Genomic DNA, 114,421 nt, shown 5'->3' on the forward strand with positions numbered 1-114,421 from the left:
GGAACCTAACCCAACCCGTTAGGTAAGCCAATTAACCACTAATCAATTCTAATAACAATTAATAAAGCAATTAAGTAAAGAAATATCTGAATCTGATATATTCCCCAAGGACTGGTAGTACAAATCATGAACTTCTAAGAATATAGTTTACAAAGCTGAAATGAAGTAAATACATCATATGTTTGAAGAGTACATAAACATAGTTTTATAGATCTAAGGATACCATGAACAAGAGGCAGCTACAACCGGAACGCAGGTACATCTTCAATTCCGGCTCCCGTCGATCACAGCAACGTCAGCAGTCAATATCTGCACGCAAGGTGCAGAAGTGTAGTATGAGTACAACCGACCCCATGTACTCAATAAGTAACAAACCTAACCTTAGGTTGAAAGTAGTGACGAGCTAGAACAAAGGTCGGGTCCAATACCAATATCCCACAACAATTCATAACAGCATAGTACAAGTAATAAAAGGAGTATCTCAGAAATAAAATGCTTAGTTCGTTCACAGTTCCAGAAAATAGGCATGCTTTTCAAGTATCTCAGTGAAAACCCAGATCTTTTACCGAAATTGCCAAAAATATGAGTAAGTTTGAAAACTGTGATTTTTCCCAAAAATTCTTTCAACAATCAATAAGATGTTTTATTTTCCTTTCAAATAGCAAGTGTAAGACGTCTCTCTATGCCCATATGTCAAAATGTATGAGAAATCATAAATGACGTGATACTATACAACATGAGGAAAAATGCATCTCTATGTTTGTATGTCAAGTGTGCATGCCAAATGCGATGCAAATCAGTAATAAAGACCATATGCATACTCTCAGAGTACCAATTCACTCAGTCCTCCCAGTCACTCAGTCCTCCCAATCACTCGGCACTCGCACTCAATAGGTACCTACGCTCACTGGGGGTGTGTACAAACTCCGGAGGGGCTTCTACATCCCAAGCGCTATAATCCGCACGGACAACTCATGTGCTGCACGGACAACTCACGGGCTATAATATCAATATATGGATCCACACGGACAACTCACGTGCTATAATATAATATCTCACAATCAGGCCCTCGATCTCACTCAGTCATCAATCTCTCCAGTCTCTCGGGCTCTCAATGTCATGAAATATCAGCCCAAAATAATGATGTGACGTATCAATATGTAGCAACAGAGACTGAGGTATGATATGAAATGAATGAACATGACTGCGTATGAAATTTCAATGTAAGCAAATAACTCAACAGCATTAACGACCTCAATGGGTCCCAACAGAGTAAGCACGTAGCCTAGATATGGTTTCTAACATGAATCATAGCTCAATAGCTCTGGTACGTGGATTTCATAGTTACATATATGATCAGGTAGCTACACAGTACCACAGAAATAATGGAATTATAACTTACACGGTGCACGCTCACATGCCTGTCACCTAGTATGTGCGTCACCTCAACACCAATCATATAACACGTAATTCGGGGTTTTATACCCTCAACACAAAGTTTAGAAGTGTTACTTACCTTGAACAAGCCAATTCCAATATCGAGCAAGCCAAGCGATGCTCCAAAAATATCATCTAGCGCGTAGCGACCTCCGAACGGGTCAAAACTAGCTAAAAGCAACTCAAATACATCAAATAAAGCCCAAGGAAATAATTCCAAATGAAAAAGGTCGAATCTTTAATCAAAAGCTCAAAATCGGCCAAAAGTCCTCCAGGCCCGCACCTTGAAACCAGAGAAAATTTACAAAATCCAACAACCCATTCAATTACGAGTCCAACCATACTAGTTTCACTAAAATCCGACTCCAAATCAATGTTCAAAACTCAAAAATTAACTTTATGAAACTTTAGGCTAAAACCCCCAAATTTCTCTTTTGGAACCCTCAATCAAATGCCGAAAACGAAGATAGATTCATGATATAAAATCAAAAATGAGTAGAGAACACTTACCCCAGTCCACATGGTGAAAATTGCCTCAAGAATTGCCTCAATCCGAGCTCCATAGCTCCAAAAATACAAAAATGGCCGTAACCCCCGAAATAGAGTACTTTATACTTCTGCCCAGGCATCCTCTTATGCGAAAGCGGGAAGTCCATCGTGTTCGCGATGAAAAAAATTACACTGCCACCAAAAGCACTACGTGTTCGCTATACACCCCACGCGAATGCGATGACCACTAATGCAAAGCTTCGCGAACGCGACTCACCTTTCGCGATCGCGTTGAAGAATTCTCCAACTCCCAGCTGCCAAACCTCAACACTACGCGAATGCATAGCAATGGACGCGGATGCGAAGACAAAAATCTTCAACCCAGTGCGAACGCGACCTCATAAGCGCGAACGCTAAGAACAAATAGCTCCACTGACCAAAACACCTTTCGTGATCGCGGCTACACCTTCGCGATTGCGAAGAACGCCAGAAGTAACATGTAACAACAGAAAAACCAGCAATGCAAAGCCATTTGAAATGATCTGAACTACGTCCGAAATTCCACCGAGCCCCTCGGGACCCCGTCTGAACATACCAACAAGTTTCATAACACAATACGGACCTACCTATGGCCTCAAAACACACATAACAACATCAAAACGATGAATCACACCTCAAATCAAAATCTATGAACTTTGAACTTTTCAATTTCAATAACCCGTGGCGAAACATAGCAAATCAACCCGTAATGAATCCAAATTTTGCACACAAGTCCCAAATGACATAATGAAACTATTCTAACTCTCGGAACCACAATCTGAATCCGATATCAAAAAGTTCACTCCCGGTCAAATTTTCCAAAAATCTAACTTCTGCTCAAACCAAATTCCACTACGGACCTTCAAATCACAATCCGAATGCTCTCCTAAGTCTAAAATCACCCAATGGACCTAACAGAACCATCAAAACTCCGTTCCGGGTTCAAATTCATAAAAAATCAAACTTGATCAACTCTCCCAATTTAAAACTTCAACAATGAAATCCATTCTTCCAATTCGATTCCGAATAACCTAAAAATCAAAACCCGACGACTCACATAAGTAATAATACATCATACGGAGCTACTCATGCATGTAAACTACCGAGCGAAGTACAAATGCTTAAAATGACCGGTTTGGTCGTTACAAAATCATAATACATGTTTCTTATGCAATAGTTAAATTATTTGAATGCATATTAGATTGATATTATTTTATTGTGAATAAATATGTATACATATAAGTTAAACTATTGAAATAGGTCGTAACTTAAATTTAAAATTTTGTATTAGATACGACAGTAATCTATAATATGTTATTGGATTATACTGTTATTTTAATTGTTATTAGTTCATGAGATGTTAATTAATAATAATATTCTGGCATGCATTATTTTTATGGGATATATAAAGTAAACATGTTAGAAGAATGTTGAATTTTATTTTTATGTCGCGTGCTCGTTCGTTACATAATTTTGATTTATTTGTTACATGTGATGTAAATTAATTTAAGACTAAGCATATAGACAACTTGAACTAAATTCACATGCTATAAAAGATTTGATCTTCATGTTATTAAAAGTTATTTTAGTAACAATTCCCTCTTACTAAAATTTGAGTTCTTAAATAATAAAATATAAGATATTTTATTGTAAAGCTATCCATCAAAATAAATAATTTTATTTATTTCTTGTTTATAAGGAACGGCCTGACAACCAAGAGATTTATGGTTCGAGAATATATTAAAATTATTTATTGCATTAGATGCATGGATTGGAAGAATTATTTAATTTTACACTAGATGCTTGGACTACCCGGGGGAGTATAAAATTTAATAAGTTCTTTGCTTTCATGATGGTTGAACTCAACTATGTCAATAGGATCGACTTGACTACCATGGGACTATTTGACATAGAGCTATTTAAGGAAATTGTATGGGGATACAATTGGTAAGAGTACCTACCTTTAAAATATATGTGAGAAACGACTTGACTTCCAAGGGGATCATACATATTGTTAAAGAATTCCTTTACTCCACTAACAGAAATAATGATTTCTTAAACTATAATGAGAGTAAATAGTTTAAAATAATTAGTGGAAATATCATTTAAATAAAAGTCCATGTCTTTATGATATATGTAAATATGTTCTTATATTATTGCCTTTTCTTTTCTATATTTAGATTTCTCAATATGTCTGTTATATCACTGCATGAAATACTTGAGACCAACAGGTTGGTAGGACCAAACTTTGATGACTGGTATAGAAATTTGAGAATTGTTCTCATGCATGAAAAGCTCATTGATATGATCGATAAGCCTGCAAAGATAATCCCACCAGAGAATGATTTTCAAGGCACCAAGGTTTATTAGAAACACGTGGAAGAATGCCTTGCTATTAAACGCATCATTCTCGCTTATATGAGTTCTGAATTTCAGAGAAAACATCAGAATATGGATTCAACTGCAATCACTGAATATATTAAGAAGATGGTTTATCTTGCCCAAGTCACACTTCAAATTGGAGTTGTGAAGCGGTTGATTGCAATAATAATACCCAACTAGGAGTCGGGATCGAATCCATAGGGAGCGTAGATGGGATTAGTGGTATGTATTTGGTCTAAGCACATGAATTGTCTAAGTTTCACTTTCACAAACTTTGTTTTGATTTTACTTCTAAAATTAAACTAAGGATTGCAATTGAAAAATATGAAACAAGAGAAGAATATTTTTATTTTTTTTCAAATATGTAAAAGTTCTAGGACTGTGACTTCCACCTAGGTGTTTGCCTAATGGGTTGTGGGCTTTAGAGTGAGTTTTGTTGGCCGGGATTTATTATAGCAATAAACATTCAAATACCCACTCAATACCTCTCGGTAAGAGTGGTTTTGCCTAATTTTCCTTTCTCAAGTCCAAATGGGTATTGGACTAAACAGTTGACAAATTGCTCAAGTCGAGTTTTACTATCTCTAGGTTCAACCCTTTAATTGGGACTATCAATCTATTGATTTCATCCCAAACTCTTGTTATCCAAGTTTTCCTAGACTAAGTCTATCTTTCTCAAGTAGAGACCAAGTCAAATAGGATTGAACCAATATTTGCAACCATTAATTCTACAATTATAGCAAGAACTAGGCTAAATAATACACACCCAACCATAAACAAACCCTAAATCAAACACCCATTAGGTTTCCACACTAGGGTTGGGTCACAACACTAGCTAGAAATTTAGCTACTCATAGTGGATATTGAAGGAAATAAAGAAGAAAAGATGATAAAACTCATATTGAATGATTAATAGATGAAAATCCAATGTAAAATCAACAACATAAACTAAAGTTTCCTAAAAGAGTAAAGAAAAATGGCTACAGACTTTCTGGTATTCAAAACTTAACCTAATTTCGTCAAAAAAGTCTATTTATACACGACTAAAGTTTTCGGACAAAATTGCCTTTTCGAAGGTTATGCGGCCGCACAATTCTGTGTATGGTCCGCACAATTTTGTGTGCGATCTTTGCTTCAGCTCTTGATAAGAGTTGGATATGCGACCGCACAATTCTACACTGCGGCTACGTCTCTTGAGTTCTGCGGACCGCACAATTCTGGGTGCGGCCGCACATTTGATTTTTGTGGCTACACAATTATAGTGCGGTCCGCAGTTCTTGCTGGCCTTGGAGTTGGAACTCTCTGAACCTTGACTTCTACGGCCGCACAATTATTGTGCGGTCCGCACCTTATATTGCAGCTCTGTTAATTCTTTTTCATGTTCTGCGGCCGCACACAAAATTCTGCGGTCCACATTTTAGCTTTTTATGCTTGATTTTTGTCCTTGTTCAAAAGAACTCCTCTTGAGTTTGATTTCATTGTAATGGCTCATTTTCTAATACTCCTGCAAGTAAGCATATTTCATCAGTTTTCGGGAAGACCTTTAAATATTTTTTAACTAAAACAAAAGTCAAAAGGCGCAAATAAGTAGTCAAAATTCCCACTTATCAACTCCCCCAAACTTAAGCTTTTGCTTGTCCTCAAGCAAATAAGGTAATTCCCACCTCCACAAGAAAAGAGCTATTCTAGCTAATCTAAGGTGAAGCAAACACACATCAATTGGGACCAACAATTACCCACAATACTTATGAATTATCAACAAGGCAATGATTTGAAGTTTTAAGCACAAATAGTTCTAATGTGACACTAGAGCATCAAGAGTTGACTTACTCATCAAGGAAGTTCTCTCTTTTATGTAGGTCACTGTGGATCTAAACTCCTCCTCCTCTACTCTCCATTAGCTTATCTCACTTAAGAATGAAGCACTCAATTCAAGGATTTGTTAAACGTTCGCCCATCTCTCTCAAAAGAATGTCACAAGTACGACTCTAAGTACCATATGCTTGACCCTCATGTAAATCACCACTAATGTAAGCTCACTCGGCTTGAAATCATGTAGGGATTTTTCGGCATGTAATAAAGGTTTTTGGACTATGGTAGGAAATGTTAGAGTAGAACGGGTTCATCTTTCCTTAAGCACTCCATTTTTTCTTTTTGGCTTATGCTTTGCTGACTCTTTGAGTCATTTTCTTGTTCCTTAGGGGAACTAGAGAGACTTGACATCACTCTTTCTTGGTCATGATATTAATTTTTTCCTTCTTTGTTTCCTCCATGCTTTGCACTTTTGCTTTTCTTTGAATCCCTTCAATTCTTCAATTTATTCACTTTCTTTTTGTATTTTTCTTTTGTTCTTTCTTTCTTTTTCTTTGCCTTGCCTTTTCTTCATTTAGGTCCTCTTATTCATTATTACTATTGTTCTTACCTAAACATATAAAACAAACTCAATCCCTTAAGAAAGTTGTCACGCCATTCATCGTTGGGAAGAGTCACCCGGTTCACAAAAAAAATCACCTTTGGAAAGAACCGTGGCATTAAGAAAACCAAAGGTTTATTGATCACTTAAACATGAAAAGAAACTACTAAATTAAAAATTAGCTATTAAAGTAAATAAGAAGCTATTAGACTAAACATTGACTAATGAGAAAACAAAATAAAGAAGCTATGAAGTAAAGTGCTGAAAGCATAAATGAATATACAAACTGAGAAAGGGAAAGAGAATATATACATCAATATAGAGAAGAATATGTACATAATGAAAGTAAAAATAAAAAGAGAATGTTATCAGTTATTACAGGCCATTGTCAAATGTCATATCAAATCAAAATAGACCACCCCCTGAATAAGAATAAGCATTGTCCTCAATGCTTAACAAAACTCAAAATAAGGAAGGGAAAGAGTAGAGAGGACTCCCTATATGGTCTCAGTGTCCATAGTAGCATCACCTCCCTCAGGCTCCTCCAACTGGATCTCATCATCCTTTGCTCAGGGAGTAGCTGGGTTGGTGAACATCTGTAGTACCACCTCAGCCATGTGGACAGCGAGGTCTGACTCCTCAGACTGGCCAGCTGGTGCCACTAGTACTGGTGGTGTTGCTGGGTCTGCTGGTACTGATGGATATGTCTCCATCAGTAAGTCAAAGGGAAGATCACCAGCTGCTGCTATCTTGGTCACTTCACGTCTCAACTTGTCCACTAATTTTCTCGAGGCCTGGGATTTTCTCATCTTCTTCACCTGTTTACCTAGCTCCTCAATTGCTCCCCCAATGTGCCACCAAGGTATCCATGATGGTCTTCTGATTATCCAATATCTTCTTCAATGTTTCCTCCACTAACGGAGGAACCTGGGGTGCTGGGTCAGAAGACTGTGTTGCAACAACACTGGATAGGTCAGACAGCTTTGCAGTAGCTGTCTGCCTCCAGTTGTTGAAACTCGCCAGTGTCTGGGAGACTCGCAACACAATGAGTGGATAAGTGGAGGAGGAAGGCACTGATACTGATGCCGATGGCCCTGAAGATGGAGGTGGTGGCATGGCAGTTGTCTCGGTGGAAGGACCGGCTGCTGTGGAAGGCATGGAAGCTGTAGAAGGCATAGCAGCAGAATCTGCAACTACCACCGACGGCTCATCAGAATGGCCTACGGTAGTGGTCGACTTACCCTTGTTCTTACGGTTCCTTGGGTCCTTCAGAGAGTACAAGGAGAAGGGCTGCTTAGCCCTAAACTTCGTATCAAAGCTCTTGGGTTCCACCCCCGCATTCGTGAGATACTCCGTGATAGTGTTGGGATACAGATAGGAGCTTTCACCCTGCCTGACAACCAGAGACATGTTGGCCGACATGATGGAACCCACATTAATTGGGTACCCGGCCATGATAGATGCAACTAAGACTGCCCGGGGGATTGAAAGATTATTTTCATTCTGGCTTGGGTCTATGCGACTGCATACAAATGTTTGCCACCCTTTTGCTTCAAAGTTGAGGGTATTCCGCAGAATGGGAACCCTTGCTGTGATCCATGGTGGCAGTGGTCCTGGAGCTGCTAGTATCTTAGCTAGCCAAGGACGAGCATCACCCAGTGCGAACTTCTCTAAATACTACACCGACTCCATATCCTCGAGCCCTAAATAAGTGTTCAGGGTGCTCTGATCAAATCGTACTTTCAATTTCCGCACCTTAGTCACCTTAGTCCACTTCTTGATGTGCACCACATTAGCGTAGAACTCCCAGACTAAGTGCTCCTTGGCATCTAATATGCTTTTCGTAAACCACTTCCACCCTTTTCTTTCCCGAAATTATCTTAACATATTTGGATTGTACCTATCCAAGTCTTTCAACAGGAACTAACGCTCAAGTGTGAGCGATCTCTGGGGCCACCACTCTCAGAACCTATTGAATGCAGTCAGGCTCGCAAACCTATCTTCCCAAACTTCTTTCTTCTTTGACCTCTCCAGGCTTGCAACTCTGGTGTCACCCCCCCTCGTCCGTCATCTAAAATATGATCATCATCACCAACTGTGACTGGTGTGGCGGGGCATGAGTAGATGAGGGCTCAGAAGCCTTTCTGTTCCCTTATGATCCCTCAGAAGTACTCTCAGAAGAGGCAGGCTCATCTCTCAGTCAATATCTGTCTGGGGAAGCTGTGGCTGTGATTGCACAGCAGGTTGCCTTTGCTCTGAGTCGCCCTCCGATGCTTTCCTAGATGGGGCATTTGAACTTGACTCAGAGGGCTCTATAGCTCTACCTCGCTCTGCAGTTGCCTTTTTATATAACACTCTTTGTACGGAAAGTGGTAGGGTACCCCTGCCTCGGCCTTGAGAGGGTTCACCCCTCCCTTTGGAAGTAGCACCACATCTTCTTGATCTAACCATTTTCTGCAATACATAGCAACATGAGTTAGTTAAAGTTCAAACATAGACTATAAAATAGTTGCAGACAAAACAGTGGACAGGAGGGGGAAGTGCAGTCCGCACAATTCTGAGTGCGGCCGCAGAATGGCTTGTGCGGATCGCACAATTTTGGAAGTGCGGCCGCACAATTCTGAGTGCGACCGCACAATTCAAGACCCAGAAATACCAAATCTCTGAAGTTTTGATCTGCGGCCGCAGTTCAGCTTCTACGGACCACACAATTTTGAGTGTGGTCCGCACAATCAATGCACATACTTTGCCCTCGCCTAAGGATCTGCGGACCGCACAATTTCTTGTGTGGCCGTACAATTTAAACACCAACGGCAGTGAACTTAGGGCTTTTCAATTTAGCACAATTTAGACATGGTAGTGGCAATTTAGACACGATACACAGTTTATCCATCCCCCAATTAGCAACTAGGAAGTTACCCACACAATTTTAAGCACACATGATGATTAATTTAACTCTAAACACTTCATCACAACCTCAAACGGGCCACTCCATTTAGACTTCAACTTTCCCAAAAACATCCGTAACCGAAAATTGAACAATAACACAAGATCACCTTCTTTGAACTCCTTGTTCTTAATGTACTTGTCATGGAGGTACTTCATCTTCTCCTTGTATAAGGAAGAACTTGTATATGCATGGTACCGGAATTTATCAAGCTCATTCAATTGTGCCACCCTTAAGTTGGCGGCGACATCCCACTCAAGATTTAGCTTCTTCAATGACCACGTAGCCTTGTGCTCAAGTTCCACCGGAAGGTGACAAGCTTTCTCGAACATCAACCGGTATGGAGACATCCCAATCGGTGTTTTATAAGCAGTCCTACAGGCCCATATAGCATCATCAAGTTTCTTCGACCAATTCGTCCGGTTGGCATTCACTGTCTTTGACAAAATACTCTTGATCTCCCGGTTGGAGACTTCCAGTTGTCCACTTGCTTGAGGGTGATAGGGGGTCGTGACTTTGTGAGTGACACCATACTTGGTGAATAAGGTATCAAAAGCTTTGTTGCAAAAGTGCGATCCCCCATCACTTATAATGGCCCTTGGAGTACCAAACCTTGTGAAGATGTTCTTTTTCAAAAATGCCACCACACTTCTACCTTCGTTGTTGGGTTCAACAACGGCCTCAACCCATTTTGACACATAATCCACAGCTACCAAAATGTAGGTGTTCCCACAAGATTTTACGAACGGTCCCATGAAATCAATACTCCACACATTAAAAATATCAATTTCCAAGATGGTGGTGAGGGGCATCTCATTTTTCTTAGAAATCCCACCGGCCCTTTGACATTCATCACAACGCTTGACTAGATCACTTGCGTCCTTATAGAGAGTAGGCCAATAGAATCCATAACTCAACACTTTCGTCGCCGTTCTCGCTCCACCATGGTGACCACCATATGGTGAAGAGTAGCAAGCATCAAGAATTTCCACTTATTCCTCCTCCGGCACACATCTTCAAATCACACCATCAGTATAAATTCAGAAGAGGTACGGTTCATCCCAATAGTAGTCAAGGCAATCCCGTTTGAGTTTCTTCCTTTGGTTTGAAGAGAACTCATTTGGTACAATACCACTCACAAGATAATTTGCTAAGTCGGCGAACCATGGCATCTTGGTCATTGAAATGGCTAAAAGTTGCTCGTGGGGGAAGGAGTCATTGATTTCAAGGTCGTCATGTGGCCTCCCCTCCTCCTCTAAGCGAGACAAGTGGTCCGCCACTTAGTTTTCACTGCCTTTGCCGTCTTGGATTTCTAGATAGAACTCTTGCAATAAATGCACCCATCTCATTAACCGCGCCTTTGAATCTTTCTTGATCATTAGGTACCGAAACGCCGCATGATCCATGTGGACAATCACCTTTGTACCCATCAAGTACGGACATAACTTCTCTATAGCAAAAATAATAGCAAGGAGCTATTTTTCGGTCACAGTGTAATTGACTTGGGCATCATTCATGGTCTTACTAGCATAGTAGACCGGATGGATGATTTTGTTGATACATTGTCCCAAAACTGCTCCGACTGCCACATCACTTGCGTCACACATGAGCTCAAAAGGCAAGCTCCAATCCGGTGCGGTGATAATATGAGTAGTTGTCAATTTGGACTTGAGAAATTCAAATGCCTTCATGCAATCCTCGTTGAAATGGAATTTGGCATCTTTCTCCAATAGTTTACACAAGAGGTTCACCACTTTGGAAAAATCCTTGATGAAACGGCGGTAGAACCCCGTATGACCCAAGAAACTCCTCACTCCCTTTACGGATGTTGGGGGTGGAAGTTTAGAAATCACCTCTATTTTGGCCTTGTCAACCTCAATACCATTCTTTAAAATTTTGTGGCCAAGGACAATGCCTTCCTCAACCATAAAGTGACATTTCTCCCAAATGAGTACCAAGCTCGTCTCTTCACATCTTTCCAAGACCTTATCCAAATTTTTCAAGCAATCATCAAAAGAATTCCCGACCACAGAAAAGATATCCATGAAGACCTCAAGGAAATCCTTCACTATGTCTGTGAAGATAGCCATCACACACCGTTAAAAAGTCACCGATGCATTGCATAAACCAAATGGCATCTGCGAGAATGCAAAAGCACCATAGGGACATGTGAAATTAGTCATCTCTTGATCCTTTGGAGCAATAAAAATTTGAATATCCATCAAGGAAATAATAGAAAGCACGGCCGGCCAACCTATCAAGCATTTGATTAAGGAAGGGAAGTGGGAAATGATCCTTCCTTGTGACTTTATTGAGCTTGCGATAGTCCATACACACTCTCCACTCGGTCACCATTTTTGTAAGAATCAACTCGTTCTTATCATTGGTGACCACCGTCATGCCCCATTTTTTGGGATACATTGCACCGGAGAGGTCCACGAACTATCGAAAATGGGGTAAACAACCCCGACATCCAACTACTTTATGATCTCCTTTTTGACCTCCTCTTGCATTGCTTCATTTAGTCTTCTTTGATGTTCAACGGAGGGTTTGACATCCTCCTCCAAAATAATCTTGTGCATGCAAAAGGCAGGGCTTATACCCCGAATATCCGCCAATGTCCATCCGATATCTTTCTTCCTCTTTTGTAGCACCGCCAATATGGAGTCTACTTGCACGTTAGTCAAACAAGAGGAAAGAATAACCAGTAAAGTAGAACAAGGGCCAAGGAATTCATACTTGAGATGTGGAGGCAATGGCTTTAACTCCAAAGTGTGAGGCTCTTCGATTGAGGGATTTGTTGGAAGAGTCTTCCTATTTTTAAGATCCAAGGACAATTTGCGGGGTTCATAAGTGTAAGACCCTATTCCTTGCAATACATTTACACATTCCACATATCCATCCTTCTGTAACAACCCGGCCGATCGTCTCGAGAGTTATAGCTCCATTTTCCCCATTTCTGCTTCCTTTTGTGCTTTTCAGCTATGTTATGATATACTAGGCTAGTTGGTTTGGGTCCGGAGTAATTTCGGGGTGGATTGAGACACTTAGTCTCTTATTTAGAAGCTTAAGTTAGAAAAGGCAACAAGATGTTGACTTATATGTAAATGATCTCGGAATTTAATTCTGATGGTTTCATTAGCTTCGTTAGGTGAATTTGGACTTATGAGCGTATCCGGAATGTGATTTCGAGGTCCGTAGTGGAATTAAGCTTGAATTGGCAAAAGCTAGAAATTTGGCGATTTCGGTCGGTAGTGGGAAAATAGATATCGGGGTCGGAATGGATTTTCGGAAATTGGAGTAGGTTCGTGGTGTCATTTGTGACGTGTGTGTAAAATTTGAGGTCATTCGTACGTGGTTTCGTAGGTTTCGGCGTCATTTGTGGAATTCAGAAGTTTCGATGTTCTTAGGCTTGAATCCGAAGGTAATTTGGTGTTTTGATCTAGTTTTGAGTGATTTGAAGGCTCGACTAAGTTTTTATATTGTTATATGACTTGTTGGTATGGTTGATTGAGGTTCCGAGGGGCTCGGGGTGATTCCGGGTGGTTAACAGATTGTTTGAAGTTGGAAAAATACAGCTGAAGCTACTGCTACTGGTCTTTCCGCATTTACGGAGGGGGAGCCGCAGGTGCGAGGTCAATGGTGCACTTGGTAAGCCGCAGATGCGGGCATGGAGGACCTGGGCTGGAACCGTAGGTGCGTAGAAGTGGTTGCATCTGCGAGCCCGCAGATGCGAGGCTGAGTCGCAGATGCGGAAGTGAGGAGTTTGGCTGTTTCCGCAGAAGCGGAGGGAAATGCGCAGGTGCGTGTTCGTAGGTGCGACACCTGGGACACAGGTGTGGGGCCAGTGCGTTAAGTGAGTTTCCGCAGGTGCGAATAAGGGACCGCGGGTGTGGTTTTGCTAGGCAAAAGTATAAAAAGAGGACTTCGAGATTTTTCCTCATTTTCACAATTTGGAACACAGACTTTGGAGCTTTTAGAGTGATTTTTGGAAGGAAATTCGAGGGTTATCACTGAGGTAAGTTCCTTGAGCCTAATTATCCTTAGCTATGGTGTTTTACTGTTGATTCTCACCTAATTAGTAGGATTTTAAAAGTGAAATAGGGGGTTAGGGCTTGGGATTTTAGAGACTGTAATTTGAGGATTTGAGGGACCAAATGATGTTGGATTTTGATAAATTTAGTATGGGTAGACTCGTGAGTGAATGAGCTTTCGGGTTTTGTGATTTTTGTCGGATTTCGAGACGGGGCCCGGGGGCCGAGTTTGAGTGAATTTCGGGATTTGGCCCATAATTTGGTATTTTCCTTGTGGGATTCATTCTTTAGCTCATATTGATCGTATTTTATTTCTTGTGGCTAGATTCGGGTCATTTGGAGGCCGGTTCGAGAGGAAAGGACATTTCGGAGTAGGAGTTCTACGCTGTCGAGGTAAGTAACAGTTTTAAATCTGGTCTTGAGGGTATGAAACCCGGAGTTTGATATAATGTGACTGTTTGGAGGTGGCACCCATGCTAGGTGACGGGCGTGTGGATGTACACCGTGAGGTATTGAGACTTCATGTCTACTCGAACTTGACTGCTTTTCATGTTAGAAATCATGCTTAGGCTATATTCCTGCTCATGGTAGTTATATTCAGTCATAGTGATTCTTGTACATGTTTACCTTAGCCTCTATTATTTTCCCGTATGATATACTGTAACACTTTGATTTGGGCTGTTTTCCCTTTATTTATTGAGAGTTATGAGACTAGAGAGGTTCATGACCAAGTAAGGTCGAGGGCCTGTTTGTGAGATATTATACTATAGCACGTGAGTTGTCCGTGCGGATCCTTATATTATACTATAGCACGTGAGTTGTTCGTGCAGATTATAGCGCTTGGGTTATAGGAGCCCCTCATGAGTCTGAACACCCCAGTGAGCGCAGATACCTATTGAGAGTGTGTATTGAGGGTTGAGAGCCGAAAGTGTGAGCTGTTGAGATGGGTTGAGTGACTGCTGCCTTGAGAGGTTGTACTTGCTTTTATTTATTGTTGCACTTAGTTGTTATCTATTGTTGTTGTGAAATTTCTGGAAGATTCATATCTGTTTTACATGAGTGTGAACTGATATGACTTATACCATAGGGTTTGAAAGCATGTTCACTCTTTACTGAAAACTTTTGAAATGAACTGTATTGTAAAGCTCGTCACTGCTTCTCAGTTCCTTATTTATTTCTGTTACTTGCTGAGTTGGTTGTACTCATGTTACACCTTGCACTTCATGTGCAGATCCAGGTGTGTTTGATCATGGAGGTCGTTGAGTTCGGGCGTGATCGAGTACCGGAGACTACGAGGTAGCTGCCGGCGTCCGTAGGACCTTGTCTCTCCTACTATATTTCTTTCTGTCTTGTATTGATACTTAGACACTAGTTGTATTAGTTTGGTTCTCTAGATGCTCAAGACTTAGTGACACCTCGATGTCGGTCTATTTTTCCGTACTTATGTTTTTTGGGAGTTATCCCGTATTTATGAGAAACTCTGGTTATTTTAAATGTTTTAATTCACTTCTGTTAAATTTTGAAAGTGTTTTGGAAAGGTCGGCTTGCCTAGTACCACGATAGGCGCCATCACGATGGGTTAGGTTTTGGGTCGTGACAAGTTGGTATCAGAGACTAGGTTACATAGGTCTCACTAATCATGAGCGGGTTTAGTAGAGTCTTGTAGATCGGTACGGAGACGTCTGCAGAACCCTTAGGAAAATTTCACATTCTTGGATTCTTGTCGTGCGAATATGTCTATTCTAGTAACTAAACACCTATTTTTTCATTCTCTCACAGATGGTGAGAACTCGTGCTACCGGTCACGAGGGCCAGCCATCAGTACCACCAGCCAGGGCCGCAAGAGGCCGAGGCCGTGGTAGAGGCCGTGGTAGGGGCAGAGGTGCAGCCCGTACAACAGCTGGGGTAGTACCTGCAGATCCACCAGTTGCCCCACATCAAGACCAGATTCCAGTTGTTGATGCACCAGCTCCGGCACCACCTGTGCCAATTGTGATTACAGGCCTCCAGGAGGCCCTAGCTCAGATTCTGACAGTGTGTACCGGCCTTGCTCAGGCGATCTCTATCTCGACGGCCTAAGCCACTTCTCAGGCCGGGGAAGGCACTCAGACTCCCGTCGCTCGCACACCCGAGCAGGTTGTTCATGGACTCCAGATGATGGAGGCACCACCAGCCCAGCCGATTATAGCTGCTCAGGACTATGTGGTTCCTGCTATGCCTGAGGATGATCAACAATAGGTTGGAAAGGTTTGGGAGACTCCAACCTCCACCTTTCAGTGGCACAGAGAGAGAGAGGATACCCAGGACTTCTTGAACAGGTGTCAGAGGATTCTCCGTACAACTGGTATTCTAGAGACTTGTGGAGTCTCATTCACTACTTTTCAGTTTTTCGGGGTTGTACTTAGATGGTGGGAGACTTACGAGAGGCGTAGGCCTGTTGGCGCAGCACCCCTTACTTGGCAGCAGTTCTTCGTAGTCGTTTTGGAGAAGTTCATGCCTCAGTCCTGCAGAGAGGAGCTGCGCAGACAATTTGAACAACTTCGCCAGGGTGATATGTCTGTGACGCAGTATGAGATGTGGTTCTCGGAGTTGGACCGTCATGCTATCTGGTTGGTTCCCACAAACAGGGAGAGGATCATGAGGTTTATAGATGGTCTCACTTTTCAGCTACGGTTGCGTATGAACAGAGAGAGGGTGTCTGGTGATACCTTTTATGAGGTTGTCGACATTGCTCGGTAGATTGAGATGGTTCGTAGTCAGGAGAGGGTTGAGAGGGAGGCCAAGAGGCCTCGTGGTCAGGGTGGATTCAACGGTGCTCCTTCTGGGGGTCAGTTCCAGCATGGTAGAGGTCGTCATTTCAGACAGGCTCAGTCAGCTCGGCCATTTCACCGTGGTGCATCATCTGGCCATAGTTCTCACAATCATCAGCAGGGCCAGTCATCATTCAATGCACTACCAGCGTAGAGTTCTCTTCATGCCCCACTCGCTCGGGTAGTTCTTTTGGGCATCAAGAGCAGTAGTTTCGTCAGAGGAGGGGTTGTTTCGAGTGCGGAGATTTTGGTCACATTATGAGAGATTGCCCTAGGCTATTGGGTGGGACTCCATAGCGGAGTACTCGATCGATGACACCATCACCAATTCCTCCACCGCCCGCCCAGCCAACTAGGGGTGGAGCTCAGCCAACTAGGGGTCACCCGAGAGGGGGAGGCAGATCAGGGGGTGGCTAGGCCCGTTTCTATGCCCTGACTGCCAGACCAGATGCTATTGCTTCAGATGCTGTGATTACAGGTATTGTCTCAGTTTATCACAGAGATGCCTCTGTATTATTTGACCCTGGTTCCACGTATTCGTATGTTTTCTCGTATTTCACCCATTTTCTGGATATGCTCCGTGAGCCTTTAGTTTCATCTATTCATGTATCTACTCTTGTGGGCGATACTATTGTTGTGGACCGTGTATATCGATTATGTGTGACTATTGGGGATCTGGAGACCCAATTGGACCTTTTGCTGCTCAGCATGGTTGACTTTGATGTGATATTGGGTATGGATTGGTTATCTCCATGTCATGCTATTCTAGATTGTCACGCCAAGACCGTGACGTTGGCGGTGTCGAGATTTTCGAGGGTTGAGTGGAGTGGTTCTATAGACTATGTACCTAGTAGGGTGATTTTATACTTGAAGGCTCAGCGTATGGTTGAGAAGGGTTGTCTATCCTATTTGGCTTTTGTGAGGGATGTTAGTACAGAGACTTCTGCCATTGATTCAGTTCTGGTGGTGCGTGATTTCCCAGATGTGTTTCCTGCAGACCTGCTAGGCATGCCGCCTGACAGGGATATTGACTTCGGTATTGATTTGGTGCCGGACACTCAGCCCATTTCTATTCTACCGTATCGTATGACACCGGCGGAGTTGAAGGAATTGAAGGAACATCTTCAAGAACTCCTTGATAAGGGGTTTATTCGGCCTAGTGTATCACCTTGGGGTGCACCGGTTCTATTTGTAAATAAGAAGGATGGTTCCATGAGGATGTGTATTGATTACATGCAGTTGAACAAGGTCACAATCAAGAACAAGTATCCTTTGCTTCGTATTGATGATTTATTTGACCAGCTTTTGGGAGCGAGGGTGTTCTCCAAGATTGATTTGAGGTTCGGTTATCACAAGCTGAAGATTCGGGATTCGGACATTCTTAAGACAGCTTTCAGGACCCGATATGGCCATTATGAGTTCTTGGTGATGTCTTTTGGGCTAACCAATGCCTCAACATCGTTCATGCATTTGATGAACAGTGTATTCCAGCCCTATTTGGACTCATTCGTTATTGTATTCATTGATGACATCCTAGTGTACTCTCATAGCCAGGAAGAGCATGCCCAACACTTGAGGATTATATTACAGAGATTGAGGGAGGAGAAGCTTTATGCAAAATTTTCCAAGTGTGAGTTCTGGATCGGTTCCATAGCATTCTTGGGGCACGTGGTGTCCAGTGAGGGTATTCCGGTGGATCCGAAGAAGATAGAGATGGTTTAGAGTTGGCCCAGACCGTCCTTAATTACAGAGATTCAGATCTTTCTTGGTTTGGCTGGTTATTATCGTCAGTTCGTTCAGGGTTTCTCGTCTATTGCATCGCCCTTGACCAAATTGACCCAAAAGGGTGCTCCATTCAGGTGGTCGGATGAGTGTGAGGAGGGTAGGGTGCTCCATCGCCCTTGACCAAATTGACCCAAAAGACTGCTTTAACCATAACTCCAGTGTTAGTTCTGCCATCAGCTTCAGGTTCTTACACCGTGTATTGTGATGCCTCGAGGGTAGTTATTGGATGTGTTCTGATGCAGGAGGGTAGGGTTATTGCCTATGCCTCGCGCCAGTTGAAGACCCATGAGAAGAACTATCCTATCCATAATCTTGAGTTAGCAGCCATTGTTCATGCCTTAAAGATTTGGCGTCATTATTTGTATGGGCTTCATTATGAGATCTATATTGATCACTGGAGTTTGTAGTATCTGTTGAAGCAGAAGGATCTTAATTTATGTTAGCGGATATGGTTAGAGCTTCTTAAGGACTACGATATCACTATTTTATACCATCTAGGGAAGGCCAATGTGGTGACTGATGCTTTGAGTTGCGGGCGGAGAGTTTAGCATATCTCCCAGCAGTAGAGAGACCCTTGGCATTGGATGTTCAGGCCTTAGCGGGCCATCTAGTCAAATTGGATATTTCGGAGCCGAGTCGGGTATTGGCTTATGTGGTCTCCAGGTCTTCTCTTTATGACCATATCAGGGAGCGTCAGTATGATGACCCCCACCTGCTTGTTCTTCAGGATAGGGTTTAGCGAGGTGATGCTAGGGATGTGACCACTGGTGATGACAGCGTGTTAAGGATGCAGGGCCGGATATGTGTGCCTAATGTAGATGGGCTCAGGGAGTTGATTCTTGAGGAGGCCCACAGCTCGCGATATTCCATCCATCTGGGTGTCGCGAAGATGTACCAGGATTTGAGGCAGCACTATTGGTGAAGGCGGGTGAAGAAGGATATGGTTGGGTTTGTGGCTCGGTGTCTCAACTATTAGCAGGTTAAGTATGAACATCACAGACCGGGTGGCTTGCTTCAGAGGTTAGAGATCCTAGAGTGGAAGTGGGAGCGAATCACCATGGACTTCGTAGTTGGGCTCCCACGGATTTCGAGGAAGTTTGATGCTATTTGGGTGATTGTGGATCGGCTGACCAAGTCTGCGCACTTTATTCCAGTTGGTACTACCTACACTTCAGAGAGGTTGGCCGAGATTTATATCCGAGAGGTTGTTCGCCTGCATGGTGTTCCAGTTTATATCATTTCAGATAGGGGTACTCGGTTTACATCACAGTTTTGGAGGGTCGTGCAGCGAGAGTTGGGTACTCAGGTTGAGTTGAGCATAACTTTTCACCCTCAGACGGACGGGCAGTCCGAGCGCACTATTCAGATATTGAAGGACATTTTGCGCTCTAGTGTCATTGACTTTGGGGTTTCATGGGACCAGTTCTTGCCGCTCGCGGAGTTTGCATATAACAACAGTTACCATTTAAGTATTGAGATGGCTCCGTACGAGGCTTTATATGGGAGGAGGTGTAGATCTCCGGTAGGATGGTTTGAGCCGGGTGAGGCTAGGCTCTTGGGCACAGACTTGGCCCAGGATGCATTAGATAAGGCGAAATTGATTCAGGAGCGGCTTCACACGGCGCAGTCTAGGCAAAAGAGCTATGCAGACAGGAAGGTCTGTGATGTGTTGTTTATGGTTTGGGAGAAGGTTTTGCTAAAGGTATCACCCATGAAGGTTGTTACGAGGTTTGGGAAGAGGGGCAAGTTGAGCCCCCGGTTCATTGGGCCTTTTGAGGTGCTTCAGAGGATAGGGAAGGTGGCTTATAAGCTTGCCTTTCCACCCAGCTTATCGAGTGTGCATCCAGTGTTTCATGTTTCCATGCTCCGGAAGTATGTTAGCGATCCATCCCATGTTTTAGACGTCAGCATGGTTCAGTTGAAGGGTGATATGACTTATGATGTGGAGCCGGTGGACATTTTGGATCGGCAGGTTCGGAAGTTGAGGTCAAAGGACATAGCTTCGGTGAAGGTGCAGTGGAGAGGTCAGCCTGTGGAGGAGGCCACCTGGGAGACCGAGCGGGAGATGTGGAGCAGATATCCACACCTATTTGAGACTCTAGGTATGTTTCCAGACCCGTTAGATGACGAATGGTTGTTTAAGAGGGGGAGGATGTAACGACCCGGCCGGTCGTTGCGAGAGTTATAGCCTAGTTTTTCCCATTTCTGCTTCCTTTTTTTGCTTTTCAGCTATGTTATGATATACCGGGTTAGTTGGTTCGGGTCCGGAGTGGTTTCGGAGTGGATTGAGACACTTAGTCTCTTATTTAGAAGCTTAAGTTAGAAAAGGCAACCGGATGTTGACAAATATGTAAACAATCTCAGAATTTAATTCTGATGGTTACATTAGCTTCGTTAGGTTATTTTGGACTTAGGAGCGCATCCGGAATGTGATTTGGAGGTCCGTAGTGGAATTAGGCCTGAATTGGCAAAAGTTGGAAATTTGGCGATTTTAGTCGGCAGTGGAAAATTTGATATCGGGGTCGGAATGGATTTTAGGAAATTGGAGTAGGTTCGTGATGTCATTTATGACGTGTATGTAAAATTTGAGGTCATTCGGACGTGGTTTGGTAGATTTCGACGTCGTTTGTGGAATTCACAAGTTTAGAAGTTCTTAGGCTTGAATCCGAAGGTAATTTGGTATTTTGATGTTGTTTTGAGTGATTCAAAAGCTCGACTAAGTTTGTATGTTGTTATATGACTTGTTTGTATGGTTGGTTGAGGTCCCGAGGGGATCGGGGTGATTCCGAGTAGTTAACGGATTATTTGAAGTTGGAAAAATGCAGATGAAGCTGCTGCTACTGGTATTTCCGCACCTGCGGAGGGGGAGCCACAAGTGCGAGGTCGCTGGTGCACTTGGTAAGCTGCAGATGCGGACATGAAGGACCTGGGCTGGAACTGCAGGTGCGTAGAAGTGGTCGCATCTGCGAGCCCGCAGATGCGAGGCTGAGTCGCAGATGCGGAAGTGAGGAGTTTGGTTATTTCCGCAGAAGTGGAGGCAAATGCGCAGGTGTGCATCCGTAGGTGAGACACCTGGGATGCAGGTGCGGGGCCAGTGCGTTAAGTGAGTTTTCATATAAGCGGAGTTCCCAACCGCAGAAGCGGCTCCGCAGGTGCGGATAAGGGACCGCAGGTGCGGTTTCGCTGGGCAGAAGTATAAAAAGAGGACTTCGAGATTTTTCCTCATTTTCACAATTTGGAACGCGGACTTTGGAGCTTTTGGAAGGAAATTCGAGGGTTATCACTAAGGTAAGTTCCTTGAGCCTAATTATCCTTAGCTATGGTGTTTTCCCATTGATACTCACCTAATTAGTAGGATCTTTAAAGTGAAATAGAGGGTTAGGGCTTGGGATTTTGGAGAGTGTAATTTGAGGATTTGAGGGACCAAATGATGTCGGATTTTTATAAATTTAGTATGGGTAGACTCATGAGTGAATGGGCTTTCAGGTTTTGTGATTTTTTTTGGATTTCGAGACGTTGGCTCGGGGGCCGGGTTTGAGTGAATTTCGGGATTTGGTCCCATAATTTGGTATTTTCCTTGTGGGATTCATTCTTTAGCTCATATTGATCGTATTTTATTGCTTGTGGCTAGATTCGGGTCATTTGGAGGCCGGTTCGAGAGGAAAGGTCATTTCGGAGTAGGAGTTCTACGTTGTCGAGGTAAGTAACAGTTTTAAATCTGGTCTTGAGAGTATGAAACCCGGAGTTTGATATAATGTGACTGTTTGGAGGTGGAACCCATGCTAGGTGATGGGCGTGTGGGTGTACGCCGTGAAGGATTGAGACTTGGTCCGTCCCGGGAGACTGTGAAGTCTAATAGCCTTTATTTGTGTTTATATACATTCTTGTCTACTCGAACTTGACTGCCTTTCATGTTAGAAGTCATGCTTAGGCTATATTCCTGCTCATGGTAGTTATATTCAGTCATAGTGATTCTTGTACATGTTTACCTCAGTCTCTGTTATTTTCCCGTATGATATACTGTAATACTTTGATTTGGGATGTTTTCCCTTTCTTTATTGAGAGATATGAGACTAGAGAGGTTCATGACTGAGTAAGGCCGATGGCCTGTTTGTGAGATATTATATTATAGCACGTGAGTTGTCCGTGCGGATCCTTATATTATACTATAGCACGTGAATTGTCCGTGCAGCACGTGAGTTATCCGTGCGGATCCAGATATTTATACTATGGCACGTGAGTTGTCCGTGCAGCACGTGAGTTGTCCGTGCAGCACGTGAGTTGTCCGTGCAGATTATAGCGCTTGGGCTGTAAGAGCCCCTCATGAGTCTGAACACCCCTAGTGAGCGCAGGTAGCTATTGAGAGTGTGTATTGAGGGCTGAGAGCCGAGAGTGTGAGCTGTTGAGATGGGTTGAATGACTGATGCCTTGAGAGGTTGTACTTGCTTTTATTTATTGTTGCACTTAGTTGTTATCTGTTGTTGTTGTGAAATTTCTGGAAGATTCATATCTGTTTTACATGAGCGCGAACTGATTTGACTTATACCACAGGGTTTGAAAGCATGTTTACTCTTTACTGAAAACTTTTGAAATGAACTGTACTGTATAGCTCGTCACTGCTTCTCAGTTCCTTATTTATTTTTGTTACTTGCTGAGTTGGTTGTACTCATGCTACACCCTGCACTTCATGTGCAGATCCAGGTGTGTTTGATCACAGAGGTCGTTGAGTTCGGGCGTGATCGAGTACCGGAGACTACGAGATAGATGCCGGCGTCCGCAGGACCTTGTCTCTCCTTCTATATTTATTTCTGTCTTGTATTAATACTTAGACACTGGTTGTATTAGTTTGGTTCTCTAGATGCTCATGACTTAGTGACACCCCAATCTTGGGCTATTTTTCCGCACTTATGTTTTATTTGGGATTTACCCCATATTTATGAGAAACTCCGATTATTTTAAATGTCTTAATTCACTTCTGTTAAATTTTGAAATTGTTTTGGAAAGGTCGGCTTGCCTAGTACCACGATAGGCGCCATCATGACAGGTTAGGTTTTGGGTCTTGCCACCTTCTCATCATCATCAAGGTTAAGCAAAACGGCCTCCAAAGTATCATCCACATTCATCATGGCACTAGTATCATCAATAATCACATCGGTCACCAAGTCCACAAATGAACAAACTTCATTGTTATTCGGTTACCTCATACATTTACACACATGAAAAACCATCTTTTCATCACCCACCCGAAAAGTGAGCTCACCGGCTTTCACATCAACAAGAGCCTTCCCCGTAGCAAGGAAAGGTATCCCTAGAATAATAGGCACCTCATAGTCTACTTCACAATCAAGAATCACAAAGTTCACCGGGAGGATGAATTTATCAAGACAAACCAACACATCATCAATAATACCCAATGGTCTCTTCATAGTACGATCCGCCATTTGTAACCTCATAGATGTGGGTCTTGGTTGCCCAATTCCCAAAGTCTTAAAAACCGAATAGGGCATCGAATTGATACTTGTCCCAAGATCATAAAGAGCTTTTGCAAAGTCGGCGCTTTCAATAGTACAAGGGATTGTGAAAGCGCCGGGATCTTCCAATTTAGGAGCCATTGAGTGCACAATTGCACTCACTTGATGTGTCATCTTTATAGTCTCACAATTCATCGACCTCTTCTTTGCCACCAAATCCTTCATGAACTTTGCATAACCGGGCATTTACTCCAAAGCCTCAACCAATGGCACATTAATAGATAGGCTTTTCATCATGTCAATGAACTTTTTGAATTGGTTCTCGCCATTTTGCTTGGTAAGCCTTTGAGGGTATGGAGGAGGAGGCCTTGGCATTGGTGACTTAGCCTTTGGTACTACCGGTTACGATATGTCTACAATGTGCTCCCTAGACGGGTTCACTTCCTCTTGAGTCTCCTCCACATTGTCATCAATATCCATTCTTACTTCATCATTGGCTTGCACCAAATTATTTGGAATCTCATCTTCTTGAATCACTTGTTCATCATCCACATTTTTTCTTTGACTTGAGGTGGTTGCATCCCCACCTTTTCCACTCCTTGTAGTCATGGCCATGACATATCCCGTGTTGTTCCCACCCTTTGGGTTCACCACCGTGTCACTTGGTAGTGCCCCCTTAGGACGAGTGTTCAAAGCTTGCGATATTTGCCTCAATTAAACTTCCAAATTACAAATTGAAGTGTTGTGAGAGGCTAGTTGAGCATCGGAGTCGGCATTCTTCTCCATCATTTGTTTGAACATGTTCTTAATTTGCCCCATCTCATTATTGGAAGAGCTAGGACCATGGGAAGGATAAGGAGGTGGGTTGCTTGGTTGTTGATACATCGGGGGGCTTTGAAAGCCCGACCCTCAATTTCCTTGGTTATTGTTCCATCCCCCATGGTTGTTGCCTCTCCAATATCCTTGACTATTTCCACCCCAATTGTTTTAGTTGTTTTGACCATTCCAATTTCTTTGATTATTTTGATTGTTTCAATTACCTTGGTTGTTACCACCACTCCAATTTCCTTGGTTGTTTGAGTTCCAATTCCCTTGATTACCTTGAGATCGCCATTATTGTTGATTCGGGCCTTGAGAGTTGTTTCTTTTCCCTTGGAAGTTGTTCACATATTGTACTTCCTCATCTTGTTCATTGTAAGATTCATCTTGGTCAAACCCACTATCTTCTTGCACATATTGTTCCACGCGGTTTTGCACTTGTTGACCCTTTTGCCTTCTTTTGTTTACCATCATATTTACACCCTCCATTGAATTTACTTGCTTAAGACCTTTAACTTGTTGAAGTTGAGCTCTGGTAATTGATTCATTGTAGTGGTCAACTCGGCAATTGCTTGCCCATGATCATACAATTGTTTATGTAGGTGAACCATATTTGGATCACCTTGAGGAACATTTGCTCTACTTTGCCATGCCGATGAAGTATCTGCCATCTCATCTAAGATCTCACAAGCTTCGGCATATGGTGTTGTCATGAAATTTCCACCGGCAAGTTGGTTGACCACGCATTGATTGGTAGTATTGATCCCCCTATAGAAAGTTTGTTGAATTATAGCCTCTGTCATGTCATTGTTCGGGCACTCTTTCACCATAGTTCGGTACCTCTCCCATATCTCATGCAAAGGCTCATTGGGTTCTTGTTTGAATGCTAGAATCTCGTCTCTAAGAGTAGTCATATGCCCGGGAGAAAAGAACTTGGAAATATATTTCTCTGCCAATTCATCCCATGTATGCATAGAATGGTTTGGCAACCTTTCTAACCAATCCAAGGCTTTCCCCCATAGAGAGAAGGGAAATAGCCTCAAACTTAGAGCATCCTCGGAGACGTTGATCTGTTTACTCCCCCAGCAAGTGTCCACAAACCCCTTCAAGTGTTTGTATGCATTTTGACTCGGAGCCCTGGTGAAGAATCCCCGTTGCTTTAGCAATGTGAGAATAACATTTGTGATCTGGAAGTTGCCCGCCCTAATGCGGGGCGGGACTATGACACTTGCATACCCTTCATTCGGCAACACCCGGTATGAAGCTGCTTTTGGTGGAGGTGGGGGTGGAATTGGAACGTTGTCTTGAGGCGGACGGCCAAATCATTGTTGTTGAGAGCCATTGTTTCACCAAAAAGATTAGTAACACGGAAGGAAAAGAAGACAATTCACGCACAAAACCAAATATATAGCTAAATTCATTTTTATGCTCCCCGGCAATGGCGCCAAAAATTGATCTCGCCCAAGTCACACCTCTAATTGGGGTTGTGAAGCGGTCGATTACAATAATAATACCCAACTAGGAGTCGGGATTGAATCCATAAGGAGCGTAGATGGGATTAGTGGTATGTATTTGGTCTAAGCACGTGAATTGTCTAACTTGCACTTCCACAAACTTTGTTTTAATTTTACTTCTAAAATTATACTAAGGATTGCAATTGAAAAATATGAAACTAGAGAAGAATATTTTTGTTGTTGTTTTTCAAATATGTAAAAGTTCTAGGGCTGTGACTTCCACCTAGGTGTTAGGCTAACGGGCTGTGGGCTTTAGAGCGAGTTTCGTTGGTCGGGGTGTATTATAGCAATCAACACTCGAATACCCACTAAATACCTCTCGGTAAGAGAGTGGTTTTGCCCAATTTGCCTTTCTTAAGTCCAAATGGGTATTGAACTAAACAGTTGAAAATTGCTCAAGTCGGGTTTTACTATCTCTAGGTTCAACCCTTTAATTGGGACTATCAATCTCTTGATTTCATCCCAAAACTCTTATTAGTCAAGTTTTCCTAGACTAAGTCTCTCTTTCTCAAGTAGAGACCAAGTCAAATAGGCTTGAACCAATATTTACAACCATTAATTCTACAATTTTAGTAAGAACTAGGCTAAATAATACACACCCAACTATAAACAATCCCTAAATCAAACACCCATTAGGTTCCCACACTAGGTTTGGATCACAACTCTAGCTAGAAATCTAGCTACCCATTGTGGATATTGAAGAAAATAAAGAAGAAAAGATGATAAAACTCATATTGAATGATTAATAGATGAAAATCCAATGTAAAATCAACAATATAAACTAAAGTTGCCTAAAAGAGTAAAGAAAAACGGCTACAGACTTTCTGGTATTCAAAACTTAACCTAATTTCATCAAAAAAGTCTATTTATACACAGCTGAAATTTTCGGACAAAATTGCCCTTTCGGAGGTTCTGCGGCCGCACAATTCTGTGTGCGGTCCGTACTTTGCTTTAGCTCTTAACAGGAGTTGGATCTGCGGCCGCACAATTCTGCACTGCGGCCGCGTCTCTTGAGTTCGGCGGACCGCACAATTCTGGGTACGATCGCACATTTGATTTCTGCGGCTGTACAATTATAGTGCGATCTGCAGTTCTTGTTGGCCTTGGAGTTGGACTCTCTTAACCTTGACTTCTACGACTGCATAATTATTGTGCGGTCCGCACCTTACATTGCAGCTCTATTAATTCTTTTTCATGTTCTGCGGCCACACACAAATTTCTGCGGCCCGCACTTTAGCTTTTTGTGCTTGATGTTTGTCTTTGTTCAAAAGCACTCCTCTTGAGTTTGATTTCATCATAATGGTTAATTTTCCAATACTCCTGCAAGTAAGCATATTTTATCAGTTTTCGGAAATACCTTTAAACATTTTTGAACTAAAACAAAAGTCAAAAGGCACAAATAAGTAGTCAAAATCCCCACTTATCAATGGTTGATGCGCCATTGGAGATTGAAAACTCTCTAGTTGGACCCCTTGTCAATCATGCGATTGTTCTTACCAAAGAACATGAGAAATTGGGGTACAAGCTTGGTAAAGAGATTTCTGAAGATTTGATCTTGCAGTCAGTATATGATGCTGAATGTTTTCACTGTAAGAAGAAAGGGCATTGGAAGAGAAACTGCAAGGAGTATCTTGCAACTCTAAAGGACAAGAAACAAAGTGAGACATTAATGAAAATTGTTTTCAAGGTTTCTTTAGCTACTACTAATTATTAATTGTGGGTATTAGATACTGGCAGTGGTTATAACATCTACAATATGTTGCAAGGGTTCAAGATAAGTAGGAGACTAAAGAAAGGAGAAGTTAATCTACAAGTTGGAAATGGTGCAAAAGTTGCAGCCATAGCTGTAGGATCAATTTCTTTAATAATGCATTCAGGCAAAGTACTTATGCTAGATGATTGTTATTATGTTCCTAAATTTGTTTCGAACATAATTTTAGCTTCTATGTTGGACAAGCATGGGTTTCGCATTAAAATAGGCAATGGTATTTGCTCTATTTATTATGGTGATAATTTATATGTGAATGGTTATCTCCAACATGATGTTTATGTCTTACCTAATGTGAATGCTAATTCGATTATGCATGTTTCTAGTCTTAAGAGAAAAAGAGATAATCAAGTAAATCATACATACCTTTGGCATTGTAGGTTTGGTCATATTGGAGAGAAAAGAATTAATAAGGTGTACAAGGAAGGCTACCTTGATAAGTATGATATTGAATCATATCCAACTTGTGAATCTTGTCTCAAAAGAAAAATGACCAAATATCCATTTACTGGAAATGGAGAAAGAACATCTGAATTATTGGGACTAATTCATACAGATATTTGTGGGCCCATGAAAATTCAAGCTAGAGGTAGATATTCTTACTTCATCACCTTCACTGATGATATGTTAAGATATGGATTTATGTATCTTTTGAAATACAAATCTGAATCTTTTGAAATATTCAAAAGGTTCCGTAGTGAAGTTGACAAACAAACTCGTAAAAGCATTAAAGTACTAAGGTCTGATAGAGCTGGAGAATATCTTAGTGAATATTTTACAAGGTATCTCAAAGAAAATGGGATTCTCTCACAGTGGATACCTTCAGGAACACCACAACACAATTGTAATGACCCGACTATTTATTTTGAGCCCTAGCGCATCGTTTTGCGGTTTGAGGACTTGAGTAGCTTCACTTTAGGTATTATGACTTGTACGTGTGGTCGGAATTGAAATTTGGGAAGTTCGGAGTTGATTTGGAGAGAAAATTCTAATTTCAGAAGCTTTAAGTTGGAGGAATTGACTAAGGTTTGATTTTTGCGTAAACAACCTCAGAACCGGGATTTAAAGGTTCCAACAGCTTCGTATTATGATTTTGGACTTGGGCGTATGTCCGGATCGGGTTTTGGATGACCCGGGAGCGTTTTGGCGGCTATTGTAGAAAGTTGGCATTTGGAAGAATTTCATAAATTTGGATTGAAATGAATTTCAATGTTATCGATGTTCATTTGGGATTTCAAGTCTGGGAATAGCTCTGTAAGGTGATTCTGGTATTGGGGGCGCGTCCGAATGTGGATTTGGAGGTCCGTAGGTCATTTGGCGAAAGTTAGAAATTTGAAGGCTTTTGAGAAGTTTGACCGGGAGTGGACTTTTTGATATCGGTGTCGGATTCCAATTTCGTAAGTTGGAATAGGTCTGTAATGTCGAATGTGACTTGTGTGCGAAATTTGAGGTCAATCGGACGTGATTTGATAGGTTTCGGCATCGATTGTAGAAGTTTGAAGTTTCAAAGTTCATTAAGTTTGAATTGGAGGGTGATTCGTGTTTTAGCGTTGTTTGATGTGATTTAAAGGCTCGACTAAGTTTGTATAATATTTTAGGACTTGTTAGAATGTTTGGTTGGGGTCCCGGGGGCCTCGGGTGAGTTTCAGATGGTTAACGAATCAAGTTGAAGTTTCAAGGATGGCTGAAGTGCACCAGTTCTGGTGTAATCGCACCTTGCCAAATTGACAGCAAGTGCGTGACCGCAGAAGTGAGGAAATGGTCGCAGGTGCAGTTTGGGCAAAGCTAGGCAGTGACCGCAGGTGCAAAGGGTTGTCCGCACCTGCAAGGTCGCAGATGCGGAGGTGCGTCGCAGGTGCGAGATTGAGAGAAAGCCTGGGGGCGCAAGTGCAAAAGCATATCCGCAGATGCGGATGCGCATCTGCGCATGGGAGACCGCAGATGCGGAAATAGGCTGGAAGCCCTGGATCGCAGAAGCGATGGGAGATCCACAGAAGTGGGACCGCAAATGCGGTCAAGCAATCCGCAGAAGCGGAAACTAGGCAGAACATAAGGGATCGAACTTGGTCATTTCTTCATTTTCATTTGGGATTTTCCGAGCTCGGTTCTTAGGCGATTTTGAGGAGTCTTCATCATGTAACATAAGATAAGTAGTTTCTTACTTGTTGTGAGCTAAATGTAAAGTTTATATGTGGATTTAAGAAGGAAAATTTGGGAAAATTGTTGGATGTTTGGTAGAAAACCTAAAATTGGTATTTTTGGATTTTGATCACGAATTTGGGCATGGAATTGGAAATAAATTATATATTTGAGTTCGTGGGGTTATGGGTAAAGTTTGTCTTCGAAACATTTTGGAATCCGGGCACGTGGGCCCGAGGGTGATTTTTATCGACTTTTCGAGCGGAGTTGGAAATTATTGTAAATAGGATTATAATGAGTATTAGAGTATATATTTATAGAATTGCTCATTTATTGACTAGTTTTGGAGCGTTGGGCATCGATTTGAGTTGTTTGAAAGGCTTGGGAGCCGCCGGCTATGGAACTTCTGAGTGAGGTAAGTCTCCTTTCTAAACTTGTAAGAGGGAATTAACCCCATAGGTGAATCAAATCATTATGTGTTCCTATTTGTGGGGTCTACGTACGCACGAGGTGATGAGAGTCCGTGCGTAGCTACTAATATGCTTATGTCTGAGTAGTCTAGGACCCGTATCATGTCGTACTTGCGACGTTTGCATCCTACTTGTTAATCTAAATTGCTTAAATCATATCGAAACTTGGTAATGGGACTTTAAAAGGTTATCTTCTTGACCGTAAATGCGAATTTGTATTTCTTGAATAGTTGCCTTAATAAATCTTGAATTTGGTTATTTTAAATTGTATTTTCTCTTTTGTGGAGCGGGCCGAACGACTCGGTAGGTTAAATAAATGCATCTATGGTTCGCGTTGTTCGACCCTCGGCAGTGCACAATTTAAATATTTATGTTGGAGTGAGCCGTACGACCTCGGCATGATTTGCGCATGATATATTTTTTGGAATTTATAGTAATTGATATTGCTTTCATTGGCCCGAGATACAAAAAATGTTAAATGACGAAAATAAAAAATTGGAAACTTCTTATGAACAAAAGAATTGTTTACTTATTTCATGATATTGAGCTTACAGCCGCTCTACGTAATCCATGCCTAATTATATCATTGATAAATTATTTATAGCTCATAGTAAGTGTCGAAGTCGACCCCTTGTCACTACTTCTTCGAGGTTAGGCGGGATACTTACTGGGTACGAGTTGATTTACGTACTCATACTACACTTGCTGCACAAATTTTTTGTGCATGTGCATATATGTCTAGTGGCCTTGTAGGCGTAGAGGCGTGGTTATTGCGGGGACTTAGGTGAGTTGCATTCCACGTTACGAGTCCGCAACCAGCAGAGTCTCCTTCAGAGTATTTATCTTTCTCCTGCCTGAATTTGTATTCTGGACAGATGTTGTATTTTATTTTATATTCCTAGTTGAGGCCCATGCACTTGTGACACCGGGTTTTGGGGTGATTTGGATTGTCCTGCATTGAAATTGTTAAAAATATATTATTATTTATTTTGTAAACTCCATCTTTTACTATTTAATTGAAGGAAATATGATTTGAGAAATATTAAAATGAGAACCAAATTAAGTATTTATTTTTGGCTTGCCTGACAACGGTGTTCGGCGCCATCACGACCTTTAATGGATTTTGGGTCGTGACAACAATGATGTGTTTGAAAGAAGAAATTGAACATTATTAAATATGGTGAGATTCATGATGTGGTTCATTGATCTTCCAATAAATTTATGGGGATATGCTTTGGAAGCAGCAACATACTTACTTAATAAATTTCCTACTAAGTTAGTCTCTACAACATCATATGAGATATGGAAAGGACGTAAGCCTAACCTTAAATATATTAAAGTTTGGGGTTGTCCAGCTTATGTTAAGAGACTGCAGTCTGATAAACTTGACTCAAGATCTGATAAGTGTAGGTTCATTGGTTATCCCAAAGAAATAATGGGATATTATTTCTATCACCCTTCTGACCATAAAGTGTTTGTGGCTAGAAGAGCAACCTTTTTGGAAAGGGAATTTTGTTTGGAAAGAAATTATAGTGGAGAAATAGAACTTGATGAAGTTAAAGAAATTAATGAATCAACACAAAATCAAGATCACGAGACACAAGTTGAAGAACCTTTATTGGATATTTTGAAGTTGACAAAGAAGTTTCCATCTTCAACGGTTGAAGTTCAAGAACTAAATGTAGTTCAAGAACAAGTTAATAAACTAGTTCCAATACAAATTGAACAACAACCAAATCCAACACAAGGTAAGCAAGTTGTACAAGAGTCTCTTAGAAGGTCTACATAAGAATGTCACGTACCAACTAGATTGAATATAATGGTACAAAATGATGTATCAAATGAGGTTGATCATAATGATGATGGCCCTAAGACCTATGAAGAGGTGATACAAGGTTCTGACTATAAGAAATGGCAAAAAGCCATGAAATCCGAAATGGAATCCATGAAGGAAAATAAAGTATGGACTTTAGTTGAACCTTCAAAGGATATAAAACCTATAGTGTAATATTCGCTTTAACAAGACAATTGAAATGTTCAATTTTGTTAGATGTGAAAAAGAGCACAATTATATTCTTAATAGTGTATGTTGATGATATATTACTCATAGGGAATGATATACCGGCATTGCAAAGTACCAAGATTTGGCTATCTGAACAGTTTTCCATGAAAGACGTGGGAGAAGCAGCTTATATATTAGGAATAAAGATCTATAGAGATAGATCGAGGAAGCTGCTTGGACTTTTCCAGTCTTTGTACATTGATACCATTTTGAAAAGGTATAACATGGATAATTCCAAAAGAGGCTATCTATCGATAGGCACTGGAATTACTCTCAGTAGGGAGGATTGTCCTAAAACACCTTAAGAGAGAGAATGCATGAGTAGGATCCCATACGCTAGTGCAATGGGAGCTATCATTTATACCATGACATGTACACATCCTGATATGGCTTATGTACTAGGAATGACTAGCCGATATCAGGCAAATCCTAGTGAGGAGCATTGGAAAGTGGTAAAGACCATTCTTAAGTACTTAAGAAGGACTAAAGACCAATTCCTCATTTATGGAGATTCTGAGTTGAAACTTGAAAGGTTATACTGATGCAAGCTTCTCTTCAGATAGAGATGATAGAAAATCTATTTTTGGTTATGTGTTCACCTTAAATGGTGGTGCAGTGAGTTAGAAAAGTTTCAAACAAGCTACAGTAGCTGATTCAGTAACTGAAGCAGAATATATAACAGCTAGCGAAGCTGCTAAGGAAGTTGTATGGATGAAAAGGTTCTTAAGTGAACTAGGTGCGGTTCCTTCAATAGAAGGTGCAGTTCCATTGTTGTATGACAATACTTGAGCCATTGCTTAAGCAAAAGAACCAAGATTACACCAAAAATCCAAACACATTTTGCGAAGGTATCACTTGATAAGAAAATCATTGAACGTGGAGACATCGTGATTCAAAAGGTTGATGGAAAGGAAAATGTTGCACACCCATTCACTAAAGTTCTTGGCACAAAAGAGTTTGACAAGAACAAGTGAAAATTGAGAATGAAGTACAAGAATGATTGGCTCTAGTGCAAGTGGGAGATTATTAGGGATATAGTAGATATGCCCTAGATCTAATCTCATATGTGATGATTTGAACATATTTTTGTAAAAGTTATTTGATACAAAAATATATGAAATTTGATATTCATTTATCATAGTTATTATTAATTAATTGATTAATTTAACAAGGTCCTTGATTAAATTTTGAGACTTGTCATCGTGATGGAGATCATGATAATGAGAGTAAAGTTTCTTATAATTTAATCTAAATTTTGTTCTTGATCATAGGATTATTAATTTGGACATTAGTAATTCGGTTAGATCAATATTTATGTGATCGCCTTTATGTGATAAAGATTAGTTGATATCATTAACTAAATTACATAGATAGATGATGCATATAGAGATATGATCATTGAACCGACTCATTGGATAATTCCTAATGGTTAGAATTACCATAAATTGTCAATAGGATATTCTCTTGAAGAATGTGATGTAAGAGTTTCCTTTGACATGAGATCATCATAGTAATTGACAAGTTATTTATTGTGCTTTGATACTAGACACCTATGGCCCTACGACAATAGTTGAAAGGATATTGGGTACGGTTAAATACTTATAGAATTAGTGATTGATCAAGATGGAATCTGTCGACTCTTGGTAATGAGTTTAAGCTCTATGTTGTCATGAATTATAAACGACCAAATTAAGACCTTGGCCAGGGCAATTGAATGAAAAGAAGAAAGGAGTTTCTTAGGTCATTCAATGGTTGATTATATTTAACATGAACACATAGTTGGTCGCCTATTAGGATTTGACAGTTGAACCATATCCTATGGTGACCTAGAGCTATAAGGACAGAAGGAATTACTACATTATTTTTCTACTGGTTCTTGAGAGTAAATTGTATACTTCATTCTATCCGGTCGTTAAGAAGTGTTTCTAGATGCCACCCTTGATTAGTATATTGATATGATCAATTTACTACCGGTTTAGTATTGAACCAATAGGGTCGCACACTAACGAGTGTTCTGCTCTTTGCTAAATGATTAATAATTTTATTGTTTGGTAATTAAATTATAGAATTTAATTAGTCAAATAATTTAAATTATTAGTCCAAATAAAATATTATTATATTCTTTGCTAACACAGAGGATATAATTAATATTGTGAACAAATTGAAGTTTTCTATTTGGAATAAAAAATTAAATTATATCTCTTGGTTGAAATATATATGTGATATATTTAATTAATATTTATTTATATAATAGTGTGTGTGTGTGTGTGTGTGTGTGTATATATATATATATATATATATATATATATATATAATATTAATATAAAAGGTTTATAAGTTAGAATCCAAATTTGAATTGGATAACTAACATGTAAAGTCCACAAAGGGACTTGTCGACAGTTTTATCCCAATTGGAATGTGATTAATATTTTCCTTAATATGAAAAGTTCATAAATAAGAGAATCCAACTTTGAGTTGGAGGAATCACGTGAAGGACTCGGCAGTCACGTTTTCATTAGTTACGTGTTTAGACAATAAATTGCGTCGAGAAAATAAAATCAAGACCGAAATATATTGCAACAATCGTAGTATTTTATTTCAAATATTTGAGTGTTACAATCTCTATCGTTTCTCTGATTCTACTTTCCAATAGTAAATTAATCCAAGGGTCTTTAAACTTGATCTTGAATATGTAGCTGTTGCCATAAACGATGATCTTGAATTCAACTAGCACGAACTTTGATTTGAACTCGTACTCCTTGAATCTTGATTTGTTCTTCGTTCTTGAGCTTGAACTTGATATGTTCTTCGTTCTTGAGCTTGAACTTGATTGCTTGAACATGAACTTGAACTTGTAGAGGAATTTATAATGTTTGATCCACGAGCTCTTTCTTGCTTCTTGTTATAACTTCTGGTGTCTTTTGTGGGTTATGAAGACCCCTATTTATAGTTGTGGAAGGGAAGAGTTATGATAAAAACAAACTCTTTCCGACCAATCAAATTGAAGTGTGACAAGGCCGCATTTGATTGTCCAGAACATGTCACTTGTACACGTGGCGCGGTTTCATTGGCCTTTTAATTTGGCTTGGCATGACTTGTCATTTTGACACATGGCACGATCCTATTGGCTCTTCCGTTTGACTTGGCGTGCAACGTCATTTGACACGTGGAACCAAACTGGGCCTCTAGGAAGATGTCATGCTGGGCTTAATGAAGTGGGCTCATCACTTTAGCCCAATGAACTTGGACTAATTTATTAAGTCCATCTATATCGGACTTATATAATTATATTAGCCCAATAAATTTATTTGGACTAATATATCTTGAATTTAAAATATAGTCCAAATTATTTTATTGAATTTAAATTCAATAAAATTTAAATGCTTACAACGTGATTTTCTAATTTTCCATAAAATTTCATGAAGTGATATTATATAAAGGGTGATGGAGAAAATTTACCGTAGCAATTCTTGAGAAGAAAAATCACTTTGTGAAAGTGAGAGTACAACACAAGACAAGAGAGAAAATATCATTACAAGAAAAGTGTTTCTTATCCTTGTAACATTGAATTGAGATTTTTGAGAAAATTTTAAGCACAATATTTTGTTCAATTTGTTCGCCGATTTTATTGATCAAAGAGTTGATAGCAAGGTTCGTTCTCGGTGTCGATACACATAGAGCCTTCGCACTATCGAAGAATTTTTGAAACGAGACTCTTTTCACCAGGTACGTCTTAGATCCGATCTTTGACATGTAAATAAATTTTAAACATAAAAAGATCTGTCTAGGATTGTTATTGTCTTTCGCTGCGTGTTACGAACATCTATACGCAATCCTTCACTTTTATCAGTTGCATCTCTTTAATTCCTAGTTAATGTACCCATTTAATAAGAAATCGTTTGGTTTTCATTGTTTTATCAATTGCAACACTTCAAATTCTTCAGTTTTGAGATATGTACCTATATATGAAGGAATAAGTAAGTTTTCTAAAGGACATTAATGTCCATCGTTCATTGTATTTACAGATTTATTTAAATTTATTTATCCTCATTAGCATGTATATTTACCTCTTTGTACACCAATATTGTTGAAATAGCGTTTGATTGAGAGGGCAAAATTGTTACTTAACTTGTGATGGGTAAATTTTTAAATTAACTTTTAACTTAAAGTGTTCCTACTTTTAGTATAATAATATAATATAACATAATATAATATAATATAATATGAATATGAATATATATATATATATATATATATATATATATATATATATTGTGTCACGACCCAAAATTCAACTAGTCGTGATGACACCTAACCCAACCCGCTAAGTAAGCCAACTTTCAATTATCCAATCCCAATAATAATTATTAAAGTAATTTAAGTAAATAATTATCTTAACCTTATACATTCCCCAAGAACTGGTAGTACAAATCACGAGCTTCTAAGAATAGAGTATACAAAGCGGAAATGAAATAATTACATAGTCTGTTTGAATAATACATAAACAGAGCTTTTATAAATCTAAGGCTATCATGAACAAGAGGCAGCCACAACAGGAACGCAGGTACATCTTCAAATCCCGCAACCATCGAGCACAGCAACAACAACAGCCAACATCTGCACGCAATGTGCAAAAGTGTAGTATCAGTACAACCGACCCCATGTACTGAGTAAGTAACAAACCTAGCCTTAGGTTGAAAGTAGTGACAAGCTTGTACCAAGGTCAGAGTCTAACTTCCATAACCAACAATAGTTCATAACAATATTAAACAAGTAATACCATAAGTAACTCAAAGAATAAATGCTCGGCTAAATCATGACTTCTGAAAATAGTTCTGCCTTTCAAGTACATCAATGAAAACCCAAATTGTTTACTGAAATTACCAAAAATATGAATAAGTTTGAAAACAGTAATTCTTTCCAAAATCCTTTCAATAATAAATAAAATGTTTCATTTTCTTTCCAGATAACCAGTGTAAAACAAATGCATCATTATGCCCATCTGTCAACATGTGTGAGAAATCATGAATAATGTGATACCGTACAGCATGAGAAAAACACATTTCTATGCATGTATGTCATGTGTGCATATCAATACAATGTATCTCAAAGATTGTACTCATGTACTCACACTCTCAGAGTACTCAATCTCACTGTCTCGCATTCTCTCTAACTATGCTCAGCACACTCAATCACTCAGCGCTATACAATACCTGCTGCGACGTGCAGCCCGATCCCTATTTATAGTCGACTGCACTCACTGGGGGTGTGTACAGACTCATGAGGGGCTCCTACAGCCCAAACGCTATAAGCACGGACAACCCACGTGCTGCACGGACAACTCACGTGCTATAATATCATATTTGGATCCGCACGGACAACTCACGTACTATAATAATATCTGGATCCGCACGGCCAACTCACGTGCAATAGTATAATATATGGATCTGCACGGTCAACTCACGTGCTGCACGACCAACTCACATGCAATAGTATAATATATATAAAGCCAACATGGCCTGCTGCGACGTGCAGCCCGATTCCAAAAATATCTTCGCAATCAGGCCCTTGACCTCCCTCAGTCATCAATCTCTCCAGTCTCTCTCTCATGGGCTCACAATGTCATGAGAATAGCCCAAAATGATGATATGATGTATTAATAAATAACAACAGAGACTGAGATATGATATGCAATGAAATGAATATGACTGAGTATGAATTTTTAATTTAAAATAAATAATTCACAATAATATGACCTCTGTGGGTCCCAATAATACTGGCACGTAGTCTCAACATAATTTTTAATATGCTTTTAAGCTCAATTTCTTTAACTCATAAAATCGCATGGAAAATGCCAAGATCATTTAACTACAAAATTCCACAGAAACAATTATGTCACAATTTCTATAGTGCACGCCCACACGTCCGTCACCTAGCATGTGCGTTACCTCCCAACAATTCACGAAATACATATATTCACGGTTCATACCCTCAACTCCAAGATTAGAAGAGTTACTTACCTCGAACAAGCCTAATCCAATGTCGAGCAAGCTAAACAATGCTCCAGAAATCCCATTATGCGCGTATCAACTCCCGAAAGGCTCGAATATACCACAATTAATTTGATTCAGCTCACAAAAATTATAGAAATTAATTCCATATCAAACTACTAATATTTTCCAAAAATTCGAAATTACGCCCCAAAAATTACCCATGGGGCTCACGTATCGGAATCCGATAAAACTCACAAAATCCGAACCCCTATTCAACCACGAGTCCAACCATACCAAAATTACTCAAATCCGATCACAACTTGGCCTTCAAATCCTCAATTAAAGTCTATGAACTTTTTTACTATTTTCAACCCAAAACACTAATTTGTTGATAAAAACAATAATAGATTCGTGTAATTTAACCAGAAACCGAGTTAGAATCACTTACCCCGTTATTTTCCTTGAAAAACTCTCGAAAATCGCCCCTTCCCGAGCTCAAATCCGTCAAAAGCTGAAAATGAGACTTCGACGCGACAGGTCCCTCGCATTCGCGAAGCACAACTCGACTGACCACAAATTTAACCCTTCGCGATCGCGACCCTGGCTTCGCGAACGCGAAGCTTTACAAATCTTACCCTTCGCGAACGCGAAGCTTTACCGGCTCATACCTTCGCGAATGCGAACGCGAACGCCACCTCGCGAATGCGTAGAACAAGGACCCGGGGGTCCCCAATAGCCTCACTCCTCTTCGCGAATGCGACACCTCTCACGCGTTCGTGATGCACACATAGACCATACCTTCGCGTTCGTGCCCACCCCTTCGCGGACGTGAAGAACAAATCCTCACACTCAGAAAACACTCTTCACGAACGCGAGGGCCCACTCGCGAACGCGAAAGAGAAAATCAGAAAAATGCAGCAGCAGATATCAGCAATCTCACCAAGTCCAAAAATGATCCGTTAACCATCCAAAACTCACCCGAGCCCCTCAGGACCTCAACCAAATATATCAACAAGTACTAAAATATCATATGTACTTAGTCGAACCCTCAATTCACCTCAAACAACGCTAAAACCATAAATTACACCTCAATTCAAGCCTAATAAACTTTGAACTTTCAAATTTTATATCTCGTGCCGAAATATATCAAATCAATCCGGAATGACTTCAAATTTTGCACACAAGTCATAAATGATATAACGAAGCTATTCCAATTTCAAGAATCGGATTTCGACCTCGATATCAAAATGTCAACCCCCCGATCAAACTTCCCAAAATTCAACTTTCGGCATTTCAAGCCTAATTCCACTACGGACCTCCAAATAATTTTCTGGACACGCTCCTAAGTCCAAAATCACCATACGGAGCTATTGGAATCATCATAATTAAATTCTGAGGTCGTTTACACATAAGTCAATATCTGGTCAACTATTTCAACTTAAGCTTTAAACCTTGGAACTAAGTGTTCCAATTCATTCCAAAACCTCACTGGACCCGAACTAATTGCCCCGGCAAGTCACACAACAATTGTAAAGTATAATTTGAGCAGAAAATGGGAAACCGGGGTTGTAATACTCAAAACGATCGGCCGACTTGTTATATATATATATATATATATATATATATATATATATATATATATATATATATATATATATATATATATATTATTTGGTTGTAAACTCAATTACTTTTTTGTATATAAACTTGAGGTCTCTATAAAAACTCATAAATTTCAAATCTTAAATCTGCCTCTAGGTGAAAATTTGTCAATCATTGGCCTTCGAAGATTATTATTGGAGGGGGTTTGTAGAGGACGAAAATTAGAGGGAGGGAATAGACATGGTTAGACATGTCCTTTATATTTAAGAAAATATATATTTTTAGCCGCTCTTAGAAATAATAGTCGATATATATATATATAAAATATTATTTGGAGGCTTATTGTTGGGCGTAACTATAATATATCTAATTATATTCCGTAGCTACTAATTGCTTGTCATGGGATGTATGTCGTTGTATTCAATTCGGTTGTATATACTGTATTCAATTCGGATGTATTCGTTCTTATATATTTTACATTATATTCAATTTCACAGTATTGAATTCAGTTGCATTCAAATAATAAAAAATCAAGAAATAGAGTGTATATCGCTCTATTCAATTCAGTTGTATACACTGTATTCAATTCGACTATATTCATTCTTAACTATTTTACATTGTATTCAATTCGACCGTATTCAAACAACAAAAATTACAAAAACGGTGATATCCGATTGTATTCAATTCATTGTATCAATTCGTAGTTGCTTTTATACTGTATTCAAACAATAAAAAATCAAAAAATACGTGAATCTGCCACAAAAAATAACCTTCGAAATACATGAATACAAGCGAAAATACAAAAAAATAAAATGTATCTGCATTGAAAAATACAAAATACAGTCAAATTTGAGTGTATTTGTATAGAATACAGTGTATTTGTATTATTGTATGTGACTTAATAGCAAAGAAGAGAATATAGTTTGTCGGAGATGGCGTCTTTCGACCAAGCAAAATATTGTATACATTGTATTAAAATAAAAAAAATAGAGACGAACAAAAATCCGGCTATATCTGAGAATACGCTCACATTGTATCTACCAAAGTCCGATCAGACGAATACATTCAGATGTGAGATACAAAGAAGGAGAAGAAGCCATGGATTTTCGACATCTTTGTTAGATCCAGATCTGGTGATGCCTTTGATCTTTCTCCTCCATTATTTTCGTCGTCGGTAATGGACCCATCGCGACTTCGTGATTTTCAGATTTGGATCTGACAATGGAGATGAGAGAAGGGAAGAGAGAAAGAGGCGGTTGGATATGATAATGGATATGAGAGAAGGGAAGAGAGGGAGAGAGGCGGTTGTTTGGTTGGGCTCCGGTAGAGCTCCGCCGAAGAAGATGACCGGCTGGACGGCGGCTTTGCCGAGGGCTAAGAGAGAGGGAAAAAAGAGAGAGAGTTGAGGGAGAAGAGAGAGAACGATAAGTTGAGGGATCAGTTGTATATATTTATACTTTCCTATAAAATATAAAAAGTGATTATAAAAAATATAATATTTTTAAAATTTTTGATTTATAATAAATAGGGATGCATTATTTGTTGGCATCATGATAAAGAGGAAGAAGAAGGTGGTTCGGGGTCGTCCGAGGATTAGGTGGGGCGCCTTGACGAAGGATATAACTCAGGAGCTGGAGGGGAGGTTGTTGGCTATGGGGCCCTGGAGGAGTAGTGGGGATGCAAGCGGTATGTGGGCGATGACGGCGAACTGCATAAGGGAGGCGTCGAGAGAGGTGTTAGGGGTCTCGAAGGGTTACACGAGCAATCACATGGGTGACTGGTGGTGGAACGTTGAGGTCCAGGGAAAGGTGGAAGAAAAGAAAGGGGCGTACCGGAGGTTAGTGGAGAGTACAGAAGATGAGGATAGGCGGATGAACAGAGAAAGATATAAGGAAGCTAGGAAGTTGGCGAAGTTAGCGGTCACGGAAGCTAAGAATACAGCGTTTGGTCACTTGTACGAAGAACTGGGACAAAGGCAGGGACAAGAAGTTGTTCCGACTGGCCAAAGCGAGAGAGAGGACGGATCGTGATATATACCAAGTGAGATGCATCAAGGACGAGGAAGGCAGACTATTGATGGAAGATGCTCAGATTAAGCGCAAATGGAAGACGTACTTTCATAAGGTGCTGAATGACGAAGGGGACAGAGATATTGTGCTAGGTGAATTGGAACACTCCGACAACCACAAAGATTTTAGTTACTGTAGGCGTATTAAGGTTGAGGAGGTCGTGAGGGCTATGCGTAAGATGAGAAGGGGCAGAGCAACCGAGCCAGACAAAATTTCGGTAAAATTATGGAGGTATGTGGGTAGAGTAGGATTTCATAGCTAACTAGATTGTTTAATATTATTTTCAGGACGAAGGAGATGCTAGAGGATTGTAGGTGGAGTACAATGATACCGCAATACAAGAACAAAGGCGATATCCAGAATTGTACCAACTACATGGGCATCAAGTTACTAAGTCATACCATGAAAGTGTGGGAGAGGGTAGTGAAAGCGAGGGTGAAGAGGCTCGTGTCGATATCCGATAACCAGTTTAGGTTCATGCCTGGTCGTTCTACCATGGAAGCTATCCATCTTATTAGGAGGTTGGTCGAACTGTACAGGGATAGGAAGAAAAATTTGCACATGGTATTTATTGACCTAGAAAAAGCATACAACAAGGTCCCCAATGGAGGTCCTTTGGAGATGCCTGGAGGTGAAAGGTGTTCTGGTAGCGTATATTAGGGTGATTAAGAACATGTATAAGACAGCTAAGACTCGGGTTAGGACTGTGGTGGGGGGGGGGGGGTTCACAGGAATTTCTGGTTGTTATGGGGTTACACCAAGGATCTACGCTCAACCTGTTCTTATTTGCTCTGCCTCTGGCGATGGACGCACTGGCTCACCATATTCAAGAGGAGGTGCCATGGTGTAAGTTATTCGCTGATGATATAGTTCTGATTGATGAGGCACGATGCGGTGTTAAAGAGATGTTGGAGGTTTGGAGATGGACCCTTGAGTCTAAAGGTTTCAAGTTGAGCAGGACTAAGATAAAATACGTGGAGTGCAAGTTCAGCGGCGGGTCGGGAGAAGCGGGCATGGACGTGAGGCTTGCTTCTAAAATCATCCCCAAGAAGAGGAGCTTCAAGTTCCTGGGGTCGGTTATCCATGGGGATGGGGAGATTGACGAGGATGTCACGTACCGTATAGGGGTGAGGTGGATGAAATGGAGATTAGCGTCTGGCGTCTTGTGTGATAAGAAGTCGCCTTCGAAACTTAAAGGCAAGTTCTATAGAGCGGTGGTTACACCAGCCATGTTGTATGGTACAGAGTGTTGGCCAGTCAAGAATTTTCATATCAAGAAGATGAAAGTTGTATAAATGAGGATGTTGAGATGGATGTGTGGGCACACTAGGCTGGATAAGATTTGGAATGAAGATATTCGGGTGAAGGTGGGCGTGGCTCCCATAGAAGACAAGATGTGGGAAGCTAGGCTTAGATGGTTCGGGTAAGGAGGTGTGAACGACTGGCTTTGACGGGTATGAGAAAAGGTAGAGGACGGCCTAAGAAGTATTGGGGAGAGGTGATCAGGCAGGACATAGGGCGGCTACAGATTTACGAGGACATGACCCTTGGTAGGAAATTGTGGAGGTCGAGCATTAGGGTTGTAGGTTAGGAGATAGGAGGCTAGTCTGATAATGTTGTGTTTTACGCTGCTAGTGGCTCCAGTTGTGTCCTTGGTACTTCATTAGGGTTGTAGGAAGCTAGTCTGGTAGTGATTTGTCTTAGGATGTTAGTGGCTCTTGTTGTGTCCATATTACTCTATTGCGTGTATAGTACTGCGCCATTATTACTGCTTTGTGTTATTGTTTTCCTCTCTATTTCTTGGTTATTGTATTACTGGTGTTATCTTTTCTGGTTTCTTTTGTTGTTACTGCTGCATAGTCTCGTTCCATCTTCTTGTGCCGAGCGTCTATCGAAAACAGTCTCTCTACTCCTCCGGAGTATGGGTAAGGTCTGCGTACACACTACTCTCCCAGTATATATATATATATGTATGTATGTATGTATGTATGTATGTATGTGTGTGTATATGTATATATATGTGTGTATGTGTGTGTATATGTATATATGTATGTATATATATATATATATATATGTGTGTGTGTGCATGTATATATATGGCTAATCTTTTTGCGTGTGTGTCCCGGTTTTGTAAACTGTTTATGGACTTAACGAATAACGAATTGGTTATGCAAATGTAAAAACGCCTTCATCCTTACCCCAGACATAGGGCCCACCTACACGTCCGTCTGTGTGTATATGTATATATATGTGTGTATATGTATATATGTGTGTGTATGTGTGTGTATATGTATATATGTGTGTGTATGTATATATATGGCTAATCTTTTTGCGTGTGTGTCCCGATTTTGTAAATTGTTTATGGACTTAACGAATAACGAATTGGTTATGCAAATGTAAAAACGCCGTCATCCTTACCCCCAGACATAGGGCCTACCTACACGTCCGTATGTGTGTATATGTATATATGTGTATATGTGTGTGTATGTATATATATGGCTAATCTTTTTGCGTGTGTGTCCCGGTTATGTAAACTGTTTATGGACTTAACGAATAACGAATTGGTTATGCAAATGTAAAAACGCCGTCATCCTTACCCCCAGACATAGGGCCCACCTACACGTCCGTCTCCCAAACAAAATCGAACAACTCAGCACAGCTTATGTCAAATGTAGAAACGCCGTTTACATTTATCCACCCCCCTCCCCTCCATCTCTGCAAAATCTTTTCTCCCATCCCATTTATTACAGCTATAAATATACGACAGTACTATATACTGTTCTTTTCTCTGAAAAATTCGAGAATTACAGAACTAGCGATTCAAATTCTTAACAAATTTATCAAAACAAGCGGATCGGGAACTGCAACTTAAGGGGTCACAGACGCGTATGATCGATCGGTAATCTCGATCTATGCTGCTAATGCAACTCGTTTGCCTGATATTATGTTTATTCAATTTAATTTATTCATTTTACATTAGAATTTGAATGTCGTAGGTTTGAAATGTTAGGGTTAGATCCTCTTAAGTTATAGAATTTGACTTCTACTGTTAAAATGTACATAGTTGGTGTTTTACTTTTATTTGATACTCCTAGAAAGCAAACATTTGCATTGACAAAGTAAATGCATTAGTTAGTTATTGTCATTTGTAGGACCCAAGGGTGTGTCCGGGTGGTCAATGAAGTCAGAGGAGAACCATGATATCTTAGGTTCAAATTCTAGCAGAAGCAAAAAGTGTTGGTGATTTTTTCCCGATAGAGTTACCTAGTATCTATGTAGCAGGTACCTAGTGTAATAGTCGAGGTGCTCGCAAGTTGGCCCGAACACCACTGTCATAAAATAAAAAAGAAGTTGTTGTCATTCGTGGGAGTTTGTTTGACATAGATGATCCTATAAGAAATTAAGACGGCAAAAAGTTCAACTCTTACCTTTTGTGTTCGCTTGTAGTTATATGCTTGCGGAAGAAAGATGGTGAAGTTGACTCTGATTGCTCGTGTGACTGATGGCCTTCCGTTAGCGGAGGGGCTGGATGACGGTCGTGATGTTCCAGATGCAGATTTCTACAAACAGCAGGTCAAGGCCTTATTCAAGAACCTGTCAATGCGCCAAAATGACGCTTCAAGGATGTCTATTGAAACTGGACCTTATATCTTCCAGTATCCTTTTATTCATGTACTTTCCGATGTACATTATGATGTGTTTTGATTTCACTCTCGAAGCACAAGAGAATTCGGCAACTTCCTGTCTGAGCTTGACAAGTTATTTCTTCTGATAGGGTTTTGCGAGGGGAGGGGGTGGGATTCGTTAGAGACTTTTAATGAATATTTAACATTTTTAATAATCATTCTGCCCCTTGTCGGTACTGGTTATTGGGGGTATTTCAATTTGAAAACTCTACCAAGTCACAATACCAATTAGAAGGAAAATTCTAGTAGTTGATGGAATGTTCAGCATTCATAGATTTTAACTTCTTTTTTCGGTTGCAATTTAACAGATAAGATGGAGTTTTCTGGTTTTTTTTCCGAAATGATCAGTGTGGCTGACTTAGTGCTTTTGATGAATGAGATTTTGCCTTGGATGTGTAGAAGCTGTTAAATACTCTTGGTCCCATTTTGCACATTCCTTCTTTTGGTCTGGTTAATTGTTTTTCCACCTGATAAGATTTCACAGCTAAAACATTGTATTTTTAGTTTTTTTTTTTCCTGGATTTATGAGTAGCATCAATTTCATCATTAACATGACTGACTGAATATGAAATCTAAAGGATGTTTTGGCATCTTAATCATTAACTTAATCATCCTAAGTATATGTGAACTTTTGGAGTAACCATTGTTGCCTTTACTACTTCTTTAGTCATGTGTACTTTCTGAACTACCTGTAATATTTGATCTACTGTCTCTTATGCTCTCTCTTGAATAAGTCCCTTTCATGTATCTAGTATTCTCTTAACCCATGTTCTCAGTTATATCATTGAAGGACATGTTTGTTATTTGACAATGTGTGATCGCTCTTATCCCAAGAAACTTACCTTTCAATACCTGGAGGACCTTAAGAATGAGTTTGAGCGTATAAATGGGAGTCAAATTGAAACTGCTGCTAGACCATATGCTTTTATTAAATTTGGTAAGAAATTATGTTCTTCTTACGTTTGGTAAGAAATTATGTTCTTCTTACGCCTTTGCATTCCAACTATATTTCGTTGACACCGATTTTCTAATACTTGCATTATGTGATTTTTTCCCTGTTGTAAAAAGATACATTCATACAGAAGACGAAGAAACTGTACCAGGATACAAGAACTCAACGCAATATTTCTAAGTTGAATGATGAGCTTTACGAAGTTCATCAGATAATGACTCGAAATGTACAAGAAGTTCTTGGTGTTGGTGAAAAGTTGGATCGTAAGTTTCTTATTCTAACATTTCCTTATCTTCAGTATCTTATATTAACATTAGCTCGTCGTTCTGGATTTCTTCAATTTGATAATCTCAAAAGCATTGTGCTGTTAATTTGTTTTTTCAGTTTATTATATAAGCAATACCAATCAATTGATATCAACATTGAGTTTGTATCATTACACTTGCATTATTTCCGGTGTTTGTAAGGAGTATTTCTAGTCTGGTTAGAGACTTGTATGTCCATGTACGATAAGTGTAAGAATTAGAGAATCTATTCTTTCAACTTAACTTGTCTTAATTTTTTAAAATTATTATTGGAATGAAACAGACCTGAATATAGCAGAGTGGATACAAAAGATTCTTATAGCAAAACCCTACTAATTCACGATTAGGACATAGTTGATTGATATTGTTATCCTCATTTACCAGTTAATGGTGGACATTTTTTTTTTTTAAATTCGCATAGTAACCTGCCAGAAGTAGTGTCTATTTGGTAGTGTATCATCACAACTCTAAGACATAGTTTATATGTCTTGATGTAACTAACGCAATATTTGGTTAGCAGTATTAAATAATACATGCACTATGTTATACAAGAATCTATGTATTAACTTATGGGGGATATATGAATACGTGTATTAGCAGTGCTGGGATTAAATTATTTAAAGACAAAACTGCCCTTTTAAAGTAAATAATCCATGTATAACAGTCTCCTCATTCTTAATCACTGCATAACAATCCTTCTTTATTAATCCCGCATAAATAATCCCTGTATAACTAGTATGTGAACAAAACGACCCCTTAAGTTATAATTGTGTAGGCTGCAGGTTATATGCTTTGTTGAAGACAGAAAATAACAATTTTTGGTTTTAGTGTTGTGCTAATTTAATATGAAGTAAGAATGGTTCTGAACTTGTGCGATGAGATTTTTTTATGGAATCAATAAGTCCATGCTAAAGAAAAGTGGGTTTTGGCTATACTATTGAGAAAAATTATGATGGTTTTGGTGTAAAAATAGTGGACCCAAATCCAACTCTGTTCAAATAGAATTAAGAGTTGCATCAGTTCTGACAATATTTGGTTTTTCTAAATCCGAAAGGCACATGGCATTAGTCAGTTGAAAATTTTGTAGCTTTGACATTGATCAGACACTTATGATGATGTATGGTTTTTTATCTAGTTGGTTCTCCCTCTATTTTCACCCTTCCCATGTTCATTGTCCTATTCTCTATAAAATTTATGATCATAGTAGGTGACTAGCTTGTCTATGCATCAATTTTTGCAGAGGTCAGTCAGATGTCTAGTCGCTTGACATCTGAATCCCGGATATATGCTGATAAAGCGAAAGACTTGAATCGTCAGGTTAGTTTCATTGTGTTCACTAGATGATGACCTCATAATTTTGTTTGAAAGTTGTACTTTCACTTTTAGCTAGTAGGAACAGTAAAGCTGTACAAGGATCTGAAAGAACATAAAGCTCGGTATTCATTCTTTGGGTTCCCTTAGAATGCACGAGTCATGTTGCATTTGCAATGTTTCAGAAAGAATTAAATGCAAGCTAAACATATGCTCATTAGTATTTTCAGCAATGTCATGTATGTAAAGACCTTGTTGAAGTTTATGGGGCTTGACTTGTGCAGTTGTTAGTATGAATGAATTTTCTCTTGCTGATCACACAGCTTGGCTTAACAATGTGAACAATAGTCTTTTGCGTGATATATCACCCATGAAAATCACTCCATTCTAGCTCTACTTGCACTAGGATTAGATGTTGGCTGGAACTGGACTAGTTTTGCCTTGGACTAGTTCAATCAGCAAGTACGCTTCAGTTTATCATATATGGTTTCTCTTTCTGGTTCTCGATTTAGGTACCTTGTTATCAGATACACGCAAAGACGAGCAACCTATGTAACTGATGGTTATCGGCTCACTTTTTCTCTTTATGCATGTGTATCTGGTTCTTTGACGTTGCTCTAATTACTGATTCATTTCTTACATCTTTAGGCTTTGATTCGGAAATGGGCGCCCGTTGCTATTGTCCTTGGAGTTGTCATTCTCCTCTTCTGGGTTAGAACAAAGATTTGGTGATGTTGCCATAAAGATGCAGCTCAGTGATGAAGATACTTTTGATATGCCCCTTTTATCACCCAGAAGACCACCTGAGAGTTCAGTTGTCCAGCATGTGTAGTGCGTGCTTTCCAGCTGTGGTTGCTAGTCGAGCCACACCAGTTTTTTAGTGTAAAAGAGAGGAAATGAAGCGTGATGGATGAACTATGTTGCTAAATTTTAAGAAATGATATCGATTTGCATTCTCTTTGACATATGTTCCTTTTTTTGGGTCTTATTAGTTAACCTCAACACTTCCGGCGAGGTCATTGTAGTTCCAGAGATGAAAGTTCACGACTTGGAGAAGTTAAAGCAAAATCAAATTAGGCCTCAGTGTGTACAATTTCCAGTGTCCACTAAAATGAGTTCTGCTGCTTTTTTTCTATCTCAATTATTAGCGTCTTGAAGCATGAAAGAATTAAATGAATTCTGCTTCCAAGGGAAAGACTGAATGACAACGAATTTTGTACGTCCAATTTTCGGATGGTATGGTAAAAGGACGGGCTTACATGTTTTGACTACAAACAATTTCGAAAGAGCCCGTAATTTCTCAGATGTTGAGTTTATTGATGGGTTTCTATTAGTTTTTTTTAACTAAGGACTTTAATCTTCTGTTCTTGTCTTATTCTGCATGACCTGGGATGCATTTAAAGTCAGTATTCCAAATTCCAATCAATTCATATGCTTGGAATCTTCATTACCGTCAAGTTAATTGCTAGAATTTGATATCTGAACAGGAAAAGTAAATAGTACCAATCACGCGATTTACTCAAGTTCTCCCCTTCGTTCTCACCCTTCTTGATCTTTTCCTTGTCCTGTCCCTTTCACCTTTCATTTTCCCTTTATCTCTCTGCCTTTTTTTCTTCATTTCTTTTGTCTTTTTTCTTTTCTGTTCGTTTTCTTCGTTTGATTTTTAGATGGATATGGAAACCCATGAAGTTACAACTCTTGGGCAATCACATGAAATCGACAAAAAGTAGCTCCACTTGTGGCACGGACATCATATTACCCTGTTGATGCTAGATCAAAATACTTGCTATAATATTAAAAAGACAAACGGAAACTTCCAAAACACAGATCGAAATACTGCTAATCAGTTCGTTTTCTGCTAATCAAAAAGGCTATCTTTAAGTTCAACTACATCCATTAGCAAATTTGAGCTGTGAACTCTTCTCTGTATCCTACAGGTACTATATGCTTTTACTTCAAAACCTCAAATTCTGATCTCAAGTTCTGTTTAATCAATATGTCTTGTTTTTAGTGTCTCAAATTAGAGGAATTTGACATAGGAATGCTGGTGTGTGCAGGCTAAAATGGCAGGTGAAGCAGTTAATGTGAATGAATTTCAAGAGCTAGCTAAGAAAGCTCTTCCAAAGATGTACTATGACTTCTTTGCTGGAGGAGCTGAGGATCAGTATACACTAAATGAAAATATAGAAGCATTTCGTAGAATCACGTAAGTTTGTAGAATTTTTTCTCTTAGATTTGGCAACAGAGATCATAGTACTAACCTTTTCAGAAACTCAGTATTAGGCCAAGAATACTTATTGATGTGAGCAGGATAGACATGTCAACTACTATACTCGGTCACAAGACGTCGGCTCCCATTATGGTTGCCCCAACTTCCTCACATCAATTGGCACATCCTGAAGGTTTGGATAAAATTACTTAGTGAAAAAGGTCCAAATTTACCCCTCTACTATGTGAAATATTTTAATTTACCATCTGTTATATACTTTACTTCCATTCATACCTTACCATTAGCGAATTAGTCTCGTATTTGCCCTTGATTTTAGTGGAGCTCAAATTGGAGCTATGTTAGGGTCAAGGGCAAATATGAAACTGCTAATGGCAAGTACGAATGTTCCCAAAGTATAAAATTAAGATATTTCGTGCAGTCGAGGGGTATTTTTAACCATTTTGCTTATCAATTATAATTACCTAGTCTGTTAGCTGAACGTACTATGTAACTCTTATTCCATTGTATTTATGCCAGGGGAAGTTGCAACAGCTAGAGGTGCTGCAGCATGTAATGTTATAATGGTAATAGATTTCCAAAATAGCAGATCCATTCCCAATTAACGGTGTGTGAATATTGAGTTGTCTTGATTCATAGGGATTGTCATTTACGGCTACATGCACCATTGAGGAGGTTGCTTCAAGCTGCAACGCTGTTCGCTTCTTCCAAACATATGTAAATTATTATTCCTGTCTCTCATGATTTTCATATATCTTTACTTATTTTTGTGTTTTGTTAACAGATTGGGTTTTATTCCTTGTTAATAGGTTTACAAACGGAGAGATATAACCGAACTTATGGTACACAAAGCTGAGAGCAATGGATTCAGGGCTATAATTCTCACTGCTGATACTCCGAGGCTTGGCAGAAGGGAGACTGATATAAAGAATAAGTAAGTTGTATATCCTTTTTACTTGAATTCTTTTCATTGTTCATCTCATCTGGAAGATGTCGGTTTCATCATTTTACTACTTAATAAATTTTGGAATCCTGTGTTGATCAACAAAGAGTCGGAATTGCAGGATGATTTCACCTCGCTTGAGGAACTTTGAAGGTCTTATAACAACTGAAGTAGTTTCTGTAAGATAAACCATTAATATCCTAGCTTTTTATAAAAAGCAATTATATATCAACTTGAAACTAGTGTAGACAATGCTTATTAATCCACTAATAAAACTATGCAGGATAAGGGCTCAAATCTTGAAGCATACGCTGCAGGAACTCTTGATCCTTCGCTTTGCTGGAAGGTACAAGATTTAAAAGTTAAATGTATGCATTCCTTAGTACCAGTGTTTTAAAAGGCATTTTCGGGGCGAGCCCTAGGGCGAGGCGATGGTGTGGGGCGAAAGTCTCAAGAGGAGTACGCTCGGGCGTTCAGGGCGTACGCCCGGCGTTTGAGGCGCGTTTTTGTAGTGAGGCATAAGCCCCATAGACTTTTTCAAATTAAAACAAAATTTGTTGCATAAGTCCTTCATATAATACCCAAATTCTCAAAAGTCAGCTTGTAATTACTCAAATTTTTTAAAAAAGAACTGAAATCTATTAAATTTAAAAGTCAAGACCTTTTTTAAGCCCTAATTTATGGTCTTTTCCAATCCTTTATCTTGTCCGCTAGTCTGCTAATATCCCCAAAAGCAATGAATATTCAATTTATTTTTTTACAAATACATAGAGAACTTCATTCTCCTTCATAACAGCTAGTTCAAAGTTCAAATTGCAGGTTAGTTATCCTTTTTGTTCCTCCATGTAGAAAATTTTATTCTTTTCGACTCAAGTTACTTGTGCTTGTAAGTAGCGTATAATAGATTATTTTGACTAGTTTTTTGTGGGGATGGAGCACATCTATATATATATTTTTCACATATTTATAGTTTTCTTCAATCTTTATATAATTTTACCTGTTTATAAATATTTACTATAATTATATTATTTTTAAATTATTAAAAATTAAATACCCATGGGGCTTACGCTCCGTGGCTCAGGGCTTACAAAACATCTCGCCTTACGCCCACGCCTTTTAAAACACTGCTTAGTACCACAGTAGAAGATATGATGAAATACAGTCTTGATCCATGAACTCAAATTTCTTGAGTGCCAACATATGTAAAATTGCTGAGCTACAAAGTACATTAGAGAAGGATCAGCGTTTCATGGTTTTTAGAGTTCAATACAAATATATGTTAGGGCAGCCCGGTGTACTAAGTTCCTGCTATACGCGGTATCCGGGGAAGGGACGGACCACAAGGGTCTATTGTACGCAACCTTACCCTGCATTTTTGCAAGAGGTTATTTTCACGGCTCGAACCCGTGACCTTCTGGTCACATGGCAGCAACTTTACCAGTTACGCCAAGGCTCCCCTTCAATACAAATATATGATCTACTATATTATTCTGGAATCCTCAGTCTCCAAAACTTCTGCAGGATATAGCATGGTTAAAATCAGTTACCAATTTGCCAATTCTGATTAAGGGCGTTCTCACTGGTGAAGATGGTATAATTATGATCGCTGAACCTTTAGCTATTTGCATAAAAAGCTTCAAATTTTCCTACCAAGTCTGAGTGTGCATTTCTTCTAAAGACTTGGCATGTACTACTACTTTTTGCAGCAATAATAGCAGTTGAAGCAGGAGTTGCAGGAATTATTGTCTCTAACCATGGAGCTCGGCAACTAGATTATACTCCAGCTACTATTTCTGTTCTTGAAGAGGTGATTTCCTTCCTTACATGATTGATGTCTTGCTACACAAAGCTCGTTTGAATTCTTTTCAATTGAAAGTTGAAATATGTTATTTGAATTCTTAAAAGTTTTTAGATTAATAGATTTGAAATCTCCTCTTTAATCCAAATGTCTCCATCAAAAGTGAACCAAAATCTTTCAACGTATATATATTGGCGGTCAATATATTCCAATGGTTTTAGGTGGTCAATGCTGTTCAAGGCAAAGTTCCAGTTCTTCTTGATGGAGGAATTAGGCGAGGAACAGACATATTCAAGGCCTTAGCACTTGGCGCAAAAGCTGTTCTGGTAAACTTACATGACTTAAAGAAACTGACTTAACTTATATACACTGATAATATAAATAATTTTTACACTATCAGTATAATTTAACCTAATACAGTCAACCCTCTCTATAACAACCTCGTTTGTTCCGATATTTTTTGGCTTTTATAGTGAATGACTGTTATACACCTATAACAACATATGACGTTTAAATATTTTTTGGCTGTTATAGATAAAAATGATCCAAAAATAAATTCCTTTTTCAATATTACATATAAAAGATAAGAAAATTATTTAAATTTAAAATCTCAAAAGATATGCACATTTCACTAGTTAAATATTGAAAAAGCTAATACATTATTAATAAATTCATAACTAAACGTGTAAATATTTAAACTCTAAGACAAACATTTTAAAGCTACCTAGAAAAATAAATTTTTTCAAGATTGATGAAAGAACTTTGTAATTGTAGCTTGTTTTGTAAATTTATTCTCTTACTAGCGATAAAATGTTTGGTGAAGATTCGTGTCCAAATTTTCAGCAAAAAGGTATCAAATAACTTTCCGTTGAAGACAATCTAAGAGCTTAACAGTTAAATTTTCTATCTAAATATTTTTGGGAATCTGTCCAATGGAAAAGATATCATGTGCAAATCTTCAAATCTTATATCTTACGCAAGATATAAACTTTATTTAATGGAAAAGATTTTGTGCATATTTTTAAAACTATTATAGTAATCTTAATGATTCTATATGGCTGTTATAAATGGATAATTTTACAAAGAACGTTCTGTTATAAATATGGTTATTGTTGTTATAAGTAAAAAACTATTATAGAGGTAAAATATAACTTAAAAAATCGGTTATGAGGAAAACTTGATTTTTATAGTGAATGACTGTTATATAGGGATCCTGTTATAGAGAGATCTTACTGTACATATTCGTGTAGATTGGTCGACCGGTTGTCTACGGCCTGGCCACTAAGGGGGAGTCTGGTGTAAAGCAAGTTATTGAAATGTTGAAGAATGAACTTGAGCAGACCATGGCTCTTGCTGGCTGCTGCACGCTGAATGACATTACCAGAAGCCATGTTAAGACAGAGAAAGAAAGGTTCCTTTGTAGGATGTAGTTTCCATCCTCTGTTATTTAAATGAGTTTAAGTTCTACGCACCGATGATGTAAAAAAATATTTATACAATCAGGTCACTTTAAAGTAATTGCAGGTAAGTCTATTTAAATAGCATTGATTGGTAACCTGTAATAAGCTGTCATATTTCCGTGGACCTACTTAGCTTATTGGACTCTAACTTCAATTTCCGAAGCAGATATAGGCCAACTAATCCATATGAGATGCTCCCTTTTGCTTAGGATTCTCGTACAACTGATCCACTTTCAGATGCTATGCTTTGTTTATCACCATTGTAGGATAGGCAGCCCGGTGAACTAAGCTCCCGCTATGCGTGGGGTCCGGGGAAGGGTCGGACCACAAGGGTCTTTCACCATTGTAGGATAAATCTTGAAAATGGAAATTAAAAGATTGTGTATGAGAATTGAGTTTCCTTAGTTACTCGTACTTGTTATTTTTTACCTGAAAGTTTTATTCAGTAAGATTAATTTTACTTATCAAATCCAGAAGATATGATGACTATGAACTGTAAGAGAATAACCAGATAAACAAGAACGATAAGAGTTCCTTTTTTTCATGAGCTAATTCAACTAAGACATTTTCGGATGAGGAAATCAATGATTTAAGAAAGAGTTTCCAATAAATTAGTGATGTAATATTATGTAAACAAGAAACTGTTGATTTAGTAATGTGTTAACAAGAAATTAACAAGAGTGAGATTAAATGGATCAATCAAAGTAAATAACAGGAATGAGTTCCTCAAGTGGCCTTAGTTGAGGGGCAGGGGTAGAAGCTCAGATGTGAGTTCTGCCGAACCCAATAACTTTTGCTCAAACAGTGTATTTGTGTTAAGAAATTCTTTAAATATGTTCAGTTATTAACACTTGACTAAAATTCAGAACTCATAAAAGTGAAATCCTAGTTGATCTATAAACTCCGGTCGTATCACAATATAACAGAACCTTCTGAACATAAGCTCATAAAAGCTTCACCTCCAAAAATATAGAAGGGCCAAATCATCAAAACCTCCTTGATAAAGTCTTCACCTGGATTGCATTTTAAAAAGTCAGCATTCCAATCAATTCACACACTGAAATCTTCATTACCATCAAGCTACTGCTAGAATCATAAAAGCGATATTAAATTGTACCAATACGGAGATGATTTACACCACAAGTTCTCCCCCTTCTTTCTCAGCTGTTATGTTCCCTTCTTTCATTTCTTGACCTGGTGCCTTTCACCTTCCAAGAATCATTTGCAGCCAAGTGAGTAGTGTATAGGCACATGCCTATTTCTTTCAACCCCGGACCCCCACACTTTTGACTATATTTCATGGAGATGGAAACAGTAATCCTCTGATCATTTAAAAGATGCGCGCAGCAATCCGAAAGGCTATCTATGAGTTCTAAAAACAGCAAGGGGAGATACTGGAGACGTGTACTCTTCTCTGTATCCTACAGGTACTAATTTTTGCTTTCAAAACCCCAAATTCTGCTCTCAAAAGAAAAACAAAATTCTACAATGAGAGAATTTTTAACATACGAATGCTCGTGTATGCAGGCTAAATGGCAGGTGAACCAGTTAATATAAATGAATTTGAAGAGCTAGCTAGGCAAGCTCTTCCAAAGATGTACTATGACTTCTTTGCAGGAGGAGCTGAGGATCAGTATACACTAAAAGAAAATACAGAAGCATTTCGTAGAATCACGTAAGTTTGTAATTCTTGCTCTTCAGTTGGCAACTGACAGAGATTTCTAGAACTAACTTTTCATGAAATCAGTATTCGACCAAGAATGCTTGTTGATGTGAGCAGAATAGACATGTCAACTGTTATACTTGGTAACAAGACGTCGGCTCCCATTATAGTTGCCCCAACTTCCTCACATCAATTGGCACATTTTGAAGGTTTGAATAAAATCAATTTTTACCTTAGTCTGTTAGCTGAACGTACCATGTCGCACTTATTCCATAAAGCTGTTGTATCTATGACAGGAGAAGTTGCAACAGCTAGAGGTGCAGCAGCATGTAATGTAATCATGGTAATATTTTCCTTAAAGATAAAAAGATCAGCTTCGAATTCTGGTGTGTGGATACTGAATTCTCTGGGTATAGGGATTGGCATTTACGTCTACATGCACAGTGGAGGAGGTTGCTTCAAGCTGCAATGCTGTTCGCTTCCTTCAAACTTTCGTAACTTATTATTCCCAGCTCTCATGATCTTCATATATCTTCACTTGATTTTGTGTTCTGCAACAGATAGGTTATTTATTCTTTGTCAATAGGCTTTCAAGAGAGATATAATAGAACTTGTGGTAAGGAAAGCTGAGAGCAGCGGATTCAGGGCTATAATTCTCACTGCTGATACTCCAAGACTTGGAAAAAAGGAGGCTGATATAAAGAATAAGTAATGTGTATAATGTTTTGTTTGTCATTGAAGTCTAGCTAAAATCTTTTTCATACTTTATCGGTTTCATCATTCAGAATTTTATGGTTTTGTGTTAATCTTACTAAGACTCAGAATTGCAGGATGATCGCACCTCGGTTGGGGAACTTTGAAGGTCTTATATCAACTGAAGTTGTTTCTGTAAGTTAAACCGTTAATTTCTGGTTTTTTGCTAAAACCAATTATTAGACAAATTACATGTAAGCTCAAACATGGAAAACTTGAAACTCCTTAAAGAAACAAGCTTATTTTGCAGGACTACAATATCACAAATTAGCTGGTTCCTCCTACTATATGCATTAGTGTTCTCTTTTATTAGTTTCGATATGTCAACTTGCAAATAGTATAGACTATGCTTATTAATCCACAAATAAAATTCTGCAGGACAAAAGCTCAACTGTTGAAGCATACGCTGCAGAAACTCTTGACCCTTCGTTTTGCTGGAAGGTACAAGATTTAAAAGTTAAATATATGTGTTACTTAATACCACATTAGAAGATCATACGATGAAATATAGTCTTGGTCCTTGAATGCAAAATTTGTTGAGGATGTCAATGCATGTTAAAATATGTAAAATAGCCAAGCCACAAAATACTTTAGAGAATGATAAGAGTTTTCACAGTTCAATACGATATATTATTCACCTTATTCTTCTGTAATCCTCACACTCTCCGAAACTTTGCAGGATATAGCGTGGTTAAAATCAGTTACCAAGTTGCCAATTCTGATAAAGGGCATTCTCACTAGTGAAGATGGTATAATATTTATCATAAACCTTAGCTCAAGTCAACAGAATCTCTAATCACCTCCATATATCATGTACTTGTTTCTCTAAATTCCATATAAGTTTCCATGGAACACACTGAATATTTGATATATCGTTTTAACTTACAACAACATCATACCCAGTATAATCCTGCAAGCGGGGTCTAGGGAGCGTAGTGTGTATGCAGACCTTACCCCTATCTTGTGAGAGTAGAGAGGTTGTTTCTGATAGACCCTCGACATATATACATACGTATACATACTTAATTGTCAAAGTATATCTTCTAGCAAGCTTCTTTTATATTTTTTAAGATGATAGGAAAAGCTTCAACATGTATTAATTACAGATATAAACTTGATTTCCCTACCAAGTCTCACCAATTGAGAATCTCTTCCAAAGATTTTTCTTATACTATTTTGTTGCAGCAATCAAAGCAATTGAAGCAGGAGTTGCAGGAATTATTGTCTCTAACCATGGAGCTCGGCAACTAGATTATACTCCAGCTACTATTTCTGTTCTTGAAGAGGTGATTTCCTTCCTTACATGATTGATGTCTTGCTACACAAAGCTCATTTGAATTCTTTTCAATTGAAAGTTGAAATATGTTATTTGAATTCTTAAAAGTTTTTAGATTAATAGATTTGAAATCTCCTCTTTAATCCAAATGTCTCCATCAAAAGTGAACCAAAATCTTTCAACGTATATATATTGGCTTCCATATATTCCTCCTTAAATTCCAATGGTTTTAGGTGGTCAATGCTGTTCAAGGCAAAGTTCCAGTTCTTCTTGATGGAGGAATTAGGCGAGGAACAGACATATTCAAGGCCTTAGCACTTGGCGCAAAAGCTGTTCTGGTAAACTTACATGACTTACAGAAACTGACTTAACTTATATACACACTGACAGTACTATCATTGTAATTTAAGCTAATACATATTCGTGCAGATTGGTCGACCGGTTATCTACGGCCTGGCCGCTAAGGGAGAGTCCGGGGTAAAGCAAGTAATTGAAATGCTGAAGAATGAACTTGAGCAGACAATGGCTCTTGCTGGCTGCTGCAATGTGAATGATATTACCAGAAGCCATGTTAAGACAGAAAAAGAAAGTTTCCTTAGTAGGATGTAGTTCCCATACTCTGTAGTCTGTACCTTAAATAAATGGACTGGCCCCAACTCAACAATATTGTCATATCTTGCTTTGTAATAATCTTATGTGTGCAGAAGCATTATCAGTGCTTGTTTGTGATTTTTGATACTTTCCAATAATAAAATCCTTGTATTATTTCCTTATGGTAATTGGTACCTACACATCAGCTGAATGTTCCTTGATTTGCCCAACAATTCTCTGTTACAGAGAAGACCATTGTCATCAACATCCAGAAAGTTAATTGGGGAGTGTAGTGAACATTGGGAGAAATTTCAAGATTGAAAAAACATTTTGGTTGACGGTAAATTGAGTGGGAAATTCAGTACAGTCAAGTGGCTCAAGACTTATGTGTAATGTAATTGGAGGTACCTTGAGCTCCTAGAGCTGTACCTAACTGTTACATAATAAGTAGAAAGAACCAAAGTAAAAGTTGAATTACCAAATTGTTCTACAAAAGTTAAATGACTTTCTTCACCCTTCAAGCAAATACTACCAAAGTAATCTTTTTGGTACAAACATGGAATTACACATTCTAAAAAAGTTTTAAAAAATTTGGAGAATTTAAGGAGTTGCATTGAGTAATTCAATAATAGGTTAAATTAATTTGATTATTTTAATTAATACAAGTCGAATTCATCTATGCAAATTATCACCAATTATCCATTCAAAAATATATACAAGGTTTATTAGCATATATTGGCGATAGAGCTTGTTTTGACTTATGGCATCCTACTTCTATTATGCTATTTAAATCACACTAAGTTGCAAAAACACTCATATTTATTTGTTCCGTTTAAAAACTTCAAAAGTCACCTTCTTAGTTGACTGATCTTCGTAACCTTTCACATCGTATCTTTACCTATTATTTATGGGCAAAATTTTATATCCATTCTTTTTTCTATGTAAGTTTAGTACTAAAAAATTTATATTTTCCGGACCAGAATCTATCTATCTATGTAATTTTACCTCTCTATTCTAGGATAAACAAACTTCATTATCTCCACTTATATATATATATATATATATATATATATATATATATATATATATATGGACGTTCATTACTCATAATCTTATATTTTCTGATTTAGATTCATCTAAAATATCTTGAACCCCAATTTGTGTTAAAACTGAGATTTTTGTTGCAGGTGTAAGAAAGATGCTAAAATTTTGCCTAATAGAGTTGAGGATGCAGTTGAGTGCAAGTGGTGTTAGTTTCTCCTCAGGTAACGAATAAATATATGAAGATATAAATTTATGTTAAGTTGATGTGTATTCTTTAATCAATTTGTTCTTTAATTTATCATTTTAAAAAAATAAAAAACTTCACGAAAGCTTATATTCTTATGATTGTGATGTTCTTGTAATAGCCAATTGTACTTTTTATATATTGTAATTAAATTGAAATCTTTTCTTTGTGCGGTTCTTTTGTATTTGTTTCTTTGCTATTATGTTTACGGGTTGTCTGAAATAAAGGAACATCGCCATCTAATGATTTTTGATGTAAGGTTTCTTCAATTATAGGATTAACTAAGTAGGATCAATATCATTCGCTTTAGGAATTTGCAATTAAATTTTATTTTATAACTCAAATATTTTTTTAACGATATTTATATAATTTTTAAAAGAGTGAATACCCTAAAACCCCTTAAACTATCATGTTTTTGTCAGTTACAAACTTAAACTATCTGGTGTCCTCAAAACCTCCCTTAACTATATCCCCTTATATATTAAAAAACCCTTCGTCGATTTTTTAATAAAATATGTAAGGTAACTCGCCAAAAGGCGCGTGAGAGATGAAATTATACATAAAAATGGCCCCAATTGGCCATTTCTAATGGTTAATTATTGTTACCCTCTTTTAAAAATTTAATTTTTGTATTTTCCCTCTATTTTCTTTGTATTCTAGCCTTCTTCTTCATTTTTTTTTATCTTTCTTCTTCCTTTTATTCTTATGGGTTTCATATGAAATTTTTTTCTTCTCTTGCTTGTTTCTTCTAAAATTATCTTTCTTCTTCATTTAGGTCTTCTTCTTTCAACCAAATCCTAATTTATTTTATCCCAAATCTCGTATTAAACTATAATTCCCGATGAAAACGAAGGTTATTGGAAAAAATCCAATATTAAATCGAAGTTTAATGGTAAAAGTCACGATTGAGATATGGTGTAGCCATTATCGGAGGAGATAGAAGAGATTTTTTTCTTTACAAATGACTATGTGTTTATCCCTTCATCCTCTTCCTTTGATTTTTTAAACCCCCAAACATTTATCCATTTAATTAATTTTTATTATTATTTAAAATTCTTAATTAAATTGATATATCATATTAGGCTGAGTAAATAGAAGGGTGTATCACACTCACCACTAAAAAATCGGCGAGCGTTTTTTAATATATAGATGTATATAGTTAGGGGTGGGGTTTTGGGATATCGGATAGTTTAAATAGGATACTGACAAAAACGTGATAGTTTAGGGGAGTTTTAAGATATTTACTCTTAATGTTATTAGGTCCCAAAAACTAGTAGGTTAAAAAGACGGGGGTAGTTTTGTTTATAAATAAATTATACTTAAATTATAATGTGAGGACTATAATACGGGTAATGATGACAAGATAAATTATAATGTGAGGATTGTAATAATGGCAAGATTTTATTTTAACGGATTAAAAATAATATACCATATATAATACGTACAGATATTTGATTTATAAATAAAACAAATTTGATAAGCTTTATTTGTAGTTTTAACCTTGACTTTCTTATAGGAGTTTGGGAGAAAGATTTGGTGAAGGGCATCTTTACATTTTATTATTTTATCCTGAAATTAAGTATCCCGATTATTTTATTCTTTATTCACTCTTCTTGCATTTTGTGAACTTGAAACAAGATTGGAGATTATAATACTGCTAAATGATTGGAGCACTATTAGAATATTGCTAAAAGATTAACAAGTTGCGTCAGGAAAAAAATAGTAAAGCTACTCAGCTTTTCAAATGGCTACTTCTGAGTTCAACAACAGGAAGAACCAGTGGAGAAGTGCCTAACTCTTCTCTGTATTGTCCGGGTACTAAAATTGTTTCTTACCATCTTCTATTTTCCTATTATTTTTCTTTTCGCTTGTGGAGGATTATTTTCCTGTTTGAATTTGTTGGAAAGGTCTCTTTTTAATATATTTTTTTTACTGCAGTATTTTGATGTCTGATAGTTGAACTCGTCGGATCACATGATTTGATTTCTGAATCTGAATTATAACATGGTTTAGATCCTAATCTCTAATATGTATTTAATGCTACCCCTTGATCTTGGGTTTACTTGTTACAAAGGATTCGTTCTTTACCTAAACACACTTGAGTGGTTAAATCGCATAAACACAAACATTTCAATTTTCAACAGGAATCTATTACCCCCTCAGTTCCATATTATACAACCCTTTTTTCTTTTTAATCTGTTTCCAAAAACGGCAGATTTCTATATTTGGAAAGTCCTTGGTAATCCGCACGGCCTTCTCAACTGAGCTAAAACAGAAAGAGATCTCCGATTGATCGGGAACTGGAATTGTTTCACGCCTCTGCTGACTATTATATGTCCACCGAGGTTTCCACCAGTTAAAGATCTCTATTTTAACACGATCGAGAGTTCTTAATCTAGCTAATTCAGCATCCTTATGTTTAAAGACTGGCGGTAATCCGCACAATCAGTAAGGATATAAGAATCGAAATATACTTGAATTTTTTATATATTTTGATGACTGTATGGAAGGTTTAACCTTTTACTCAAGCAAGGGGTCTGTCTTAATATAATACATACTCTCATTGAGCCCATGTGTCTAGCAGTTCTAACCGTGAAAGAAGATGCCATTTTCAATTCATTCATCGGGCTAAGGTTCACGGCTAGCTAGACGGAGCCACTAAGGCAAAGCCAATAAGAGTAGTGTTATATTAGACTGTACCAACCATCTCGAAACCAAGTCAAGAAATTATATACAAAATTCATTTATATTTTGATAGATGCCGTCTCTTTCTTGGTTTATATAGGAGAGAAGTTAGATATTCAACATAGATATGAAGTCTCTTAGCCGGACATAGTCACGGCCAGAGAGGAGAGACTAGATGAAATACTAAGAAACAACAAAATAAATACCTTTTGGCCGGGATGCAAGGCCTGAAGATGAAAAACTCGAAACTAACTTTATTTACTTTGTTCTTCGATTACAGAGAGTAGTACTTACAATTGAGAGAAAGAGAGAGAGTTTAGAGAGAGAGGGGTTTTGCTTCTTCCTCCTTTCTCTGAAAGAATGAATCGTTTAAATAGAAAAGAAAAAGAATCTATGAACAGTAAAATAGGGTCCCATATGGGTCCCTGTACAGTGTTTCTACTGTGCAAACAGTGTTTTTACTGTTGACGAACAGTGTTTCTACCGTTGAAACAGTTTATCTACTGTTGAGTGGGGTCCAGCGGCTGGGTTTGGCGGCTTCACTGTGCAGTGAGGTCCGGCGGCTTCACTGTGCTGGTCGCTTTTCCATCTTTTTCATTTTGCGGAGGAATTCTTCCGCATTTTGTAAGGCTTCATCAGATAATATCTTCTCTGATTCAATAGGTTGGGAATCATCTGCGATATCATTGTTGCTGGTCTCACTTTGCATCGAAGTGTCTGATTTCTCATACTGATTGATGGAACGAAGCAAATTTCTTTTTACTTCTTCCAAGTAGTCGTTGATCATTTCTTCTTTGTCCCCTTCTTGAAAGGAGATCTTTTTGGCAATATGCCGAACTGAACTATCATCAACCTTCTCTTTTTGAGGGTTGCTGGAATATTCTTGGATTTTTGTTTTGATGGAGTCCAAGAGTTCTTGACCGTATAACGTCTTCGTTTTGGGATCCTTTTTCATTAGTTTATCCCAGAAATTGTTATAAAATGTCCTGTATAAACAAGTAATTTGTTCTTCGGTGAATCCAACTTCTGGAGTCCATTTATGAATCCAAGGAATAGAGAATTCCAGAAAGAAATATATCTGGTCAATCTTTTCTAGGTAACAGATATGATCTGTGTGGTATAATTCGTTTATAACTGGAGAAATTTTTGTCCATTCTTTGTATAACATGAGAAATGGATCAGGTAATATCTTTACTGTCGGACCGTGGTATGACCACCAGTTTAAAAACCAATTTGGAATGGGCTCTACAAATATCTTTGCACATACTTTTACGAACCAAGTATGCTTGTGTCGATCATTATTGTAGTAGAGCACTTTATCAAAGGCCTGGATATAATCCCAATAGGTAAAATTCATACGGGACTTGTTAAGGCTTATCTGCCTTTCTTTCATCGTGGATATTCCCCAATCTTCAACAGATATAATCTGTTTGATTATGATCTTTGAGAAGTTATAAACGTTCTCGTCTGTGCTATAACCAGAAAAGTGCTGAAATTCTGCACTACCAGTACTGGTGAGTATAGTTTCATAATAAGAACGGGTTTTGTATGACTCACCCGGATAATACAATCCATTTATCAAATACCTTTGGAATATCTTCCATGGTTCTTCTTTTCTCTGAATATCAGAATTTTCTAAAAGAAATATCATTTCTTTTTTAGGCAATTTCTCATATGACTTGATATCATCATTGTCCTCTTTTGTAATAGAAGCAAAAGTATCACTTTGCTTTTGAGCAGTCAAATATGCCTGCAAGTGTGCGTATAACGGATTATCTTCTGGAATATCTTCCAGGTGAATGGATGGTCCTATTATCGAGGACTCGCCTCTAAGAGATATTTTCTCATTAGTCAAACTTTTTCTTCCTATTTGTATAACTGGGGAGTTTGATGTGGATCCGTATGACGATCCTGAAGGGGATGTTCTTCCTTTGGAATGTGGAGATGATCTTACCCATTCTCTACCTCTACCCCATGGGGGTTCCATCCTGCAAATATTCACGAGATAAGAAATCCGGCACAGAATTATCAATTCCCTTTTTGTATTGAATTTCAAAATCAAAGGGGGCCAATTGAGCCTGCCATCTTGCGAATATCATTTTTGAGGCATCATGTTTAAAATCTTTGTTAAACATATATTTAACAGATTGTGCGTCAGTTTTTATCAAAAACTTTTGATTGTATAAATCATCTTGGAATTTTAAAACACACTTAACTATGGTTAACATTTCATGAGCCACAGTAGCGTATTTTCTCTGGGCTGGACCATTTTCCAGAGTAAAATCTAATCAAATATTCATGCTTATTATTAGGATTTATCTGTTTCAAAATCCCTCCGTAACCAATATTGGACGCATCAGTCTCGATAATTTTTTGCCATGCAGGATTAGCAAGGGTCAAACAAGGTAAAGATTTAACACGTTGCTTAATAATTTTAACCAAAATGGTATGACTATCAGTCCAAGGGTTTTTATAATCCTTTTTTAGCCTATCATATAAGGGGGCTAAATCACGAGACAAATCTTTATAAAAAGGTGATATATAGTTTAAACTTCCCAAAAATCTTTGTAACTGAGTTCTATCAGTAATAACATCGGGAAATTTTGAAACAAAATCAATAGATCTTTGAATCGGAGTAATTTTTCCTTGACAAATATAATGTCCTAAAAATCGAATATTAGTTTGGAATAAACTCATTTTTTGTTTTGAAATAACCAAACCATTTTGTATAACAATTTTTTTAAAAATATTTAAATGCTTAATATGCATTTCAAATGTTTTTGAGAATATCATCAATATAAACAATGATAAAATCAAGATAAGGATTGAATATATCATTCATGATTTTTTGAAATTCAGAAGCGGCATTCTTTAAACCAAAAGGCATAACATTCCATTCATATTGCCCAAATGGAACATTAAAAGCAGTTCTATAAGTATGCTCTTTAAATATTTGAATCTGCCAATATCCAGATTTTAAATCAAATTTTGAAAATATATTGGCATCATATAATCTTGACAATAAATCCTTTTTATTGGGAATTGGATATCTTATCCACTTTAAAAACTTATTTAAAGTTTTATAATTAATAACCAATCTAGGAATACCACGTTCCTTTTCAGCAGCATTATTAACATAAAAAGCTGTGCAAGACCAAGGAGATTTTGAGGGTTTTATCAAACCCTTTTGTAGCAAATTATCTATCTCTTTCTTGCAGAATTCTACCAGTTCAGCGTTCATCTGACAAGGTCGAGATTTAGTAGGAATATCATCTATCTTCATATGGCAGAGTGACAATATGCTTTTTTCTATTCCAAAAAGCACTGGGATGCTCAGCACAAATATCAATAGCAATATTTTCGGAAATCAATTTAATCTTTTCCTGCACTTTAGTGGAATTCAAAGTATCGAATAAATTCATACTAAACAATTCCAATTGTAATGAATCAATATGTCTTTGCTTCATATCAATTAAAGCATTTATATCTCTAGTTATGGGATCTGTAACAAAAGTATAACTTATCTCATTATCCTTATAAGTAGCAGAAAAACCTTTTGAGTCTATGCTAGTGAAAGGATAAATAACGTTAATAAGTGGGAAGAAATTAATTTCCCAACTACTTGGACTTTGGATTCGGTTATATCCCCTAGTCAGATTACTGATGCTGTTAGTAATACTGAATATTCTCATATTACTCAAAATCCGGATGGTAGGATTTGCATTCAGTTTGATGATAATAGTTCCATTTATAATAGGCAGTCATTTTCTAATAATAGACTTTTGCATGCTATTAGTTCTAATTATAATAGACATTCATTTACCAATCGTAGAGTGTTACCTGATATTCAACATATTTCTCCTGTTGAACCAGTCTATGGACCAGCTAGAAATCGTGCTGCATCTTTGCATACAATTTCTACTAAAGTGGGTGATAAGCCAGTTGAAAGGGTTAAGATTAACCCCCAGACAAATATTGTTCAGGATAGTGAAAATATTTCAGATAAGGATATTCCTTCTGCGTTCGAGATGGATTTTAACCTCAATGATGTTTAATGATTCCACACCAAATAGATTTTAGTCCAGGGTCACAAGCTAGAATTTATATTCAAAAAGAATTTTTCAGTGATAAATGGAACCGATTTAAAATTTGATTTTTTGATACTTATAGTAAAGATGATTTAAATAATATTTCTCAAGAGTTTTATGAAACTTGTGCTTTACATAATCAAATTATGTATTTTGTTCCTTGGTTTATAACCACTTATTTACCGCTTTATATAAAAGTTTTAGAAAGATCTTTTAAAGATGGGAGTGGCAATATTACTAACGCCATTTACCCTCCTCAAACACCTTTTGTTTTACCAAATAATACAGGTATTACATTTACTGCATTTCAAAAATTTATTGATGAAGATGTTGCTGCAGTCAGCATCGCAGAAATTAATAAATTAATTTCTCAAAATAATTTTTGAGTTTATATGTTAAAGTTTTGGGTGAACAAATCAGTTTTCTTGATAAAAAACTTGATGATTTAACAGTTTTGATAAAAGATATGAGTACTAACAAGATTTTAACTGATACTACGTCAGGAAGCAAATCAGAACCTCAAATTGTTCTTACTCATGTTCAAAGACCCCCTGAGATTCAGGATTTTAAATTTAAATTTTTAAATGATTTAGAAGAACTTCTTGATAAAAAGTTATCCGGTTTGAATATCAAACCTATTGATTTATCAAAAGATTTTGCTGATAAATTAGATACTACTCTTGATTACAAAAATGAAGTTTGGTCAGAGTTTAATAAACTCAGAGGTTATCCCAAAAAGAATAGTAGGCATGCTGATAAACCCAGAATGCAAACTTATTATTATGATCGTCCTACTCCTCAAGATGTCTTAATAGAGGAACGTGATTGGAATCAGACTAATATGTCTTATAGTGGTTCCGAAATTTATGAGTGGAATCTTGATGGATTGACTGATAGACAATTAACTATTCTTGTGCATAGAATGCTTATGTATGCAACTGTCTGTAAGAATGTGAAAAATACAGATAGAACTATTTGCAAAATGATTGTTGCAGGTTTTACTGGCCAACTTCGTGGCTGGTGGGATAATTATTTGACTGCTGATGAAAAGTTAATAGTTATTAATGCTATAGCCACTGACGAAGGAATTGATAACTTAGGCATGACTCTTGTGAAAAATAGAGAAGATGTTGTTTATACCCTTGTTCTTACAATATTAGAACACTTCAATGGTAGATTTACCAATCAGCATGAGACAGTTCGTACTCTACTTAATGGTCTTAGATGTAGGACCTTAGGTGAATTCAGATGGTATAAAGACACCTTTATGAGTAGAGTTATGGAGTTACCAGAAAATAAGTATAACCATTGGAAAGCTAAGTTTATAGATGGCCTTCCCTCCTTATTTGCTGAAAGAGTTAGAAAGACTCGAAGAGGTAGCTTTGGTGAAATTCCGTACAAAGATTATACTTATGGTAAGTTGATAGGAATTTACACACAGGAAAGGTTAAACCTGTGCAATGAGTTAAAATTATCTAGACAACTTAAGATGAATAAGCTTAAGGAAAGAAACCAATTAGGAGACTTTTGCACCCAGTTCGGTTTACCCGAGACTTCTACTCATAAGAAAAAGAAACACAAGTATCATAGGTACCCTAACCCAGACAGTCCTTATAAGAGAAAGAGATCTAGATATAGATCCAAAGAAGAGCGTGATGCTAAGAAAGCCCATCGCAAGTCCACTAGATTTACCAAAAATAGGTCTAAGCGTGATCTTGCTGATATTAAGTGTTATAAATGTGGAAAATTTGGCCATATAGCTCCAAATTGTAAGCTGAAAACCTTAGAACTAGACAATAAGTTACGTGATAAGGTTTATGGTTTGTTATACACTTCTGGATCAGAATCTGACTATTATTATTATTCTGAGTCAGAATCTGAAGCTGAAATAGATTTACTTGATTTATCTGATAGTGATAAAAATATTGATAATACTTGTGCAGCTTGCAAAGGTAATACATGTACCTGTGATGATGATGAATTTTATAAATTGCAATCTCAGTTCCAAGATTTGAACATGAAAACTATTACATCTGATAATGTAATAGAACTTTTAAAAGAAGTTACTGATGATAAACTTCGTGAAAAAATTATAAATTTGGCTGCAAGTACTAGTTCAAGTTCTTCAAAACCTTTTGAAAACTCAAAAAAGGAATTTGAATATTCTGCTCCTTATTCTTTATTAGAGATTAATAACCGTCTTTTAAATAAAAGTACAACTCCAGCAAGAAATTCTTCTTTCGATGATTTAAAAGTTGAAGTTGAAAACTTGAAAAAAGAGATCAAATCTCTTAAACAAAATCAAATGATTTATGATCATAGGATTACTCAGATTGAGAAAATCAATTCTCCAGCTGAGAAATCTGATGATAAAAACAAAGGTATTTCTGAAAATGATATTGAAGAAAAACCTATTAAAATTGATTCTCAACATGATATGTTTTTGGGAATGATGCAAATTATTACTGCTCATAGATGGTATATTAAATGTACTATTCTAATTGATAATAGTTTTTCTATCATAAATATTGCTATGATTGATAGTGGAGCTGATGTTAGCTGCATTCAAGAAGGTTTAGTACCTACTAAATATTTTCAAAAAATTACTCATATGGTAAAGTCTGCATCAGGACATGCTTTAGATATAGAGTATAAATTACCTAATACTGGTATTTGTCAGAATAAAGTCTGCATTCCTCACTTCTTTTTCTTAGTGAAAAATCAGTTATATCCTCCGATTATACTTGGAATACCGTTTATTAACGCTATTTATTCTTTCACTAGCATAGACTCAAAGGTTTTTCTGCTACTTATACGGATAAAGAGATAAGTTATACTTTTGTTACAGATCCCGTAACTAGAGATATAAATGCTTTAATTGATATGAAGCAAAGACATATTGATTCATTACAATTGGAATTGTTTAGTATGAATTTATTCGATACTTTGAATTCCACTAAAGTGCAGGAAAAGATTAAATTGATTTCCGAAAATATTGCTATTGATATTTGTGCTGAGCATCCCAGTGCTTTTTGGAATAGAAAAAAGCATATTGTCACTCTGCCATATGAAAATAATTTCTCTGAGGATGATATTCCTACTAAATCTCGACCTTGTCAGATGAACGCTGAACTGGTAGAATTCTGCAAGAAAGAGATTGATAATTTGCTACAAAAGGATTTGATAAAACCCTCAAAATCTCCTTGGTCTTGCATAGCTTTTTATGTTAATAATGCTGCTGAAAAGGAACGTGGTATTCCTAGATTGGTTATTAATTATAAACCTTTAAATAAGTTTTTAAAGTGGATAAGAAATTTGATTTAAAATCTGGATATTGGTAGATTCAAATATTTAAAGAGCATACTTATAGAACTGCTTTTAATGTTCCATTTGGGCAATATGAATGGAATGCTATGCCTTTTGGTTTAAAGAATGCCCCTTCTGAATTTCAAAAAATCATGAATGATATATTCAATCCTTATCTTGATTTTATCATTGTTTATATTGATGATATTCTCAAAAACATTTGAAATGCATATTAAGCATTTAGATATTTTTAAAAGAATTGTTATACAAAATGGTTTGGTTATTTCAAAACAAAAAATGAGTTTATTCCAAACTAATATTTGATTTTTAGGACATTATATTTGTCAAGGAAAAATTACTCCGATTCAAAGATCTATTGATTTTGCTTCAAAATTTCCCGATGTTATTACTGATAGAACTCAGTTACAAAGATTTTTGGGAAGTTTAAACTATATATCACCTTTTTATAAAGATTTGTCTCGTGATTTAGCCCCCTTATATGATAATATATGTTTAACAAAGATTTTAAACATGATGCCTCAAAAATGATATTCGCAAGATGGCAGGCTCAATTGACCCCTTTTGATTTTGAAATTCAATACAAAAAGGGAATTGATAATTCTGTGCCGGATTTCTTATCTCGTGAATATTTGCAGGATGGAACCCCCATGGGGTAGAGGTAGAGAATGGGGAAGATCATCCCCACATTCCAAAGGAAGAACGTCCCCTTCAAGATCGTCATACGGATCCACATCAAACTCCCTAGTTATACAAATGGGAAGAAAAAGTTTGACTAATGAGAAAATATCTCTCAGAGGCGAGTCCTCGATGATAGGACCATCCATTCACCTGGAAGATATTCCAGAAGATAGTCCGTTATACGCACACTTGCAGGCATATTTGACTGCTCAAAAGCAAAGTGATACTTTTGCTTCTATTACAAAAGAGGACAATGATGATATCAAGTCCTATGAGAAATTGCCTAAAAAAGAAATGATATTTCTTTTAGAAAATTCTGATATTCAGAGAAAAGAAGAACCATGGAAGATATTCCAAAGGTATTTGATAAATGGATTGTATTATCCGGGTGAGTCATACAAAACCCGTTCTTATTATGAAACTATACTCACCAGTACTGGTAGTGCAGAATTTCAGCACTTTTCTGGTTATAGCACAGACGAGAACGTTTATAACTTCTCAAAGGTCATAATCAAACAGATTATATCTGTTGAAGATTGGGGAATATCCACGATGAAAGAAAGGCAAATAAGCCTTAACAAGTCCCGTATGAATTTTACCTATTGGGATTATATCCAGGCCTTTGATAAAGTGCTCTACTACAATAATGATCGACACAAGCATACTTGGTTCGTAAAAGTATGTGCAAAGATATTTGCAGAGCCCATTCCAAATTAGTTTTTAAACTGGTGGTCATACCACGGTCCGACAGTAAAAATATTACCTGATCCATTTCTCATGTTATACAAAGAATGGACAAAAATTTCTCCAGTTATAAACGAATTATACCACACAGATCATATCTGTTACCTAGAAAAGATTGACCAGATATATTTCTTTCTGGAATTCTCTATTCCTTGGATTCATAAATGGACTCCAGAAGTTGGATTCACCGAAGAACAAATTCCTTGTTTATACAGGACATTTTATAACAATTTCTGGGATAAACTAATGAAAAAGGATCCCAAAACGAAGACGTTATACGGTCAAGAACTCTTGGACTCCATCAAAATAAAAATCCAAGAATATTCCAGCAACCCTCAAAAAGAGAAGGTTGATGATAGTTCAGTTCGGCATATTGCCAAAAAGATCTCCTTTCAAGAAGGGGACAAAGAAGAAATGATCAACGACTACTTGGAAGAAGTAAAAAGAAATTTGCTTCGTTCCATCAATCAGTATGAGAAATCAGACACTTCGATGCAAAGTGAGACCAGCAACGATGATGTCGCAGATGATTCCCAACCTATTGAATCAGAGAAGATATTATCTGATGAAGCCTTACAAAATGCGGAAGAATTCCTCCGCAAAATGAAAGAGATGGAAAAGCGACCAGCACAGTGAAGCCACCGGACCCCACTGCACAGTGAAGCCGCTGAACCCACTCAACAGTAGATAAACTGTTTCAACGGTAGAAACACTGTTCGTCAACAGTAGAAATACTGTACAGGGACCCATATGGGACCCTATTTTACTGTTCATAGATTCTTTTTCTTTTCTATTTAAACGATTCATTCTTTCAGAGGAAGAAGCAAAACCCCTCTCTCTCTAAACTCTCTCTTTTTCTCTCAATTGTAAGTACTACTCTCTGTAATTGAAGAACAAAGTAAATAAAGTTAGTTTCGAGTTCTTCATCTTCAAGCCTTACATCCCGGCCAAAAGGTATTTATTTTGTTGTTTCTTAGTATTTCATCTAGTCTCTCCTCTCTGGCCGTGACTGTGTCCGGCTAAGAGACTTCATATCTATATTGAATATCTAACTTCTCTCCTATATAAACCATGAAAGAGACGGCATCTATCAAAATATAAATGAATTTTGTATATAATTTCTTGACTTAGTTTCGAGATGGTTGGTACAGTCTAATATAGCACTACTCTTATTGGCTTTGCCTTAGTGGCTCCGTCTAGCCAGCCGTGAACCTTAGCTCGATGAATGAATTGAAAAGGGCATCTTCTTTCACGGTTAGAACTGCTAGACACATGGGCTCAATGAGAGTATGTATTATATTAAGACAGACCCCTTGCTTGAGTAAAAGGTACCTTCCATACAGTCATCAAAATATATAAAATTCAAGTATATTTCGATTCTTATATCCTTACTGATTGTGCGGATTACCGCCAGTCTTTAAACATAAGGATGCTGAATTAGCTAGATTAAGAACTCTCGATCGTGTTAAAATAGAGATCTTTAACTGGTGAAAACCTCGGTGGACATATAATAGTCAGCAGAGGTGTGAAACAATTCTAGTTCCCGATCAATCGGAGATCTCTCTCTGTTTTAGCTCAGTTGAGAAGGCCGTGCGGATTACCGCCCGCCACTTGATCCTGTTAATATGAGGAGAAACTAGTATGAAAAATACTAGATTAGAAGAGGTAGATATACCTCAAAACCTTGATTTGTTGAACAAATGGACAATTCCTAAAGTCCTTATTAGAACAATCTATGATTACGGATGGTTTGATAAACTTTCTTCAAAACAGTTAGTTAAAACTATTGAGCAATCTTTAGCTTTAAATTCGTCTTCGTTTGTTAAACAAGCATGATTTAGATTTATATAAAAATCAGTATAATTATCTGCACGTTGGAATGGTTTTAAACTTCGCATTTGCCCTTAATGACATGCTTTATTATCGTAGAAATGTCTTGCCATATTTAAGACCACAAGTTCTAAAATTACTTATGATATGTGCCACAAGTCTTTCTTTTTTTCTTAAATTCCATGCCATGTCAAATACCACTATGGAAAATGAAATAGGTGAATATATTCTATGTGATAGTTCAATGGTTAGAAATTTTACCACCCGCCTAGTCCTGGTTATTGGGCAACAAATAAGTTGACAATTTCTCGCGTCTCTTTTAATATGAAGTAGACAAAAGAAGATCAAAGTTCTAAAATGAGAGGAATGTAAGATATAAATGGTTGTGAGTGCTCTGTGCAGGCTAAAATGGCAGGAGAACCAGTTAATGTGAATGAATTTCAAGAGCTTGCTAGGCAAGTCCTTCTGAAGATGTACTATGACTACTATACTGGAGGAGCTGAGGACCAGCAAACCCTAAAAGAAAATGTAGAAGCATTTCGTAGAATCACGTAAGTTTGTAATTTCTTGCTCTATAGTTGTTAACAGACAGATATCTATCACTAACTTTTCAGAAACTCAGTATTCGACCTAGAATACTTGTTGATGTGAGCAGGATAGACATGTCAACGGCTATACTCGGTTACAAGACATCCGCTCCTATTATGATTGCCCCAACTGCCATGCATAAATTGGCACATCCTGAAGGTTTGTATTAAGATCAATTATCATCCTAGTCGCTTAGCTGAACACAATATGTAGCTCTGATTACAGAAAGCCGTTAAACTAATGCCAGGAGAAGTTGCAACAGCTAGAGCCGCCGCAGCATCTGATGTTATTATGGTAGTAATATTTTTCTAAACCAGATCAATTTCCAATTCTTGTATGTGGATAGTACTGAATTCTCTTGGTTATAGGGACTGTCATATATGTCAACCTGCACAGTGGAGGAGGTTGCATCTAGCTGCGATGCTGTTCGCTTCTTCCAAATATATGTAATTTTATTCTTCCTAACAATCAAGATCTCCGTGTATCTTCACTGTTTTTTGTGTGTTTTGAAGCAGAAGGTTCTTTTGTCAATAGGTTTACAAAAGGAGGGATATAACAGCACTTATGGTACAAAGAGCTGAGAGGAATGGGTTTAAGGCTATTATTCTTACTGCGGATACCCCTAGGCTTGGTAGAAGGGAGGCAGATATAAAGAATAAGTAAGCTATATATCATTTTTCTAGAGTTCAAGTCTAGCAAAAAACCTTTTCGTCGTTCTTCTTCAACCATATCTGGATAGAAATCAGTTTCATCATTCAGTACTTTAAGAAAATTAAAGAATTCCTATAGTTTTGGTAATCATGTGTTGATCTAGAAAGAGAGGAGTTATAATTGCAGGATGGTTGCACCTCAGTTGAAGAACTTCGAAGGTCTTATATCTACTGAATATGTTAATGTAAGTAAAACCATAAATTCTGGTTTATAGACAAATCACCTGTTAAACTGAAAGAGACAAATTGTGAAACTCTTTTAAGAAACAAAATTTATTTTCTAGGACTAAAATGTCTCTTATTGGCTGCTTATTCCTACTAAATCTGGTGTTCTTTCTGAATGACTCATTCCTTTCTCCTTCTATTTGTTGGGAGTTGGGGATGTTGACATTAGGGATTAGCTTCAACATTCCCTATGCCAGAATTACATACTATTACTCTTAAAAAGAAAGTTCCTTGAGTACCAAACACAAGGTCATGTTTTGTGCATGTAATGCCAAACTGAAATGGTCAATTTTGGCTAAAAAGTAAAAACTATAAAGTTAATTCTGTCCCCAAGTAGTGTAGAGCCTAAGTTTCCATTAAAGGGGTACCTGCTTTGACTTGCCAATTATCTGATCAATACTAGTTGTTAGACGCACTGGTCTGCTACTTCAGTTTGTTGAGCTTTGACTTGCCAATTAGCTGATCACTACTAGTTGTTAGACACACTGGTCTGCTACTTCAGTTTGTTGAATATAGTGTACAATAGCAATGCTTCTGTACTCATCTGTGTGCTACTGGTTTATATGGGTTCATGTTCTCGTTCATTAGTTTGATATGCAGAAATTCCGTTAGTCATCATATACCTATCTTGAAAATGGTGTGGATTTTGCTTACATCTACTAATAAAACTCTGCAGGACAACGGCTCAAATATTGAAGCCTTAGCTGCTGGAACTTTTGATGCTTCGTTGTGTTGGAAGGTACGGAATTTTAAGTTTATTCTTTTGTTCCTTATTACCACATGATATACCTCAAGGATGACTTAAACTCTTGGGCCTAGAACAAACATTTTGGTTGAGGATGTCAATGTATGTTAAAGCAAGTAAAATTGCTGAGCTACAAAAGTACATTATAGAAGGATCGTGTCATTTGTTACTAAATACAAATGTGATTAACTGTATTCCCTTTTGATCCGTTTATGCTCCAAATCTTTTGCAGGATATAGCGTGGTTGAAATCAATTACCAAGTTGCCAATTCTGATTAAGGGCGTTCTGACTTCTGAAGATGGTCTTATCACTGAATCCTAGATAGCTCCATAGTTTAGGTTTCTTCACTGATTATGTCTATAAGAACATGTGCAAAGCAAAAGATTGGTGTTTGTCAATCATACATGAGAACTTTAGAAGGGAACTGGTTAAGATAAGATGCCAAAATCGGATAGGAAGTGCAGTCAAGTAAACAGGGAAGAAAACAATAGATGTACAAACATCATGAAGAACGTAGGAAATATTGTTGCAAATCTTTCAAGGCGAAATTTTCAGAATGAAATGATAGTAAAATTCAGATAACTGACTCCGACTTACTTTGGGATTGAACTGTTGTTGTAAGGTTTCACTATTTGACTATTTCTGCTAAAGACTTGGAATACACTACTTTTTGCAGCAATAAAAGCAGTTGAAGTAGGAGTTGCAGGAATTATTGTCTCTAACCATGGAGCTCGGCAACTAGATTATGCCCCAGCTACTATTTCTGTTCTTGAAGAGGTTATTCCCTATCTTCCTGGTATATTTGACGTTATCTTTTACTCAATGTTGGTAAGTTCATTGGATTAGATTTTTAGACTTTTAACGAGGCACATTGAATAAAATATATTAGGCCATTGCGAACAATTTAAGCACATAATTTTCAGTATAGAACATTCAATGTAAAATGGATTATCATGCAGAGGCGGAGCTAGGATTTGAAACTTATGGGTTCGAGATTCTAGTTCTTTTGAGTTACTGGATTCTAAATAATAATTTGTATATATTCAATGAATTTCTTAAGACAAATATAGGAATCGAACCAAAGTATGTGAGTTCGGACGAACGCGTAACCAACACACTGGCTCCGCCCCTGTTATCATGGGCTTTTCAGTAAAACAAAAAGGAAGGAAGCTTCGTGATCTTGCTTAGTAAAAGGTATACCAGAGATATAACATGCTTTGGAGGAATTATAAAAGTTTTATGCCTGTCAAATGTATAGCAAGGACTCTTGGACATGGTTGAATGCGGCTGCCTGTCGTGTTTGAGTTCCACAGCATGATATTGGGTCCTTATATCAAGCTAGTCATGCGAGAGTCATCTATGTTATCTGAATTAATAAAATGGCCTATTTTGGATGGAGGGATTTGGTCCTATTTGCTTCAAATTCACAAGTCTAATCATTTGCATTTGTTTGGATATCTAAGAAAATTTGGATTTGAAACACAATGTGAATCACATAATTGTTCTTAATCTCCAATGGTTTCAGGTGGTCCATGCTGTTCAAGATAAAGTTCCAGTTTTCTTTGATGGAGGAGTGAGGCGAGGAACAGACATATTCAAGGCCTTAGCACTAGGCGCAAAAGCTGTTCTGGTAAACTTATTTGAAAGTTCTTACCTCAATTTTTCCAGTTTGTTAAGCTTTAGATTTTCCCTTCTCTGTAATCCAAAACAATATACCTGCAGATTGGTCGAGCGGTTGTGAATGGCCTGGCTGCAAAGGGGGAGCATGGGGTAAAGCAAGTTGTTGAAATGCTCAAGAATGAACTTGAGTTGACAATGGCCCTTTCTGGCTGCTGTACTATCAACGACATTACCACAAGCCACGTGAAAACAGATAAAGAAATATACTGTAGGATGTAGTTTCTATCCTCGCAACATAGGGGTAAGGTCTGCGTACACACTACCTCCCCAAACCCCACGGCGTGGGATAATACTGGGTATGTTGTTGTACTGTAGGATGTAGTTTCGTTGTGGAAGCAGCCAAGTATATCCCTTAAATACAGAGCATAGCTCCAACTCTACAATTGTTTCACATTATGTGAAATTTTAATGAAGCTGGTGGATGATTTCTGCTTTCCCTTAAATCCTTAATCCATAAAATTAGCAAGTTAAATAAATCTTGTTCTTATATGGACAAATATAACTCAGACTGGCTGGACAAGCAACTCCAGGGGATTTAAAAAATGTTTCAGCATACAGGAAATATGTTTGAAGATCAGTCTCGACTCTCGAGTCGCGAGCAATCCGTCATTTCTCTATACCAGCTTAGACACAGCTAGTTTTCTAAATACTGTAAATGTGTACTCAGACTTTAAGCCTTGCTGCTAGTGCTGGACATATGTTGTAAAGACAACTTCAGAAAGAATGAAGGTGATGCGGTTGGGGTATTATCACTTTTAGCGACGCCGGAAACTATTTACATCTGGTAGCCGAAAAGTGTATAAAACTTGTATAATTTTTGTATATAACATACAGAATGTATATATATACAAAAAATATTTTATATATTTTTTTGGCTATTATTTGTACAGCGGCTATACAGTGTCATTTTTTCCGATGCGGTTCATAGCATTTGTTACCATACTACAGCCTCACAGCTTCAAAGCTTTCAAACTGAATAGGACAAGAGAGTTAAAGAACGATAGCTCCCGTGTTTGGCTAAAACACTACGTCTTCAACATTGAAAAGTATGAGTGCTCAGATCTACGTCTTCACACAATTGTAGCCTTCTCACCTGAATGTTAAGTTTTAGTTCAACTCCGTGGGTTTTCCAAGTCCAATCCGAATACTCACGCCTACAGACTCTGATAAAGCTCCGATCAAGAAGAAATAAAATTGTATACCACACCTTCCCTCATGGGAGAACCGAGCAAGGTACTCAACCTTAGGAAAGGGTCTTTAATGTGAATTGCGAACAACACACAAGGGTTAGGCGCCTACAGACTCTGATAAAGCTCCGATCAAGAAGAAAGAAAATTGTATACCACACATTCCCTCATGGGAGAACCGAGCAAGGTACTCAACCTTAGGAATCGCGAAAAACACACAAGGGTTGGTATTGATTGAAACATAATCTGAATAGGAGAACAAGTCTAAAATTGTGGTATGAAAAATCAGCCTTCCCAATGATATGTTACTCCCTCCATCCCAATTTATGTGGCACTATTTGCCTCGACATGGAGTTTTAGAAAGAAAGGTAAGACTTCTAAAATTGTGATCTAAAATAAGTCTCAAACATTTGTGTGTTTAAAGATCATCTCATTAAAGTTAACCAAGTTAAAATGAAAAGTTTGAAATTAAACTGTTTCTTAGGACAAACTAAAAAGAAAAAAAGTGCCATATAAACTGGAACGGATGGAGTAAGTTAATGTGCGCTGAATCCACACATTATGCATTGCATATCTACTGCGAACCAAAGTGCTGCAGCAAAATAGCGATATTGGATATTCAAGGATAAGAAAAAGCCTCAATTTCCTAATCCCAAGCAATGATGCTGCATTCCTACAAAGGATGGATCAGCCACAGGCGAAAGTTCTTAGCCGAATCCACAAGAGACCTTTTGGCCCCTCTCTCCACAGCTTCACAAATCATGTATAATCAAAGATCATTTTTGCAACTACTTATTATGCAGTATGCTAATAATGATATCACGGCTATAACTAAGAGTTCTCTCTTAAGAGTACTGAAAGTTCAGAGAGATACGAGGCGCGCCCAAACTGTTAAGGGGTAACCATTAAATGGAAAACAGCGAGTTACCAAGCAGACCTCTAACAGAATCGTAACGAACCCTGTGACAAAGAGATTGCTCCAATAGTTGCATCAAAGTTCCAAAAACATGCCATAACACAACTAGAATAATGGTGCAAACGCTGCAGTATACACTCACCCTACTAAATCAAAGACACAAAATGCGCAGCTTATGGGTATTCATACACGTGAGAACCACATTACCAACCCGTAATATTAAAAACAAAGCATAAGAGAACCTAGACTTCGTATGCCAAAAGCCAAATTTCTACACATCACTGATAATACATGAGCTGCTGGGCAGCAACATTCTGGAAACCACCATCATATATAGCCTGGCTTGCTCCAGAGGCACCCATTCCCATTGATGCTTGCTTCAGAGGATGTTGACCTTGGGGTTGCATGAGGGAATGGACACCAGCCATCCTGCTCAAAGCTAGCTGCCGTTCATAAGCCAAAAGGTCAGTCGCAGAGAGGGCTAATGGTGCAGCGGCTGGCGGTGGGAGAGGATTCGAGGCTGTTCCAGGTGGAGTTGGTTTGTTACCCCAAGAACACTGGAAATACACACACCATTAAGTCGAGCTCAAAAATTTTGATCAAATAAAATTGGTTAGTAAGATCAGTATCATCCTATATTTAGCAAAAGAACATATCAGAATCCAATACAGTGACTTGCAAAGCAACTGTAATACTAGAAAAGGCCACCTTCAGATAGAATGATGTACCTTAATCTGTCTACCACACAGAATTGATTGAGCATTTCCCATTTGAATCGCCAAAGCTGCCTCATCATGGGTGCTGTATCTCACAAAACCAAATCCTTTATCACGTTGAACCCGAACTTCCTCTATCACTCCTGCACCAAGGCCATAAAAGTGGCGATGGAGATCGAGTTGTGTCACCTGAAACAAATGAAAGTAAAAGGGCTAAGTCCTTCCAAAAGCACAAAGGCACTTCAGGACCTGAGCAGGGACAAAGGGCAAAGGCACCCTGTGGTTTACTTGTGTTTAACGGGCGGGCTGGGACAGGTTGTACACAAAAAAAAAACAGCCCGTCCGTTTAACGTTCCGGGCTGTTAGCGGGTTGTACTTTTTCGGGGGGTTTTGGTCCGTCCGGGTTCGGGCTTAGCGGGCTGGACCGGGCCGGGCTATTTTTTTAAAAAAAAATTATTTTTTCTTATTCAATGTTATTGATACTTAAGTGTTTGCAAACTTTTAAGGCTTAGAATTAAACTTTGAAGTTTAAAGTTTAAAATTTTAAATTTTAAAATTGAAATTTGAAAGTAAGTGGCTACAAAAAATTATTTAATAAGACCAATAGGCAATATCTAAGGATCAAGCTCCGAAGGCTTTCATTTGATATTTTTATTGAATAATATATAATACTTCAAATTAAGTTGCAAGTTCTTTTTTGATTTTTTTATTTTTGAACTTGCAAATTAAAAGTTTACAACAATTATAAAAAATAAGAAATAGTACATCAGAAACTGAACTTGAAGGAATATTTGCATCTACAGCAGAAGAAGCATCAACAATGTTAGCATAATAATTATATAATGTTTCTAAATGTTTGTGTAGATCAGAAATACAAGTGTCAATATCAGGAGTTTCAGTTGGTTCAATATCCATATAAGAATATAAAGCACTGATTAATTGGCGACAAGTGGCCATTTTGATAGAAGGGTTTAAAATAGCACCAATTAGGTAAATAGGGAAAATTGGGTAGAAATATTTTTTAAACTTATCTAGCATAGATTCAACAACAGAAGTATATCCTTCTTTCTTCTTCAAATTATGTAGTAAAAGAGAAATTTCAGCAATATGAACTAAACCATTTGCAATAGTAGGATAATAAGCTCCAGAAAACTCAAGTGTAGCCACATAAATTTTTTGTAAAAATTTTACATCTTCACAATGACATCCCAAGTTCTAGATGTTAACAAACGGCTAGGATTGATACAATGAGAATTAGCAACTTCAATTATAGGCATTCTATATTTATAACAACATTTTAAGAATAAATATATATAATTTCACCTAGTAACTATTTATTCAGGCATGAGTCTTGGTTTTAGTCCATAGTGTACACATTTTTCTTTAAATGCATTTAATCTTGCACTTCTATTATCTCCTTAATACCAGGTTGAACCGGGCTGTAGCCCGTTAAAAACCTATTAACGGGTTAGCGGGCTTAGCGGGTTCCGGTGCACCGGTATGAAAAAACTGTTCATTTGAAACCCGCTCCCCGCCCAACCCGTCTCAGCCCGCCCCAATGCTACAGTACCGGGCTGACCCGGGCTGATCGGGACTGAACCGGGCTGTAAACGGGTTAGCCTGGCCCGATTAACAGGTATAGGTTTACTCCTAAAAGGTCACACTATTATCATTTTCTGACGGGCAGAAAAGTGAGTGAGAATATCTTACCAGAGGAGCAAGATTACCCACATAAACAGTTGTATATTGTGGGTTGTTTTCAGGAGCATCGCCGTTTTCTGGCTCTTTACCCTCTTCTGCAACAGGAAAAAGGCATTCATTAAGAAGGCCAGAATCAATTTCAAGAACTAAACCCTCTGAAACCAGCCATCTTCCAAACAAAACCGGAAACAAGCTATTGGATAATTCTCTCTGCCAAATTTAAGGACTTGTCTTTAAGGTTCAGAAAATTGTCCACACCTGATGATCCATGAGTTAATTCCACGATACTTTTGGCGTCTGATCCTTGCTTGTCGTCATTCGCATTGGCACCTTTTGTGGCCCAGTTACAACGTATCTGTCTACTACCAAGCCATTTCCCTTATAGCAAAATAAAGATAAAGGGTAAAATAAGACCTTCTAGCTCTCAATTGCTCTGAAATAATCCAACTTGTGCATAAATCAGTAAAAAGGTAACTGAATACAGAGAACTTCTGTGTTAACTTACCAGTTAAATCATTGATTGCACTTTGAGCATCCTGAATAAAAGCAATAAGATTAAATGGGAACAAAGCTGTGCATCACCCGAGAGATAAATTTTGAAACTAAATGCAGATAAAACGATACCTGTTGATTACGGAAAGAAACAAATCCAAAACCCCTAGAACGCCCGGTCGTCTGATCCCACATTACCTTAGCATCACTACCGATAGGAAGGGACAATTAGCCACGATATATACACATTTGAGTACACAATAATTATTTTCTGTTACGTGTATTTGACACTTTCTAAGTAAATATATATTAACCATGACAGGGCACCTTCTTAGGGAGGCATCCAGGAGGAGGAGATACTTACGAGCAACTAGGGTAAACAGAGAAGCAAGCAAACAACATGGCATCAGTAACTTCTGGGCTCAAATCGCCAACAAATATATTGAAGTGGCCTGCAAAAAGAAGAATATCATACTACACAAATTCACAAACTTCATAATGGGCCAAATGCGAAGTCAAGAATTGCACTTGTACAAAAACAGAAACTGAACGCACCTGAAGTATCCTCCCTCTGTCCACTGGCATAGGCCCAATTAACTTTGATAGGCTGCCCAAACCTAAAAATAAAAAGGTATGAGCCACAGTGAAAAGGAAAGAGGCCTACAGTAAAGCACAAAGCTAACGAGCCTACTCACAGGTGCCTTCCATTGTGAGTAGCTATAGCAAGTTCAGCTGATCCTCGGTCATAGTAATGAACAAAACCATAAGATGACTGCACGAGACAAAGCTATGTCAATTAGAGAATCATATGAAAAGAAAAATGCCTAGAAAACACAAGGAGAAGAAAAGGAAGCACCTATAGAACATAGTAAATGTAGCCACAGAAAATGTTGGCAAAGTTGCATGAAGAGAAAAGATGTACCTTGTCCTTCCTTACAAGTTTGCACCCTTCAACCGGACCAGTACATGAAAAAAGTTCCTGAAGAAGAGTTTCGCCCACCTGTGGATGAATATTCCCAACATACCTGCATTTTATCAGAAAAGAAGAAACTAGGAAATCATAAAAAAGAAAAAAGAACAAAAGAAGAAAAGAAGAAATAATTGAATCTATAAGGACTTCCTCCAGTAATTAAATCACAACAGTATGCATATTAACTTGCCACCAAATTCTATGTTGTTTGGATACGAGTGTGGGCACCCGACACAGGTGTGGATTTAGAAGTTGGATTCTTCATCACCTAAATCTTATGATTCAGGGACACAGATAGGAATAAGGCTATGGGTGTTAAGACACAACCAATAAATGTATATTACCAGATATATAAGTAGGTATTACAATTAATTGAAGTTATTAAATTAAAGCTAGTATAATTAAATTCTTTGTGAACACTTATCTCGTATAATAGCAAAGTGTTCTAGTACTTTATGCAAACACAAAATCCAACCAAATACCCGATCAACCTATACTTCTTGGCTACTGGTGTATTCAAAGCACCCAAGTTAGGTTGAAAAAATCCAGTGTGGATCCCACACCCACACCCACACCCAAATCACCAAGAACTTTGAAAGAATCCGAGCGACATAGCTAAATCATGACCGTAATTATGTAAAAATCAAGACAGGCAAATGTAAACGGGAAAGCAATGGCAGAATATAACGGCAAACTGAAGCACATAAAAAACATCAGTTAATAAGAAACGCTTCGCAAGTTCCATGAAGTCTAGCAGAGGAAAACGCAAACAAGATATGATCCAAAAAATAACACTCACACACTGCGGCATGTACTTGGATCAAACCCAGGAGGTAGATTTCCACTTGGTATCTGCAACAAATTACATACAAATAAAATTAGAGTAAAATAAAAAAAATATAAAACCACGTCAGAAATCCCAGGAACAGCATCCAGGAAAGTACCTAGTAAAAGAAAAGAGAGTAGATAAACATTCCAAGTAAAAGTTGTTGTATCCTTTCGTCAATCTTTATTGACAGTTTCCCTCAAATACCCAGCACTACCCCATCCACTCACCAACCCCCCTCTTCTTTTTCGTTTTTCCTTTTTTGGCTTCATTCTCTGAAGCTGCATAATTCCCCTACTATATTAAGAGCTGTTTACAAGCTTCATACTTGACTAACAAGCCGCTTTGCTAAAGAAAGATAGCTCCCCAACTAAAAAAATATCTATTTGAACATACCCTACATGGCAACTCAAAAAAGAAAACAGTTTCAGAAGCAATGAAATGCATAAACTCTCGATGCCCCAAGAAGCCAGGTTTAAATTCAAGACAACCTTATTTTGCATTTTCTTAGTGTAAAGTTGTTAAAATAAGGAAAAGTGTAAACTCATGGGTCATAAATAACTGCGTGTGATAAATTAAGTAACATTAAGCAATTCAGTTAATTACTAAACTGTAATAAAACTAAGAGGATAAACCTTTAGAACTGCAAGTGATTAGATAGGAAAAGAAAGTCTTTGGTACTTTTGATATAGTTATTAGGTAGGAGTAGAACAAAATGTCAAAGATTAGAATGTAGAACATTAACAACTGTTGCCAAAGAAGATAGATTTCTTGCACTCTTGCATATGGTTTTTTCATAAAACGAAATTTTGAGCAGCCAAGAGTGTGGTCTCGTGGTCAATGAGGTGGGAGTAGAATCATAAGAGTTCAAATCCCAGCGGAGGTAAAAAAAATATATATAACATGTGATTTCTTTCCATGTCTAAGCCTTGATGAGCTGAGTTACGGTACCTGTGCTAGTGTAGGGGCCACTAACAGGTACCTGATGTAGGAGCGGAGGTGCTCACAAACCAGCCCTGACACCACCGCCATTAAGAAAAACGAAAATGGAAGAAAAAAATCTATAAAGCAGCCAATAGTACAACATACTCCGAACCCTAAGTTTCTATCAGGTCAAAACAACAACATAATATTAAGGAAACAAAAAGGTTCGCTTCAAGTTTGTTCAACAAAACACAAAATACAATGACCTTGACCCCTAAAATCACTAGACCTCAAATCCCATTAATTCGACGGTAATAAAACCTAGACGGCTAGAACGATCAACGTAATGATAAACGAAATATGAACAAATTAACGAAAATACACTCAAATAAACGAAAACGTGGAAAATTTTAAAAACCAGAAAGGAACCTGAGGAGCAGCTAAGAGGCCAGGGTGATAAAGGGATTGTTGTTGAAGCAGAGCTTGTTGCATCAAGGCTGCTTGCTGTTCTTGCTTTAACCTCTGATTCAGCATTTTCTTAACCACTTGATCGAGATCGGACGATGATAGAGTTTCCGGTAACCGGACGGTGAAAGCGTAAGAAGAAAAAGAAAAAAGAAAAAGAAAGGAAAAAAAGAGAAATAAATGGTCTAGAAAATAAGCTAGTAGAGTGTTATTTATAGAAGAACAAGGCTTATTAGAACGACCCGCTAACTTTTTGGGCTAAAATAAGATTGTCTAGATGTGGGCTGGACCAATTTTTGTTGTTGTTGAACTCTATTGTTTCGGCCCGGATTTATTCAATTTCTTGTTGGGCCCAACACCGGTATCTATTTCGGCCGCGTACTTGTAGCTCTCTTGTTGGGCTCTCGTAGCTCAGTTGGTTAGAGCATTTATTTAGTTAGTGGAGATCTTGAGTTCGACCCTCAATAAGAATATTTTATTTTGATGTATTTTATGTATTCGTCTTGGTTGTATTCGTCATTTGTATACACCCATATATACAGTCGATACATTGTATCCTTTGTATACACCTTACAATTGCGCGAACGAATACAATGGATACATATTGTATTTGTCGTGCAAACGAATACAGTTGATACATGTTGTATTCGTTGCGTGTTTGAATACAAGTGATACAAACTGGTAACAATTAAACAGTAGCTACAAATGGTAATTAGGTAAACTATAATTACTAGGCTCTAAAATATAGTGTTTTATGGAAAAAAAACCTCTTAAGAAAAATGTGCTTATTGTTATAAGAAAAATCAAATTATGATCTTCGTATCAAATGCTTAATGACATATTCAATGACATATTTTTCTTCACTTTCCATGCCTATATAAAAATATTGTAATAGATAGGAAAACATACATAATTGAAGAATAAAATCTCTTCCTTCTCTCTATCTCCATTTCTTGTTCATGTTTTACTAAATTGCTTTTATTTCATAACAACATTTCTTGTTCATGTTTTACTAAATTATTTTTATTTCATAACACTTATATTTTTATTTCACTAGCCGGAGGAGATAACTTTTATGTCATAGAAGAGGTGATGCGCAATACTTTCGGAATCTTTTTCAATCAAAAAAAAGGGAAAAAGTGTACTTTTCACTATCTCTATTATTCTTCTACATGTTTGTTTTATTCGTGTTATATAAAATCTAAGAGTTAATTGTGTCATGTTGTAATGTGTTACTATAGATTTTTATCACGTTTGTTGGTAATTTATCGTTGTAGACTTATGCCATGTTGTAACTTAGTTGAGACCGAAGAATAAAGTGTTTTATGAAAAAACCTCTTAAGAAAAATGTGCTTATTGTTATAAGAAAAATCAAATTATGATCTTCATATCAAATGCTTAATGACATATTCAATGACATATTTTTCTTCACTTTCCATGCCTATATAAAAATATTGTAATAGATAGAAAAATATACATAATTGAAGAATAAAATCTCTTCCTTCTCTCTATTTCTATTTCTTGTTCATGTTTTACTAAATTGCTTTTATTTCATAACAATATTTCTTGTTCATGTTTTACTAAATTGCTTTTATTTCATAACACTTATATTTTTATTTCACTAACCGGAGGAGACAACTTTTATGTCATAGAAGAGGTGATGCGCAATACTTTCAGAGTCTTTTTCGATCAAAAGAAGGGGAAAAAAGGTACTTTTCACTATCTCTATTATTCTTCTACATGTTTGTTTTATTCGTGTTTTATAAAATCTAAGAGTTAATTGTGTCACATTATAATGTGTTACTATAGATTTTTATCACGTTTGTTGGTAATTTGTCATTGTAGACTTATGCCATGTTGTAATTTAGTTAAGACCGAAGAATAAAGTATTTTATGAAAAAACCTCTTAAGAAAAATGTGCTTATTGTTATAACAAAAATCAAATTATGATCTTCATATCAAATGCTTAATGACATATTCAATGACATATTTTTCTTTACTTTCATGCCTATATAAAAATATTGTAATAAATAGGAAAACATACATAATTGAAGAATAAAATCTCTTCCTTCTCTTTATCTCCATTTCTTGTTCATGTTTTACTAAATTACTTTTATTTCATAACAACATTTCTTGTTCATGTTTTACTAAATTATTTTTATTTCATAACACTTATATTTTTATTTCACTAACCGGAGGAGACAACTTTTATGTCATGGAAGAGGTGATGCGCAATACTTTCGGAGTCTTTTTCGATCAAAAGAAGGGGAAAAAAGGTATTTTTCACTATCTCTATTATTCTTCTACATGTTTGTTTTATTCGTGTTATATAAAATCTAAGAGTTAATTGTGTCACGTTGTAATGTGTTACTATAGATTTTTATCACGTTTGTTGGTAATTTGTCGTTGTAGACTTATGCCATGTTGTAACTTAGTTGAGACCGAAGAATAAAGTGTTTTATGAAAAAACCTCTTAAGAAAAATGTGCTTATTGTTATAACAAAAATCAAATTATGATATTCATATCAAATGCTTAATGACATATTCAATGATATATTTTTCTTCACTTTTTATGCCTATATAAAAACATTGTAATAGATAGGAAAACATACATAATTGAAGAATAAAATCTCTTCATTCTCTCTATCTCAATTTCTTGTTCATGTTTTATTAAATTGCTTTTATTTCATAACACTTATATTTTTATTTCACTAACCGGAGGAGACAACTTTTATGTCATAGAAGAGGTGATGCGCAATACTTTCGGAGTCTTTTTCGATCAAAAGAATTGAAAAAAAAGATACTTTTCACTATCTCTATTATTCTTCTACATGTTTATTTTATTCGTGTTATATAAAATCTAAGAGTTAATTGTGTCACGTTGTAATGTGTTACTATAGATTTTTATCACGTTTGTTGGTAATTTGTCGTTGTAGACTTATGCCATGTTGTAACTTAGTTGAGACCGAAGAATAATTGTTTTTTGTTTTTAAATTGTTACTTATGAACCTTCTTCATTGCCCCTCCCCTTTCCCTCCTCGAGCCTCTGATCTTCCGAAAACAGTCTCTTTGTCTTCTTAAAGGAATGTGTAAGGTATGCGTATACTCTACCATCTCCAGACCTCACTTGTAAAATTACACTGGATTGTTGTTGTACTTATGAACCTTCTTCCCAAGTGCAAAAAGAGAAGTAAAGAAATCACTCGTTTGATCCTTTTTAGAGGGATGGGCGGTTCAAGCACATGCGGAGCCTAAGGCCAAAATTTAATATGAGACCTAAATTTTTAAAAGGAAGTTTTAAGATATATTTTTTATTTGAAATCTAATCTTCCCGCTTTTTGAGATATAAAGTTGTTAATAATCTTTTTTATAATCTATTTTTTCTAATAATTCTTTTTCAATTGATATTATAGACAACTCATTAGTCTTTCTTGAGATATTGTTGATTTTAGATAAGATATTATAGAGCAATAGAAATATAGAACTATTGGAAGCTTAAAAGTATTGTTGAACACTTAAACTAATAAAATCTTGGAGAAAGAATGTGAGTAAGAACAATAAAGAGAAAGACAAAATATGTAGAAGTTTTGAAATATGAAGAGATTGGGAAAAAGAAAGATTGATTTGAGTAAATTAAGAAAAGGGAAATAAAAAATTTACACGTTAGCTAATAAATGAGTAAAAATTAAAAAATCGAAACGTTTACCCAATTTTAAGTAAGTCAAATTATTACTTTATTTATAAATATATAAAGAGTTTTCTTTCTTTTTATATTAAAAACTCTACTTTTGTATTAAAACTACTAAATACTAGTTTTTAAACACCTATAAATCTATTAATTTTTAAAATTAGGGCCCCAAATTTGGGGCCTAAGACATAAGCCTTATCTGTTATAATATTGATTAGAGCGGGCCTTGTTAAGAGGTATCACGTCTCATCACCTCACCAACCCTATCTTAGTTACTATTCCCTTTTTTCTTCAGTGGACCAAATATCTGCTAGAAAAGATATTTTTGAATTCTCTACTCTCAAAAGTCAAACATTTCGTAAATTTCAAGACTTTCTCTCGAAGATTTTTTCGCTAAACGTTAGGTTGGCAACGAACGAAAATTGTATGCCAAGCTCAACGAAGATAAAAGTACTGTTACAGATGACTGAGAATTTGATACGAAAAATATTTTCCAAAAATGTTCAAAGTATTTCCCAAAAAAGAGAACAATCCGTCACTCTTTAAAATTTAGAAACAATTTCAAATAGATTAACGGGCGCCCCTGGAAATGAGCCACAAATTGTTAGCTCTTTGGAAATGCTAACAACTTAATTAAGTAAGACTTGGAAATAGTAAGACTTCTCAAAAATAATAAGTACCACAAATGTAATAATACTGAGAAGATTCAAAGAAAATATAACGCCTTCGTGAAGGAAAAACGTGAAAAATGAGAAATCAAATAATTAAATAAACATGCTATTTAAATAATGGAAAAGTCAAAACATTAGGTTGGCAATAAATAATAATTAATACATAAAGATGATCTGTAAGCTAAGCTTTGCTGGAAAAATTTCTTGAAATCACTGATCTAAATAATATTCTATACTATCTTTACTTTATCCAATCGCCAACCAAAAAGGTTCATGGAATTGCAACTGTGAGACTGTTTACTATAACTTGAAATTGAGATCAAGCTGATCTTCGCAATCCTTTGAAGATGATTCCCCATTATTATTTGAAGATAATGGTAACGGATTATTATGTACAACTTGGTATGGCGCTCTAGCCGTTGCCCTAAACACCAGGAAAAATAATGTAAAGGAAATATGTCAGATTTTCGGCGAAATGCTAAGGTAATAAAAACAAACAATTTTGCTTAAATTGCTTACCTATCTTTCCTCTTCTCAAGAAACCTATGTAGTGATGATCTTCTTGCAATAGGTAGCTCTGAGAAACCAAACATATAATGCATATGAGAAGCAGTCTTAGAAAATTCTCTTTCCGTTTAAAAAAAGTATGTAACACATTTCTACATTTGAAAACTCTTTTGACATAAATTTCACATTTTACCCTTAACAAAATAATCTAATAGCCATAAAAATGTGACCACAAGAGTATTTTTGGTAGGTGCCAAAAGTCGGTCGATCTCTTTTGTATCCAGCTAAATACTGTCATATAAAATGAAACAGAGAAAGAAATTAGATGCTCACCAGAGCTGCTAGTTCCAGGTGTCTGTGACTCAGTTTGCTGATGTTGTTCCGGCTGTTTTTGCGGTGCAGAAGAAGTTGATCCTGGTTTAAGCTGATCAGTTTTACTAGTACTAGAAACATGGACTAGCTGCTGGTGCTGTACTTGCGATGTAGCAGAACTAGACCCTGGCTTAAGCTGGTCATTTTTATTACTATAAGAAGCATGAATTTGCTGCTGCTTTTGTTGTTGTGGTGCAATAGAAACTGTACTTGGTTTAAGCTGATGATCAGTTTTATTACATGTCAAAGAAGCAGTGGCAGCAGCAGCAGCAGATGTGTTAATTTTGTCGATGGTTGTAGTATGAAAAGTGCCAAATGAACTCTGAGGGCATCCTTTACTAGCCAATAACATCACTGCTCTAGCTTTGTCAGCTGGAAAATCATCAAATACTATCACTTTACCATCATAGAACATAGTCAATTGTGCTGCCTTAGGCTCCTTTGGTGCCTCTTTGCTGTAAAAGGAAACCAACATAAATAAAACATGTGACATTAGCACCTCCTATTCACTATATATATATACATCGTTAAATCGTGCGCACTAATAGCTTGTTTGGCCAAGCTTCAAAAATCAGTCTATTTTGAAAAGTTTTTTTTAAAAAGTATTTTTCTCAAAAGTACTTTGAATGAGAATCAGTTTATGTTTGACTAATTAATTTGAAAGTAATTCTAAGCATCAATTAGTGTTTGACCAAACTTTTAAAAACTACTTCTAGTATATTTTCTCAAAATACTTTTCAAAAAAGTACTTTGGCTGGCTATAAACTACTTTTTTTCTGGTTCTACTCTACTCAAAATATTTTTTTTTATGTTAAAAGCTTGGTCAAACATTTGACAAAAAAAAAAAGTATTTTTTGCTTCGGAGAAGCGTGACCAATCAGGCTATAACTATGGGAGAAAAAATTTACAAAGACAAATAACCATACGTAAGCCTGAAAATTAAGCCGATTACATGTTACAACAGGTAAAGATACACGAGACAAACCTCGTGCTGGGCTCATTTACGGCCACCTCCATATCTCTAGAAGACTCTGTTGCAGCACTCTGAAGAACGGGATCTGTGGATTTTTGTTCTTGTTCTTTAGTTTCAATAGAGGGTTTTTCCATAATTGTCAATAAATCCATAGTTGCAGCTTCTGTACCATCACTTTTACCTGGAAAAAGAGCACAGTACAAGTGAGAACTTGGATCTCTTTGGGAGCAATATTTAATTCATTACAGATTTGGACTTCATTTGCTCCTTCTAAAACATCTTAAATTCAACATTTTTTCCAATTAAAAAATACCAGATCCTCCTGGTACACAGGTACAGTACCCCCCAAAATAAAATATTCAATCCACATATTACCAAATTTAGATGATTAGAATTACGCGGAGAAAAGAATTCTATATATGGAAACTCCATAAATGAACTAGATTATTTCAAATATTTTCAATTAAGTGGTGAAGATTATTACCTGAGATTTCAGATTTTCCAGCAATTCCGAGATTCAGATCTCTAATAGTAGCTTTTCCTTTAATAAACTGACTCAATAAATTACAAGTCTGCACGAAATTCCATCTCTCCGGCGCCTTACCGTGTCTTCTGCCGCCGTCAAAAGAATTTTTCGAATTTGACATGTTTTAAAAAAAACCCCAAAAATTCTACAATTTTGCAACTGAACAAGTTGTTCTGTTTATTCAGAAACTTTGAGCTAGAAAAGGAAAAATAAAGGCTCTACTTATTTCTGCTCTAATCTATTTCTGGTGTACAATAAAAAAGGAAATAAGAGGAGGAACATGTGAATGTAATGGTGTAGATGATAAGGTTGTAGGGTAGATGAAGGAAATTACTACACGCTTAGCTATTTTGGTGTTGTGAAAAATCCATCGCCATCACACAGCATGTTGGATAGACTTTTTCAACTTTCCATTAAACACGTTTTAATTGTTTCGGAAAAAATAATAAAATACTCAAATAATAATACTTTATAGGAAATGGAGGGAAAGGAAAAGGAAAAGAAAAAGAAAAAGGACTGTGTGGAGTAGAGGAATTCAAAGATAATGGTCGGCAGTGGGGGCTGGAAAGTTAGAACGTTAGAGTGCCTCTGGAAACACGTGCTTAAAATTCGAGATTTGTAGATTCTACCAGATCTTATTATTAAGGCGAGCCCTTCTGCTTCTCGGATTTAGCACTTTCCCCCTTCGTAGATAAGAACATTTACAATTTAACCATACTGTTATAAATAAAATTATATTTAAGATAAATATTTATATTTTAAAGAGATTTTAGGGTTTGTTACTCGGTGGCTAAGTCATTTTTTTTCTATAAATAGATGGGTTCTATATCAATTGTAATTCATCTCAATCAATAAAAATTTTCTCTCTACTTTTCTCTATAACTCTTCTTCTTCTTTTATTGTTTTATAACACGTTATCAGCATGAGACTCTAACCAATTGAGTAAAGGCATCTGCTTTGGTCATCATGCTTTGGGATAAGTGCATGGTGCTCAACTTGTACATAATATTGAGTATAGCGATTGTCAATTGATCCATGAACTTCCTTCGAAAATAAATTCTGAATTTAAGGTAAGTATTTTACCTTATTTTTCTCTTTTAAATTCTTGAAATTCTATGATTTGATTTTAAATACAAGCAAAGATAGTAAATTTTGATTATAACTCTAATAGAGTTTGTAAGAAATTATAACCACCCGAAGTGGTAAAATTTCTATGTCTTCACATGATCAAAGTCATGTATGATCGTGAGCACAAGAAGTGAAAATCCGTCCTATTGAATTTGCTTCATTCTCGTTTCCTTAAGAAAATATAGTAGCAATATGCAATAAGTCTGAAAGAAGATAAAATTATTACCGTGAATGTATCAATGGATGTGGACGTGGCAATTGACGAAATTATAATCGTCATCATTGTGGTAATGAGAATAATAATTATTCTCAAAATAATCCTTCACTCTGTGAAAGTAATGTTTGTCATTTGTTTGACATGAAATTTTGTAAAGCATATATAGATGATTATTGTTCATTCATGATGTGAATGTGACAACATCTGATTTATGAATACATATTCATTCTTGGAAGAATATGAACGTGCTAGTGTTAGTGGATTATCACACTAATATCTAGAAAGATGTTTGAGATGATGGCATGAACGGTCATTGATCACGTACCTATTGTGATTATGCCAAAATATTATGGCAATGTGATTATTACAGGGCAAAAGTAATAGAAGCAACATATCTTGCCTACAATGAATTTGACCATACTGGTATAACTTTCTCCTTGAAAGAGATATTTACCATATGGATATTGATGAATAAGTGATAGTACAAAATTAATTGAAAGCTCTAGAAGAGCCAATTATACTATTTTGGAGAAATAAAATTGATTATCAATAAGGTATGGTACCGTAGTAAGTCTCAAAGAAACGTATTGAGTTTCTAAAGTATTCGTGAAAGTGATTGGTTATATTAAGACTATAAATAAAGAAAAAATTTAATATCTTCTATTACTATAACTTGTAGCGGGATAATATGTTTGTGAAAAGCTACTCGCGTTATTCTCCAGTTTGTATTACACAAATAAAAGAATGACACAATAAAATAGAAGTTTATTAATATAAAAACTCATATTATAATAAATTTGGAGTTTATTCATAATTGTACGCGTCATGGTGTAAACCTAAAGTTTATCAATATTAATAATTGATCCAATTGGTATAATTGGTTTAGTCATGTTAATTTAATTATGATGTGCAAAAATAAAAAAGAATTCATATGGGTAAATATTAAAGAACTAGAAAATTATTTATGAAGTCTCTTATGTTGCTTGTTCTCATTAATTAATAGACCAACTAAAATTATGATTGAATCCCATGAATGCTGAAAATATCAAAGGTGAATGTGGGCTCATTCACCTGCCATATATACCACATAAAATGCATCTATGAGATGGTTACATGTGCGATTATTATTAACCCATAACCTGGTGTTTGCGAGATAACTTGCTCAATAATTTAATTTAAAGCATAATTTTCAGATTTTCTATTCAAGACAGTTCATCTTGATAAGTTGGTTTACATCACAGTTGATTTAGCAAAATGATATATTAAGTGCCTCCACTTAATAGCTAAATTATTGCTTATGAGAATAAAGTCATCTATATCAGTTGATATACGTTATATACGAAAGTATATTACACTCTCCCCTCACAAGTGGTGCAAGGTCAGGAATCAAATAATTCCATCTTATTATTATCAATGTGCGGTGTATATTTTAATTAACACCATAAAGCACAGAGATGGAATTTCAAGGTTGAGGAAGCAAATTGATTTTTCTAACATGAGGGGGAGACTGGATAAAAGTTGAGAAAAAATTACTTGAAATGAATTATCATTTGTACCTCTAGATCCTCGAATAAGATAATATGAACTTCAAGTTCATAAAAGATAATTTATCTGCAATAATTGCGAAGCATGCCAGACGCATTTTCTTACCTAAAGAAAGTAACTATATTCTCATTGAAAATACTCATATTAGAATAAGTCCTAGAAGGACAAAGTCTATGGTACACTTAAAATCTCATGAGAGGTTCAGGTACTTGGAAATATGAAGGAAGAGATCTCTATGTTATGTCTTTATGAAAAAAAGGAGGTTGGAACCGATATAAAATGTTCGTCGACTACATCTATAATAGCACTAAGTATAGATGAGGATATTATGTTTGTCGAATACAGACACAAAAATATTGGCCAAATGGAAGTGACACAATTTGAATAGAATTGGTTTCATATGAAGGACATATAATTTTGGACATGTAGTTCAAACATTTAAAAGTATAAAGTCAACAAAGTGTGCAATCACTTTTATCTATCTTATATGTCTAGCATGACATGAAAACTTGATATGCATCTAAACTCTATTTATATAGCTTATATGAAAATCCTTGAAAGATTTAAATCGCTTAAAGCACATATAATTCTTGGTCCTGAAGTACCACATCCTAAGTGCAATTTGTGCACATATGTATCTTGCTATAACTATAAGCATGATAATGTGATAGCGAGAATACCTTTATAGAGATATTAAAAAGACCATCCCACGATATTATATGAAAACGTTACATATTTATCAAGAATGATGATTTCAAGATGCAACATATTCATTCATGTTAATATGGCTGATTTGCTTATCAAATCTATACCAACGATCTTTTGAAGATGGTGCACAATATTGGAATGCAAAGGTTTAAAGATGTGAATTGATGTTCTCATCAGGGGGGAGTTAATACGCATTGTACTCTTTTTTCCTTATAAGGTTTTGTCCCGCTGGGTTTTTCTTGCAAGTTTTTTAACGAGGCAACTAAAAGACGTATTGTTAGATAGGTGAACTCTTTTTCCTTCACTAAATTTTTTTTTCACTGGATTTTATTTTAGTTAAGGTTTTAACAAGACACATTATCCGTTAAATAGACATTCAAGGGGAAGTATTATAAATAGAATTGTATTTAAGGTGAATGTCTATATTTTAGAAAGATCTTAGGGTTTGTTACTCGGTGGCTAAGTCTCTTTTTTCCTATAAATAGAGGGCTTCTATACCATTGTAATTCATCCAATCAATAAAATTCCTCTCTCTCAACTTTTCTCTATAATACTCTTCTCCTTCTTTTATTGTTTTATAATACATACTTTGCATTTCATTTTTGCTTTTATTCGTTCAATAAATTGATGTTGACAACAGGCTTGTAAACTCAGCCTAGTTAAGTCGACTCTGAGTTGAGCTTAATTTAACTATTAAGGGGTCGTTTGGGTTGAAGACAAGTTATGCTGAGATTAGTTATTCTGGTATTATTTTTTATTGAGTGTTTGGTATGTTGTATTAATCCTGGGATTATCAATTTTACTGTTTTATCCTGAGATAACTTATTCTGGGATTATTATTCCGCCCTCTGTCACGTATAAGTTATCCTTTTTAATCCTGAGATAACTTATCACAAAGTTAATAACCAAACAAGAGATACAAAATTTTTATCCCCTGATTATTTTTGCTTATCCATAATTCCAAACGACCCCTAAAGTATCTAGTCGATCAGAGTTCATCTGAATTCTTATATAGTATAGATGACATAAGCTGATCTTATTAGATCTGTGTTTTAATGATGAAAAATAACTTATTCCTATTGCAGGCAATCAAGGATCTGGAAGCTATCCAAAGAAGGAACTAAGAGCCAACTAAGAATCCAAAAAAGGAAGGTTAAGATTGAAGTATCAATTCCACTCTTGGTTCCAAATCACGGGTATCAAGGAAGATCAATATTTAGTCTCGATCCTCAATCACGGAAGTTAAGGGAAATCATATCAAACACGTTATATGGAAGATTTGCAAATGACATCAAGGAAGCCACATCTATCACGTCGTGTCTCGGGGTCCAAGTATGAAAAAGTTCCAATCTTATTCTCAGAAGGAATCAATTAAGGTTTATTCCAAGAATCAATTCATTTGGGTTGCAAATCTCTCAAAGATCTGCTCCAATCAAGAAGATCTTCTCTCAAGTCATACATATATACAGTCAAAGGTCGAACATCAAACTTATACTTTGATCGAACCATTATCAAATTTTTTGTTCTACTCCAAACAAGTATTGTAGTATATTCAAGATTTACTGTGTAATAAGTGGAGAGAAGAAAAAGAGAAAAATACTGATGAGACATTATATCAAAACTCAGAAAGATACTTATACTCCGAAAAGTTGTTGGTGTATGTTCAACAACATCAACACACCTATACCGTAAAATTTTAAGGAACTTAAAGAGAGAACTCCCTTGCAACCTAAGGGGACTGGACTAGGATTCACATTGAATCCGAATCAATATAAAACATTTGGTGTTATTTACTTTTTGTATTCACTTTGCTTCTACCTCACATCTAGATGTAGTCGACTAACATTGCATAAAAGAATGGATAACAATTCCCCCCCCCCCCCCTCCCCCACACACACCGGTACTCAATTACAAAATTCTTTCAGATTTTATTTAATTTACTGGGTTCAAAATTTATTATTTATTATTTATTTATTTATTTATTTATACAAGATTTGAGCTTAGTTGAGTTCAAGTATAGCTTAATCAATTAAAATGATCTTTTAATGTTTTGTTTTGGTTTAAATGTATCTTGAAACAAAATTATTTTCATAATAATTTGATTGATCAATAAAAAAAATATAAAAATTAATATTTTATTTTTAAAATTAAATTAATTAATTGAGTCGAGTCAAGCTATATTTTAACCAATTAAAATTGAGTCGATTCGAGCTATATTTTAACCAAAATTAAGTTAAGTTGAGTTGAACCCTAGACTCGTTTGGCTTAGATGTGTCAATGGCGAATTTAATGTGTAAATAAATCATGTATATTTATTTTAAAAACTCGTTGAATCTCAAACTTGCTCTATCAAGCCGGTTGTGCTAGATCCATAAAGTTCAAAGTTTGAAAAATAACTCTGATGTTCTAAGGTCTTTAAAAGTTAAGAATTCTAGCGCGCACACTTAAAGACGGAACATGGGCATGCTTGACTCTTTAGGAAGCAAATAAATTTTGAAAGAACGAAGTGCCGGGAACAACAGTAAACGTGAGGAATGAAGAATTCATTGATATTACAATTTAGATTACTTGATTATTAGCTGTTCATCCTTATAATTTAGTTTTCATTTTTCCATTCTTAGAGTTCAATACTTTTGGTAAAACTTGACTGCATTTTCAAACCTCCCTTAGGAATCTGTTCATTTATTCGGGTGTGAAACCATTTTCCCCAACTCATGTTTTTCTTTATCACTTTCTCGTTTTTCCTTTTTTTTTTTTTTTTTTTTGTGTCCGTGTCAATTTATGTGAACCTATTTTTTTAGTCCGTGCAAAAAAATGACATATTTTTTTATTTGAAAATAATTTATATTTATGTAATAATTTATAGCCACACAAAATATATACGCTTTATTTTATACCACAAGTTCAAAAATCTTCTTTCTTTAAGTTTCGCGCTAAGTCAAATGTGTTCACCTAAATTTTAAGGGAACGAATATTAAGTTTGTCCTTTTGTGTTTGGTGGGCGCGAAAAATCGTATATGGAGCGTTCTTGATTAATGGGGTACACCTCTATTTCCATTTCTAATAAGTAGGTTTTCCTGTTCTTTTTCATTTTATTTTTTCCTTTATCTGCTCGATTTTAAAGTTGAATTTGTTTTTTGAAAAAAACACGTAGTGTCTTTTAGCGCAGTTTGTATAGGATATTGTGCGCCTTCTGTTACAATTCAGCAAAAGCAAGTGATTTGTACTTGCTACGTTTGCATGACATGCTTTATAGGAACAATGACTGCAGTACATTTTACTAATTAGTGATTTAAAATTTTCGTTACTTGTCTGCTAACTATTATACTTAAAATATATTTTTATTTTTTTTAGTAAATAAATTTTTATTACCAATCGAAAATATGTACACAAGAAAAAAGAAACAAATTGACTATTGGACATGATGCCCCAACATCAGGATCTACAGAAGCCAACCATATCATCTCACAACTACATCATGGCTAACTAATATAACCACAAAGTTAAGGATGGAAATTTAACTGATCAAGTTTCCTAGCTAATCTTGCACGCATTGTTTCTCTACAACATACCTCTTGGATAATTTGTTTCATAATATGTTTCGAATCTCATTGCGTATCTTGAAATACCCGTTGGTTTCTTTTTTTCCAAATGTAGTACATACTCGCTGCAAGTGCCATTCTGCATATCTCTGCTTCGACTCGTCTTCCTCTTGCATAAACTTCAGCCCACTTTAGTTCATCTTGCCAATCCATTACCATTCTGCTTATCCCTTGCCAAGCTAGGATCTTTTTCCAGATATAGGAAGACATATCACATTGAAAGAACAAGTGTGAAATACTTTCATTCCCAGTATTACAGAGTAGACAAGCCAATGGAACCTCTATTCCCCACTGTATTAATCAATCTCTAGTAAGCAATTTTTCATTTGCCGCAAGTCTTAATATGAATATCCATTTGGGAGCTCCTAAGTTATTACACACTAACTTCCTCCATGAAACCTTAGTAAAAACACCTCTCATTTTAGTGTACAGCTTCCTAATAGAGAAGTTTGGCAGTGATTGAAACTCATTAGCATTTATTCTTGCTAGTTCAACATAGCTCCTGGCTTTTAAGATTTTTTGCACTACCCATGATGCTTGTTTTGGTGCAACCTCCCATATTTGCCTTTCCTTTATATAACAGTTATGTACCCACTTGACTCATAGGCTATCCTTCTTGCTACACAAATTCTATAATAGTTTGCATATGTCAACTTTGTTCCAGCTCCTGCTACCTGAGGATAGCAGACTCTATCCCATGCAAGCAAAGCCCTCTTTGATAGTTCAACTCCTCCGGTCCATAAGAATTTCCTACATGTTACCTCAATTATCTTAACTACCTTTGCAGGTAATACAAATATTTGTGACCAAAATACTTGTACCGAAAAGAGAACATTCTTTATCAGTTGGGCTCTTCCTGCATAAGAGAGGAATTTCGTTGTCCAACTTTGAATTCTTCCCATCATCTTTTCCAGTAAAGGTTGACATTGAAGCACTGAGGCCTCATTTGTTTTTTTTAAAGATTAAGACGTATGAATCTGAATACATATCTGAATATCAAGATGTGTATTAAGATTAAGACATCTGAATCTGAATACACATTTGAATATTTAGATGTGTATCAAGATCTGAATGCTAAATGATTAAGACTATTTGATTTTTAACATCTGAATGTATACAATTTATTTTTATTTAAAAATTAATAAATATAAAATTCAATTAAAATACTAATCAATCTAATATTCTATGGTAGTTGCTGATGGCGATGGCTAACAGTGGTGCTTGTGAATCCCGACTAGAGGCAGCGGTTGGTGGCAGTTTTGGTTGATGGTGGTAGTTCAGGGTAGTAGTTAGTAGTAATTGGTAGTGGTGGCTATTATGATTGAGGATGGTGGTGGTGGGTGGTGATAGTTAGTAATTGCGGGTGGTGGTGGTAGTTGTGATTGAAAAAGGTGGTGGTGGGTGGTGGTAGTTTATAATGATAGGCAGTGTGCTACGATTGTTAATGGTGATGGGGTGGTTAGTTGTTGAGTTGAGGTGGATGAGTGTTGGTTGTGGTTGAAAATGATGGTGGTGGAAGTGGTGGAGATGGTGGGTGATGGTAGTCGATAATGGTGGCTATGATTGAAGATGATGGTGGTGGTAAAGTATGGTGGTGGTGGGTGGCATAGTGGTAGTTGATAATGGTTGGTGGTGGCGGCAGTTAATAATGAATGTGGATGATATCATCTTAATAAAATTAAGTCTTTGTTATAGATCTTAATCATACACACCTATTCAGACCCATTAAGTGATTGTGAAGTAAAAATAATAAACATACTTAATGATTAAGATCTGAATAATTAAGATTCAGACTTTAAAAATAAACGCACTTAATGTCTGAGATTTGAATAATTAAGATTCAGATCTCCATTAAGTGCAAACAAATGAGGCCTGGGAGTCTCTTGGTGCTCAGGGGAATACCAAGATATCTTATTGGTAACTCTCCTTTAGTAAACCTAGTTAACTCTATGATTTACTGTGAACAGACTTCACGTCACCGAACAACATGAGATTGGCCTGTATTGCTTTACTGAAGAAGGGTTTTTGACTTTTGGTATTAAAGTAATAGAAGTACAATTAACTTGTTTGTACATAACTCCAGTCCCAAAAATATTAAGTATAATGTCTACTACCTCATTACCAATCACATGCCAAGCTTTTTTTGAAAAAGTATGCATTGAAACCATCCACTCTTGTGCTTTCATATCATTAATATTCTTAATAGCTATGTAAACTTCCTCTCTTGTGATAGGGTTAATCAGTTGGAGTTGTTGGTTTCAATTCAGTTTAGGACCATTTGAAAAACTAAGAATTTTACTGTTGGCAATTGGGGTGCTGCTGTGCCAAGAAACTGTTTGTAAAATTTCAGGACCTCTCCTTGATATCATCTTCTGCGTGTAATATTACTCCATATATTATTACTAATGTTTTGAGCTGATTAATAGCACTTTTGTTTTTCGTACAAGCAAAAAAATAGGGACTATTAGAGTTCACAAGCTTTAACCATTTTACCCTTGACTTTTGTTGATCAATCATCTCGTCAATTTTCAGCCATTTCTCTAAATCCGCCTTTAGTGATTTTTCCCTATTAAACAAAGTAGGGTCATGCCCAGGAAGTCTCATTTGTTCATGAGCCTCTTGTAAGTTGCTTCTGAGGTACTGATCCTCACATCTGCTGTATTATACTCTTCCTTGTTTAGAAGTTACATTTCAGTCTTCACATTCTTTAGCTTTTGCCATATGCATTTACAAAAAAACCCGCTCACTGGTTTCCTCCAACCTTTTGCTACCTTATCCATAAATGTTTTATGTTCAGTTAAATGGTTCAAAAATTTAAAAGGTCTAGTTCTTCTTCCTGGATGATTATCAAAGGTAATACACAAGGGAGAGTGGTCTGAGAACCCAAGATCAAGTACTGTCACTTCTAGATGAGGTAGTCTTATCATCCAATCCCTATTTACCACAGCTCTATCAATTCTGTTGTATATGTGATTGTTAGTTTATGTGTATTTTCTTCCCACCGTCTTCAGTTGAGTCAACCCTATTTCAAATAAAAAATCAGTAAAATCTCTAATTTCCTGTTCTTTAATCTCTGCACCATTTAGTATGTCATCCACATGAAGTACTGTATTATAATTACCCATTAAAAGCCATGGTCCTTGATGTGAATTTTTTAGTTCTTACAGATCTATCCACAATTCCTTCTGTCACCCACACAGTGCCGTCCATAAATTACAGTGAAGTAGCAGTCAATAGTCTGATATTTAACTTGTCCATGGGTATATTGGTTTTCCACTTTGATAGGGGTATAATCTATAGCATTATGATTCCATAGAATCCAGATCCTCTCTCTATTATCTGAATTATAATTGGCATGCCAACTCCACTAGGAATTATTTTCTTTATTATTTTCTCTGCATTCTGCTCCATCACTCTAGGCTCCACTATAGTTATTATTTTTATTCTATTACTATGTATAAACACTTTAATCTCCTTTTGTTTGTACAACTTATTCAAGCCCCTGACATTCCAAGTGATCAAATTCATTTAGAAATAGGAGATAGTGCAGCACTCTTCACTCCTCCACTCTGGCTACTTTGTCCTCTATCCTTTGTGTTTCCAGGATCATTCTGCATAGGACACCCTTTTTAAGTTAATATACTAAATCCATTATTGACCTTAAGCAACTCTTGTCCAATATTTGGACTTTGACCACGCTTTGTTATATTCTTGCCTACTGCCATCTGCCAATTATTTTCTTGCTCTATTATCTTCCATGTAGGTAATGTTTCTTTATCTTTTTGTGTCACCTTCATTGGATTGTCAACAACCCTTTGAGGTACAACCTGATTGATAGATTTAGCATGCCATACTTGTATTTGTTTTTTAGGTTTCTCCCTGTGATGACCCAAAAGGTCATCTTATATTTTAGAACTCGAATCTGCACTCTTAAGCCTTAAAAATCTCATTTTTACCCTTCTCGATTTGCGTGCGCAGTCCGGACAGGTTTCCGAAAAGCTTTTATGTTGAACACTAATAAAGATAAGAATTTTTACCTTAAAAGTTGATTTTAATTGACTTCGGTCAATATGTTTAGTAAATGGACCCGGATCCGTGCTTTAACAATCTCGGTAGGTCCGTATCGAATTATGGGACCTGGGCGTATGCCCCGAATTAAATTTGGAGGTCCCTAACTTGAGTTATGCGTTTTTGATGAAAATTAAAAGTTTGAAAATTATTTATTTTTAAGAATTGATTGATATTGATTTCTACATTGATTTGGCTCCGGGCACTCAACCTATTTCTATTCCGCCATATCGCATGGCTCCGCTAGAGTTGAAAGAATTGAAGGAGCAGTTGCAAGATTTGCTGGATAAGGGCTATATTAAACCTAGTGTCTCTCCCTGGGTGCACCTGTGTTGTTTGTGAAGAAGAAAGATGGATCGATGAGGATGTGTACAGATTATCGACAGTTGAACAAAGTCACCATCAAGAACAAATATCCATTGCCGAGGATTGATGATTTATTTGATCAGCTTCAGGGTGCCAAGGTGTTTTCAAAGATTGATTTGAGATCTAGCTAACATCAGTTGAGGATTAGGGTATCCGATGTTCCTAAGATAACTTTTCGGACTTGGTATGAGCATTATGAGTTTCTAGCGATGTCATTTGGGCTGACAAATGCCCCAGCAACATTCATGGATTTGATGAACTGGGTGTTCAAATCCTACTTGGATACCTTTGTGGTTGTGTTTATTGATGATATCTTGATCTACTCCCACAGTCGAGAGGATTATGAGCAGCACCTTCGGATCGTTCTTCAGACTCTGAAAGACAGCCAGTTATATGCTAAGTTCTAAAAATACGAGTTTTGGTTGAGTTCAGTTGCTTTCTTGGGACACGTTGTATCAGCAGAGGGTATTCAGGTGGATCCTAAGAAGATTGAGACAGTCCAGAACTGGCCTAAACCCACATAAGCTATAGAGATCCGTAGTTTCCTGGGTTTGGCGGGCTATTACTGTCGATTTGTGGAGGGGTTTTCATCCATAGCAGCCCCATTGACCAGATTGACCCAGAAGGGTGCCCCGTTCAGGTGGTCAGACGAGTGTGAAGCGAGCTTTCAGAAGCTCAAGACAGCTTTGACTACGGCACCGATATTTGTATTACCCACAGGTTCAGGATTTTAGACAGTATATTGTGACGCATCTCGTATTGGTCTGGGTGCGGTATTTATGCAGGGTGGCAAGGTTATTGCATATGCTTCACGGCAGCTAAAGGTTCACAAGAAGAATTACCATGTTCATGATCTAGAGCTGGCAACCATTGTTCATGCACTGAAGATTTGGAGGCACTATCTTTACGGCATGCCATGTGAGGTATTCACTGATCATCGAAGCTTGCAGTATTTGTTTAAGCAGAAAGAACTCAATTTGAGGCAGAAGAGGTGGCTGGAGCTACTGAAAGACTATGATATTACCATATTGTATCATCCCGGGAAGGCCAATGTGGTGGCCAATGCTTTGAGTAGAAAGTCAGTCAGTATGAGTAGCCTTGCATATATTCCAGTTGGTGAGAGACTGCTTGCATTGGATGTTCAGGCCTTGGCCAACCAGTTCGTGAGGTTAGATGTTTCTGAGCCCAGCTGTTCTAGCTTGTACAGTTGCTCGGTCTTCTTTATATGAGCGCATCAGAGATCGGCAGGATGACGATCCTCATTTACTTATCCTTAGAGACACAATGCGGCACGGTGGTGCCAAGCAGGTTAGTGTTGGAGATGGCGGAGTTTTAAGGATGCATGGTCGTATTTGTGTGCCTAATGTGGATGGACTTCGTGAGTTGATCCTTGAAGAGTCCCACAGTTCCCGGTATTCTATTCATCCGGGCACCGCCAAGATGTATCAGGACTTGAGGCAGCATTATTGGTGGAGGCGAATGAAGAAGGACATAGTTGCCTATGTAGCTCGGTGCCTAAATTGCCAGCAGGTAAAGTGTGAGCATCAGAGACCTGATGGTTTACTTCAGAGGTTAGATATTCCTGAGTGGAAGTGGGAGCGTATCACTATGGACTTTGTTGTTGGACTCCCATGGACTCAGAGGAAGTTCGATGCAGTTTGGGTCATTGTGGACAGGCTGACTAAGTCAGCGTATTTTGTTCCTGTAGCAGTTACCTATTCCTCGGAGCGGTTGACAGAGATTTATATTCGTGAGATCGTCCGTCTTCATGGTGTGCCCGTGTCTATCATTTCTGATCGAGGTACGCAGTTTACCTCGCACTTTTGGAGGGCAGTTCAGCATGAGTTGGGTACGCGGGTTGAGTTGAGTACAACATTTTATCCTCAGACGGACTGTCAGTCCGAGCGTACTATTCAGATCTTGGAGGATATGCTCCGCGCCTGTGTTATTGACTTTGGAGGTTCTTGGGATCAGTTTTTTCCGTTAGCGGAGTTTGCCTACAATAACAGCTACCAGTCGAGCATTCAGATGGTTCCCTATGAGGCATTATATGGTAGACGGTGTAGGTTGCCAGTTGGGTGGTTCGAGCCGGGGGAGGCTCGGTTATTGGGTACAGATTTAGTTCAGGAGGCCTTGGGATAAGGTCAAGATTATTCAGGATCGATTTCGCACAGCTCAGTCCAGGCAGAAGAGTTATGCTGACCATAGAGTTCGTGATATTGCATTCATGGTCGGAGAGAGAGTGTTACTTCGGGTATCACCTATGAAGGGTGTAATGAGGTTCGGAAAGAAGGGAAAGTTGAGCCCTAGGTATATCAGACCTTTTGAGATTCTGGAGAGAGTGGGAGAGGTGGCTTACAGGCTTGCGTTGCCACCCAGTCTAGCAGCTGTTCATCCGGTATTCCATGTGTCCATGCTTCGAAAGTATTACGGTGATCCGTCCCATGTATTAGATTTCAACTCTGTCCAATTGGACAAGGATTTGACTTACGAGGAGGAGCCGGTGGCAATTCTAGCCCGACAAGTCCGCCAGTTGAGATCAAAGAGTTACCCTTCAGTTCGAGTGCAGTGGAGCGGTCAGCCTATTGAGGCAGCTACTTGGGAGTCCGAGTCCAATATGCGGGGTAGATATCCCCACCTTTTCACCAGCCCAGGTACTTCTCTATGTCCGTTCGAGGACGAACAGTTATTTTAGAGGTGGAGAATGTGATAACCCAAAAGGTCATCTTATGTTTTAGAACTCGAATCTGTGCTCTTAAGCCTTAAAAATCTCATTTTTACCCTCCTCGATTTGCGTGCGCAGTACGGACAGGTTTCCGGAAAGCTTTTATATTGAAAACTAATGAAGATAAGAATTTGTTCCTTAAAAGTTGATTTTAATTGACTTCGGTCAACATTTTTGGTAAACAGGCCTGGATTCGTGCTTTAACGGTCCCGGTAGGTCCGTATCGAATTCTGGGACATAGGCATATGTCCGGAATCGAATTCGGAGGTCCCTAGCTTGAGTTATGAGTTTTTGATGAAAATTATTTATTTTTAAGAATTGATTGATATTTGGCCTTGTTAGTATCGGATCCGTATTTTTGGTTTCGGAGCCTGGTATAGGTTCATTATGCTATTTAAGACATGTCTGTGAAATTTGGTGCAAAACGGAGTTGATTTGGCGTGATTTGGACGTCCAGTTGAGAAGAGAGAAATTTTAAAGTGTTCTTGAGAATTTCATTTGATTTGGTGCTAAATTTAGAGTTCTAGGTGTTATTCTGGCGATATGATCGCGAGCAGGTCCGTATGATGTTTTTAGACTTGCGTGCATATTTGGTTTGGAGCCCCGAGGGTTCGGGTGCCATTCAGGCGATGCGCGAGTTGAGGTCTAACCTCAACAAGGCTGCTGGTGCACCAAATCTGGTGTGCGAGCGAAAGCCCCACAGATGTGACCCAGGCCTGGACTTCGTTTCTACGCAGATGCAGACTTTTCTCCGCATGAGCGGAACCCTGTCTGTAAGTGCGGCCCCAGTTGGCCCAGTCCTTCTCTGCAGAAGCGCATATCCCGTCCGCACATGCGGATGCGCAGGTGCGAAGGTCGCTGGGCAGTGAGTATTTATTTCGGACTCCAACCATTTTTCTTCTTGTTTTCAAAAGGATAGGAGGCCTAGGGCAATTTTTCAAAGACATTTTCTTCCCCAAATCATAGGTAAGTGTTCCTTAACTCGTTTCTTTTGATATTTTACTTCATTTTACTAGAATTCAACCTAAAAATCTAGAGTTTCATGATAGAATTAGGGGTTAGAGTAGAAACTAGGAATTTCGGGAATTTGGGGATTTAGACCTTAATTTGAGGTCGGATTCCAAAACCAATTATATATTCGGGCTCGGGGATGAATGGGAAAAGGATTTTGGTCCGAGCCTCGGATTTTGACCAAGCAGGCCCGTGGTCGATTTTTCGACTTTTTGGAGGAAAATTTGTGAAATTTAATTGATTCCTTTAGCAATATTTGATATTATTGAGTCATTTTTGAATAGATACGAGTGGTTTGGAGGTGAATTCCAAAGGAAAAGCTGTGATTGAGAATTAAGTGGCCTTCGGAGTGAGGTAAGTGTTGTGTCTAACCCTGACTTGAGGGAATTAGGAACCTTAGATTATTTTTTAAGTGAAATTCATGTGAGCGGCGTATATGTGAGGTGACGAGTACTTATGCGTCGCCAATTTACCTATTTTTCATGTTTCTTCCGTTTTCTTATATTGTCTCTTCCTATGCCTATTTGCTACATGTTTATATTAGTGTTGTTAAATTGATCGTCATTATCATGTTTACGGATTTTCTGTTGGTAATCGAGTATTTATTTAAAAGTTGAGATTTATATGTTGGAACCAAATGTTGAAGTAAGATTTGTACTTATTATTCCATCTCCCTGTTATTATTTATGCATTGCATTATGGTAAGGGAAAGTGTTAATGCACGAAGGGTGATGCCGTGCCATGATATGGGAGTTAATGCACGAAGGGTGATGCCGTGCCATATTTTGAGTGTTAATGTACGAAGGGTGATGTCGTACCACATTGTGAGTGTAAAAGTACTAAGGGTGATGCCGTGTCATATTGTGAGTGTAAAAGCACGAAGGGTGATGTCGTGCCATGATATGAGAGTTAATGCACTAAGGGTGATGCCATGCCGTTTCTATTGATTTTTATGGTGAGATTGAGAGTAAAAGCACGAAGGGTGATACCGTGCATTTTTTCTTATTGTATTCACTATTCCTGTTAATTCATGGCATATTGACTGCTCCGGTGATCATTCTGTTGTAGTTCTTTATCTTGTATTCCCCTCAGTATATTCCCGTCCCGACATTTCCTGTTTAGTCCATCATTTTTGTTATTTGTATATACACTGTTAAATTGTACAAGTTGATTTGTATGTGCCTTGCCTTAGCCTCGTCACTACTTCGTCGAGGTTAGGCTCGACACTTACCAGTACATGGGGTCGGTTGTACTGATACTGCACTCTGCACTTTCTGTGCAGATTTTGATACCGGCTCAGGTTGATCGAGATTTTCTACTGGTCCGCTGTCCGGAGACTCAAGATAGATCTGTCGGCGTTCACAAACCTTGAAGTCCCCGTCTATCTTTTATGTCCTACTATTTTCTTTCATTCAGCCAGTTGTATTTCTTTCAGACTATTACTTGTAGTAAATTCTAGAATGCTCGTGAATTGTGACTCCATATCCGGGCGGTAGCAATTAATACAGTTTTATGATATTCCGCACATATTATTTCTCATTTGAGTTAATTATTGTTATTTACTGAATCGAAATAAGGAAATGGTTTAATGATTCTCTAACATTGGCTTGCCTGGTAAGTGAAATGTTAGGCGCCATCACGATCCCATCGGTGGAAAATTTCGAGTCGTGACACTCCCTCTCCTGTTGTGTGTGCCTTTTCTGAATGTTTTCATTAGGACATTGTCACGGCCCATACTAACCCCTGTCGTGATGGCGCCTATCGTAGAACTAGGCAAGCCGACTCATTTCCAATACAAACCGATATTTTAATTTCAAATATAAGTTTCAATGCTATTCAACATAAAAACCTTCGTGAAGGAGTTCAAATCAAAACGAAACTGCGGAAAAGAAAGCCCGACATCGTGGTGTCACTAGTCATGAGCATCTACTACAATCTGTCTAACAATATCAAGGCTAACTCAGCCTGGAAAATAGCTAAATACAACTAAAGGAAGATAAGAGGGAGAAGAGCAGGGTTGTGATCGCCAAGCGGCTACCTTGCTATCCTCGAGAAGATCTCCAACCTGAATAATCAACAACTGCTATCGTGTCCAGTTACACCTGGATCTGCACACAAGGTGCAGGGAGTAACGTGAGTATGCCAACTCAGTAAGTAACAATAATAAATAAAGACTGAGCAGTATAACGTTCATATCATGAAATCTCAGTAAAATACCACATGCTTTTAAAATCAGGATTTGAATCAAAACATCTCGTTTAAACCCGGTTCCAGTAAAAATCATTTAAAGATATTTTTCAACAGTTTTTCAACAAAGGCTCAATGCAAAGGTGAGCAAAAATGATGAAATCATAGACAACCGCTCCTCGGGCATACCTCACAATCACTCGTATACAGCCCCTCAGGCAAACCTCACAATCACTCATGCCACTCGGGCATACCTCACAGTCACTCATGCCACTCGGGCATACCTCACAGTCACTCGTGCCTCCCAGTCACTCATCACTCGGCACTCACACTCAGTAGGTACCTGCGCTCACTGGGGGTGTGTACAGACTCCGCAGTGGCTCCTTCAGCCCAAGCATTATATCAAGCCAAATCATGGCATAAATCACTCAGGCCCTTAGCCTATATCAAACATGCTGCGACGTGCAGCCCGATCCCATAAATATCCTCACAAATCAGGCCCTCGGCCTCACTCAGTCATAAACTTCTCAAGCCACTCGGAAATTTCAGTAAAAACAGGTTGCTCAGCCCAAAACAACATTTATATGCATCAAAATAGAGTAATAAAACTGAGTTATGTAGCAAACAAATATAACCATGACTGAGTATATATTTTCAATCAAAAACAATGGGTGGATAATAAGAAAAGGCCCCTAAGGGTCCAAACAGCACTGGCACAAGGCCCAAACACTGCATTTAGCCCAATTTACAGAAAACTCTTCCTAATCATATAAGTATCGTTTTAACAAAATATGCAACTTTACAGTAGCTACAGGACGGACCAAGTCACAATCCCCAACAGTGCACACCCACACGTCCGTCATCTAGCATGTACGTCACTTCAAAATAGTAGAATGATGCAAAATTCGGGGTTTCATACCCTAAGGACTAGATTTACAATTGTTACTTACCTCAAATCGGTCAAATCTCTACTCCGTTATGCTCTTGCCTCTCGACTCGGCCTTCAAATGCTCCAAATCTATTCACAATCAGTACAATACCAACAATATATGCTAATGGAATGAATTCCACAAGAAATATTATTAAATTAGCCCAAAATCCAAAATTGGCTAAAACTCGGCCCCCGGGCCCACGTCTTGAAATCCATCAAAATTTACAAAACTAGATAGCTCATTCACTCACGAGTCTAACCATATCAAATTTATTCAAATCCGATAATAAAATCCCATTCAAAACCCCAAAAATCCAATTCAAGAATTCTTCCTCATTTTTTCTAATTTTCACCCCAAATCATAATTTAGATGATAAAAATCAATATATAATCATGGAATTTAACCAAAATCAAGTGAGAAATACTTACCCTAGTCAACTCCCTGAAAATTCCTCCAACAATCGCCTAAATCTGTGGTCTCTAACTCAAAATATGAAAATGAGTCCAAACCCTCGATTTTGGAATTTAACATTGTTGCCCAGATTTTCCTTAATCGCGATCGCGGAAATGGCCTCGCGATCGCGAAGCACAAAGCACGCTGCCCACACATTAACCCTACGCGAACGCGGAATTACCCACGCGATCACGGATCACTGCCTCTCAAACCTACGCGACCGCATCCTTCCTCCCGTGATCGCGTAGAGCAATCACCTTGCCTCTTCACCAGCTTGATACCTCTACGCGAACGCGACACTGTCCACGCGTTCGCGAAGCAAAACTTCACAAATGCACGCGATCGCATCCCAAACCCTGCGATCGCACAGAACAACTCGCCTCTGCCCCCAAATAAGCCTGTGCGATCGCGGACCTACCCACGCGATCGCGTATAAGGAAACCAGAAAGTTCATACCACCAGATCAGCCATTTTGCAAAATCCAAAAACTATCTGTTAATCGCCCGAAACTTACCCGAGGCCTCCGGGACCTCAACCAAACATACCTACCAATCCTATAACACCATATAAACTTAGTCGAACCTTCGAATCACTCAAAACAATATCAAAACACCAAATTACCATCGGATTCAAACGTAAGAACTTCTAAATTTTTAAATTCGGCAACCGATGCCAAAAACAAACAAACCACGTCCGAACGACCTCAAATTTTGCACACACGTCACAAATGACACTATGAACCTACTTCAACTTTCGAAATTCCATTCCGACCCCGATATCAAATTTTCCACTGCCGACCGAAAATCGTCAAATTTCTTATTTCGCCAATTCAAGCCTAATTCTACCACGGACCTCAAAATCACATTCCGGACGCGCTCCTAAGTCCAAAATCACCTAACGAAGCTAATGGAGCCATCAGAATTAAATTCTGAAATCGTTTTCACATAGTTCAATATCCGGTTGACTTTTCCAACTTAAGTTTCTACTTTAGAGACTAATTGTCTCATTCTACTTCGAAACCACTCCGGACCCAAACCAATCAACCTGATATAACACAATACAATCAATTAACATATAAAGAAGCAGAAATGGGGGAAAACAGGGCTATAACTCTCGAAACGACCGGCCGGATCGTTACAGACATACATGTCCAATTTGTAAACATTTATTGCAGTATTCAGGCTGCCAATCATACCAAATTTGATGATCAAAGACTTCCCCACTTGAATCCTTCACTTTGATAGATTGAGGGAGAGGCTTGGTGTTATACCTTGTGCGTTCCAAGGTGACGTAAAATGAATATGAGACTTGTTAATCATAATTTAAATGAGTTTAAAGTCATAATATGACTATATATGATGTTTGGATAAAACATATAAAGTTTGAAAAAAATTGGATTAAAGTTGCGGAAAAACCAACTAAGGATTTGCCCTGTAACAAAGCTTTTTGAGAAATAAATTTCGTGTGCTATATGAGGTCTTTTTGGGACATATTATATACCAAATTGAAGGTATTGGAATGTAATTTCCAACTCTCTTAACCGTTCATTCATACGATATCCGGATAAAATGATATGAGCATCGGAAGATGGGCGAATCAGAGGGTGCCAAGCTAGCACCTTTTGCTTTAAATCGTCTCTCTCTCTCTCTCTCTCTCTCTCTCTCTCTCTCTCTCTCTCTCTCTCTCTCTCTCTCTCTCTTTATTTTTACACATAATCTGACTAGAGAACTCCATAATAAATAGTGCTTGAGCTCTCTAATAGTGCTTCAAACAAGACTATCATCTCAGACACGAAATCAAGAAGCGATAACATTAAAACGATCCCTACGACGTAAGTATCGCTATATCACCTCTCTTTTTCTTTGTAGTTTGAGTTTTGGAATGTATTGAATAATTAATAAAAATTCCTAATTTCTATATTTAAGCTTTAAAATATCAAGAAAAGTTGACAAATTCGTTTTCTAATAGTTAGACCTCACGGGACGGTGATCGGAAGCCGTGAGTTCGAGTTATTTGACTTATAGTGGACTAGTTTGTGGGCTGTTTCGTGTTCCTTTTGGGCTGTCTATTGTGCTGCTGATTTATGAAGTTTGGAAGGATAAAAAGGGTGTGGAGAAACTCCACATGTGGTAGGGTAGTAGGTTGGTCGCTCGTCGTTGTAATTACTAGCAAACTGATAACTTGTTGATTGGGTGTATTATGGTATATTTGGGGTTTTGTTGTATTGAAGGTCCCGAATTGTAATTAGGTTAGTTTTGAGTTGCTGATTGTATTATGCTTGTATCTCGCCTATAGTAGGCTTGAGGGAGCAGTAAAATCAGGGAAAATGCTGCCCGTTTTATTTTAGAATCGAGTTATCGTTTGAGATACGTAATATACTACCGCCATCTAAATTGTACACGTATTTCTTTGTTATAGGGTTGGCGCGCTAGTTGTCATAAGCTTGTTGTTGAGTTGCATTGATGACTTGTGGTATGTTAAGGCTATCCCTTCTTTCTTTTGGCATGATCCAAATGATACAAATGAAACGAGCAAAATACGCAACTTTCATAAATGACTCTATTCATAGAAATACTAGGGGTGTCTATATTCTTGATTCCCTATGTGAATTATTATTATATACTCTATTCATGGGTCTCAGAAAAATACGTATTTGATAAAGTTTGTCCGAAAGGCATATTAATTTTATGATATTCGAGAAATCTTATTAACGTATTTCTTATGCATTTCATGCATTTATACATGTAC

At 37.3% G+C, this 114,421-nt stretch overlaps 9 protein-coding genes and 1 long non-coding RNA gene across 15 annotated transcripts; 7 read left to right on the forward strand and 3 right to left on the reverse strand.

The window, feature by feature from the left end:
• Window positions 1-23,531: 23,531 nt before the first annotated feature.
• Window positions 23,532-23,948, reverse strand: LOC138908676 (uncharacterized). Its single transcript, XM_070199357.1, has one exon. It carries the CDS (start codon window positions 23,946-23,948, stop codon window positions 23,532-23,534), a length of 417 nt encoding a protein of 138 aa, XP_070055458.1.
• Window positions 23,949-32,923: 8,975 nt separating this feature from the next.
• Window positions 32,924-42,204, forward strand: LOC138908677 (uncharacterized). The gene is made up of 2 exons (XM_070199358.1): window positions 32,924-33,111; window positions 41,703-42,204. Exons 1-2 carry the CDS (start codon window positions 32,924-32,926, stop codon window positions 42,202-42,204), a joined length of 690 nt encoding a protein of 229 aa, XP_070055459.1.
• An 842-nt stretch (window positions 42,205-43,046) lies between these two features.
• LOC138908678 (uncharacterized) lies at window positions 43,047-43,538 on the forward strand. Its single transcript, XM_070199359.1, has one exon. The coding sequence runs from the start codon at window positions 43,047-43,049 to the stop codon at window positions 43,536-43,538; it is 492 nt and encodes a 163-aa protein (XP_070055460.1).
• A 1,381-nt stretch (window positions 43,539-44,919) lies between these two features.
• LOC104095585 (25.3 kDa vesicle transport protein SEC22-1) lies at window positions 44,920-49,590 on the forward strand. The gene is made up of 6 exons (XM_009601740.4): window positions 44,920-45,142; window positions 45,691-45,899; window positions 46,706-46,866; window positions 46,998-47,144; window positions 48,427-48,503; window positions 49,146-49,590. The coding sequence occupies exons 2-6, from the start codon at window positions 45,712-45,714 to the stop codon at window positions 49,227-49,229; spliced, it is 657 nt and encodes a 218-aa protein (XP_009600035.1). The 5' UTR covers window positions 44,920-45,142; window positions 45,691-45,711; the 3' UTR covers window positions 49,230-49,590.
• Window positions 49,591-49,744: 154 nt separating this feature from the next.
• On the forward strand, window positions 49,745-55,006 carry LOC104095586 (peroxisomal (S)-2-hydroxyacid oxidase GLO4-like). Its single transcript, XM_070197844.1, has 12 exons — window positions 49,745-50,434; window positions 50,555-50,703; window positions 50,775-50,899; window positions 51,244-51,290; window positions 51,364-51,441; window positions 51,534-51,658; window positions 51,789-51,846; window positions 51,951-52,013; window positions 53,189-53,258; window positions 53,374-53,474; window positions 53,687-53,791; window positions 54,716-55,006. The coding sequence occupies exons 2-12, from the start codon at window positions 50,561-50,563 to the stop codon at window positions 54,893-54,895; spliced, it is 1,095 nt and encodes a 364-aa protein (XP_070053945.1). The 5' UTR covers window positions 49,745-50,434; window positions 50,555-50,560; the 3' UTR covers window positions 54,896-55,006.
• A 120-nt stretch (window positions 55,007-55,126) lies between these two features.
• Window positions 55,127-59,390, forward strand: LOC104103666 (peroxisomal (S)-2-hydroxyacid oxidase GLO4-like). 5 transcript variants are annotated; one of them, XM_070197847.1, is made up of 12 exons: window positions 55,127-56,352; window positions 56,453-56,600; window positions 56,673-56,797; window positions 56,885-56,931; window positions 57,005-57,082; window positions 57,175-57,296; window positions 57,419-57,476; window positions 57,720-57,782; window positions 58,021-58,090; window positions 58,527-58,627; window positions 58,851-58,955; window positions 59,047-59,390. In XM_070197847.1, the coding sequence occupies exons 2-12, from the start codon at window positions 56,458-56,460 to the stop codon at window positions 59,224-59,226; spliced, it is 1,092 nt and encodes a 363-aa protein (XP_070053948.1). In that variant the 5' UTR covers window positions 55,127-56,352; window positions 56,453-56,457; the 3' UTR covers window positions 59,227-59,390. The 5 variants fall into 5 exon arrangements, with proteins under 5 accessions (XP_070053948.1, XP_070053949.1, XP_070053950.1 ...); XM_070197848.1 differs by having other exon boundaries at window positions 58,536-58,627; XM_070197849.1 differs by having other exon boundaries at window positions 56,706-56,797.
• A 2,650-nt stretch (window positions 59,391-62,040) lies between these two features.
• Window positions 62,041-78,240, forward strand: LOC104091381 (peroxisomal (S)-2-hydroxyacid oxidase GLO4). 2 transcript variants are annotated; one of them, XM_070197845.1, is made up of 12 exons: window positions 62,041-62,311; window positions 74,251-74,399; window positions 74,471-74,595; window positions 74,684-74,730; window positions 74,805-74,882; window positions 74,971-75,095; window positions 75,274-75,331; window positions 76,048-76,110; window positions 76,349-76,418; window positions 76,794-76,894; window positions 77,643-77,747; window positions 77,840-78,240. In XM_070197845.1, the coding sequence occupies exons 2-12, from the start codon at window positions 74,257-74,259 to the stop codon at window positions 78,014-78,016; spliced, it is 1,092 nt and encodes a 363-aa protein (XP_070053946.1). In that variant the 5' UTR covers window positions 62,041-62,311; window positions 74,251-74,256; the 3' UTR covers window positions 78,017-78,240. The 2 variants fall into 2 exon arrangements, with proteins under 2 accessions (XP_070053946.1, XP_070053947.1); XM_070197846.1 differs by having other exon boundaries at window positions 74,504-74,595.
• A 1,730-nt stretch (window positions 78,241-79,970) lies between these two features.
• On the reverse strand, window positions 79,971-86,176 carry LOC104091383 (oligouridylate-binding protein 1B-like). The gene is made up of 12 exons (XM_009596708.4): window positions 85,959-86,176; window positions 84,579-84,631; window positions 83,732-83,834; window positions 83,505-83,581; window positions 83,365-83,426; window positions 83,174-83,261; window positions 82,942-83,017; window positions 82,823-82,853; window positions 82,576-82,695; window positions 82,327-82,412; window positions 80,629-80,805; window positions 79,971-80,457 (listed from the first exon to the last, which is right to left on the reverse strand). Exons 1-12 carry the CDS (start codon window positions 86,061-86,063, stop codon window positions 80,179-80,181), a joined length of 1,257 nt encoding a protein of 418 aa, XP_009595003.1. The 5' UTR covers window positions 86,064-86,176; the 3' UTR covers window positions 79,971-80,178.
• Window positions 80,784-82,408, forward strand: LOC138907270 (uncharacterized). Its single transcript, XR_011415080.1, has 2 exons — window positions 80,784-80,898; window positions 82,259-82,408. It is a non-coding gene; the product is annotated as an uncharacterized lncRNA (long non-coding RNA).
• Window positions 86,177-90,431: 4,255 nt separating the features above from the next.
• Window positions 90,432-93,106, reverse strand: LOC104091384 (jasmonate ZIM domain-containing protein 1-like). The gene is made up of 5 exons (XM_009596709.4): window positions 92,690-93,106; window positions 92,218-92,386; window positions 91,194-91,687; window positions 90,873-90,930; window positions 90,432-90,777 (listed from the first exon to the last, which is right to left on the reverse strand). The coding sequence occupies exons 1-5, from the start codon at window positions 92,850-92,852 to the stop codon at window positions 90,654-90,656; spliced, it is 1,008 nt and encodes a 335-aa protein (XP_009595004.1). The 5' UTR covers window positions 92,853-93,106; the 3' UTR covers window positions 90,432-90,653.
• Window positions 93,107-114,421: the final 21,315 nt, after the last annotated feature.

This window comes from Nicotiana tomentosiformis, chromosome 3 (genome assembly GCF_000390325.3).
Source record: "Nicotiana tomentosiformis chromosome 3, ASM39032v3, whole genome shotgun sequence".
Lineage (NCBI taxonomy): Eukaryota > Viridiplantae > Streptophyta > Magnoliopsida > Solanales > Solanaceae > Nicotiana > Nicotiana tomentosiformis.

Coding starts and splice junctions, on each gene's coding strand:
- LOC104103666 (XM_070197847.1), top strand. CDS start 56,458: ATGGCAGGTGAACCAGTTAATATAAATGAATTTGAAGAGCTAGCTAGG. Junction 56,932..57,004: donor CAGCATGTAATGTAATCATG/GTAATATTTTCC, acceptor CTCTGGGTATAG/GGATTGGCATTTACGTCTAC. Junction 58,628..58,850: donor CTATTTCTGTTCTTGAAGAG/GTGATTTCCTTC, acceptor CAATGGTTTTAG/GTGGTCAATGCTGTTCAAGG.
- LOC104091383 (XM_009596708.4), bottom strand. CDS start 86,063: ATGCTGAATCAGAGGTTAAAGCAAGAACAGCAAGCAGCCTTGATGCAA. Junction 83,427..83,504: donor ACTCACAATGGAAGGCACCT/GTGAGTAGGCTC, acceptor TTTTATTTTTAG/GTTTGGGCAGCCTATCAAAG. Junction 82,854..82,941: donor TTTCTTTCCGTAATCAACAG/GTATCGTTTTAT, acceptor GCTTTTATTCAG/GATGCTCAAAGTGCAATCAA.
- LOC104095585 (XM_009601740.4), top strand. CDS start 45,712: ATGGTGAAGTTGACTCTGATTGCTCGTGTGACTGATGGCCTTCCGTTA. Junction 47,145..48,426: donor TGTTGGTGAAAAGTTGGATC/GTAAGTTTCTTA, acceptor CAATTTTTGCAG/AGGTCAGTCAGATGTCTAGT. Junction 48,504..49,145: donor CGAAAGACTTGAATCGTCAG/GTTAGTTTCATT, acceptor TTACATCTTTAG/GCTTTGATTCGGAAATGGGC.
- LOC104095586 (XM_070197844.1), top strand. CDS start 50,561: ATGGCAGGTGAAGCAGTTAATGTGAATGAATTTCAAGAGCTAGCTAAG. Junction 51,291..51,363: donor CAGCATGTAATGTTATAATG/GTAATAGATTTC, acceptor CTTGATTCATAG/GGATTGTCATTTACGGCTAC. Junction 52,014..53,188: donor ATCCTTCGCTTTGCTGGAAG/GTACAAGATTTA, acceptor AAACTTCTGCAG/GATATAGCATGGTTAAAATC.
- LOC138908677 (XM_070199358.1), top strand. CDS start 32,924: ATGGGAGCTATCATTTATACCATGACATGTACACATCCTGATATGGCT. Junction 33,112..41,702: donor TCTGAGTTGAAACTTGAAAG/GTTATACTGATG, acceptor TATAATAAATAG/GGATGCATTATTTGTTGGCA.
- LOC138908678 (XM_070199359.1), top strand. CDS start 43,047: ATGGACGCACTGGCTCACCATATTCAAGAGGAGGTGCCATGGTGTAAG.
- LOC104091384 (XM_009596709.4), bottom strand. CDS start 92,852: ATGTCAAATTCGAAAAATTCTTTTGACGGCGGCAGAAGACACGGTAAG. Junction 91,688..92,217: donor GTAAATGAGCCCAGCACGAG/GTTTGTCTCGTG, acceptor TTCCTTTTACAG/CAAAGAGGCACCAAAGGAGC. Junction 90,931..91,193: donor ACCTGGAACTAGCAGCTCTG/GTGAGCATCTAA, acceptor TTGGTTTCTCAG/AGCTACCTATTGCAAGAAGA.
- LOC104091381 (XM_070197845.1), top strand. CDS start 74,257: ATGGCAGGAGAACCAGTTAATGTGAATGAATTTCAAGAGCTTGCTAGG. Junction 74,883..74,970: donor TTCGCTTCTTCCAAATATAT/GTAATTTTATTC, acceptor TTTTGTCAATAG/GTTTACAAAAGGAGGGATAT. Junction 75,332..76,047: donor TATCTACTGAATATGTTAAT/GTAAGTAAAACC, acceptor AAAACTCTGCAG/GACAACGGCTCAAATATTGA.
- LOC138908676 (XM_070199357.1), bottom strand. CDS start 23,948: ATGGCTCCTAAATTGGAAGATCCCGGCGCTTTCACAATCCCTTGTACT.